We start from the raw sequence: 144,179 nt of genomic DNA, 5'->3' as shown, positions 1-144,179 counted from the left end.
GGTTAGGGTTAGGGTTGCAATTAGGGTTAGGGTTGCAGCCAGGGCCAGGGTTAGGGTTGGGGAATGAAGCCCATTGGAGATTGAAGATTTTCTTGAATAACTTTTGTTCTGAAGGTCATAGAGACTTGGAAGTTGGTTCGAGCTGAACTAATGTGGGGATGCCCGATCCATTGGTACCATCCCCGAGCGTCTACGACCTCCGCAAGGGGTCAAACCAGCACATCTCGAAGAAAAAGTACGAGCTATTTCTCAATAACTCATTGTCTGAACGTCGTAGCGACTCGGGCATTTCACACACAGTCAAGGGGAGACAGCCACGCACCCACACCAACTTTCAGCACGTTTCGAGCAAGCGGCGCCGAGTTATTCACCCAAAGGTGATTAGGGTTAGGGCTGAAATTAGGGTTAGGGTTAGGGTTAGGGTTGCAATTAGGGTTAGGGTTGCAGCCAGGGCCAGGGTTAGGGTTGGGGAATGAAGCCCATTGGAGATTGAAGATTTTCTTGAATAACTTTTGTTCTGAAGGTCATAGAGACTTGGAAGTTGGTTCGAGCTGAACTAATGTGGGGATGCCCGATCCATTGGTACCATCCCCGAGCGTCTACGACCTCCGCAAGGGGTCAAACCAGCACATCTCGAAGAAAAAGTACGAGCTATTTCTCAATAACTCATTGTCTGAACGTCGTAGCGACTCGGGCATTTCACACACAGTCAAGGGGAGACAGCCACGCACCCACACCAACTTTCAGCACGTTTCGAGCAAGCGGCGCCGAGTTATTCACCCAAAGGTGATTAGGGTTAGGGCTGAAATTAGGGTTAGGGTTAGGGTTAGGGTTGCAATTAGGGTTAGGGTTGCAGCCAGGGCCAGGGTTAGGGTTGGGGAATGAAGCCCATTGGAGATTGAAGATTTTCTTGAATAACTTTTGTTCTGAAGGTCATAGAGACTTGGAAGTTGGTTCGAGCTGAACTAATGTGGGGATGCCCGATCCATTGGTACCATCCCCGAGCGTCTACGACCTCCGCAAGGGGTCAAACCAGCACATCTCGAAGAAAAAGTACGAGCTATTTCTCAATAACTCATTGTCTGAACGTCGTAGCGACTCGGGCATTTCACACACAGTCAAGGGGAGACAGCCACGCACCCACACCAACTTTCAGCACGTTTCGAGCAAGCGGCGCCGAGTTATTCACCCAAAGGTGATTAGGGTTAGGGCTGAAATTAGGGTTAGGGTTAGGGTTAGGGTTGCAATTAGGGTTAGGGTTGCAGCCAGGGCCAGGGTTAGGGTTGGGGAATGAAGCCCATTGGAGATTGAAGATTTTCTTGAATAACTTTTGTTCTGAAGGTCATAGAGACTTGGAAGTTGGTTCGAGCTGAACTAATGTGGGGATGCCCGATCCATTGGTACCATCCCCGAGCGTCTACGACCTCCGCAAGGGGTCAAACCAGCACATCTCGAAGAAAAAGTACGAGCTATTTCTCAATAACTCATTGTCTGAACGTCGTAGCGACTCGGGCATTTCACACACAGTCAAGGGGAGACAGCCACGCACCCACACCAACTTTCAGCACGTTTCGAGCAAGCGGCGCCGAGTTATTCACCCAAAGGTGATTAGGGTTAGGGCTGAAATTAGGGTTAGGGTTAGGGTTAGGGTTGCAATTAGGGTTAGGGTTGCAGCCAGGGCCAGGGTTAGGGTTGGGGAATGAAGCCCATTGGAGATTGAAGATTTTCTTGAATAACTTTTGTTCTGAAGGTCATAGAGACTTGGAAGTTGGTTCGAGCTGAACTAATGTGGGGATGCCCGATCCATTGGTACCATCCCCGAGCGTCTACGACCTCCGCAAGGGGTCAAACCAGCACATCTCGAAGAAAAAGTACGAGCTATTTCTCAATAACTCATTGTCTGAACGTCGTAGCGACTCGGGCATTTCACACACAGTCAAGGGGAGACAGCCACGCACCCACACCAACTTTCAGCACGTTTCGAGCAAGCGGCGCCGAGTTATTCACCCAAAGGTGATTAGGGTTAGGGCTGAAATTAGGGTTAGGGTTAGGGTTAGGGTTGCAATTAGGGTTAGGGTTGCAGCCAGGGCCAGGGTTAGGGTTGGGGAATGAAGCCCATTGGAGATTGAAGATTTTCTTGAATAACTTTTGTTCTGAAGGTCATAGAGACTTGGAAGTTGGTTCGAGCTGAACTAATGTGGGGATGCCCGATCCATTGGTACCATCCCCGAGCGTCTACGACCTCCGCAAGGGGTCAAACCAGCACATCTCGAAGAAAAAGTACGAGCTATTTCTCAATAACTCATTGTCTGAACGTCGTAGCGACTCGGGCATTTCACACACAGTCAAGGGGAGACAGCCACGCACCCACACCAACTTTCAGCACGTTTCGAGCAAGCGGCGCCGAGTTATTCACCCAAAGGTGATTAGGGTTAGGGCTGAAATTAGGGTTAGGGTTAGGGTTAGGGTTGCAATTAGGGTTAGGGTTGCAGCCAGGGCCAGGGTTAGGGTTGGGGAATGAAGCCCATTGGAGATTGAAGATTTTCTTGAATAACTTTTGTTCTGAAGGTCATAGAGACTTGGAAGTTGGTTCGAGCTGAACTAATGTGGGGATGCCCGATCCATTGGTACCATCCCCGAGCGTCTACGACCTCCGCAAGGGGTCAAACCAGCACATCTCGAAGAAAAAGTACGAGCTATTTCTCAATAACTCATTGTCTGAACGTCGTAGCGACTCGGGCATTTCACACACAGTCAAGGGGAGACAGCCACGCACCCACACCAACTTTCAGCACGTTTCGAGCAAGCGGCGCCGAGTTATTCACCCAAAGGTGATTAGGGTTAGGGCTGAAATTAGGGTTAGGGTTAGGGTTAGGGTTGCAATTAGGGTTAGGGTTGCAGCCAGGGCCAGGGTTAGGGTTGGGGAATGAAGCCCATTGGAGATTGAAGATTTTCTTGAATAACTTTTGTTCTGAAGGTCATAGAGACTTGGAAGTTGGTTCGAGCTGAACTAATGTGGGGATGCCCGATCCATTGGTACCATCCCCGAGCGTCTACGACCTCCGCAAGGGGTCAAACCAGCACATCTCGAAGAAAAAGTACGAGCTATTTCTCAATAACTCATTGTCTGAACGTCGTAGCGACTCGGGCATTTCACACACAGTCAAGGGGAGACAGCCACGCACCCACACCAACTTTCAGCACGTTTCGAGCAAGCGGCGCCGAGTTATTCACCCAAAGGTGATTAGGGTTAGGGCTGAAATTAGGGTTAGGGTTAGGGTTAGGGTTGCAATTAGGGTTAGGGTTGCAGCCAGGGCCAGGGTTAGGGTTGGGGAATGAAGCCCATTGGAGATTGAAGATTTTCTTGAATAACTTTTGTTCTGAAGGTCATAGAGACTTGGAAGTTGGTTCGAGCTGAACTAATGTGGGGATGCCCGATCCATTGGTACCATCCCCGAGCGTCTACGACCTCCGCAAGGGGTCAAACCAGCACATCTCGAAGAAAAAGTACGAGCTATTTCTCAATAACTCATTGTCTGAACGCCGTAGCGACTCGGGCATTTCACACACAGTCAAGGGGAGACAGCCACGCACCCACACCAACTTTCAGCACGTTTCGAGCAAGCGGCGCCGAGTTATTCACCCAAAGGTGATTAGGGTTAGGGCTGAAATTAGGGTTAGGGTTAGGGTTAGGGTTGCAATTAGGGTTAGGGTTGCAGCCAGGGCCAGGGTTAGGGTTGGGGAATGAAGCCCATTGGAGATTGAAGATTTTCTTGAATAACTTTTGTTCTGAAGGTCATAGAGACTTGGAAGTTGGTTCGAGCTGAACTAATGTGGGGATGCCCGATCCATTGGTACCATCCCCGAGCGTCTACGACCTCCGCAAGGGGTCAAACCAGCACATCTCGAAGAAAAAGTACGAGCTATTTCTCAATAACTCATTGTCTGAACGTCGTAGCGACTCGGGCATTTCACACACAGTCAAGGGGAGACAGCCACGCACCCACACCAACTTTCAGCACGTTTCGAGCAAGCGGCGCCGAGTTATTCACCCAAAGGTGATTAGGGTTAGGGCTGAAATTAGGGTTAGGGTTAGGGTTAGGGTTGCAATTAGGGTTAGGGTTGCAGCCAGGGCCAGGGTTAGGGTTGGGGAATGAAGCCCATTGGAGATTGAAGATTTTCTTGAATAACTTTTGTTCTGAAGGTCATAGAGACTTGGAAGTTGGTTCGAGCTGAACTAATGTGGGGATGCCCGATCCATTGGTACCATCCCCGAGCGTCTACGACCTCCGCAAGGGGTCAAACCAGCACATCTCGAAGAAAAAGTACGAGCTATTTCTCAATAACTCATTGTCTGAACGTCGTAGCGACTCGGGCATTTCACACACAGTCAAGGGGAGACAGCCACGCACCCACACCAACTTTCAGCACGTTTCGAGCAAGCGGCGCCGAGTTATTCACCCAAAGGTGATTAGGGTTAGGGCTGAAATTAGGGTTAGGGTTAGGGTTAGGGTTGCAATTAGGGTTAGGGTTGCAGCCAGGGCCAGGGTTAGGGTTGGGGAATGAAGCCCATTGGAGATTGAAGATTTTCTTGAATAACTTTTGTTCTGAAGGTCATAGAGACTTGGAAGTTGGTTCGAGCTGAACTAATGTGGGGATGCCCGATCCATTGGTACCATCCCCGAGCGTCTACGACCTCCGCAAGGGGTCAAACCAGCACATCTCGAAGAAAAAGTACGAGCTATTTCTCAATAACTCATTGTCTGAACGTCGTAGCGACTCGGGCATTTCACACACAGTCAAGGGGAGACAGCCACGCACCCACACCAACTTTCAGCACGTTTCGAGCAAGCGGCGCCGAGTTATTCACCCAAAGGTGATTAGGGTTAGGGCTGAAATTAGGGTTAGGGTTAGGGTTAGGGTTGCAATTAGGGTTAGGGTTGCAGCCAGGGCCAGGGTTAGGGTTGGGGAATGAAGCCCATTGGAGATTGAAGATTTTCTTGAATAACTTTTGTTCTGAAGGTCATAGAGACTTGGAAGTTGGTTCGAGCTGAACTAATGTGGGGATGCCCGATCCATTGGTACCATCCCCGAGCGTCTACGACCTCCGCAAGGGGTCAAACCAGCACATCTCGAAGAAAAAGTACGAGCTATTTCTCAATAACTCATTGTCTGAACGTCGTAGCGACTCGGGCATTTCACACACAGTCAAGGGGAGACAGCCACGCACCCACACCAACTTTCAGCACGTTTCGAGCAAGCGGCGCCGAGTTATTCACCCAAAGGTGATTAGGGTTAGGGCTGAAATTAGGGTTAGGGTTAGGGTTAGGGTTAGGGTTGCAATTAGGGTTAGGGTTGCAGCCAGGGCCAGGGTTAGGGTTGGGGAATGAAGCCCATTGGAGATTGAAGATTTTCTTGAATAACTTTTGTTCTGAAGGTCATAGAGACTTGGAAGTTGGTTCGAGCTGAACTAATGTGGGGATGCCCGATCCATTGGTACCATCCCCGAGCGTCTACGACCTCCGCAAGGGGTCAAACCAGCACATCTCGAAGAAAAAGTACGAGCTATTTCTCAATAACTCATTGTCTGAACGTCGTAGCGACTCGGGCATTTCACACACAGTCAAGGGGAGACAGCCACGCACCCACACCAACTTTCAGCACGTTTCGAGCAAGCGGCGCCGAGTTATTCACCCAAAGGTGATTAGGGTTAGGGCTGAAATTAGGGTTAGGGTTAGGGTTAGGGTTGCAATTAGGGTTAGGGTTGCAGCCAGGGCCAGGGTTAGGGTTGGGGAATGAAGCCCATTGGAGATTGAAGATTTTCTTGAATAACTTTTGTTCTGAAGGTCATAGAGACTTGGAAGTTGGTTCGAGCTGAACTAATGTGGGGATGCCCGATCCATTGGTACCATCCCCGAGCGTCTACGACCTCCGCAAGGGGTCAAACCAGCACATCTCGAAGAAAAAGTACGAGCTATTTCTCAATAACTCATTGTCTGAACGTCGTAGCGACTCGGGCATTTCACACACAGTCAAGGGGAGACAGCCACGCACCCACACCAACTTTCAGCACGTTTCGAGCAAGCGGCGCCGAGTTATTCACCCAAAGGTGATTAGGGTTAGGGCTGAAATTAGGGTTAGGGTTAGGGTTAGGGTTGCAATTAGGGTTAGGGTTGCAGCCAGGGCCAGGGTTAGGGTTGGGGAATGAAGCCCATTGGAGATTGAAGATTTTCTTGAATAACTTTTGTTCTGAAGGTCATAGAGACTTGGAAGTTGGTTCGAGCTGAACTAATGTGGGGATGCCCGATCCATTGGTACCATCCCCGAGCGTCTACGACCTCCGCAAGGGGTCAAACCAGCACATCTCGAAGAAAAAGTACGAGCTATTTCTCAATAACTCATTGTCTGAACGTCGTAGCGACTCGGGCATTTCACACACAGTCAAGGGGAGACAGCCACGCACCCACACCAACTTTCAGCACGTTTCGAGCAAGCGGCGCCGAGTTATTCACCCAAAGGTGATTAGGGTTAGGGCTGAAATTAGGGTTAGGGTTAGGGTTAGGGTTGCAATTAGGGTTAGGGTTGCAGCCAGGGCCAGGGTTAGGGTTGGGGAATGAAGCCCATTGGAGATTGAAGATTTTCTTGAATAACTTTTGTTCTGAAGGTCATAGAGACTTGGAAGTTGGTTCGAGCTGAACTAATGTGGGGATGCCCGATCCATTGGTACCATCCCCGAGCGTCTACGACCTCCGCAAGGGGTCAAACCAGCACATCTCGAAGAAAAAGTACGAGCTATTTCTCAATAACTCATTGTCTGAACGTCGTAGCGACTCGGGCATTTCACACACAGTCAAGGGGAGACAGCCACGCACCCACACCAACTTTCAGCACGTTTCGAGCAAGCGGCGCCGAGTTATTCACCCAAAGGTGATTAGGGTTAGGGCTGAAATTAGGGTTAGGGTTAGGGTTAGGGTTGCAATTAGGGTTAGGGTTGCAGCCAGGGCCAGGGTTAGGGTTGGGGAATGAAGCCCATTGGAGATTGAAGATTTTCTTGAATAACTTTTGTTCTGAAGGTCATAGAGACTTGGAAGTTGGTTCGAGCTGAACTAATGTGGGGATGCCCGATCCATTGGTACCATCCCCGAGCGTCTACGACCTCCGCAAGGGGTCAAACCAGCACATCTCGAAGAAAAAGTACGAGCTATTTCTCAATAACTCATTGTCTGAACGTCGTAGCGACTCGGGCATTTCACACACAGTCAAGGGGAGACAGCCACGCACCCACACCAACTTTCAGCACGTTTCGAGCAAGCGGCGCCGAGTTATTCACCCAAAGGTGATTAGGGTTAGGGCTGAAATTAGGGTTAGGGTTAGGGTTAGGGTTGCAATTAGGGTTAGGGTTGCAGCCAGGGCCAGGGTTAGGGTTGGGGAATGAAGCCCATTGGAGATTGAAGATTTTCTTGAATAACTTTTGTTCTGAAGGTCATAGAGACTTGGAAGTTGGTTCGAGCTGAACTAATGTGGGGATGCCCGATCCATTGGTACCATCCCCGAGCGTCTACGACCTCCGCAAGGGGTCAAACCAGCACATCTCGAAGAAAAAGTACGAGCTATTTCTCAATAACTCATTGTCTGAACGTCGTAGCGACTCGGGCATTTCACACACAGTCAAGGGGAGACAGCCACGCACCCACACCAACTTTCAGCACGTTTCGAGCAAGCGGCGCCGAGTTATTCACCCAAAGGTGATTAGGGTTAGGGCTGAAATTAGGGTTAGGGTTAGGGTTAGGGTTGCAATTAGGGTTAGGGTTGCAGCCAGGGCCAGGGTTAGGGTTGGGGAATGAAGCCCATTGGAGATTGAAGATTTTCTTGAATAACTTTTGTTCTGAAGGTCATAGAGACTTGGAAGTTGGTTCGAGCTGAACTAATGTGGGGATGCCCGATCCATTGGTACCATCCCCGAGCGTCTACGACCTCCGCAAGGGGTCAAACCAGCACATCTCGAAGAAAAAGTACGAGCTATTTCTCAATAACTCATTGTCTGAACGCCGTAGCGACTCGGGCATTTCACACACAGTCAAGGGGAGACAGCCACGCACCCACACCAACTTTCAGCACGTTTCGAGCAAGCGGCGCCGAGTTATTCACCCAAAGGTGATTAGGGTTAGGGCTGAAATTAGGGTTAGGGTTAGGGTTAGGGTTGCAATTAGGGTTAGGGTTGCAGCCAGGGCCAGGGTTAGGGTTGGGGAATGAAGCCCATTGGAGATTGAAGATTTTCTTGAATAACTTTTGTTCTGAAGGTCATAGAGACTTGGAAGTTGGTTCGAGCTGAACTAATGTGGGGATGCCCGATCCATTGGTACCATCCCCGAGCGTCTACGACCTCCGCAAGGGGTCAAACCAGCACATCTCGAAGAAAAAGTACGAGCTATTTCTCAATAACTCATTGTCTGAACGCCGTAGCGACTCGGGCATTTCACACACAGTCAAGGGGAGACAGCCACGCACCCACACCAACTTTCAGCACGTTTCGAGCAAGCGGCGCCGAGTTATTCACCCAAAGGTGATTAGGGTTAGGGCTGAAATTAGGGTTAGGGTTAGGGTTAGGGTTGCAATTAGGGTTAGGGTTGCAGCCAGGGCCAGGGTTAGGGTTGGGGAATGAAGCCCATTGGAGATTGAAGATTTTCTTGAATAACTTTTGTTCTGAAGGTCATAGAGACTTGGAAGTTGGTTCGAGCTGAACTAATGTGGGGATGCCCGATCCATTGGTACCATCCCCGAGCGTCTACGACCTCCGCAAGGGGTCAAACCAGCACATCTCGAAGAAAAAGTACGAGCTATTTCTCAATAACTCATTGTCTGAACGTCGTAGCGACTCGGGCATTTCACACACAGTCAAGGGGAGACAGCCACGCACCCACACCAACTTTCAGCACGTTTCGAGCAAGCGGCGCCGAGTTATTCACCCAAAGGTGATTAGGGTTAGGGCTGAAATTAGGGTTAGGGTTAGGGTTAGGGTTGCAATTAGGGTTAGGGTTGCAGCCAGGGCCAGGGTTAGGGTTGGGGAATGAAGCCCATTGGAGATTGAAGATTTTCTTGAATAACTTTTGTTCTGAAGGTCATAGAGACTTGGAAGTTGGTTCGAGCTGAACTAATGTGGGGATGCCCGATCCATTGGTACCATCCCCGAGCGTCTACGACCTCCGCAAGGGGTCAAACCAGCACATCTCGAAGAAAAAGTACGAGCTATTTCTCAATAACTCATTGTCTGAACGCCGTAGCGACTCGGGCATTTCACACACAGTCAAGGGGAGACAGCCACGCACCCACACCAACTTTCAGCACGTTTCGAGCAAGCGGCGCCGAGTTATTCACCCAAAGGTGATTAGGGTTAGGGCTGAAATTAGGGTTAGGGTTAGGGTTAGGGTTGCAATTAGGGTTAGGGTTGCAGCCAGGGCCAGGGTTAGGGTTGGGGAATGAAGCCCATTGGAGATTGAAGATTTTCTTGAATAACTTTTGTTCTGAAGGTCATAGAGACTTGGAAGTTGGTTCGAGCTGAACTAATGTGGGGATGCCCGATCCATTGGTACCATCCCCGAGCGTCTACGACCTCCGCAAGGGGTCAAACCAGCACATCTCGAAGAAAAAGTACGAGCTATTTCTCAATAACTCATTGTCTGAACGCCGTAGCGACTCGGGCATTTCACACACAGTCAAGGGGAGACAGCCACGCACCCACACCAACTTTCAGCACGTTTCGAGCAAGCGGCGCCGAGTTATTCACCCAAAGGTGATTAGGGTTAGGGCTGAAATTAGGGTTAGGGTTAGGGTTAGGGTTGCAATTAGGGTTAGGGTTGCAGCCAGGGCCAGGGTTAGGGTTGGGGAATGAAGCCCATTGGAGATTGAAGATTTTCTTGAATAACTTTTGTTCTGAAGGTCATAGAGACTTGGAAGTTGGTTCGAGCTGAACTAATGTGGGGATGCCCGATCCATTGGTACCATCCCCGAGCGTCTACGACCTCCGCAAGGGGTCAAACCAGCACATCTCGAAGAAAAAGTACGAGCTATTTCTCAATAACTCATTGTCTGAACGTCGTAGCGACTCGGGCATTTCACACACAGTCAAGGGGAGACAGCCACGCACCCACACCAACTTTCAGCACGTTTCGAGCAAGCGGCGCCGAGTTATTCACCCAAAGGTGATTAGGGTTAGGGCTGAAATTAGGGTTAGGGTTAGGGTTAGGGTTGCAATTAGGGTTAGGGTTGCAGCCAGGGCCAGGGTTAGGGTTGGGGAATGAAGCCCATTGGAGATTGAAGATTTTCTTGAATAACTTTTGTTCTGAAGGTCATAGAGACTTGGAAGTTGGTTCGAGCTGAACTAATGTGGGGATGCCCGATCCATTGGTACCATCCCCGAGCGTCTACGACCTCCGCAAGGGGTCAAACCAGCACATCTCGAAGAAAAAGTACGAGCTATTTCTCAATAACTCATTGTCTGAACGCCGTAGCGACTCGGGCATTTCACACACAGTCAAGGGGAGACAGCCACGCACCCACACCAACTTTCAGCACGTTTCGAGCAAGCGGCGCCGAGTTATTCACCCAAAGGTGATTAGGGTTAGGGCTGAAATTAGGGTTAGGGTTAGGGTTAGGGTTGCAATTAGGGTTAGGGTTGCAGCCAGGGCCAGGGTTAGGGTTGGGGAATGAAGCCCATTGGAGATTGAAGATTTTCTTGAATAACTTTTGTTCTGAAGGTCATAGAGACTTGGAAGTTGGTTCGAGCTGAACTAATGTGGGGATGCCCGATCCATTGGTACCATCCCCGAGCGTCTACGACCTCCGCAAGGGGTCAAACCAGCACATCTCGAAGAAAAAGTACGAGCTATTTCTCAATAACTCATTGTCTGAACGCCGTAGCGACTCGGGCATTTCACACACAGTCAAGGGGAGACAGCCACGCACCCACACCAACTTTCAGCACGTTTCGAGCAAGCGGCGCCGAGTTATTCACCCAAAGGTGATTAGGGTTAGGGCTGAAATTAGGGTTAGGGTTAGGGTTAGGGTTGCAATTAGGGTTAGGGTTGCAGCCAGGGCCAGGGTTAGGGTTGGGGAATGAAGCCCATTGGAGATTGAAGATTTTCTTGAATAACTTTTGTTCTGAAGGTCATAGAGACTTGGAAGTTGGTTCGAGCTGAACTAATGTGGGGATGCCCGATCCATTGGTACCATCCCCGAGCGTCTACGACCTCCGCAAGGGGTCAAACCAGCACATCTCGAAGAAAAAGTACGAGCTATTTCTCAATAACTCATTGTCTGAACGCCGTAGCGACTCGGGCATTTCACACACAGTCAAGGGGAGACAGCCACGCACCCACACCAACTTTCAGCACGTTTCGAGCAAGCGGCGCCGAGTTATTCACCCAAAGGTGATTAGGGTTAGGGCTGAAATTAGGGTTAGGGTTAGGGTTAGGGTTGCAATTAGGGTTAGGGTTGCAGCCAGGGCCAGGGTTAGGGTTGGGGAATGAAGCCCATTGGAGATTGAAGATTTTCTTGAATAACTTTTGTTCTGAAGGTCATAGAGACTTGGAAGTTGGTTCGAGCTGAACTAATGTGGGGATGCCCGATCCATTGGTACCATCGCCGAGCGTCTACGACCTCCGCAAGGGGTCAAACCAGCACATCTCGAAGAAAAAGTACGAGCTATTTCTCAATAACTCATTGTCTGAACGTCGTAGCGACTCGGGCATTTCACACACAGTCAAGGGGAGACAGCCACGCACCCACACCAACTTTCAGCACGTTTCGAGCAAGCGGCGCCGAGTTATTCACCCAAAGGTGATTAGGGTTAGGGCTGAAATTAGGGTTAGGGTTAGGGTTAGGGTTGCAATTAGGGTTAGGGTTGCAGCCAGGGCCAGGGTTAGGGTTGGGGAATGAAGCCCATTGGAGATTGAAGATTTTCTTGAATAACTTTTGTTCTGAAGGTCATAGAGACTTGGAAGTTGGTTCGAGCTGAACTAATGTGGGGATGCCCGATCCATTGGTACCATCGCCGAGCGTCTACGACCTCCGCAAGGGGTCAAACCAGCACATCTCGAAGAAAAAGTACGAGCTATTTCTCAATAACTCATTGTCTGAACGTCGTAGCGACTCGGGCATTTCACACACAGTCAAGGGGAGACAGCCACGCACCCACACCAACTTTCAGCACGTTTCGAGCAAGCGGCGCCGAGTTATTCACCCAAAGGTGATTAGGGTTAGGGCTGAAATTAGGGTTAGGGTTAGGGTTAGGGTTGCAATTAGGGTTAGGGTTGCAGCCAGGGCCAGGGTTAGGGTTGGGGAATGAAGCCCATTGGAGATTGAAGATTTTCTTGAATAACTTTTGTTCTGAAGGTCATAGAGACTTGGAAGTTGGTTCGAGCTGAACTAATGTGGGGATGCCCGATCCATTGGTACCATCCCCGAGCGTCTACGACCTCCGCAAGGGGTCAAACCAGCACATCTCGAAGAAAAAGTACGAGCTATTTCTCAATAACTCATTGTCTGAACGTCGTAGCGACTCGGGCATTTCACACACAGTCAAGGGGAGACAGCCACGCACCCACACCAACTTTCAGCACGTTTCGAGCAAGCGGCGCCGAGTTATTCACCCAAAGGTGATTAGGGTTAGGGCTGAAATTAGGGTTAGGGTTAGGGTTAGGGTTGCAATTAGGGTTAGGGTTGCAGCCAGGGCCAGGGTTAGGGTTGGGGAATGAAGCCCATTGGAGATTGAAGATTTTCTTGAATAACTTTTGTTCTGAAGGTCATAGAGACTTGGAAGTTGGTTCGAGCTGAACTAATGTGGGGATGCCCGATCCATTGGTACCATCCCCGAGCGTCTACGACCTCCGCAAGGGGTCAAACCAGCACATCTCGAAGAAAAAGTACGAGCTATTTCTCAATAACTCATTGTCTGAACGTCGTAGCGACTCGGGCATTTCACACACAGTCAAGGGGAGACAGCCACGCACCCACACCAACTTTCAGCACGTTTCGAGCAAGCGGCGCCGAGTTATTCACCCAAAGGTGATTAGGGTTAGGGCTGAAATTAGGGTTAGGGTTAGGGTTAGGGTTGCAATTAGGGTTAGGGTTGCAGCCAGGGCCAGGGTTAGGGTTGGGGAATGAAGCCCATTGGAGATTGAAGATTTTCTTGAATAACTTTTGTTCTGAAGGTCATAGAGACTTGGAAGTTGGTTCGAGCTGAACTAATGTGGGGATGCCCGATCCATTGGTACCATCCCCGAGCGTCTACGACCTCCGCAAGGGGTCAAACCAGCACATCTCGAAGAAAAAGTACGAGCTATTTCTCAATAACTCATTGTCTGAACGCCGTAGCGACTCGGGCATTTCACACACAGTCAAGGGGAGACAGCCACGCACCCACACCAACTTTCAGCACGTTTCGAGCAAGCGGCGCCGAGTTATTCACCCAAAGGTGATTAGGGTTAGGGCTGAAATTAGGGTTAGGGTTAGGGTTAGGGTTGCAATTAGGGTTAGGGTTGCAGCCAGGGCCAGGGTTAGGGTTGGGGAATGAAGCCCATTGGAGATTGAAGATTTTCTTGAATAACTTTTGTTCTGAAGGTCATAGAGACTTGGAAGTTGGTTCGAGCTGAACTAATGTGGGGATGCCCGATCCATTGGTACCATCCCCGAGCGTCTACGACCTCCGCAAGGGGTCAAACCAGCACATCTCGAAGAAAAAGTACGAGCTATTTCTCAATAACTCATTGTCTGAACGCCGTAGCGACTCGGGCATTTCACACACAGTCAAGGGGAGACAGCCACGCACCCACACCAACTTTCAGCACGTTTCGAGCAAGCGGCGCCGAGTTATTCACCCAAAGGTGATTAGGGTTAGGGCTGAAATTAGGGTTAGGGTTAGGGTTAGGGTTGCAATTAGGGTTAGGGTTGCAGCCAGGGCCAGGGTTAGGGTTGGGGAATGAAGCCCATTGGAGATTGAAGATTTTCTTGAATAACTTTTGTTCTGAAGGTCATAGAGACTTGGAAGTTGGTTCGAGCTGAACTAATGTGGGGATGCCCGATCCATTGGTACCATCCCCGAGCGTCTACGACCTCCGCAAGGGGTCAAACCAGCACATCTCGAAGAAAAAGTACGAGCTATTTCTCAATAACTCATTGTCTGAACGCCGTAGCGACTCGGGCATTTCACACACAGTCAAGGGGAGACAGCCACGCACCCACACCAACTTTCAGCACGTTTCGAGCAAGCGGCGCCGAGTTATTCACCCAAAGGTGATTAGGGTTAGGGCTGAAATTAGGGTTAGGGTTAGGGTTAGGGTTAGGGTTGCAATTAGGGTTAGGGTTGCAGCCAGGGCCAGGGTTAGGGTTGGGGAATGAAGCCCATTGGAGATTGAAGATTTTCTTGAATAACTTTTGTTCTGAAGGTCATAGAGACTTGGAAGTTGGTTCGAGCTGAACTAATGTGGGGATGCCCGATCCATTGGTACCATCCCCGAGCGTCTACGACCTCCGCAAGGGGTCAAACCAGCACATCTCGAAGAAAAAGTACGAGCTATTTCTCAATAACTCATTGTCTGAACGCCGTAGCGACTCGGGCATTTCACACACAGTCAAGGGGAGACAGCCACGCACCCACACCAACTTTCAGCACGTTTCGAGCAAGCGGCGCCGAGTTATTCACCCAAAGGTGATTAGGGTTAGGGCTGAAATTAGGGTTAGGGTTAGGGTTAGGGTTAGGGTTGCAATTAGGGTTAGGGTTGCAGCCAGGGCCAGGGTTAGGGTTGGGGAATGAAGCCCATTGGAGATTGAAGATTTTCTTGAATAACTTTTGTTCTGAAGGTCATAGAGACTTGGAAGTTGGTTCGAGCTGAACTAATGTGGGGATGCCCGATCCATTGGTACCATCCCCGAGCGTCTACGACCTCCGCAAGGGGTCAAACCAGCACATCTCGAAGAAAAAGTACGAGCTATTTCTCAATAACTCATTGTCTGAACGCCGTAGCGACTCGGGCATTTCACACACAGTCAAGGGGAGACAGCCACGCACCCACACCAACTTTCAGCACGTTTCGAGCAAGCGGCGCCGAGTTATTCACCCAAAGGTGATTAGGGTTAGGGCTGAAATTAGGGTTAGGGTTAGGGTTAGGGTTGCAATTAGGGTTAGGGTTGCAGCCAGGGCCAGGGTTAGGGTTGGGGAATGAAGCCCATTGGAGATTGAAGATTTTCTTGAATAACTTTTGTTCTGAAGGTCATAGAGACTTGGAAGTTGGTTCGAGCTGAACTAATGTGGGGATGCCCGATCCATTGGTACCATCCCCGAGCGTCTACGACCTCCGCAAGGGGTCAAACCAGCACATCTCGAAGAAAAAGTACGAGCTATTTCTCAATAACTCATTGTCTGAACGCCGTAGCGACTCGGGCATTTCACACACAGTCAAGGGGAGACAGCCACGCACCCACACCAACTTTCAGCACGTTTCGAGCAAGCGGCGCCGAGTTATTCACCCAAAGGTGATTAGGGTTAGGGCTGAAATTAGGGTTAGGGTTAGGGTTAGGGTTAGGGTTGCAATTAGGGTTAGGGTTGCAGCCAGGGCCAGGGTTAGGGTTGGGGAATGAAGCCCATTGGAGATTGAAGATTTTCTTGAATAACTTTTGTTCTGAAGGTCATAGAGACTTGGAAGTTGGTTCGAGCTGAACTAATGTGGGGATGCCCGATCCATTGGTACCATCCCCGAGCGTCTACGACCTCCGCAAGGGGTCAAACCAGCACATCTCGAAGAAAAAGTACGAGCTATTTCTCAATAACTCATTGTCTGAACGCCGTAGCGACTCGGGCATTTCACACACAGTCAAGGGGAGACAGCCACGCACCCACACCAACTTTCAGCACGTTTCGAGCAAGCGGCGCCGAGTTATTCACCCAAAGGTGATTAGGGTTAGGGCTGAAATTAGGGTTAGGGTTAGGGTTAGGGTTAGGGTTGCAATTAGGGTTAGGGTTGCAGCCAGGGCCAGGGTTAGGGTTGGGGAATGAAGCCCATTGGAGATTGAAGATTTTCTTGAATAACTTTTGTTCTGAAGGTCATAGAGACTTGGAAGTTGGTTCGAGCTGAACTAATGTGGGGATGCCCGATCCATTGGTACCATCCCCGAGCGTCTACGACCTCCGCAAGGGGTCAAACCAGCACATCTCGAAGAAAAAGTACGAGCTATTTCTCAATAACTCATTGTCTGAACGCCGTAGCGACTCGGGCATTTCACACACAGTCAAGGGGAGACAGCCACGCACCCACACCAACTTTCAGCACGTTTCGAGCAAGCGGCGCCGAGTTATTCACCCAAAGGTGATTAGGGTTAGGGCTGAAATTAGGGTTAGGGTTAGGGTTAGGGTTGCAATTAGGGTTAGGGTTGCAGCCAGGGCCAGGGTTAGGGTTGGGGAATGAAGCCCATTGGAGATTGAAGATTTTCTTGAATAACTTTTGTTCTGAAGGTCATAGAGACTTGGAAGTTGGTTCGAGCTGAACTAATGTGGGGATGCCCGATCCATTGGTACCATCCCCGAGCGTCTACGACCTCCGCAAGGGGTCAAACCAGCACATCTCGAAGAAAAAGTACGAGCTATTTCTCAATAACTCATTGTCTGAACGTCGTAGCGACTCGGGCATTTCACACACAGTCAAGGGGAGACAGCCACGCACCCACACCAACTTTCAGCACGTTTCGAGCAAGCGGCGCCGAGTTATTCACCCAAAGGTGATTAGGGTTAGGGCTGAAATTAGGGTTAGGGTTAGGGTTAGGGTTGCAATTAGGGTTAGGGTTGCAGCCAGGGCCAGGGTTAGGGTTGGGGAATGAAGCCCATTGGAGATTGAAGATTTTCTTGAATAACTTTTGTTCTGAAGGTCATAGAGACTTGGAAGTTGGTTCGAGCTGAACTAATGTGGGGATGCCCGATCCATTGGTACCATCCCCGAGCGTCTACGACCTCCGCAAGGGGTCAAACCAGCACATCTCGAAGAAAAAGTACGAGCTATTTCTCAATAACTCATTGTCTGAACGCCGTAGCGACTCGGGCATTTCACACACAGTCAAGGGGAGACAGCCACGCACCCACACCAACTTTCAGCACGTTTCGAGCAAGCGGCGCCGAGTTATTCACCCAAAGGTGATTAGGGTTAGGGCTGAAATTAGGGTTAGGGTTAGGGTTAGGGTTAGGGTTGCAATTAGGGTTAGGGTTGCAGCCAGGGCCAGGGTTAGGGTTGGGGAATGAAGCCCATTGGAGATTGAAGATTTTCTTGAATAACTTTTGTTCTGAAGGTCATAGAGACTTGGAAGTTGGTTCGAGCTGAACTAATGTGGGGATGCCCGATCCATTGGTACCATCCCCGAGCGTCTACGACCTCCGCAAGGGGTCAAACCAGCACATCTCGAAGAAAAAGTACGAGCTATTTCTCAATAACTCATTGTCTGAACGCCGTAGCGACTCGGGCATTTCACACACAGTCAAGGGGAGACAGCCACGCACCCACACCAACTTTCAGCACGTTTCGAGCAAGCGGCGCCGAGTTATTCACCCAAAGGTGATTAGGGTTAGGGCTGAAATTAGGGTTAGGGTTAGGGTTAGGGTTAGGGTTGCAATTAGGGTTAGGGTTGCAGCCAGGGCCAGGGTTAGGGTTGGGGAATGAAGCCCATTGGAGATTGAAGATTTTCTTGAATAACTTTTGTTCTGAAGGTCATAGAGACTTGGAAGTTGGTTCGAGCTGAACTAATGTGGGGATGCCCGATCCATTGGTACCATCCCCGAGCGTCTACGACCTCCGCAAGGGGTCAAACCAGCACATCTCGAAGAAAAAGTACGAGCTATTTCTCAATAACTCATTGTCTGAACGCCGTAGCGACTCGGGCATTTCACACACAGTCAAGGGGAGACAGCCACGCACCCACACCAACTTTCAGCACGTTTCGAGCAAGCGGCGCCGAGTTATTCACCCAAAGGTGATTAGGGTTAGGGCTGAAATTAGGGTTAGGGTTAGGGTTAGGGTTGCAATTAGGGTTAGGGTTGCAGCCAGGGCCAGGGTTAGGGTTGGGGAATGAAGCCCATTGGAGATTGAAGATTTTCTTGAATAACTTTTGTTCTGAAGGTCATAGAGACTTGGAAGTTGGTTCGAGCTGAACTAATGTGGGGATGCCCGATCCATTGGTACCATCCCCGAGCGTCTACGACCTCCGCAAGGGGTCAAACCAGCACATCTCGAAGAAAAAGTACGAGCTATTTCTCAATAACTCATTGTCTGAACGCCGTAGCGACTCGGGCATTTCACACACAGTCAAGGGGAGACAGCCACGCACCCACACCAACTTTCAGCACGTTTCGAGCAAGCGGCGCCGAGTTATTCACCCAAAGGTGATTAGGGTTAGGGCTGAAATTAGGGTTAGGGTTAGGGTTAGGGTTGCAATTAGGGTTAGGGTTGCAGCCAGGGCCAGGGTTAGGGTTGGGGAATGAAGCCCATTGGAGATTGAAGATTTTCTTGAATAACTTTTGTTCTGAAGGTCATAGAGACTTGGAAGTTGGTTCGAGCTGAACTAATGTGGGGATGCCCGATCCATTGGTACCATCCCCGAGCGTCTACGACCTCCGCAAGGGGTCAAACCAGCACATCTCGAAGAAAAAGTACGAGCTATTTCTCAATAACTCATTGTCTGAACGCCGTAGCGACTCGGGCATTTCACACACAGTCAAGGGGAGACAGCCACGCACCCACACCAACTTTCAGCACGTTTCGAGCAAGCGGCGCCGAGTTATTCACCCAAAGGTGATTAGGGTTAGGGCTGAAATTAGGGTTAGGGTTAGGGTTAGGGTTGCAATTAGGGTTAGGGTTGCAGCCAGGGCCAGGGTTAGGGTTGGGGAATGAAGCCCATTGGAGATTGAAGATTTTCTTGAATAACTTTTGTTCTGAAGGTCATAGAGACTTGGAAGTTGGTTCGAGCTGAACTAATGTGGGGATGCCCGATCCATTGGTACCATCCCCGAGCGTCTACGACCTCCGCAAGGGGTCAAACCAGCACATCTCGAAGAAAAAGTACGAGCTATTTCTCAATAACTCATTGTCTGAACGCCGTAGCGACTCGGGCATTTCACACACAGTCAAGGGGAGACAGCCACGCACCCACACCAACTTTCAGCACGTTTCGAGCAAGCGGCGCCGAGTTATTCACCCAAAGGTGATTAGGGTTAGGGCTGAAATTAGGGTTAGGGTTAGGGTTAGGGTTGCAATTAGGGTTAGGGTTGCAGCCAGGGCCAGGGTTAGGGTTGGGGAATGAAGCCCATTGGAGATTGAAGATTTTCTTGAATAACTTTTGTTCTGAAGGTCATAGAGACTTGGAAGTTGGTTCGAGCTGAACTAATGTGGGGATGCCCGATCCATTGGTACCATCCCCGAGCGTCTACGACCTCCGCAAGGGGTCAAACCAGCACATCTCGAAGAAAAAGTACGAGCTATTTCTCAATAACTCATTGTCTGAACGCCGTAGCGACTCGGGCATTTCACACACAGTCAAGGGGAGACAGCCACGCACCCACACCAACTTTCAGCACGTTTCGAGCAAGCGGCGCCGAGTTATTCACCCAAAGGTGATTAGGGTTAGGGCTGAAATTAGGGTTAGGGTTAGGGTTAGGGTTGCAATTAGGGTTAGGGTTGCAGCCAGGGCCAGGGTTAGGGTTGGGGAATGAAGCCCATTGGAGATTGAAGATTTTCTTGAATAACTTTTGTTCTGAAGGTCATAGAGACTTGGAAGTTGGTTCGAGCTGAACTAATGTGGGGATGCCCGATCCATTGGTACCATCCCCGAGCGTCTACGACCTCCGCAAGGGGTCAAACCAGCACATCTCGAAGAAAAAGTACGAGCTATTTCTCAATAACTCATTGTCTGAACGCCGTAGCGACTCGGGCATTTCACACACAGTCAAGGGGAGACAGCCACGCACCCACACCAACTTTCAGCACGTTTCGAGCAAGCGGCGCCGAGTTATTCACCCAAAGGTGATTAGGGTTAGGGCTGAAATTAGGGTTAGGGTTAGGGTTAGGGTTGCAATTAGGGTTAGGGTTGCAGCCAGGGCCAGGGTTAGGGTTGGGGAATGAAGCCCATTGGAGATTGAAGATTTTCTTGAATAACTTTTGTTCTGAAGGTCATAGAGACTTGGAAGTTGGTTCGAGCTGAACTAATGTGGGGATGCCCGATCCATTGGTACCATCCCCGAGCGTCTACGACCTCCGCAAGGGGTCAAACCAGCACATCTCGAAGAAAAAGTACGAGCTATTTCTCAATAACTCATTGTCTGAACGCCGTAGCGACTCGGGCATTTCACACACAGTCAAGGGGAGACAGCCACGCACCCACACCAACTTTCAGCACGTTTCGAGCAAGCGGCGCCGAGTTATTCACCCAAAGGTGATTAGGGTTAGGGCTGAAATTAGGGTTAGGGTTAGGGTTAGGGTTGCAATTAGGGTTAGGGTTGCAGCCAGGGCCAGGGTTAGGGTTGGGGAATGAAGCCCATTGGAGATTGAAGATTTTCTTGAATAACTTTTGTTCTGAAGGTCATAGAGACTTGGAAGTTGGTTCGAGCTGAACTAATGTGGGGATGCCCGATCCATTGGTACCATCCCCGAGCGTCTACGACCTCCGCAAGGGGTCAAACCAGCACATCTCGAAGAAAAAGTACGAGCTATTTCTCAATAACTCATTGTCTGAACGCCGTAGCGACTCGGGCATTTCACACACAGTCAAGGGGAGACAGCCACGCACCCACACCAACTTTCAGCACGTTTCGAGCAAGCGGCGCCGAGTTATTCACCCAAAGGTGATTAGGGTTAGGGCTGAAATTAGGGTTAGGGTTAGGGTTAGGGTTGCAATTAGGGTTAGGGTTGCAGCCAGGGCCAGGGTTAGGGTTGGGGAATGAAGCCCATTGGAGATTGAAGATTTTCTTGAATAACTTTTGTTCTGAAGGTCATAGAGACTTGGAAGTTGGTTCGAGCTGAACTAATGTGGGGATGCCCGATCCATTGGTACCATCCCCGAGCGTCTACGACCTCCGCAAGGGGTCAAACCAGCACATCTCGAAGAAAAAGTACGAGCTATTTCTCAATAACTCATTGTCTGAACGCCGTAGCGACTCGGGCATTTCACACACAGTCAAGGGGAGACAGCCACGCACCCACACCAACTTTCAGCACGTTTCGAGCAAGCGGCGCCGAGTTATTCACCCAAAGGTGATTAGGGTTAGGGCTGAAATTAGGGTTAGGGTTAGGGTTAGGGTTGCAATTAGGGTTAGGGTTGCAGCCAGGGCCAGGGTTAGGGTTGGGGAATGAAGCCCATTGGAGATTGAAGATTTTCTTGAATAACTTTTGTTCTGAAGGTCATAGAGACTTGGAAGTTGGTTCGAGCTGAACTAATGTGGGGATGCCCGATCCATTGGTACCATCCCCGAGCGTCTACGACCTCCGCAAGGGGTCAAACCAGCACATCTCGAAGAAAAAGTACGAGCTATTTCTCAATAACTCATTGTCTGAACGCCGTAGCGACTCGGGCATTTCACACACAGTCAAGGGGAGACAGCCACGCACCCACACCAACTTTCAGCACGTTTCGAGCAAGCGGCGCCGAGTTATTCACCCAAAGGTGATTAGGGTTAGGGCTGAAATTAGGGTTAGGGTTAGGGTTAGGGTTGCAATTAGGGTTAGGGTTGCAGCCAGGGCCAGGGTTAGGGTTGGGGAATGAAGCCCATTGGAGATTGAAGATTTTCTTGAATAACTTTTGTTCTGAAGGTCATAGAGACTTGGAAGTTGGTTCGAGCTGAACTAATGTGGGGATGCCCGATCCATTGGTACCATCCCCGAGCGTCTACGACCTCCGCAAGGGGTCAAACCAGCACATCTCGAAGAAAAAGTACGAGCTATTTCTCAATAACTCATTGTCTGAACGCCGTAGCGACTCGGGCATTTCACACACAGTCAAGGGGAGACAGCCACGCACCCACACCAACTTTCAGCACGTTTCGAGCAAGCGGCGCCGAGTTATTCACCCAAAGGTGATTAGGGTTAGGGCTGAAATTAGGGTTAGGGTTAGGGTTAGGGTTAGGGTTGCAATTAGGGTTAGGGTTGCAGCCAGGGCCAGGGTTAGGGTTGGGGAATGAAGCCCATTGGAGATTGAAGATTTTCTTGAATAACTTTTGTTCTGAAGGTCATAGAGACTTGGAAGTTGGTTCGAGCTGAACTAATGTGGGGATGCCCGATCCATTGGTACCATCCCCGAGCGTCTACGACCTCCGCAAGGGGTCAAACCAGCACATCTCGAAGAAAAAGTACGAGCTATTTCTCAATAACTCATTGTCTGAACGCCGTAGCGACTCGGGCATTTCACACACAGTCAAGGGGAGACAGCCACGCACCCACACCAACTTTCAGCACGTTTCGAGCAAGCGGCGCCGAGTTATTCACCCAAAGGTGATTAGGGTTAGGGCTGAAATTAGGGTTAGGGTTAGGGTTAGGGTTGCAATTAGGGTTAGGGTTGCAGCCAGGGCCAGGGTTAGGGTTGGGGAATGAAGCCCATTGGAGATTGAAGATTTTCTTGAATAACTTTTGTTCTGAAGGTCATAGAGACTTGGAAGTTGGTTCGAGCTGAACTAATGTGGGGATGCCCGATCCATTGGTACCATCCCCGAGCGTCTACGACCTCCGCAAGGGGTCAAACCAGCACATCTCGAAGAAAAAGTACGAGCTATTTCTCAATAACTCATTGTCTGAACGCCGTAGCGACTCGGGCATTTCACACACAGTCAAGGGGAGACAGCCACGCACCCACACCAACTTTCAGCACGTTTCGAGCAAGCGGCGCCGAGTTATTCACCCAAAGGTGATTAGGGTTAGGGCTGAAATTAGGGTTAGGGTTAGGGTTAGGGTTGCAATTAGGGTTAGGGTTGCAGCCAGGGCCAGGGTTAGGGTTGGGGAATGAAGCCCATTGGAGATTGAAGATTTTCTTGAATAACTTTTGTTCTGAAGGTCATAGAGACTTGGAAGTTGGTTCGAGCTGAACTAATGTGGGGATGCCCGATCCATTGGTACCATCCCCGAGCGTCTACGACCTCCGCAAGGGGTCAAACCAGCACATCTCGAAGAAAAAGTACGAGCTATTTCTCAATAACTCATTGTCTGAACGCCGTAGCGACTCGGGCATTTCACACACAGTCAAGGGGAGACAGCCACGCACCCACACCAACTTTCAGCACGTTTCGAGCAAGCGGCGCCGAGTTATTCACCCAAAGGTGATTAGGGTTAGGGCTGAAATTAGGGTTAGGGTTAGGGTTAGGGTTGCAATTAGGGTTAGGGTTGCAGCCAGGGCCAGGGTTAGGGTTGGGGAATGAAGCCCATTGGAGATTGAAGATTTTCTTGAATAACTTTTGTTCTGAAGGTCATAGAGACTTGGAAGTTGGTTCGAGCTGAACTAATGTGGGGATGCCCGATCCATTGGTACCATCCCCGAGCGTCTACGACCTCCGCAAGGGGTCAAACCAGCACATCTCGAAGAAAAAGTACGAGCTATTTCTCAATAACTCATTGTCTGAACGCCGTAGCGACTCGGGCATTTCACACACAGTCAAGGGGAGACAGCCACGCACCCACACCAACTTTCAGCACGTTTCGAGCAAGCGGCGCCGAGTTATTCACCCAAAGGTGATTAGGGTTAGGGCTGAAATTAGGGTTAGGGTTAGGGTTAGGGTTGCAATTAGGGTTAGGGTTGCAGCCAGGGCCAGGGTTAGGGTTGGGGAATGAAGCCCATTGGAGATTGAAGATTTTCTTGAATAACTTTTGTTCTGAAGGTCATAGAGACTTGGAAGTTGGTTCGAGCTGAACTAATGTGGGGATGCCCGATCCATTGGTACCATCCCCGAGCGTCTACGACCTCCGCAAGGGGTCAAACCAGCACATCTCGAAGAAAAAGTACGAGCTATTTCTCAATAACTCATTGTCTGAACGCCGTAGCGACTCGGGCATTTCACACACAGTCAAGGGGAGACAGCCACGCACCCACACCAACTTTCAGCACGTTTCGAGCAAGCGGCGCCGAGTTATTCACCCAAAGGTGATTAGGGTTAGGGCTGAAATTAGGGTTAGGGTTAGGGTTAGGGTTGCAATTAGGGTTAGGGTTGCAGCCAGGGCCAGGGTTAGGGTTGGGGAATGAAGCCCATTGGAGATTGAAGATTTTCTTGAATAACTTTTGTTCTGAAGGTCATAGAGACTTGGAAGTTGGTTCGAGCTGAACTAATGTGGGGATGCCCGATCCATTGGTACCATCCCCGAGCGTCTACGACCTCCGCAAGGGGTCAAACCAGCACATCTCGAAGAAAAAGTACGAGCTATTTCTCAATAACTCATTGTCTGAACGTCGTAGCGACTCTGGCATTTCACACATAGTCAAGGGGAGACAGCCACGCACCCACACCACGTTTCGAGCAAGGTGAATAGGGCCAAAATTAGGGTTAGGGTTGGTAGCCACTGACCAACCCTTTTATAAAATCATAGTCAATAGTCAACTTCAATATGAGAATAAAATTTGACAGTATAGAAATTAAATAATTATATTTAATTAGAAACGCATATCAAATTTTAGACGCAGCTCACTGGTGAGTTGTGTTATTTTTAGAACCGGCCTGCGGGCTACTCATGTGGTCCTTGGGGGCCCGTGGGCACCGTGTTGGTGACCCCTGCTATGGGCCGTAAAAACATTATCAACGGTGCAGAACCTCCTCTTCCCTCCAGGACTCTCTGCTTGGGAGCAGACAAAATTTTACGCGAGATAAAAAGCAATTATAGGGTTTTTCTTCCACAATAACAGATACAGAAAATGTAATCAGAAAGAAAAATGTAGGCATCTGCTGACCCAGTGGTTGAGATGCATAGGCCTGCATACATATGCCATATTCCAGGTTTAGCTGTGGACATCTGTAGCATGTCAAACTCTTTTTCTCTCCCCTGTCGTCCCAATTATTTACAACGATCCAGCAAAGACATAAAACATTGCTGCATTCCATAGAACATTTATTTTTTCCACACAGTTAGTGTGAAATGGGGAGAGACACCAGGGAAAGACACACAGCAGAGGGCTGGGTCAGGTCGTTTGAATGCCAGCTCACCTGGTAGAGCAGAAATAACCTTTATTTTAACCAGACTGAGACTTATTCTACTATTATTATATTTTGGTCTAACCCACCTGATATGGATTGTGTTTGGGGCACATGCAGAGGAATACATATAATAATTAATTATTGTATGTATACACACATTGATGTAATCTGTTGAATAAATAATAACTTGATTAAAAATGTTATTTACAAACATCAAATTTGGTTTGTCTATGTGTTGGCACCAGACAGGAAAATATATGGGATACTTCTATACTTGTAGTATTAATATTTCTTCTTACAGCCCTGATTGAATGCAGTGAATGTGTTTTATGGCATCAGACACAAGCCAAAAATAATGTCACCTTCCTCCTCCCTCAACTGGCTCAACTTTAATAATATTCATAGTTTTTTACATAAAGTCTTCCTCTTAAATCTCGGTGTGTTCCAGCACCGTATGAATGAGGTAGAGATTTTGTGAATGTTGCAGTTTTAACACAAAAAATTACTTTGCTTTACGTAACAGCTTCATCTTCATTTCCTATTAAGTCACTTTGTTGTTTACACGGACCAGACAGCAGTTTTAACCCTGATGTGTCACATTCTGTATCTCTACATTATATCGTACAAATGTCAGAGCTAATGCACTGGGCCGAGCTCCAAATGATTTAATATCTGTACAATTAACACTTTGCACACTTGCTTGTGGGGTTGCTGACATTTAAGAAACCATTGCACTCTGGGTTCGAGCAAATACTCTGTTAAACTTAAAGTTAATTTGCTTTCAACTGCTTTCCCCCGTGGAGTTTTATCTCCATTAGGTGCTCTGTTGCTACACAACCCAGTTTCCTCCTGTTTTACTCTACTTTTAGTTGGTAGAGACTCTGTGCAATGACAGTTTGAGAGCATCTACTTTCCTTAAATTGATGCTCAGTGTCTTGTAAATACACCAGATGTAAAGTGAGGGCAGGACAAAGGGAAGGATCATTCAGAAATTAAACATGATGAATGATCAGGTACAAGTCAGCTGCCCTGAATGGGATCTGTGGCGTTTGTTTGTACTTCAGCACCATAGCTCTTAAAGAAAAAGGCTCTCAATCCCAACATGGTGGAGTTATAGTCATAGGGAAGTTAGAAATAAGGGTAGCAGGTCATGTTTGGATTGTAGATTAAAAGTTTATTTATGCTCAACATTAGATACTGTATGGACTTCGTGTTCATTTTGTCCATATTTGTGCACGTCTCCTGAAAGCTAATGAATAAGGACAAAAGTGACGGAGAACGAGGTTGGTAAGTTGGACCGTTGCCGTTGATGAGGCAGCCTCTTTCTTTACGCTTGGGCCACATGATTACGTGAGCGGCGCAATTCTCCTGTGTCTGGTGGTTGTCTGTTGTTCACACAGGCAGCGTTTCTGCTGCGGAGCTGCAATGTGAGGCATCTGCTGTGACGTCTGTATTTCCTCGAATAGAAGTACGACTATATAAGCAACTTTACTCCTCTACAAAATGAAGCCGCTCATGTTCCGGTCCTGCACCAATAATAAAAACCTTGCTGAAACAAATGAATGGAGTCAGTCAACAGAAACACAAGAGTGTTTTTACTCGCACTTATGCAGGCCGGCCACTGGGACTGCAGCTTCTCCTCATGTTCCAGACGTTTCCTTCTACGTGTTTTCGGGCTCGTTCTTTTAAAGCCCAGCTGCTGCTTCACCTGTGGGCTCTTATCTTTGCATCTTGTTTTCCTTTTGCCTATTGCCTCCAGCGATTCTCTCATTTGTAAAAGCCTTGAATGAGAAATAAAGATTGCATGCGGCTGATTGATGAAACAATGGAGAACATTTCTTACCACAGGAGATGGTTATGCTTTGTGCTCTTTCTCCACAAAGGCTCTTTCAAAGCACAAAAGGCTGTCTGGGGGGGGTTTCCTCCCAACATGCTGTTCCATACAATGTGTAATGGAAGATCAGAGTATGTGGCCTAATGGGGGATTACTTCAAGCTCTGGCTGAAACACACACAAATAAATCTGCTATATGACACTGAAATCTCTTCATTTATAAAAGACCAAATCCATGTTGTGCTGATGTCTGCAATAGATCAGACGTGTAATTATGCCCCTTTATTCTGTCACAGCTAAACATCTCAAAGCTAAAAGGCTGGAGGCCATACCTCAGACACTCAACATCTGATGCAAAGCTTAGTCAAACTGTTCTGTAGTGGTTTAAAACATTTTTCACCTTAAATAGCAGCTTCAGTTTTATTATGTTAATGTTTGTGTTGGTATGAACGAGAGAGCAATGGAAAAGAGCAAGATGAGTCAAGAGGGACTGAATGAATGAATGTGTAGCCGTGCTAAGATGAGCATTAATAATTATGCGTTGATCAATGTTCATTCCAGGTCTGAACAGGGTCTGATCAGTAAACATTACATGGTGCTGCTCTCAAAAATATCTTTATTATTTCAGTGTCTGAAAGTTGGTTTAAAAGTTTCTAGGTTTCTCACAACATAAATTGGGTATTTTTTTATCCGAGTTAAAGAAAATTGCCTCTTTGATAGATTTTTATTAACATGCGAGTCAAGACGTATCTTCTCCTTTAATCTGCCTCAGGTTCATTGGAAGGTATTAACCTTCCATTCAATACCAGCACACATCAGCCACCTGAAGAAAAGCTCAGAAGGCTCTTGAAGAGAAAAAAAGTTAATCTAAATGTTCTTTACCTTTAACAACTCCCTGACTGTGTGAACCACGAAATGAGTCGAAACTGTTCACAAGTATGGAAACATTGAGCTTTTATAAAAGGGGCTAATTAGCATTAGGATGACAGTCTAAGACGTCAGCAGACTGATGCACAAACAAATCCTTCGGGCACAGATCCACAAATTGCAAGGAAAAGTTTGTTTACAGAGGAAACCATTTGGAAGCGAACACAGTTTTGTCTCAACACAGTTTGAAGGACTACGTGATTTATGTAAAGCAGCAATCACCATGCAATGTCGAGTGCCAAATCCTCGACCCGGTGTGGATGTGACCTTTCATGCTAATTCCCGCTTATTCATTACGGAGAAAAAGAAGACTCCCTTCTAAAATAGGCCGACTCTGATTTCCATATGCAACACTTAACCATTTATCATTTAATTGTGATCGGATTTTTCCTCGTCGGTGGAAATTAATAGAGGCTCTCAGGAAGCCTGGAGAAGTCAAGAGAATTCCTCTGCATAATCAAATATGCTAATGAAGAGACAAGTAGCATGAACGTGCAACCGAACAACGAGTCCTAAATTAATTCAGAAGAACAATAGGCTGGGAGATGCCAGAGTGCGTCAATTGTGCGGTTGATGCTTTTTGACGAAACACATTTTTGTTCTGCATTTTAATTTTCACATCTGAAAAGTGTAGTCTGTAAACATTGACATAGACCTATATTACTAGATTATACCTTGTTGGTGTATTCTATGTTAAAAGAACAATAGACAGCACCGATGTTGATTTTTAAATTATTAGTTGGTTTCTTTGCTGATTTATTTATCTAAATTATGAATGCACAGATATACACCAAGCTGCAATCCACTATTATTGTGATGTACTTCCCCTACATTGGGTAAAATTGCGTGGATAAATAGTTTTTAAGGAAATCTGCACAGCTGCGGAGAAGAGGAACACCATGTTTTCAAGGGAGAGGCAGCACAAAAGGTTTGCAACACTTTGCTGCATGTGCAAAATAGTACAATAAACATGCGGCATCGATACAAGCGAGTGAAAAAGGGTGTGAATGGATAAGACTGGACAAAACTGAGTTTCTACTATGTAACACTGATTTATTTTATTTCACTTGATATCCAGTGTATTGAATGTGTTGCATTATGACATAATTTAGATTGGACTATTTATTTATTCATTTTACTAAAAAACAGATGGCTTGGTTTTATAATAAATATATTTCTCTGGGTTTGAACATTGTTGGTCAACAAAATATGCAACACAGTTCTGGTTGGTTATAGAATTGCTACATATTATATCTTTAAAGAAAATGAAAATACACTATTTTCTCTGCGTCATTGTTTCCAACTGTTACTGAGCTTCCTTTGGTGGAAAAAAGCCCCTCATTTCAATGTAGTCATAAAATATTATTATAATTCTGTGTAAACACGTCAGAGCGTTTGCTAGACACCATTGAAATATCTCCAAACACTAGTATGAATCAGCTCTGACACACACACACACACACACACACACACACAAACAGAACCACAGACATTAATGCAGGTCAAATATGCAGTCGTCCAAAAAAGAAATAATACCCCAAGGACACAAACACATTTGCTCCTTTTTACTCGTCCGAAAGCTGTTTTCTATTCATGCCCATAGTGTAGGAGCGATTTCTGTGATGATTTCATATCAACACACACAAGTTCCTTGACCTTTGAGAACAGAAAACAACCCAAATACCCAAAGAGAATAATGATGATTAACTACAGCAATGTTCTAAATTGAGAATCCATAAATAACGAGGAAGAGCGAGGGGTGAAAGTCTCGATTTATAATTACTGCGGAAACAAATAACTTTTTGAGCAAATCTCTCGTTCACTTGATTCAGTGGCTGTTTTATTTTATGGCAGAAGTGAATGTGTAAATTCTATAACAGAGAAAAATGTGTCCTCACATGGGAATATTAATGTTATGATTCAAGTTTCATTCATTTAAATACGTCGGCAGACATGTTTCATAATGAGGTTGTAATTCACACGGTGTTGTATTAAGCCCATAAATCCATATTACAGCTGATAAAGAATCAGCTTAAAAAACATCTCACACAAAGAAGCAGGGGTCGAGGGATTTCTGAGAGCTCTCACCAAAAGAAAAACAGACCGTGCATCTTTCAGTGATGACCTGCATCGTAATGACTTGGTGATTATGTGCGTCTCCTGCTTTTCATTGGATTCAACAGCCGCCCCTGTTTACTTCTGTCCCCCCTGTCGACAGGATCCATTTCCACTGCTCTGCGTTTGAGGTCATCCCGACCAATCAGGGAGACAGCAATGGATAAAAATCACACAGAGGTGGAGAGGTTGACCCCCGGCAGACGTTTTGACTGATTTGATAGTTTCCTCTGAAGATAAATACGGAATAACCGTGAGGAATACAGGGTAAGAAAAAGAGAAAAGAAACCCGTTCAGTAAATTAAATGGATTTACGAAAGCAGGGAGGCCTCGCAGAATGATTTTCAATAAGAAAAGAGATGCATGAATACGGTGAATGGCTGCTGGATGCATTTGTTTTGAATTCTTTCTGTGAAATTAAATCCTCAACTGATTATGAGAGAATGGTATTACATGGCTGAGGAGGCAGGAATAGAAATATGAAACAATTCCAAATGTTGACGAGCGCAAAGTGTTTTCTCTCACCCAGTGGAAAAAAGCGCTGCCTCGACCCTCTGCAGAATTGGCTCTCGCTGATAGAAATCATGCAAGAAATGGCTTTCATGATTGCAGCTAATGTTTGCATTCAGTTGCCAGGTTGAATATAATCTCCACTGCTTATTTATGAATTCCTGGAGTCGGGATCCTGAGATATGATGCACCTGCATTCTGGAGACCACGCGTGTTTTGTTGACTTGCATGAAACACGATTTGAACATTTAAAAAAAAAAAAAAAAAAAAAAAAAAAAAAAAAGGTCCTGTAATTGCTTTCTTATCGATAAAATCTGGTGTTATTTTTGTGGAAGCTCCAGAAAGATTAGTGATGTTCAGAAAGTGTTCTCGTTGTGTGGGGATGCGGGCGACGTCTCCCAGCTTTAAATCCTGGCCTGGAGTCCAGCGTGAACTGGTATTCACTGTTAATCTGATTAGGATGAGGAGATAGGGACGTCTGGACTATATGTCATCTGAGTACAACATTGCTGCTATTGATTAACTGAGCAAACATCAGATGGAGACACCAAACATTTACACAGAAATGTATGTACTCACACACACACATAGCTGGCTATTCCGGGCCGTGGCAGATGGTGGTCAAATAGACTCATATACAGTACACGGGTTCATTTTCTGTCCATCCCAGCGACAGGCTGCTGGTGATAATACATCGCAACTCAGACAGATGTCTCTCATCAAACAGCCCACTCACTCACAATGAACTGGAAATTAGAATCCTTCACGACGGCAATGAGCAACGATTTGCGAAGGGGAGTGTTATAAATCCAAACCTTTAACCCAGCAGAGGACTTGATCACATTCTGATCAACGGGCCCCAGATTTCAGAGGCGTCCCGCCAACACACTTCATTGGTCACGCCAACGTGTTCTCTGATTAAAAAGGCGTCGCTCTGCCGAGGAGAAGCCTCCATCTGTCGTGCTGTGAGGACACATGTGCGTTGTCTGTGTAAACACTGCAATGCTTATTTGTACATGTGAGCCAGGATGACTGGGACTACGGAGGAAAATCAACAAACAGGAAGTGATCTGTCAGCAGGGAAAGATTCCTGCCTCCTGGGGGCGAAGCGTCCTGACTGTGTATGCTTAATGTGTGTAGCAATTAGGATTCACATCCCCTTGTAATTACCAAATGTTGTTGACTCCCAGACAGAACATGGCTTCAAAACTGTTCCAGACGATTAGCAATGTGTGCACATCAGAGAGGTTGCTACTCTCAAAACGGCATAATTCTCTTGCAGATGAATCCAAATGACTTTGGTGGTTTCCCAACAACAGGTCAAACTTTTACTCATCCTGCTGTGGTGCAGTGGGTTGCACCGTTGCCTCAGTGCAAGAAGACTCTGGGTTTGAACCTGCGGACCAACCAGGTACTCTGGCTTCATCCAACGACATGCAGCCTGAAGGTGTGACTGTGAGTGTGGATGGTTGTTTCTCTCTGTATAGCTGCCTTCAGACGTGCACTGAACTCCCATTTTCCCGAGATTTTCAACAGAGCTCATGCCTTCCTGCTGAGAAAAGGCATGCGCTCAGGCACGTAAGCATTTGCAAATCAGAGCAGCAAGCATGGCTGTAAACTACTGTTCTAGAATTCAAGGTCAGACTTCAGATTTCTTCCAGCCTGTAATCATCATTTTAATTGGAGTTAAGTAGCAGACCTCAATCTTCCGTCTCCTCCCTCTCATCTTTTTCCTCCGTTGGTAACTCAATGTTTTCAAGGTTTGTTTACGCATGCTGTTAAAATTCAACAGTTGTGGTACTTGAGTAAGGTTCAGAATTACAATCGAAGCGCTAACTTGAAGCGAAGGAAGTTGCTCATTGGAATATGCTCAGGGTCACGTCGAGGCAAAGAGAAACTCAGGAGTGAAGAATCAAGGTTCGGGGGCTATGTTACTCCGCAGCTGTATATATAATATAATAATATAATGTTGATGCTGATTCACTTCTGTACAAGTACACAGACTCTGCTGTGTGTTTGCTGATATTTTGCAGCAAAAATTTCAAAGGATTTCAAATAAACTTTTAATGATTTCTCCTTCTCCGAGTCTAAGATGGATGCACAGTAGATAAAGAAGTGGTGGAAAGAGCCTGAACGGAAGACTGACTATCAGATAGAGATTCACTTTCTCCTCTAAGGGAGGGGAAGTGGCCATTAGTCAGAGCAGCAATCTAATCAATGTTGTTGTGCACAACAGTGCAGACAGCCGCAACGCATCACTGAGCGCTATTATTCTTAGTCATGTTCTCATTGAGGGCGAAAACAGAGAGTCCCCCATCCGCCCAGATCTCCCTCCTGCCTGTGTGCAGGTCCTGCAGAGGGAGGCTGGCTCAACGCTGCGCTGCAGACAGGAGCCGAGCGAGGGAGGGAGGAGGAAAGGATGGGGAGAGAGTTCTTTCTGGACCAGAGAAGCCGGACTGACTGTTAATATCGTTCTCTGCTGCGCTGGTTTATGTTCAGGTTGCCCCTTGCATGCAGTGATAATCTCTGACCGGGCTGCAGGAGAGACAGGTGAGGGATGAGAGGGGAAGAGAGCGCAGAACATTCTTTAATGGCAAACTGCCACGAGCTCAGTCGGGGTCAGACTGCACCTCACTGCACTTCATAAACTTTTGAAGGTACAGAGCTGGAGGGAGTTTGAAGATGAGACAATAAAGTTTAGTGGCTAAAGGTGCTAATAGTTCATCTGTCTTCCTATATTTAATGACACACTTCATTAGTCATTACAGTCTCTCCTTTTTACATCCTTCCTTGATTTTGTGTTGCTGTCACTGGTATATCCATAAGAGAAAGAGGCGTCAAGAAAGAAAGTCTAAAATATGAATTATTGCATATTATGTTTGGGGAGCTGGAGCCATTCACAGCTGTCATTAGGGGAGAGATGGGGAAGATCCTGAAGATATCTCCAGCGAATTGCAGGACAAAGGGTATAAGATACTGTGTCTGCTTTGGTCCAGCAAGGTTGAAGCAAGGGTTGGTAATCATGATAAATTAATTAAATTAAACCGATACGCCTCTCATTATCCCCACTCGTCAAAGTTACACCCCCAACACACATGACCCTGCATTTCCTGACAACTGCTAGAAGCCGACTATTCCGTGACCCACTTGCTAACTTCAGCGGAGCACGGCTCCTCGGCTGGTGCGCTGAACAATGATTTAATTAAGACTGAATGCCATCACATTCACAACACCTTTACATTGGTTGTGTATATTAAAGTCCTGCCAGGGCCACAGACACCAGCTTCTGTTGGTTTTCTTTTCTGACAACTCTGGGATTCAAGAGGATTTCAACCACTATGATAAGAAATGTTTCAGAAACAAATGACCAACTCTACATTTAAGAGCTAGAGGCAGTGAAATGAAATATTAATATTTACCTTTTACATTTCATCAGAGGAACAGAATTTAATAAAAATATCTTTTAATCATTTTAATAAAACTGCAGGGTAGGATTTTTATGACAATGAGCCGTTTTCCCTCTTCCAGAATAGCATGTAGAAGCATATATGACTGATGGATACCTCTCATCACACCAGCCTGGTTCTTTATCACAGTTCAAACCCTCTCAGGGGTTAAGTGAGTTTTTGATAGACAATTCATTTGGAATATATGCTGGGCCAAATTCCTTTGAGCTCTGCAATATCACTGAAAGCACATTTACGGGAACAGTAAATCATCTGGGGCTCTATCGTAAAAGCATATTCCCCCATTGATTCAGAGCCCGTAGTTCCGGTGCCTTGTTAATGGCACACCAATTTCTTTATCCTTCATTCTGTGCTTCTGTCCTGATGAGAAGCTTCAGCATCCTGAACAGAGATGTGACGGGTGAATGACGCACATGTGCATGTGGGTAATTCACAGCCGAGGTAATTTAGAGTAATTAACTTCATTGAGAAGAAACGGCTCTGAGAAATTCTATGGAAAATCAGGTTTGATATGATTTATTTAAAAACAGCTAGCTTAGAGTAAAGAGAAATTTTGTGTATATGTGTACATTTGGAAAATTGCATGTTTCAGGTAGGTGGTTTTACGAATATGTTATCTTAGCACAAAGAGAAGCTAACCTGGACAAAGCAACAAAACCTACCAACAAACAGATCTCTTCATATAACAAAAAAATACTTAAACATTACCTACAAATTATTATGTATTGAAAATGTGATGATTGATCGCAGAAAAACCAATTACAGCTATTTAATTTTACCAAAACTAAAATTCATTTTTAAAATATCACAGACTTTTAATCAAGGATTGATTCGACTCTGACGCTGTGAGGACTTGATGCTCTGAGGTGTTGATCCATCTCAGTCGGTGTTTTTGTTTAAATGAAATATAGGCCTGTGCTCATTGGGCCTTTCCAGTTGATTTTATGGGCTACAGCCGACTGGTACTTCACAAAGACAGAAGGTAACGGATAGAAACATCAGCCCTTAATGCATCTTCACAAGAGCTGCTATTCTCGAGCTACAAACCAAACTTGAAAGAACCCGAGCAAGCAAATGTGATCGAGGCTAATGCTCCTTACGGCGCTCAGTGATGCAATGAGCTTGTTCACTACGCTGTCATTGACAGAAGTGATCAAATCATTTTCTTGACTAATGGCCACCTCCCATCCCCGAGGAGGAAGCGAATCTGTCGCCGAAGCCTGCGACGTTCCCATCTTCAGGGAACAAAACTTTGATGTGATTAATTTATTCAAACAGGACAACTGTCTGGGTGTATCATCACATTGAAAGCCTTATTATCCGTCCTGCTAATCAGCGTGATGAGAACGTTCTATTCATGGAAACGTGCCTCTGAAATGACATTGTTGCTACAGCTAAATATAAATCAGTGATTGATCTCTAACACACAGAAAATGCATTGAGTTGCTTTATCTTCGGGCATCAGTGTCCCTGTGCCTGTTACTATTACAATGTGTAACTGATTGTGTGAAAAGTACAAGTGCTGCATCATTTTATTTCCATTGTGCTTTTACAAAGAGTTGATTAATGTCTGGAATGCATTAATTCAATGGAGTCACTAAGCGATGACTTGAGTGTCCGAATGTCGCAGGTTTGAACATCTTATGCAGATCATGCAAATGGTATCACTTTACAAGCTTGAAGGCTCTGCTGGGCCACTTGAGGATTCCTCGGTGAACGGTTGCTTTACCGTTCACCGAGGAATAGCAATGGTAATTATTCTTCATCTGTCCCTGGAGATTTCTCTGAGACACTGGTACAGGTTAGAATTGTTCCAGAGAAGTTGCATTTACAGTGACAGTAAATGGGTGAAAAGAACAGAGTGTTCTTTTGATTTTTCTTGAGACAGGAGAGCTGGTAGCCTTGTTTTTTTTTTTTTTGGTGCTAACTGATCCTGCTTTCAAGATGTTGTCAGTTTTTTACGACAGGAAAACTGTTCAGTGCCGGCTCGTGTACTATGGGACCTGGTAACACTCAACTTACTTAGGGAAGTACTCAGACTGAACCAAAGCAGTGACATTCCGAAAGTGTCTGTATTTCTTTTATGTCTTAGTCTTCGGGCGCTGGACCACCTGCAAGGCTCTGATTGGCCGAGCTCAGTTCACACATGCATTTTAACTACATATCAGAAATAGACACATCAGCAATCACATACACCGTTCACGTCTGTCCTCGTCAGTAGGAAGCAGATTGTTAATCATGATGTGTCAATTCGTTTTCAACATATCAAAACCAAACTTTCTGAAAAAACTTGTACTTGAACAAAAATCACAACAACTTCCTCAAATGAGAGAGTGGCCCCTCTTTTGGACTTCAGCAGTCTTACATCTTGTCATTCAGCCTAAGGATTTAAACGAAGAAAAAAAATGATATTCGTTTTGACGCAGCCTAAATCATTTGAAATAATTCATAAATCCTGCAGGAGACGTGATTTGCCGACATCAACCAGAAACAACTCTGAAATGTCCAGAACTCTTCTTTTTCTCTGAAAAACCAACAGTGGTGCTGCGTTCTTCGACCGCCTGCCCGAGTTAAAACCAAGAGAGAAAACAAAACAGCCCGAAGCTCCGAATGTTTCGCTCCCAAAACATTGTAGCATACATCATAATAAATATTACATGAGCCGTGTTGTTTTGGCCTGGAGATAATCTGTAGGTAACTAATAGCTCGTTGTTGAGATATTTCATACAACAGCACCGACCATTGATTTTTGTCTGAGCGTTAATTTTTCAGAAGGATGCGGCCTTTCTCTGACCCCCCCCCCACCACACCACATTTTTCTCCCATTCCCCTGGTGGAGGCCACTAATTAGAGGTCAGAGCAGTTGAACATATTTGCAGTACTGGTCTCTATTCCCGTAACTTTGTTTCTGCTTATTTTCCTTTCACAGCTGTTCTTGTTTTCTCAGCTCTGAGCCTGATTTTCCCTCGTCTGACCGTCTCGTATAAATCCAGCGTTCTTTATCTTTGTCAACAATCATTTTGACTAAACCCGACAGCTTTGGAAAGCAAAAAGCTTTTTGTAAAGCATTGTCTTGTTGATGCAGAGGCTGATCTGTGGGGTGCTGAGAAAGTGAAGAGCTCCAGATTAAATGGACTCAGGGTTCAGTCTGATACCAGAGCTGCTTATTGGTCACTGTCATGCACCGATTCGTCTCTCTACTCACTGCTGCTCGTTTAATCCAAGTGGCCTCGGAGACAGAGAGCGATCCTGAAACAGTGTGATGCATGGGATCTGGGATTAATCAAAGACTTTGTGGAACAAAAGCGGTCTGATAAGATTTATTTACATAAAAACACACTCAATCAATTTGACTTGTATCTTCCTGTATCTGCTCAAGAGAAATAAAGTATACAAAAAATATGTCAACTACAATTGTGTAAAAACAATAAACACACAGAAGTATTTGAAAATAACCCTCACAAATTGAAAAATACTAAGTCCTCACATTATTCACTGAAAAATGTACTTAAATGTTGAAAAATTGTGAAAAACAAATGTTTTTTTGTTGCAGGTTTTAGAACAACTTCATTTTTTTAAATATAAGACGCAAAGATATGTGCTCTACATTCTAGTTATTGGCTGTAGTGAGACCTGTTAATACACGTTTGGCGTGACCTTCTTGTGTTTAGGTGCCATGGATTAGATTGGACTGGATTTATGAGGGATAATATGTCTGTTTATCTCTGTCATGTACTCACAACCAGTCCTGGGCATTTCCCTGACTTCTTTCCAGAACATACTTGGGACACGCTCTGGCCCCACAGGTCCGTGAGGAGGATTAGAGAAAAGAAATGTGCTCCTATCGCTTGTGTGTGGTCTGAAATATCAAAGAGCGACATCAAATTTATTGAGTTGCTTTCTGTCAGTCCTCTAAACAGTCGTCTCCCACCCTGTTATTAGAGGCAGCCAGAAAAGACAGAGAGGGAAGGAAATAGGACATCGCCATAACTCAAATTGCCACCCAGAGAATGCATCTCAAACCAAACGTGATCAGATAGAGGGAGGACATTACCATTTCTATTAAAGCTATTTTGCCTCCAGCAAAGCATCCTCTGTCTGTGTCTGTGGAAGTTATCTTTATTTTCTGCAGCAGTAAAATCAGGGCACTTTGTCAAAAAAAAACAACAACCCAGGGTACATTTATAATTCATAGAAAATGTGTAATTTTCCAGAACTTGTGTGCGCCTGTGCGTGCGTGTGAAGCCAAGAACTGCATCTGAGTCAGAGTCACCGCGGGAGCCGACAGTGAATCGGAGGTCCACCTCAGTCTTATGCTCCATTAGCAGTCGGTGTGTAATAGCACGGCTGGACATGTGTTCGGTGCAGATAACAGAGAAGTGGCTGAAACTGTGACAGCCCAGACAGACTGGCCCTGATGTTCCAGCACCAATAACACATCCTCCCTCTCCGAGTCTCTCAAATATCTGTAGGTATGACGGAGCCAAAGAGAAAGGGAACGCTCCCTGGGCTGGAAGTTATCTGGTTATATTGCAATTATTAGCGCCAGACTCTGACTAATTGATTTAACAACTTCGTACAGATCTTTACCTTATTCAACCCAGAGCTGCTTCAGGGACTACTGGATTATGCAGACTGCTCTGAGGCCCCTCTGTTGCTTTATTCACATTGAATCTTATTCATATTAGATTTCTGTTGTGCCACTGCTTTTGACAACATGCCTACATGGATTCATTTTAACTAATTTCGGACTTGAATATTTATAGCCTGAGTATTAAATTACGGAAATCATGAAAATTAAAATAGAGGTTCGTTGCCGGGACAAAAAACAAAAATAGTTCTGCAGTTCTGATGGTTTTTTTATTTCGTTTTGCGGCTGATTGCATAAACTGTCTTACAAGTCATCGGAGATGTTTTTAGCGCAGCGTTAAATTTGACATTTCTACCCGTCCTCATGGAAAGACGGGCCACCTACACTGACATTTAGAATTTAATTCTGAGCGATCAGCGCATCACGACTCCTGAAGTGAAAACAAACTTTACTTAAAAAGCCAAAATATTATCATAGAATCATGTATCTGATGAAATTTAGAAAATGGTGGGTGGTCTGAAGTCGGATATTCACCGGTATTAAAAATTCTAGCTACAACTTTTCAGTAGCAGGTACTTTAATTAACCTCCTACCTTAACAGTTAACTTTGGTTATTGGTTCAGTTCAAGGGTAAAATCAGAAATGCACTTAACTCGGAGGTAATAACAGGTCTGTATAGTCAGGGATGATTTTCTGATTGAACTCAACAGGAGGACTGGGCTGCAGAATTACACTCATTAATGGTAATTGACCCATGTAGCAGCAAAAAGTTATTATGATATAACAAAACTCAGTGCGTTAAGGACTTTATTTTTCAATCATTCGTATATTGTGTTTGATTTTCAGAATACATTTTAAAAAATCTGGCAGGTTGTCAAACTAATCCCTAATGGCACCGTCCTCCACCCCGTCTGCTCTGCAGTGACTTAGAGAGAGGCAGCAACAAAAGGTTTCTGTGATGGATTACTCCTCTACAGCAGTAGTTAGTCTCCTCCATCTGATTTTCATCAATAGAAGAGTCAGATTCACAATAGTTTCTCTCGTCAGAGCCACTTTAACAAGAATGAAGACAGTCCGTCCGTCAGTGCTCCGCTGGTCTCCACATGATGGACGGCCATGCAACACTGTGAAGACATTTATGGTCCCCAGAGGATAAATCCTGCTCACTGTGGTAACACATTCACATTTCCTCCATGGAGGAAATCTCAAGGTCTGTCCATCTGAAAATTTGCGTTTATTAAAATAAATAAATGAATTCATGTACGTTTTTAGTTTGACTCATGAATGTTTGACTGAATTAAACAAAAAACAAGAGCTTCAGTGTCGAAGATCGTTTTACCAACATGAGACAGACTTTGTCAACAACTGACACCATTGTGACCAAAAACATAGAATCTGATTCAGTACTATTCACAAAATAACAAAGGAAATTCAAAAGTTTCAATGTTTACGTGGCAAAAACAGATGAACAAAAAACTCAAAACAGAATTCAAACACTCAGCAACACTCAGCAAAACTCAGCAACACTCACAAACACTCACAACACTCGAGCAGGAAGTGAAGCACAGGTGCTATAAATACAGGGATACCTGATTGGATGATTGGAAACAGGTGAAGAGAAAAAACAGGCGGGAAACTGAACTGAACAGGAAATAGAAGTAACAGAAATTACTGAAGGGAATACTTAACAAAGTAAAACAGGAAATGAAGATAAGTATGATCCATAGTATGACACATGATTTCTGTTTTGTGTTGAATCTAATTTTGCTTCTGTTAAATTTACCTCTAACAAGGAAATGATGTGTCCACCCCCTGTCTGTTTAGTGTTTGGTTTGTTTTCAGCAGGATTAATGCAAAAACTCCAAAAAAGATTTCCATGAAACCTGATTAAAGGTTGTGGGATAAAGTTTGAAGGATATCAAGATTTTTCTTTATTCATTTCCTCATGCTAAAGGATACAATCGAAAAAGAAATATCATTCCTCCTCTACCTACAGTTTCACATAAATAAAGCACAGAACCCATACCCACCGCAAGTATTGTAAGTGCACTGTAGGGGTCCTTATAACATTGTAGGGGGACAGCAGCATGAATTGTCAAAGATAAATAAATAAACTGTCTTCGACTATACAAAACAACAACTGGGTAGACGTGACTGTGTTTCTATGGAGGAGTATGTCACTCCTGAACCCTCCATCTTCTCCCCAGTGTGTGATATTGACCCATACCCCTGTGAGATAAATAATGTCTCATACTCTACTAATGAAGGTGACCTGGACATGACTCCTGAACTGTGAACTTTTCGAGAAAGTCTGTTTTTATTGAGCTTGAAGATGTGTTGGTTAGTTTATGTCAAACTGTAACAGGGTCCTGAAAATTACATTTCAGGCTCTTCAGGCAAAAAGCCTTTGTTATATGATATAATTGGTTCCTCTGCAGATGAGACACAATGTCTCCCTGGACAGAGTCGTGTTAGTTAAAATATAAACGCAAATTCATGTACAGCAAATGTGAATGTAATTAATCACAATGTTCTCCAGCAAACAGAAATCTCATATTATCTCTTTGCTCCCATTTAATTACGATACTGGAGTACTTAAGTGTTTTCCTCGTCTCGTTCTGTTTGTCTCTTTAGATGAACTCCACTGGGTTCATTAATCTTTCTGTTGCTTCGCAGGTCTGAAACAGTAAAAGAAAATCCATTTGGAGGTTTCTCACACGTCGTCTCTCACAACACCTCCCTGTGTGTTCCTTAAAAAAACTTTATCCACTGGTGCTTCTGTGCCTGCAGTGGAGAATACAAAAGAGGAGGATAATCAGGAGTTCAGGTGATCTTTGCTTGTTCTTGGGTGCAGACAAAAGTGGCAGATGTTTTGTCAAAGGATCGAGAATTTGCAGGTACCTCGACTGAATCCCAACAGTCTTTTTAAATGTAAAATGAACATAAAGCTGAGGACACATTACGTTATCCCAGATACAGTTTGGTGGTAGTTACAGGTTTTTAGCTCTATTTGTTTCTATAGAGTCGCTAAAAAACAGCCTCCTCTTTTCTGACATGAAATCCAGAGGATGTCCACAGAATAGACTTCATCCGGAGTTTGCATTTCGCACATGAACAACGCAGCAGGAGGTTGCGTAGAAATCTCAGAAGAATGTCTGGAGATTATCTGAAGTTCAGTGCATGTCTGAAAGCAGCTAAACATGAATGATTTCTTTTTTCATCAAGATACATTAATCTCTCTTTGACTAATCAACAGAATCTTCAAAGATGTCTCACAATTTTAAAGAAACTATTTCAGGGCTCGATCTTTTCTGACCAGGACCAGAGACGTCCACTGATTCTCTTGGTAATCTGCCCAGTACCTCTGCATAATCCTGCTAAATGAGAAATATATGATGCATTATGTTATTGTGCTGTGGCTCCAGGCTAATTATTCCCCATGTAGGTTTTTTTTTTGGTGATATTTAATAGAACATAAGTTATGTGATGATGCTTTTGAACTCTTTTATATTTATCCCAAATTTGAATTTAATTAGTCGCCTGCAAAGAAACAGGCGATTTCTGGACGAGCAGTTGTGGCGACATCGCGTCAGATTTATTCGTTTGGATGTGATCTGATGTTTTATCATCAGCGGCCTTTTTATTCCTCTGTGAGTGAATTCCCAACAGACCAGACAGGCCAGACAACACATATTTAACGTTGAATGCAGCTGTAAGTGAGTGTTATTCTCGTCATAAAGGACACACCGTGCTTTTCTCCTGCGTGCGTCATGTGGTATCCAGGGACACAGCAGACCTCTTCAATAATGTAGCCAAGAACACTTTTTCAGTCTCATATCCAAATTCTTTTTTTTTCTTATATTTTTATAAGAGTTTTTTTTTTTTTTTTTTTACAACCAAACAGCACAGTGGCTCTCTGAGAGTTGAATTCCTCATTTTCTCCTGTGGAGTTCTGCATCAGTGAGCATAACAATATTCTGTTAGACGCACAGTTTAGCTCATAATTCTCCTCATGGACAAAGGCAGTTTTATTGACAGACGTACAATCACATGCACAGGAGTCAGCGGGGCCGAGGCACAGTGAGTCTGAGGTTACCCAGACTGAAATCAAGGGGTTTTTATGGACGAACAAAAATGCTGCGAACAAAATTCTGATGAAAGGGATAATTGGATTTATGCTCTGTGGTATGTATGTGATGTTTATATATCATGTTAATCATCAAATTGTAACCACTGTGATGAATATACACAAAATAAAGATGGACGACACGTCTCCACTTCCTCCCACTGGATTAAAATGAAGCCAGAATATCCCTTTCTCTCTTGTCTTTTTCAATGCAGACTGTGGAAGAAATGCATTTTTTTCCTCCTGTGAAGGGATGATTTAAGGATTCTGTTAGATTTATGAATAAAGATGTACAACCTCTCAGTCATATAACACAAAGAAACCTTTTGAATATAAGCAGCAGCTCAGGCTGTTTGGTCTCTTCCTTCGTCCTGCCAGTGCCTTAATGGAACTCGCCAGATGATCCAGTTTTATCTGCTTTGCTCGGAAAGTGGAAACAAAGAATGTTTTGGGACAGAAACTGTTGCTCCCACAACAAAACACAAACAGCTTTTCACTTTTCACTTTGTAATTCAAAGACCAAGCCACCATGTGTGCGTCGCACAGCTCTCACGCTGAGTCGCATGTCCAATCTTATGTGTCGGTAAAGGCACAAAAAGGACAAAAACAAATGAGAGCGGGTGTAAAGCAGAGAAAATAATGGGCCTGGGTGAGAAATAAGACTCTGAGGGTTTGACTCTGGCTTCTGCAGTTTTACTGCTGACTGATTATCTGACTTCACATGTGTTAATGTGATGTGTGAACATGTTTGGATCTGTGGAACAAAGCATATGGGCTGATATCACAGATCTTCTTTTATGTTCTGTTTGGAAACATCCAACTCTGTCACATTAAAATAAGCTGAAACCCATTGTTTTCAGTAAAATACATTTATTTTATCCAATAATACAACTTGTGTAAAAATATCTCATATATCTGATAGTTTCAAAACTAATGTCTCGGATAAAAGAAGGAAATTAACGACACTTAAGGGTAAACTTTCATTAAGTGATTAAAATACAAAGACATACATTCTCTACATTCAGTACAAGTCACCACTAGTGTTTGGATACAAAAGCATTGTATTGGATACACAGATACATACATAAATATGTGATATACGTTTTGTTGTTTCTTATTTTTACCACAGTAAATCTAAACAAACAATAAAAATCACCAAGATGTTTAATCAGTGTAAAATGTTGCAGCACTTTCTCCCGTGTGGAACATAAACCAGTTCTCACCGTGTTAAGATGCTGGACGCCCGTCCTCCACATCTGGCATGAATCACCACGCACATCTCTGCTCCAGATGGAGGGATTTTACAGGTGTGGGAACGGAATGAAAGAAAATGAGGGGAAGACGGTCTCGTCGGTCTTGGAGGAAGGGTGATATGGTTTCTGGATGGAGAAAGATAGAGAGAGGACGCTGGCACATTTGTGAGCAATGAGCAGGTGTAAGGAAGACAAACATGGAGTTATCTCAATGAGCTCATTGTCATCCTGATATAAGTTGTCTGGAGGTTTTGTTTTTTTTTCCGTATAGGGGGCACTAATGGTGAGGTTGTGCAAAGTTCTTGAAATCTAATTAAACCCCAGTGTGAGGCCAGTTACTGTCCTCATCAGGGACTCTCTCTTCTTCTTACGCCGTTTCCTTCCTTTCTTTCCAACTTCTCCGGTGGAGTAAGTGTGAGACTGTGTCTAATGGGCGGTCGGGTCTACGGTTGTGCACGAAGCGTATTAGCATGCGGTGTGGCGCGCCGTGCAGTCTCATCAGCTTGTCAAAGTAAATTACAGGTGCAGAATTCACAGTGAATCATTCATCACCTCACACTGTCCTCCCCGGTCTCCAACTGCTTCCTCTTTGTTTAGCCACAGCGAGCTATTGGAGACTCATCCAATCAATGTAATTGTGGGTGATTGTTGGACCCGTTCCAGTGCCACCTTACAATCACGGCCTCGATCGATGGCTGTAGCTTCCCGCAGTCAAACTAAAGGATTATTCAGGTACGCTTCAAAAAGAGAAAAGATTTATCTCATTATTACAAGAATGAAGCAGCTCCTGTTTTTGATATCAACTTTTTGTTCACTTTTCTGTTTCCTGTGATGAATTGACCACATTATTTAACAAAAGCCATATATAAAAAAACTTGACTTACATTGGAAATCAAGACCTCTTCTCCATTCTTCTTTATTCAGGCCCGTGGCGACTACAGAGACTTCAGTCTTTGTCTGGAAGAACTTTTCCTTTGCATTATATATCACACTTGTCTCTTTGGTTTTGCTTCTGTTTAATGATTCTCCTCATCAAGTCTTTTACATGAGGTGACATGAGGCTTCACAGAAACAACAGATCAGACAGCTCAGCAATACGCTGCAATCTTGCTTTTTCGCAATGCGCCTTGTGATAACTTTAATTAATCACTTGTGCTATTTATGGACGAAGATTAGGATCAACGGACTTATTTAAATTATAGAAATAGATCTTAAGAAAGTGGCCAACAAGCTTAATACTTTTAATTTCAGGCTGCAGTCAGGGTCAGATATTTCTTTATGAAATACAAAAAACATATGAGATTTATTATATGCAGTAAAATTCTCATTATTTTCTTAAATGCAGACGAACTTTGATGCTGCAGATGACGTGTGTGCAGCCCCGTCTGAATTCTGCTGCTAATCCTTCCCTCTCATATCAGCTTAGCTTTCATCAAGCCAGGGCCAGTAGATGGTAATGAGCCATGTATGTTTTATAATGCACAACACTGGAGGAAATAAATATCCAACATGTTCACACTGACAGATCAGATCTTTGTTTTTTTTAATTTTATATTATTTTTAAAATGACATCTCTCCGTCTAACCAGCAATAAAAGCATCTATCTAATCTAAAAGGAGATAAGTAATTGCAGCTATTTTTGGAAGCATATTGAAATGTCATATTATAATTCGTCTTCGCCGTGTCTGTGCATCCCCCCCCATCCTCTGAATGCTGCTCTCTGATAAACCCAACACGTTGTATAAGTGTGATTTGTCTCTGCATTTCCAGGCAGGGCAGAGTGTGTCAGCCTGCGCCTTTGCCACGGTGCTGAGCAGTAGCACTGGCCTAAGCTGTGCTGATAGATGACTTGGCTGCAGGCTGCCAGGCGCTGGTGCTCGCCTCGGCTCCAAACCGACGCAACGCGACCTTTTAGCCCAGGGGTTTCAGCTATTAGGAGCAGCTCGGAAGATTTCACAAGCTCATTATAGTCAAGTGTTGGAGCACACATGCACGCACACATGCAAGCAGCTCCACATATGTGCACACAAACACGGCGGCCACATAGAATTGCTGGAGTGTGAGCACTGAGGGCAGGATCCAGTGGAGCTGAAAGATTTACTGGAATATATTTTACTCAAACCTGAGACAAGAGAATGAGAAGAGAACCTTTATAGATGACTCAGATCAGCAGCAGATTTGCTCCTCAGGCAGGATGTTAACAGGTCCAGTGTCAGACTTTGAGCCTGTGAATTATGTTTTCATGTGTAAGTTGAGCTTGTAATTTTGTTTGCTTCATCTAAATGCATCCGCAGCTTCTTTTGCATTTGCCGAACAAGAGAAACTTAATTGCAGAACAGCAAGACAGCTGTTTGTTGTGTGTTGTCCCATTTATAATCATAGCTGTTAAGTTCTGTTCACCCGATTCACTTAGGTTTGTTTTGGGGCTTATTTATATCGTACCATATTAAAAACAGGTATACCGCATTTTCTCCACACATGACCCTGAAGTGTGTATGATACAATAGCTCAAATGAAAGTCACCGGAGAGCTGAGAGTGGAGAGTCGGCCTGGAAGCTCCGAGCAGCAGAGCAATTAAGGGTTTAGTGTTTTGCTCAAGGAGACTTTGAGAGGAGTTGACACTCACTGGGGAACCGGCACCACTTTTAACATGAGCCTGTCCCAGTTATGGCCATTACTGGAAAAAAAAGAGAAATTCAGGCCAAAGACTTTGCAGTGATATAGAGACAAACAATCATTCAAGCACCCTAACCCTGACCCTTGGCACCTACGGGGAATTCAGAGTCGCCAATTAACCTGACCTGCATGTTTTTGAACTGTGGGATGAAACCCAGAGGAAACCTTCACATGCACAGAACAGAGGTTGAGTCTGTACTGCTGAGAAGACACAGAGCTAACCACTGCACCATATGAAGGAAATATTATGCCACTGGCAATGTGTTTCTTATCAGCAGAACGAGGATGGTAAATGCAAAATGCTCACTTTCCATTTGTTTTCTCTATCCTATGTGCATCTAGAAAAATAAAGCATAAGTCACATTTAATGTATTCAGGGAACTCACAGCGGCTTAAGTCTCATGATTCCTATATGTAATGATCAAATGTGTTTCCATTGTACTTCCATTGATTATAATTGATTTTCCACCTTCAGCTAAGCAGCAAAAACCTTTTTGCAATATTTTTTGTTCCAATTTTCCAAAGTTTCCACTCCAACAAATTTTTCTATCCGAATCAGATAGTTTCAGCTCATTATTCAGATTTTCACGCTGCATATTAATTGTTCCTGCTCTACTGGTGTCATGTCTGGCCACAGGAGGAAAAGTTGTCACTAACTGTCCCCCACCATTTCAGCATCAAACAGTTTGGAAGGATTACAAATACATAACGCAGCATTTAGCAGCGGGAAAGACAAATATTATCCATTCCAGGAGGTGGTGGAGAACAAAATGGAGCTAAAAAGAGAAGGAACTCTCAAGTTCCAATCTACAGAAGTACTGTGCTTTCTTTATCATCCTTGTCCTCCAATTTAATCAAATTATATATTTTTTGTAAGAATTAAAGTTGTTCTATCCTCAAGTAGTCACTTAAAGAAAAATCTTTTGTCTAGACAATATATCAGAGCAGCTAATTCATATCATTAATGTTCAGCTTGTATTTGTACATTTTGGCTTTTACTGAAGAGTTAATCTAATCCTGTACATTTTCAGCAATAGCACAAATACTTCCAATGATTAAAGTGCACTTTTTTTGTGAGTCTCGTTTGGCTCAAGCTCCTGCTGCCTTTATGAAGAAGGAAGTTCAAAGCTGCTCCGGACAGTAAATCCAAAGGTTTCACCGCGGCGACAAATCAAAGGGGAGTGTTGATGCATTGTGCGAAAACAGGTAAAGTAAAGAATCTGCAGTAAAGTTGCTTACAAGCTCAAATGTGTGTAGATTATACTCTGGCTCTCGTCCAGACTGTCACTCTGCTCGTTGTTGACTTACCCAGCTGTAATGAGAAACACTCAGCCATGGCCACCCCGTGAGTCCAGTTAGCTTTTTGATTTATTGAAATCCACTCCCGCCCTGTGCTGAGTCACCAGCTCCGTGGCGGAAGCCAGACTGATACTTCACAGTTCCTGCCCCTGCTCTCACTCGACTCAGTATCATCATACTGGCAGACATTTTTCTTTTGCTTCCACCGGAGCAAAGAGTGCAGTCATTTATCTGGAAAAAAAAAAAAACTGAAATGACAGGGGACACCTTAGCAGGGCAGCTGATGCACAACCCTCAGACATTATTACGCTCACAAACCCACTGCTTTCTTCAGGTTGAGGGAATATTTTGTGCAAGGAAACAAAAACAAAGCAAATAAAAAGGAATTTAACAAAGCACCAGTTTGGGGGGTTTTCACAGAGTGTTAATGCCGAGTCATCCTAACAAATGAGGGTTGGGATTAATAAAGATTTGTGATCATAGAAAACATTAGGCTGTAAAACAAAACCTCACAGGATTTATTCAGACGTGGTGAATGTCTTTCACAAAGTCCTCCTGAACATTTAATTGTAAATAATGGCAGTGGGACATAATGAACTAGAAAAGGCCCAACAGTCCCCTTAAATTAAAACAAGACTTTTATTCGAGGACACATCACAATATCTCAGCCGCACATTGACGGTAGTTACAGGTTTGTAGCCGTATATTTTTAACAACCGGTGGCTAAAAGAAACTACCACCCTATAAAACAACCCAGTCGTAGATGTCGGTCCCCTAAATATGACAGATGTTTTGAATCGACCTCTATGAGTTATCAGGAAATCATTTTCAAAAAATGTAAAAGACAAAAAGATAAAAAAGAATGATAAAACAAATATCATAAAAAATTCATCCAAGAGGAGCAGAGAGAAGTTAAGGTGGATGTAAAATGAGCTTCGTTCTAGAGGCTGCAGCGTTCACAGCGTGTCTCATTCTTCAACTCAATTCTGTATTCAAACATGAACTCAGTGTTTGTCTTACCTTAACCACACACACACACACACACAGACTGAATTCTCCATCACGCAATCATGCAATCACTCCTGCAAGTTTTCTTATGCTGCTTTTCCAGATTCTGATGGAGTGTCATCCCAGTTTCATTGTGTCCTTGTCTGCAGCCGTACAATGAGAATAAAGATTCTTAAATCTTTGACTAATCTCTCTTGGATTCAGCATCAACATTGTACATGTTGTTTGTTCTGCATAAACCCGGGGCAGCAGACATTTTGTAGATCTGCTAAATACGATTACTTTGTTGACATTATGAAAGCACGGTCTAGGTGGCGTAACGTTTTCCCTGAAATCTATTTAGCATGAAAATGATGTTTGTAATTCAACACAAACAGGTTTAACAGTAATGAGACGCTAGTTAAATATTTATAAAGTAAATGCTAATATGAGCACAATTCATTAATTATTGATTTACCCTCAACATAGTGCATATGATATAATGTTAATACATTGGTGCGAGAATATGATGCTGAGAAGTGATTTTATTTCTTAAATTGATAAAGATAAATTGCACATTATTTCTAGATAATGACACTTAATTCTAGTTAACCTCTGGTCTAATTATATGATGTATCAGAATAATAGACAAAGACATTTCTGATAAATCTGTCATTTTGCTTCTTTCTTTCAAACTGATCACGGTGACGGTTTAAAGTATTTTTAGTCCAAAACTTGAAGGAAAAAAGATAGAAATTGTCCGTAACTCATCAACGTAACCTTCCGTGAGTTAAACACATGAACATTGAATCCGAGAACAGAAAAACACAAAAGCTTGTCTCATAAATGCTCCAACACTCGCTGCTCCTCCCTCCATAATCTGATTAATTTCATATATTCTGCGCTTCATAACTGGACTAAAGACTTCACGCTATAATTCGCCTTGTGTGGTATTTTATGTCATAATAGCTGCAGTGGTGAGATTGATGCCTCTATCATGTCGCTGCTGCAAGAATGAAAGGCGTGATTATTTTCTTCGCTTATCTTTCCTTGTCTGTTATGTTTCAATTTTCACCACAGTGCAAGTCCTGGCAAAGACTTATACGTTCAGAAGCCTTATCGGAGCTTCCTCTCGGCCCTGCCAGGCCTTTGTAGAGAAATCTCTGCATGCACTCGCCTCCTCCACTCGCTCCATCTTCCTTTAGCCTGAATCTCTGCAACTATGATGATAATCTCTGAAACCTCAGACAGATGCCAGCACCATCGCAGAGTCTCTGGATATCCTGTTTTTCCCACGTTGACCACATTAACATCTCACGGCTGTCCCCCTTAGACGAGTCGCCTGCCTGTTATTATCGCTTTTGGACAAGATACTTCAAAGTCCTCATTTGTTAACCTTCATTTGTCACGGACTCCTCATGCTGATCCCGAGCAATTACTCATTGTTGAGGATGGGATGATGAGCGGTCCATAATCAAGCAGCTCAGAGTTAAGAAACTCTTTGTGATTGATAGTGAGTTGTCATTAATGGCAAAATAATAAAGGCGCAGCGTGCCACAGGGATGCCTGACAGGCAGCGGAATTGAGAAAAGATGAATTAATTACACATCTTTTCATTGAATCAGTCTATGAACCACGTTGCATCGACTCACTCACGGCAAGTGCTTCCACTCTGTCCTTGAAAAAGTTTCCTTTTCAAGTTTTACTGCCTCTGGTGGATCAGGCCTCAGAGATAATATTGTTTGACATTCATTTGAGATATTGTGCTTGTTTTTTTTTTTTTAACCTACTTTCATTGATTCTCTATACATGAGATCCAAAAACCAAAATCAGGTGAAATGCACAATAATTGGAGGATTTTTAACAAAATCCAATCAACTTATTAGACTTGTTAGTTGGCAGGATTACACAAAGAACTACAGGAGTGAATTAACATGAAACTTGGAAAGATGATGATATGTGGGTCAAGAAAGAACCTGTGAAATGTTGGTGCTGCACTGATCAGGAGGTGGATTCAGGATTTTTTTAAATGATCTATAACCTCGAGAGGCTGTTTTCCAATATTTACATGAGTAATTAATGGGTCCTGATATTTAAAATCATCTTAAGGGAAGTGATATTTATTAGTAGATTATGTATTTACAATATTTCTCAAATTAAAATATACATTTATGTTACATGTAGAGGGTGTATGATCATATTTAAAAGATTTTTACTATCTGCATTATGTACATCATATTTGACGGAAAATAATATATAATAAATCACTTATAATATTGTAGAGGAAAGAAAAGCAAACAAAGATTAGACTGTATGTTCGAGATTCCAGATGTATTGAAGTGCTCTACTCACAGATATTCCAGTTAATGATGTGATGCAACAAAAAGACGTAAGGTCATCGACAGCTTGTTCTTGCTTGGTTGAGCTTGAATGTCGATACTGCAGCTCTACTCCATGATCCCTGCTGCAGAGGCTCTGGCTCTAAATGGCGTCACCGGTGCAGTTATTAGCAGAACGTGGGGACATTTTCTGAATAAATTAAATGCTGCAGAAATAAAAATCACCCCTCTAATGTGTTGTTTTTTGACACTGCTTTAATATCTGTCAATATCGTGGTTTTTTTTCTCAGGGGGTGTTTGGAGAGACAGGTAATTAAAACGTAATTGCACTCAGAACCAAAGCGGAGTTGTTATGACAATCAGTAACCGACACACTCCTCACCTGAGGGGCTGCGATGAACGAATGTCAAACAAAAGTCAAGACACGCTCTTCATTTTGGAAAAATTGGATTCTATAATAACTCAAAAAACATCTGAGACATGAAAATTCATATGATTTGGGTTAATTTCCACGGAGAGATAAGGAAAGTTTATACTGTTGCAAACAATCTGTGGATTGAGAGAGAATATCCCAAACTCTCCTGATGATGATTTAAAACATCTGCTGGAATATTGAAACGCTAGCTGTTGACGTGTCCTCGCTAACTGCTAACGATGATCAGCTTTCATGTGAAGAGACATGAAGACAAATCCAATCGTGACAGTTGAGCTTGAATCCCCGGAGAAACTCTTTTGAACTGTTTGCACTCAAACGAAGAAGAAATGCTACTTTTTCTTTCAATTCACCTTCATTGTTTTGATTAGCCTTTATTGCAGCAAACATTTGGTCAGAGAAATCACCTGTATGATTAATAACAAGTGTCGTGGTTCACTCGATGGACGTAAACCATCAATAACGTAACGTCAATTAAATGGCATATTTTGCGTTGGTGACACGTCCTGACTAGTTTCTCCTACATTGACTACTCCGGGTTTCTGTTTTATCGTACTGCTTGTTTCATACTCATAGCGTATTTTAAGTCATAAATAACATTTTTAACATTTATGATTCCAGATGTTTATCCAGTCGCCCCAACAATTGACAGAAGTGACAAATCTGACCCAGGATCTGCCCTTTTCATCCTTTTGTACAAGTCTTGAAATGTTTGTATCTCCTGTGCAGTTTGATGCATTTTCATTTTTGTCACTGTTCAACAATCACTTTCTTATTCTCTAAAATAAAAACAATTGCAGTCGCTTAAAATAACCGACTGTGAGTTGGGAAATCATAACAAAGCATTACTGCGTTTCCAGAATCACGACTCGCTCTCTGATGCATCTGGTGAATCCACTGTCCTACCAGAGTCCCACTAATGAGCCGTTGAGGTTTTAAAAAAAGATTCAAATTTCCACTGACAAAAAAATAAAGAGAGTCGACGGGAACGACAGCGAGTTTACATGGAGTTCAGCATGTGCCTTTCATCGTGGCATGACAAACAACTGAGGCACAGCTGGGGGTACGGCAAATAGCGATGTGTACGCCAGGAGGCATCGCAGCGAGGAATACAAACGAGCACGGGAGCAAAGACTTGTGAAGGAATAGAGGTCGAATGAAATCTGTTTCAATTATGTTGAGAAAGGTCAACTGTTGTGATGACAGATTGTTAAACATGCAACGAGAGTCGACATTATTAATAATCCATACACTGATAGAATGAACATTAGTCGCATATTAATTGTTGTAATAAAAACGCAGTGTGTGCGGCTTCATCAGGAGCAAATCCCCCTCGTCTTCCTTTCTGGTTGTTTTTTTCCTTCACGATACTGTAAAGCCCTTCAACTCCTAACAGTCGAGACAAGATATGCCAATTATTTTGACTTGACTTGACATGTAGGTCACATCTCGTCTCAAAAAATGTCCCATCTCAGTGTTGTGGAGGAAGTGGATGATGGGGAGAGTTTGAAATGGCTGCGCTGTTGGATAAAACTGTCAGGAAATGTTACGTTGAGCTGATCATATATGAACGCACCTAATCTATCACTGATTCTACGGACTCTTCACCTCACCTTGTTTGTTCATCTGCTTTCTATCTCGGATTTTACTCTAAAACAAAAAAACTCCAAGTGGTGTATGGATTAATCTAAAAGCCCTGATTAGATTGAGCCTCAGCCTCTTGTGTGAGTGAGGAGTGATTTATATTCATGTAGTTAGCGTATAAGCTACAAATCCCTGATGGGTAAGTGCAGTGTTCTTGTCTCAAGCGGCTGTTTACGTGAAAAACCAGTTGAAAAACAGCCACAGTCAACTTCTGCCGCTTCATTGTGAAGCTCATAAAACAAAACTCAGGTTACATGCAGCCATTTATCTGTGAAGAGACGGAGAGAACATCAGGAATCTTCTCTGAGGACACTGAACCTATCAAACACATTGAGTGCCTCTATATACAAGTTACTGTTTGCATCAACACCATTAATACATTATCACTTCTTAAAGGTTCCATTGAAATGCATGAAATCGGGATGAAAATGACTTTTCTTTCATTTAGATTTTGTTTATTTGTGTTTCCTGTCTGTGAACCTGTGATAACCTTGATTTAATTACAACATTTATGGAGAATAACTGCATGAATTATTCATTGTTTTTAAATTGCTTTCAAGGAATTATTCACACAAATATTAAAATAAAAATAAATGTGCAGCCCAGATTCATTAGTTGAGATCCACTGACTGAACTTTCATCTGAGTGTCATAGACGCAGTGCGTACTCCAGAAACACCATCTGCAAATATATTATTTCCCAGTATTTTGACGCCCGTATTCATGGTATTAGTTCTCTTCACCAAATTGGAAGTATTTGTTTTTATTGATAGATACTTTGGAGCCGTTTTCAGACATGTACTCCGGAAATTATCTGTAAAATCTTACTAGCGGCAGGAAAAGTTCTTCACAATGTCCTGAGTTACGAACTCAGACATTTGTGTCTCTCTCATAAAACCCCTCTGGATAATCCCCAGGAAAAAGGACTTCAGTGCATGTCTGGATCACAACTGAACATCTCTCTCTCTACAGAAGCTGAGTTATCAGAGTAGTCTCTTGATGTCGACAGCTTGTAACATTCAAAACAGTTCACAGTGATCCTACACGTATGCGTCCAGCAAACCTGCAGGACAATGTGTTCTACCTGTTAAAGCCAAGAGGCTTGTGGCTCACAGCTCAGACTGGAAGCTGCTGCAAGCATCACACGCCAAAGGCACCAGAAAGAGCCATTCTCTACCACTACGAGGTTGAATAGGAAGAAACAATATCGGGCAAGAACCCATGGAGTTGCTTCTGGCATCTTGAAAACCTGCACGGCGGCCAAAGTGCTACAGGCCACTGGGAAGCCTTATTTTTTCTACTATCAGCTTCTGCAGAATCTGATTAAGAAGGATGTCTATGGTTTCTGCCAGGACCGCTGGGAGCTCCAGAAGCACCTGTACTTCCAAATCAAAGACCCAAAGTTTGGCTGAGACGTTGCATCCTCTTGGAAATCTGCCTTCACACAAACATGGACATTCTCCTCTTCTGCACTTGTTTCTCTGAATGAAGGGTCAGTGGTGAAGGAAAGAGTTTTTATATAAGAGTAGTTGATGATGCTGAAGACGTGCAAGTTAAAACTGTTTCAACTCAATATACTGACTCACCCATATATATATTGACCCACCTCTCACTGTTGACCTCCTAAGATAAGGTTATTCAGGCTTCATGTTTAGCAGGTTTGCATAATTGATGAACTTCACCTCATATTTCACCTTGACTCAGTGGGTTTAAAGAAAGATCTCATTGTGATTCTCAGCTGTAGATGTGCACATATTGTTTTGCACCTTTTCTGCTTTGTCTCAATCACAATTTTAATTAAATTAACAAGACAATACCCATTATAAATAAAATACAGTGGCTTATTTGTTATCTGTCACATTCAGGGGGCACATGTTTTAATCATTTCTGACCGATTTCTATGATTATTTACAATTAAAAAAACACCTGATCCAACTGCTCACAGAGGATTTGATTGATAAATTAAAAATCACTAATATCAAACAACAATACTCAATCGCAGTAAAACCTTAAATATGAGCTGATTAGTTTTAGATATAAAGACAAACCCCAGAACCAGCTCGGATACATGAGGGCAAACGTCCAGACGCTGACGGAGAGGTAGACTTTAAGTGGAGTTTTGAAAAGCACAACTGCCTTTACTGTGGCTCTGCTCAGCTATGAAATTAAAAGCAAATAGTCTAATGAATCAGTTTTGTTTCTAAATTTAAATTATTCTAATTCACACCACAGTGACCTGAACTTCTTCAGTTTCATCCTTGAATGTGCACAGACGATTCGTGAAGACCAAAAAAGATTCACTCTGCAACATTAATGTGTTTATACATGTTTTTCACCATTAATGCATTTCTAATATAAACTGTTTATAAATTACATAATCTAATTTGTAAACCAAACTCAAATCAGTTTATCTTTGAGTCCAATTGAATGTTTGTACTTCAAGGCCACAGTGACCTCGACCTTTGACCTTTGGCTACCAAGATCAAATCCAAGTTCAAGAGAAGAAGCTCTTCGGAGACAAAAAAAAAAAACATGACAACAATTTTCTGGAAAAATTTTGGAAAACAACTGAGCAGAAGAAGTGATTTTTAAATAACACATTAAATCCAGCAAACTGATATAGTTTTAGTCACACGCAATTAAGTCCCCACAGCCACAGTTGGAGCAATTTCATGCTCCTGTGGTTGAACAAACTCGTTTTAAGAGATCCATCATTAGGAATCCAGAGCAGTCCCTCGTCCTACCTGTCCCATACGCTCTAACATGCAATGTGCTACAGCCACAGAGACTGGCCACGGCTCACAGTTGTACAGTAATGCTGCGCGCAAACAAATTAACTGTCATGTACTTTGTGTTAATTAATTTGCAAAAGGGCACGAGCAGCACAGGACAATCAACCCGCCTCAGCTGCACCGTGCTCCCAGCTGTGTCGTGGCCGGGAGAGTCCGGATACTTCGCAGTGAAAAGGTCGTCCTGCGTCAGCCCCTGTGGGAAACTGTGGCCGTCACACTGAACCTGAAATATCCCCGTGAGAGGTGATAATTATCACATCTGACTGCTGTTAACAAGGGAAAGAGACGGCGTCACATTTCCTCTTTTCCTTCCTCTTCCAACGTTTTTACGGTTTCTTGACACCGACTGAGCAGAATTAATTTAACACAGATTTTCTTCAAGACTCTTCAAACTTAAACCCAGAGCGTAAACATTTTGTGAGACGGCGCTGCAGTGCCACGTGGGTAAATTGTCAAAATCAAGTTTAATCTGCTTTTTTTTTTTTTTAAATATCTGTCTGCTCGGCTACTTGACTGACTGTGAGCGTTTGAACCTTTGTCCTGTCAACACACTTCTGTTTACTTCTCCTGACAAGACATCAAAATGAGTATTACTCTGAGGGAAGGAAGAAACAGTGCGGGTGAATATAGAGCATCTGTAATTGGGTCTTATTTCACGGGCAGACATCGGTGATGAGAGCGTCTCGGTTTGCTTGAGAATTTCAGTGAATGTTGATGGTTATTTTGACAATGACAGCTTTGACGATTCTACTCCTGCACAGGGAAGCAAACACACAACCATGAGAAGTCTACGGGAGCGTAGGTGAAAACATCCAGGCTCTTAAAAAGGAATAATAATGTGGGTTTCTGTGGCTCCTTCACTTACACTGTCACAATCATCATTTGACTCCGACCTGGATCCTGTGACAAGTCCTTGAAAGGAAACTCAAATAAATGATGTCTTGAACAGTTTCTCGCAAAAGGAAAATATCGTCCTGTGATTCGGCACATTTTTCTTTGTTTTACCCACAATGCAACTCGACCACAGAAAGTTTCTGGTATCAGCTGATGTATATTTCAGCACCAAGCCTTAAGAAGATCAAAGAGGTCTGGTACGATCACTTCCTTCTGACTTCACAGCCCCAGACTTTCATTTTCACATTTTCAAACTTTGATTCTTCAGCATCTCTCGGGAGATTGCTTGACGACATTTTCCAAACTGTATCACGCTCGTTCCAGAGCGGCCTCTGTCATACGTCGACAGTAAATTAACTTTGACATGGGATATGGAGTTCCCTGTTTTTAACAATATTTATATAATAATTTATATAAAAGGGATTCAAATCAAAAGCATCTCCCCAAGATCTGTTAACAGAATTTATCAAAACATTAATTCTGATATAGAAACTCACCTTTCTCATTATGCGATAATTATTTTCTCTCCATGTAACTTCAGTTTCTTATCTTAGACTCAGGTTCACATCATAAGAACACTGGATAATTAGAAATAGTCAGTAGGAGGAAGCGTGACCTCCTGAATGTCACATGGAGATGATCTTGCACTTCCACAGTATAATACAACACTTAAACTGAAAATACACATGTATATCTCCTGAGACGTTAACTAATCAGCCCGATATAATATTGTCACCTCCAAGTTCCACATAAAGAGCTTTACTGTGTTTACCTGACTTAAGGAAACGATTTTGGATCATGACTCAGGAGCTTACGTTCCGTATCTCGGAACGCTGATACATCTATCTCACTTTGTGACTTTGATGAAAGTATTTCCTGACGCACGAATGAAAGTCAAAGAGACAGTTTATCTCATTTAAACCTTGTGCTCGCTCACACATCTGCTTTATTGCGATGCAGAACCCATTTCATCGCACACCAAAGGCCACACATGAACAGAAACATTCTGCAGTGCAGCAGCACACTAAATAAATAAAAAAAGCCTCAGTATCTTGTTATAATGTGAACATCCTGGTATAATGAGATGCTTTTATCATGAGATTATGTGCAGTGAATCTCATAAGCCACAGCTGAAGGTTAGACAGAAGAGAACAGATAGTGGAACATGCCGTCCCATGAAGAATAATGCAGCGAATTTCACTTTGCTGCTCTTCCTCTGCTGGTAGACAAAGTCCTTTGTAGTATCAGAATACTAATCACAATCCCATTAAATATTATATTGCTGAGCAAGAACTCATTGTGTGTTAGATCTGAAAAGAGACTTGACTGGTTCATCAGAGGCCTCGTCCTGTTTTGTGTTGAACTGAATTTCTACAGGTTCACTCAGTTTTTTCCAGAAACAAAACCGAGAAAGCGAAGCTGCGTTGTGAAACCGTGAGGTCTGTTAAAACTGTCAGTTCATTTAAAAGGTCCAAGGTCATGTTGATCTCGTGTTTTGGTGAACGTGACATATCAGACAGCCATAGTGTCACTTGGACTCAAGGATGACCTGAGGAGAGCTTCAAGATCCGAGGTCAAGATCACTCTGACCTCACAAAACACACTTTGCCTTGTGAATGTGAAATTTTAAGAACGCCTCGAATGCCACAAATGTTCCGTTAGACTCACAAATGAATAGACTTGATAAAGGTGGTTAGAGGTCAAAGATCAAGGTCACAGGGACACAGGTGTCATGAATAAACTGTCCTTTTCTACCTATATGCTGCTACTACTGTGTAAAACATCCAAATATCCAACTGGTGGCTGAGTTGCATCTTGGGTAATATAGGCAATGGTTTTTGACATGAAAGAACGTAATCAAGATGTATCCTCTGGTTCTGCTGCAGTAATTTTAAACTAATTTAATGATTATAGCTTTAAGATTCATTTAAGAACAACAACTTAAATGTTTAGCAGCAGCTGATCCTCCAGCACGACGATTATTAACAGAGTGAGTGATGCTCACGTCAGTAAACCTGCCTGAGGTCCCAGTAGCCCTCTGTGTGTCAGTCAGCTTGGATGGAGTGCAGCCATAGACAGGGACAAAGGGAGGAAGGAAAATGAAGGTGCACAGAAACACATGGGACATCCATTCAGTCGAGTCTGAACCCTGAAAAATTGAGGGACATTTTTCTAACTGAGCCAGCGCCCCCCTACACACATTTCCAACATTTAAATTATGCATAATGCTGAAAAAAGCCTTCCCTGCAATGACTTTACTAAACCCATACTCCACTGATGATATTAGCAAACATAGGCAATTGGAAAAAAAAAAAAGGCTTCTCGAGTATAATTCTTATTTTGACTTATTAGATATAATCCTTCCACCTCAAGCTATAGATCTGTAAATGTAACCCATTTATTGTAATGAGCGTTAAATCCCCTTACGTGAGCACACTCCATTTATTTTTGATTAAAATATCCTGCATGACTTCTGCAGACTCCTTGACAAATATTAATTAAAGAATACAAATCCTGCCATTGCTTTAATAAGTGAAATTAATTCAGTCCTTATTTATAAAGGTGTGTGTGTGTGTGTGTGTGTGTGTGTGTGTGTGTGTGTGTTGCCATAGGGTCCTGTGCCTCACTGCTGCAGTGAAGTGGGTCTCAGCTGTGCGGGGTGATGACCTCAAGATATCACACAAAAAGCAGAAAAATGAAAAAATATTTTGTGGAATGTTCTTTTTGCAACGACGCCATCCCTCCACAGAGGATGTCATGAAATGTCTCACTGATAGAGGTCGTGCTCGTCCATCTGCCATCACAAGAAGTAGCTGTATCTCTCAAATAAATCACGATAAGGATCATTATTTTTGTTACACACAGCCAATAAATAATGTACCAACAGATATCGATTAATGCATTTCAAAAGGAAACTTGTGTATATGTAGAAACGTCCAGGAGCTGACACGTTTTGCATTCTGCCTCTGATGGTCTGTGCTTCCTCCACTGTGCTGCACTGATTGGGATATTATACCAGGCAATGGGGCTCAACTTCATATCTTATTTAATTTGTAAAACTTGTAACAGAATATACACTGAGGTCAGGTTGGAAGAGAATCTGACAACCCAGCAATCGAGATCTTCCAAGGAGCATGTGAATGCACACACACAGGCCTGAAGCCTGAAGTGTGAACCAGCATATAAATGACAGTATCATCTCCCTTGTTTTCACCCACATGTGGAGTGAGACATAAATTCTTTATTCACCTGTTAATCTTCCACAGCGTGTGTTAAAAGTTAAGGGATGATTTTGAAGCCAAATGAGTTTGTTATCATGCATTAGTCATTGTTTATAGTAGAGTACGGGATTGGATTATGTGGATTAACGCCGGTTCCGGCCTAATTGCGTCATTTTCTTTGTCACCTTTTGCTCTGCCCACGTGTTGGAACCTCTCTCCATCTCTTTACTATCTGATTCTGAAGTCAGAGCTCTGCAGCATCCTGAATAAGCTCACTGACAGTGAGTTAGGTCACGAACACCCCCAGGCATCGATAATTACGCTCTGACATGTCCTGCACGACAACACGCTGACTGTCAGGTTGGGTTTACGGGCACAAAGACCGACGTGTGACGACACTATTGACATATATCACACCAAATGAGGTAATATAAAAAATAAAAAAGAAGAGGGAACACAACGGTGCAGTGCAATTTGTTGCCAAAGCAGCTTAACGGGCTCTGATGGCTAAGTGAAAGAAGAGGTAAACACAATCAGTGATAAAGCTGCTAGATTTTGCTCCAGGCAAAGTTTGATCGCCGTTATTGGACACCCAGTGTATTCTTCAGAGACTGTAAAGCGTTTTACATTGTGACTCCCAAAGGCTTGGATGTGATCTGGAAAGTAAATTAAATTAGACAGTGCTTAAGGTGGAAACAGTGCACCAACCACAGTTATGATGGATGAATGGTGACAGTTGTCTCCAGCGCTGTGTACTTCTACTGAATTTTGTCTGACAACTGAAGTCAGACGCTAATGCATCAATAACACATTATCACTTTCCTGTCTGGCACAATCGGCAATAACCCACATTTCTCAGGTGTGTTTATTTAACAAGAGAGAGAGAGAGATGTTTTTTTACAGGAACTCATTTTGGTGCTTTGAAATCAAACTGAGGTAAAAGAAACTCTACAGATTCTGGACCTGGGACATGAAATGAGGACAAATAAATGAAAAGAATGTGATTTAAATAAAAGAGAAGTGAGTACAGAGTTAAAGCCAGCTAGTTTAAGCACCATGGACAGAGCCAGACACCATAAGATTCTGTTATTTGGTTGTTAGTTATAAATCGTTTTGTGTTTTCTTGCAGTTTGAAATCCATGAACAGGCCTGACGCCAAAGATTGTAAATAAAGATGGACGACATGACAGCTCCCACATTGTGTACACTGCACACAAGCTCTCGACTAAGGGTCCACGTTGGGTGCGTGGTAGCATCGCTACGTCCGGTAGCGGACATTTAGGCTAAAACCTGGTGTAAATGAAACCTTTCCAGTTGAATTTGAAAACTGCAGGATCAGAATGTAGGTGTGCGTTTTCTTCTGTCGTTTTATTACATTTGAAAAATGCATCACGAGCTACTTCACTTGTTTTGGATTTGGCTGCAACACTGTTTACCCCTGGAACTCAAACACTCGACCCACCCCTCCATCGGCACAGTGGTGAGTAGATCATTTCCTTTTTAGGTGAACTATCCCTTTAAGTACTAATTATATATTTTCAGCACCATGGACAGAACCTCATCATATATAATAGTATGTATGTTATATTTTCAGCACCTTGGACAGAACCTTGACATATATATATATATATATATATATATATAATAGTACTTGTACTATATGTTCAGCACCGTGGACAGAACCTCATCATATATAATAGTACTTGTACTATATGTTCAGCACCGTGGACAGAACCTCATCATATATAATAGTACTAGTGTTATATTTTCAGCACCATGGACAGAACCTCATCATATATAATAGTACTAGTGTTATATTTTCAGCACCATGGACAGAACCTCATCATATATAATAGTATGTATGTTATATTTTCAGCACCTTGGACAGAACCTCATCATATATAATAGTATGTATGTTATATGTTCAGCACCATGGACAGAACCTCATCATATATAATAGTACTAGTGTTATATGTTCAGCACCATGGACAGAACCTCATCATATATAATAGTATGTATGTTATATTTTCAGCACCTTGGACAGAACCTCATGTTATACAATAGTATGTATGTTATATTTTCAGCACCATGGACAGAACCTCATCATATATAATAGTACTAGTGTTATATTTTCAGCACCATGGACAGAACCTCATCTTATATAATAGTATGTATGTTATATGTTCAGCACCATGGACAGAGCTCACTTCATCTTTAAGGACTGACAGTTGGTCCTGCACGTGCTTCGCCTCCTCACTTCCTCTGGGGGATGATGGTTATTTTTTGTTTTTTCTTACAGAGCAGATATTGACCAGCTCCTCCTGCTCTCTCCTCCTCGTCTATCCCCCGAATCCTCCTGCTCTCTACCATCCCCTGGTTCCTCCCGTTCCGTCCTCCTCATCCATCCGCTGGTTCCTCCTCTCAACTCAGGAACACGCGTGTGTTATCAGACCTCCTCATTCCTCCAGTGAACGGAATGAAACGGGGGAGCAGGATGTGTGGATGCTCTCGTGACGCTGACACCGACTGAGCTCTGCATCTTTAAAACAGAAAAAAAAAAAAAGAGCCACGAACAGAAAGAGGCAGCTCAGTCAGAACCGCGGGACGAGCAGGAACTACCAGTCTTTTTGACTTGTGGAGAGAGCCGAGCCGTGAGGAGAGAACTCACCGCGCATCAGCTGCTCCTCACCGGCCTCTTATTGCTGGAAGCCGCGGCTCAATCAGTCACATGACACAACTGGAGGCAGAGACCTAGAGAAACAGCCACAGCGTCTCAGCCTCGCTCCGCCATTCTCTATTTTGAGCCATATCACATTTTTATCGCCACATTTTACTCCCCGCTCGGTGAGTACATTTCCAATGGCTTTTTTTTTGTAAGCATTTTTTTGTCTTTTTAATTGCCCTCCCCGTTTTTTTTTATTTTTCCTCCTTTTGCTGGTGTTTGAATTGAGCAGTGACATGGTGGTTTTCAGCGTTTTTGATTCTCAAGTTTTTAGCATGTTATTCTGATCCGGTGCCAGGAGGGTGCACGGGGGCTTGATCGGTCTTCACGAGGCTTTTACTTGCTTGCAGTTTTGTTTCGAGGGTCGAAACCAAGCAGGTTTTGTCAGTATTGAGATTTTTCAACATTTATTGGTGGGTTTTGAAACATTTTTATTTTTTCTTTATTTTTTTCTTTATATATATATATTTTTGTTTCTGTCGACTTTTGCTGTTGCTATGCTTTGGTTTGCATTTTGCAGTGTTGTTCGTTGCCTTCCAGTTTTGTGATTTTGTGAGATTTTGATGTGTCGGTGCATCTCACCGATCGAGCCCTTGATTTTACTTTTCTCTGTGGGAGAATCCAGTCCTTTTTAAAACGTTTTAACCTGATACTTTTCTTGCAGCCGAGCTCACAGGTTTGTTTTTGTGCTTATCTTTATTTTTTTGTCCTTATACTTTTGCTGGTGGCAGTGTCAAGTATTTTTGGATGTGGTCGTTTTTTTTATGACTAGATGATGCTGGGTGGACGAGGGGAGTTTTGATTCTTGGGGGAGTTCAATGCGTTTTTGTTTTTATGTGTCCACGAGGATGAACAGACATTTTCCCTTTTGCAGGTAGGCTTGATATGATACGAGTGGATAAAGTGACACGTTTCTGTATTTTACAATAAAGACTGAGGTGACAGAAATATGCACCTGTGGCTGACGTGTTATTTTGTGAGGCTGCTGATTATAGGATTCCTTTATCACCTGATCGTGTGATCGATCAGTGCTTAAAAACCCTCTATACAAAAATCTGTACAAGGGTTGGAAAATCCCACACAGGTCTTTTTTCTCACAATGTTCCCTTTGTGTGTTGAGTTCAACAATCCGAGCAGCTGAGGAATGAATGTAAGTAGCTGCATTCAGGTCCCCTCGGAAGGATGCACTCTAACGACTTTAATGACTCCTACAGATGAAGTATCCAGGCTCCATCCATATATCGACGTGCACGGGCAGAAATAACTATTTATTTTGCTGCTGCAGTGAAGTGTTTCTTTGAACTGCAGCAGCAAGGTAGGTGGGAAGAATCTGGATGATAACCACAGTTTGTGTCACGCATGTGCAAAGTTTCTTCCTCAACTTAAGTGCCCTCCTCATTGCTTCCATAAATACTCATGGATCAGTTCAATCTGATAATGCAGGACATGATTATCGAGCTACTGACGGGACTCGGGAAGGATTTAGGAGGGAATTAATCCTTTCGTGAAGCAGGTTTAACTTCAGATTATTGGTGCACTGCAGGATATGCAAACATGTCTAAATAGATAACATGCAGGCGTAGCTTGAAACCAGTCACTGTAGTTTTCATTTTCTGTGTCTTATAAGCTATAATACAGCTGTGTGTAGCTTCTGTTTTTGAATCACTGCTACATTGCTGAGACTGAGTCCACAGTCAAAACATACATAAATCCACAAGATATATATTTTTCTTGACTGAATCATTTCTCTGTTACCTGGTGTTAATATTGGCTTCAAGTGAAGTTTAGCTTGTGCATCATCTCTCATTATTTCCCCTTATTCTGATCCATATGTATCCTGTTTAACAGAACACAGCTTTTTGTCAGTGTAATACTTCCGGCCTATAAAATATTTGAGTCTGGACCATTAGGTCTGAGTACAGGCTGTAAAGTCCCGGTGTCATTAAACAAGCTGCCATGGAAGATCAGAATCAGAGCAGTTTTAATGTGCTGAGATGGAATAGAACTACAAACTTACATTTTTATTAAAAGGAAAACTAATTAGCACAGTTGAGGTGATACGTTTTATCCTGTATTGAAAAGCTGTTGCTATGCATCGATTCTCCTGTCTCCTGTGAGATGTACGCAGGCCATAGAGCAGACGTATAGACGAAGAGCCACAATGAGGGTTTGAAAGGTTTCTTAAGTTGGAAGACAATTTAGAAACAATACGTGGAACTCAATCGTGAAAGTGTCTCTTAAGAGTCGGGGTTTGGTCGTACTGTATCTGCGGTCGCACAGAGACAAAGCAAAGCACTGGTGTGAGTCTGTTATTCACTGTATTCTCCCTTTTTGTCCCTGATTACATTTAATGAGTGATGAATCCAAAAATCCAAATATCAATATCCATAATTATATTGATAAATGATTATTTCTGAAGTTTAGAGACTCGTTTTCTCTCCTGGGTGAAGGAAGGTAGAACAATTACCAATTAGGGTTGAAATTGGTTGAACTTTTCTTATATTGCTATAGTTTATATTGTGATAACTATTGTTATTGCCCATAGGACCTAAATGATTTAATTCAGTTTGGCTTTTCAAAATAAAACTCTACAAAACTCTGACATCTTGAGGGACGGAGACATAGTGCAGCGGTCCCACCGATGTATGTGCTCGACCAATCACATGTCAGAATCAGCTGTCAATCATAATGTGTCATAGCATCAAATAACTCAAACACTCGAAGAGCTATACCGAAAATGTCAGAAATCATATTTGAGGACATTTTATTTGTACTTTGGTCAAATCAGCTAAAATGGAGAAAGCAGGATTTATGAGCAATAATGCAGCCAGCCACAAGGGGGCGATATAGACTTTTTGGCTTCACTCGAATAGCCGTCATGTTGTTTATCTTTATATTCAGTCTGATACAAATCTAAAAGGGAGAAATTAAACTGAATCAGGCATCAATAACAGATTATGACTTTAATTCTAAAAGTCAGTTCAACTACTTCCTCTGTTTTGTTTCTCTTCTGCAGAACGAAGCACAAAAATCTGCTTCATTCAATCGAACTGAGGCTTTTACAGTAGCTCCTGTATTTTAGCCGTTTGTGTCGTAATCACACATTTTAATCAAACATTCCACATCTTTCTTTTCGATCCTCAAGTCGCTGAATCACAACACAGCAACGTGTCTTCACGCCCCCGGGTCGAGAGGTGTTTCTGCCACAGTGCGAGCTTGCGGACATGTCTCCTGCTGAGCATTATGATAGCTTCTATTACGTCCCGCGGTGTTGTCTCCCCTCCAGGCAGGGACCCTGTTATCTGGGCTGAGCCAGACCTGCACAGGAGACACACGGTGGCTCACGTGTGGCTTTACCTCCGCCACCATGAATAAAACATCACACCAGAACAAGTTGTACACATGCGCTTAATAATCGGGTGCGTGCATCTGCGTGTGTGCTCTTCGGAATGTGTGTGCAACAGTGTTTGCATTCGGTTCATCCGCTCCTCAACAGTTTCAGCCTGACTGAGCTGGACATACGGAAACATAATTAATATGCTGTGTTTTACATATTTTATCACGTGATGTGTCTTTACTCTGGGATGTTGTATTCAGCACACATCATGGTATTAACCCAGAGAAACAAAGAGGCACAGATGCGTCTTCTGTCAGAAAGGTTTTCCCTCAGTCCAGCTTTAGTCAAACATGTTTAAACATCATGATGATGATGATGTTTAATTTTCCTGAGCAGCTTCGCTTGGAAATTCACAATTCAAGAATAATCGTGTGATAATCCTGTTGGGAAACTCTGCAGCGGCAAAAATGAAGTAGTTGAATAAGAAATAAAAGTCAGAACAATGAGATAAATATACAGAACAGCAAATAAAAGGGTTATTTACAGAATAAATACACAATGCTGACATAAGAATAGTAAATATGAAACAAGAAAAGAACAAATACACATGTAGAATAACAGTGAAAGGCTATATTTAATGTGTATGTGTGTGTTTGCACAGAGGGCTGTTGAACTATTTATTCATGAAAAACACATTCTAAGTAATTAAAGAAGCAGCTTTTCTGGGTTTTAAATGTCCCCCCCCCCCCCCCCCCCCCCCCCGCTCCCCCCTGGAACAGATAAACAGCTTCTACCTTTGACTCATCCTATTGAAAAGTGTTAAGTACTTTACTGTCTGTTCTGAGCTGTTCATTTGATAAGTGAGCGGATCCAACACGTCATATTCTGGGCAATTAAACCCATATCTGAAGTATCGAGTCAGACTGAATGACTTCCTGTCTATTATGGGAACCGTTTGAGTTATAGTGCCTCAGCCTTCTGCACTGACACGCTGAGACCTCTGCATATTTTTAGACTCTCACACTAACTTTTGCTTCAGTTACGATTCATTAACATTTGGTCTTAAGTGCGTCATTCTTTTTTAAAAGCTAATGACGGCAGAGAGAAATTTGTGGCGTAAATTAAAATGAATCTATTTGACCTTTGAGTAAATATAGAAAACAAGTCAGAGATCGAGAGTTGGTGTGTTTGCATGTGTTTGTGTAAAGGATAAACTCACTGCTTCATCAAGAGTCTAAAAAAAGGATAAATTAAGCAGGAAATCGCTTCAGTTTTTCCTTCAGGAGCGAACTCACAGAGGATTTACTTTTTTCCTATTTCTAGAGGAAATAAGGTTAATGCTGATAAGCAGAAACCTAAACCTGCAGAGGAAGATACAGCCGAGATGTTCCCATGTGTGACTTTTACACTGATCAACTAGAACTGTTTACCGAAGGAGGAAAGTCGAGTTTATGCAGTTTCACCTCATTGTGCAAATATCGATCCAGCAAACCTGATTGCTTCCAGGTTTTAACTTCTGTTCATCAAATTCCAGTCAGCAGAATAAGTTTTATTTCAGACACATTGTCCATATCAGTATGAAGATACAATTAAAATACAATCATCACTATTTACAACAGGGATTAAAACACATAGAGACTATGGTTCCTGTGCTTCCAAAGACAAGTGGGGTTGACTCGGCCGTTATCATCAAGTTTTTTCCGCCACAGTGACAGATGTTGTATTATTTGCCACTTACTGGCATTGAAATCAACATTTTTAAAGTTCTGTAATTTGTTAAACTCTGGTAATTTAGACATGTAATGTGTTTAATATTCCTTCAAATCAAACATTTTACAGATGTGAGCACATATTTTCCATCATTAAACTACTTCCTGTTCAAAGACGATCCTTATCTTTCATACTCAACAGGTCCTACTTATTCCAAATAGCTAGAAGAAATAAAAAAATGCATCGAAACATTAAATTGTGCATTAGATTCCTCAGCAGAGCACAAAAGGTCGAGACACGTTTGTAAAATGATGTTGGCTCTAAAAAGTGCTGTTGAACATCATCTGTGCACAGAAAATGTTTGCGTGTCAACATGTTGGCGTATAGTTAACACTCCGGATGCTGCACACAGTCATCATGAGGTCAAATAATTCAACATCGGTTGTTGAGATGATACGTAGATTCACCTCATGATGCTGCTCCTGGTGAATATATTTGTTGTTTTCTGCAGCAGCGTCACTTCCCTGCTCCCAACGTCCTCTTATTAAACTGTAATTTGTAGAAAATGATGCGTCTCAGTGTGAGAACAAAAGCTTGTTTCATCAAACCTAACTGTTCTACACATTAATGCATGTGTTTCTCATCTATCTGCAGAGAGTCGGCGTTAAAGTTTTACCCTCAGGCAGAAAAATGGCCGCTCTAAAGATGACTTGCTAGTTTTCCTGCTCGCCTCTGTGTCTTCTTAGAAAAGAATGGAAAGACTCATATATTGATATTCAAATGTAGAGTTATGGAAATGTGGCTGAAATGTTTTGGCAGGGAGCAACAATGTCGCTCCATGAAACATTCTGAATGTAATACAAACTCACACAAGGATTCATAACAATGTCAAAGAGAGGAAGCAGGAGAATGAAAGAGATGAATCACAATTTCAGAGCTTCTGACCTTGGCAGAGCTATTAGTGAAGTTTTTCTTTCTTTCCTGACTTGTGAAAAGAAAATATCGCCACAGTCGCCAGATCCTTGGCAGCATCAGATTCATGAATGAAAATGAATTTAAAGTAAACTTCTTTCGTCCTCATTGTGCTAATCGTTCAGTACCAAGGCTCGTTTCAGTTTCACAACTCACATCAGAAGTGTTTATCACAGCAGCAGAAGTTTGGCGTCAATGCTCCGATAAGATTACGAGGGATTATTAATGTCTGTCAGTGGCTTCAGGTGGATGCTGGGTTTAGTGGAGGGACTGAATGGACAGGAAGTGATAACGACGCCTGCAGACACATTGACAAGCAAAGGGACGGATGGGAAATCTTTGCAGCTTGAATAGAGGGAGGGTGTGTATGAAAGAGAGTGAGGCAAGTCACATGATTAGAGCAGAGCAACTCTATTGGCTGCCTGATCTAGTTTGCAAGCATAGCTTTATTTACGCCGCCTTTATGCAAACGATGTCACCGCCCCCACACGCATACGTCCACGTATCCTAAACATTGTTGTGGTTGTTCGGGAATAGATCCACTAGAACATAATTTCTTTCTCTCACGTACATCAGGGTGAAAAATCCTCTTCTTCTCTGAGACATGAAACAACAAAAACAAGCAACAAACCACGAAGCAGAGCGTCATCAAACAAAGACTGTAAAATACTAAACGGATCAATAAAACATAATTGAGACCGAAGAGAAAACAGGAAAATAACAGAGCAGGTCTCACAGGTCAATTTGTCGAGTTTAAAATTCTGATTTTTCTTGAATTGAGATTATTGCCAGAAAGTGACCTACGAGACAAATTTAATTTAACATTAAAATGCAAAGCGAGTGTGACTGGAAATTTAGAAGTGACCAGGGCATGACGATACTAAGTGTATGAACAGCGTGCATGGGAAACATCGAATTGGGGAGATCATTTTATTTGCTGCTTGATAATTCCTGGCGGTGGTTAGTGCATGGGCCTCTGAGTGTGACTGTTGACTGAATAAAAGTTTTCCATGAGGAGACGCAGGCTCAGACAAACAGACTTGACCCGTGATCCTCAGGCAGATGTCTCACACAGTCTGAGAGGCAGTGTGAAGGTTACAGAGTCCAGTGGAGAAACAAACCCAGAAAAAAGAGGCAGAGGAGCAGCGTGAGGTTTTCCAGAGCAGGTGGCCGACGCCTCCAGATGCTGCAGAGAAGCAGCGAAGCGGATAATGTCCCGCCTACATTACCTCAGGGACGGCGATTACAGTGGAGCGTCCTCATCTGGGTCAGCTCCAGGCGGGTTCTGCAGGGATCAGCTGTTCTCACTGTCGTCCTGCAGGACTCAGCTGTCTCTCACCTGCTCGTGACCAGTCTGGATGCTCGGACACATCGTCTCCACAGACAGAGTGACTGGGCTGTAGGGGGACAGACACATTTACAGGTGTATCGATAACCATAGATATTGTCCTGGACTCCTGGGAGACGCAGTTTTAAGTGAATGTAAATGGTTGTTGTTGGAGAGTTTATTAAATAAATACAAAGAGACAGAAACTGGTAAGGAAAAGAAGCAGATGGATGCAAAGTGACAACAAAGAGACACAAAGACAAAAAAAGAAAAGACGAGGTGGTTTGATGAAGAGGAGGAAGAAGAGGCGGTGATGCACCTTGATGTTAGTTGCAGCTCACCAATGGACCGAGCAGAGGAGAGAGAGGAGGGAGAGACAAAATGTATAAAGAGACAGACAGAAAGTGACTACAGAGATACAGAGGCTGCATTTAGTTTGCTAGAAGGGACACAATAAACACAGTAGGTCTCCATCATCGACTAGAACGAACGAAGAAGAAGGAGAAGCTATCAAATGTCAAGGGTAATAAGAGATACAGTAGTGAATGGGGAAGAAGAAAGAGGAAGTGGATTGTGAAACACACAGTGCATGGCGGTAATGCACCTTGACGTCGGTTGCCACTTGATGATAAACGAAGAAGAAGAAGACAGAGAGATGCAAAGAGACAGAAACTGACCAGTGTAAGAGGCAGTGACTGCAGGGGAGATGCACAGAATGTTTGTCCCACTGCATCATTTCTACTCTACTTTAATTCTAACTGTCTTGATTCTATTTGCACTTGAGGGGCCTAACACGTAAATTCATGTTCAGTAGCCTTAACATCACTTTGTACAAAATGAACCCAAAGGTTCTAGAAAAGTAAAATATAAGACGTTGGACACAGCGATCGCTTCCTGCAGCTGCTCTTGAGGAAACAAGTGAAGTTCCAGCTTCTCTTTCTTTGCAGGATTCCACCTGACAACAAACCTTGTTCGCTTACAGGATTCAGTCCGCTCTTGTAATTGCTTTACGATGTTTTTAAAGCGCTTTAGTCTGATAAATCCAGTGTCCTTACATTAAAGACTTGCTAGTGCTTAGATTTAATAAGGGAAATTAAAGTGGCTCTGGAAAGAATTCAAACTCCTTTGCATTTATATCCTCGTATTGATTTAATTTGAAACGGATTAAAGATACATTCTTGCCGATTAATCTTACACAATAAAACATAACGATAGAGAAAAACAGATTTTTAAAAACTGCAAATAATCTGGAAAATAAAATCTCTCATTTATAAACGTGCCTTGGTACTGAGCTCAGTTGCATCCAGTTTTTTCAAAGTTGGGATCGGTCGGGGTCTTTCTGTGGGGGGTGTGCATGTTCTCCCCGGGTGTTCTGGATCAGGATTAGATTAACCGGAGACTAAACAGTCAATATTTCTCTGTATGTTGATGCTGTGATACACTGGTGACCTGTGTACAGATAATGGATGGATATTTAGACATTATACTATTTATACTATATATTATAAATTGATGGAAAAGTTTGAAAGCGTTGAAACACAGGATTTACATAACAAACATATACGTAACTGTGAATTGTGCAAGAAAGGGGGCTGCAGATTCACAAGAAGAAGATATAGTCTGGATTTGTGCACTCGGTAAAGAACGCAAGGTGCGTGTGCATGTGTGTTTATATACAGTACACATTGAAACCTCAATGGATATTTCAAGAGATGTGACCCGACGCTGAGAGAGAAGTGAGATATTTCAAAACGGAGGCATCTTGACTCACACACTCACGAGGATCACGACCTCAATTTTCAGCGTCTGCCACTAGGAAAGCACAGGTGCACTCAAGTAGAGAGGGCTAGCTAGCTGGCTAGCGATTGAGTTTGTGTACCCCCGAGGGCAAAAACATGTCCGCCGAGCAAACCTTTTATGTTCCTCCTCAACAAACGCTTCACTCGGGGGGCAGTGCAGGGGGGGAGGACTGTCGGTGATGGCGAGAATGTTTTCCGCTCCACACTCAAACCCTGATTGAGCCTGACAGGGAATCCTTAACTGACTGCAGCATATGGACGGACTTGAGGCTTTTTTCATTTCGCTCGGTTACTTAAATGCGGTCGTTTCATTCTGCGGGACTCAACCAGGTGAAAGTAACACACGGAACTTATTTTATTACGCTTTATGACATCGCTCGGTTCGTGTGATGTAAAGTCAGAGCAACCCATATGAAATAATCCCAATTGTGTGCAGGATTGCATGAGTGCCGGATTGAGATTAAGAACGGCAAATGTCCGTCTGATTACACTCAGGCTACAGAGACCCTCTGAGCTAAATCTGAGTTAGGAAAAAAAGACAAAAACATCTGTCTCGCTAAAATGCGCTGGTATTCACCAGCGTGCTCATGGGTAAAAATAGAAGCTCCATCATTTAATTCCCCACTTAGCCTCAAAAAGCAGTCGCCTCCTGAAACATTAATAGCTTGTTGACATCTTGCAGAGAGCCACAGTCTATCAGGTGGCACCGTGTAAATAAGGCTTCGTTCCTCATATTGATTTTTTTTTTCCTTCAGGTTTTGACATCAGAGGAAATCAAAGAGCTCATTGTCGTTTGTTCTTGCAGACAACGGCGGCTGTCAAAGCCTTTATTTCAGTTTCCATCCGTTTTCTCCAATAAACATCATGAGCATCATCGCCGAGCACAGACGTGATTCTGGATTCTGCCTTTCTTATTGAAAAATCTAAAGCTTCAGTTTCTTGTGAAGTACCTGTAAACATTACGTCTGGTCTTGTATTATCGAGTTGGCTTAATTATTTATTCCCCGTGAGGTTAAAGCAACACAATGCAACCTTTTTATCTTAAAACAGCAGCTTCAGAATGAGTTTGATGGTTCAGTGACTTTGAATATGAAGAATGTTTCCTCTGTCATTCCCACTCCTCTCCTTGAACGTCCTGTGAGAAGTGTGGGACCGACTCATAGTCGAAGCTTCAATTGTCAGAATCAGCTCCAGCAAGTTGAAGAGTAAAGCTGAACTGTGTGTTAGTAAAAAAGACTTAGAGGTTATTAAAAAGCAAAGTTGATCTCCAATATTCAGCAGGAAGCTGGGGATCATGGGTAATATTCAGTGTTTAGCTGTACTGGTTTGTTCAGCTCGCTCCAAATTCAACTTAACATGTAATCTTTAGTGAAACTGCATGTTCTTCATGTTGGAATTCAAAATGAGCTGAACTCAGATTTAATCACAGTTTTACTTGGAAGCCAAACAAACGTCATATGAGCTTTTTAGGAATTTTTCTAATCTATGACAACAACAGTAAAAAGTTGTTACGAGCAGATAAATAAAAAAAGATAAGAAAGTTTTTTATGATTTCAGCTTATTTATGTTTTTATTTTCTTTGCCACAGGGAACTAACAGCATAGAAAATCAATTTCTGTCAGAGTCTGACGAGTCGGTGGATGACAGTGAATATATTTGTCAGGCGTAGATGCTTGAGCCACGTGTTCGCTCTGTACTGCAGCTCGAGCTCAGTTCCTGCATCATTCGGATTCACACAACGTGGATGCACCAGGACATCTGCCTTATTTCTTGCTGTACTCTAAAAGACACCTGTCAGGAGCAGCATCAGGGAATATGGACATAATTAAGAAATCAGGCAGACACATTACATATGTAAATGACATTAATTGCAGACATGGGTTTGAAATATTCATTCAAATTAGTCACATCAGTTAGGCAGGGATCTCTGAGCGTAATCATTCAACTAATTAGGTCAGTCGATGCGAGTTCAAACAATCTGAAAAGCAATTTCAGTTTCCAATTAAAGTTTCACTGAGAGAAGGAAACTAACAAACGTGTGAAGATGTAAGGAAGGTCCCCAAACCATGACCAGCAGAAGGCTGCCATTATTTTTCACCATTCATGAATATGTGTGTGTGTATAGATTTTGTAGGAATCTCAATTCAGGGCTGCACAGTTACATTCTCTCATAGAAACCAGGAGCATAAGGTGGAGAACACACAATCTTTATTCTACTTTATTGTATTTACTGTATTGTGATGACAGCTGGGGATGAATCTGAATTCAGACGATAAACACGATTGATGTGAGAAAAAACGATTTTTTAAAGTTTTTTCTGGATGAAAAAAATCAGATTTAGAATCAGATCGTCTGAACCGTTGGTATCTGTAAGCTCTCTGGGATTAATACGATATCTCGACCTTGAAAAGGGAAATTGAAATAAATAAAATTACTCAAAAATACTGATTTCCATGAAATCAGTGGGACACAACCCGAAGAAAACGACTTTAAGTCTCGGAGCAGATCTGGATAAACAGTCGGGTCCAAACGGTGCAGGAGCTAAATCTGTAAAACTCATAATGTTGTTTGTTTAACTGGCAAAAATGAATCCAGCACATAAAACATGGAGCGGATCTGGATCAATGGTCGAATATACAATTTTCAAAGAGATAATGCACCGATCGTTCTGGAAATAAAACATAGGCATAAGCTCAGTAGTTATATCAAACGTTGATGTTTAGCTCAGATCCAGTTTGAATCATGATATTTGCAATATGGAGAAAAATAAAGTGGCCTTGCAGAGATGAGCTCTTAACAGATATATTAACAAACACATGTACATTATGGTTGTTATTTACATACATCTTTAAATCTTTATATACTACTTAATAGTACTAAATATGGGGGGCTAAAGTACTTAAGTATCTTAGGCTAAAGTAGGTAAAATGTTGTTTGGTTTCCTTTTGCCGTACCTCTCCAAGCAAAATCAACAGTCACAGGTGAGATTCTGTGTCGAGACTCTTTTCTCTTTGTTTCTTCACCGAGCTCCACCTCATTTTTTTTACCCCCCCCCCCCCCTCCATCCTCACAGATCCCAGCAGAAGCCTCCAGAGACGCAGACGTTTGGTCCTTTGGTTCATTAATTACATTCTGCTGCCTGGTCTTTTTGTCTTTATATTCCGTCTGTGTTAGGACCCCGTGATACCCTGAACAATAAAAACAGAGTTGAGCTTATTTTATCTTCTATTCAAGGAGGAATAAATAATTTACTTTCCAGATCCAAAGTGTTTAACTGCAGTGGATATGATGAATCCATCAGAGGAAGCTAAACAGTCACATATGGGAGCTGCTTGTGCTGAGCTGAAGTAATTAATCAAGTTGTTTCTATACAAATGTTTTCTTAGAAAACATAAAGTTTGCTCTTGGAGAAATTTTACATTTTGCCTCCAGGCTTTATTTCTCACTTTTCTTTCTTTCTTTCTTTCATATCACAGCGTCACCAGCTCTTTCTCTCTATATCTACACAACTATACACAACAAACTGCACATAGCGCGTCTCTCTCTCTCTCCCTGGCCTCATCCGTCTCATCCAAGCTGATTCCGTCTTTCTTTTGTGGCTTTGCTATACGCTTTGATTCTGACACACAGATCCAGTGGCACAAAGAGGCGAGGTGCTACAGGAGGTGATGGAAGTGGCTGGAGATGCCATTAAAGCGAGGCGCAGCCACAAGCCTCAACGGCAGAGGATGAGACGTTGAAGGTGACGCTGCTGTGTTACACAAATTGCCCAGATCAGTGTTTTCCAGAAGTGGTGGGAGTCTGTTGTGCCTCTAGAATCTCTCTTGACTCATTTACGCGTATTCTAGCAAAGCAGGCATGGGCGTTAAACATCCAGTCGTCCAAGCATTAAGGACCAAACAGCTGCGGTACATCAGCCAGTGCATTAACCGGTCTTGTTATTTACTGCTGTGGTGGTAATGAGACGCAGTGTGGGCACAACAGTGTGGAGATGGAAACTCCACATGCATATTACAAAAACAAAATAAGAAAGAAAGATTATATAATGTAAAACTTCCCTACACCCCCTCCCCCCTGCACATTTCTGGACGGAGGCTTCAGATGTTGTTCCTGGGATCTGATGGAGCCATTCTCCCAGTTTGGGGGTCACAGCCCCTTAAGCTCCCACTACTACTCATCAATACCATTGGTGTTAGTGAAGATCCCCTTCATGGTATTTGTGCTGACGACTGTCTCTTAGTGGAAAAAAGCTCAGAACTCAACAAAACCAAAAGAAGATGTCTCAGTTCAGAGACACGACAGGATTCCTCACAGCTGCTAATGGAAGGCGAAGAGTGCAGCTTAGATAAAGACAAGACTTACATTGAGGAGGACAGTGGTGTAAACTGCAGGAAGCAGCTTGTTTTTGTTTGATAAAAGCAAAAATACAACATGACATCCATAGTTCATTAATGATATAAAGATAATCTTACTATACTATAAGGAACCAAAAAAGGACAGTGGTGAATTTGGTGCAATTTGGAAACACAACACTTTCAACACAACACTCTGAAGCATCAGGGGCTGGAACTCAAATCGATGTGAGTGAAGTCATCAATGTGTGACTTGTGACTTAAAACTTTCATAACTGAAATTTTTGTCGTCTTTAATTAGATTCAAAATTTAAATTTCGTTTTCAACACTGCAACCCATTAAATCGATACGTGACTGGAATTCTGCTGCAGAAATAAAGACATTAACGGCGATGAGTTGTGCTACTTCAACAGACTGGAACAGATTCTGCACCGACAGACTGATCCAAGTGCAACAGCTCAGCAGCTGCAAATAACGACGACACTATATGTCTGTATGAACATTATTAAAAAAGACTTCCCACTCAGAGAATTATATATTTTAAATTCATTGCAGAAAAAGAGTTTATAAGGAGTAAATGTGAAATAATTATGCATCTTCGGACTTAAATTACCTTTAGGCTTTTGAAGACGTGCAATTAGGCCTTAAAAACAACTTAACTTAACTGTTGGATCGCTGCGGAGATACCGATAGGGTCCAGCTGGCCCGTTCCCCCGATAGCAGTTGCCATAGCAACCAAGGTCATAGCAACAGACCACCCCCCCCCCCCCCCCCAACACACACACAGACACACACTCGTGAAGATATAATAAACTCCGGGTGGAACAGTAAACAGACATAATGCTGGTGGCCACAAGGGACAGGACGTATTACACAGAACATATATCGTGAGTCATGTTATACTAATAATAAAGTTTTATGTCTTATAGTCTTTCCTTTGATCTCGGCCGTGGTGGGAGAATAAATGTAAAAATAGCACATTGCATCCTCTCTGTAACTCAACCTGCAAACCAGGTTCATTCTACGCACATTCCACAGTCCTCATAAGAAGCCGCACCTCGTGTCTCCGGCGAACCGATCTGACGTGAGGTAGAAATGCAAAACATTTTCCAGCTGTGCTGAGTCACGCCACCTCATGTGGCAAATCAACACATGAAAAGCAACAGAAAAACTCTCGTGTAAGTTCTGAAGACGGCTTTCAGTGGCCTTGTTGTGCTTTCAAGTCTCGTCTCCTGCTTGGATCTGCGCCAGTGTCACAGTAATGTGTTGGGATGTGTCATCATCTTATCGAGGCAACACTTTTTTCAGATGGAGCCGCTGAGGGCTCCCTCTTTGTGCTGGATTCACTGGAGTGCCTCACACACACACACACACACACACACATACACTATAAACGAGAATGTTTATTTTTAGACGGCCTCGGGCCGATTTTATTTTGAGTGATTTAATAAGTGCCGGGAAATTTGGAGACTTTAGAAACTTTTTCTTTTGTGGGTTTGAGACATCACCCTGCAAAGGTCAGCAGGAACGAGTGCAGTGGGAGGAGAACTTAACCTTTCCCTGGGTTGACTGACGGAGAGACAGAAGTGGCTTGATTGCAGCCATTGTGTTCTCTTGTGTTTGATGATAATTACACTGTTGTTTGCCGCATAAATATTTCATGAGCTCCTAACATGGGTTTAGGAAGACTGCGAGACTTTAACTGTCCTGTAGCAGAAAATGACCATGAAATAACCAAGAGGTGAGGTTGCTATGGTTTCTACACAAAACTAATGATTTCTCCAGGAGCGCTGACGTTCGTGACCTTTTGGCCTGAGTCTTGACGGTGTGGTTAACTTCCTGCAGCTGTCTCTGTGACACGGAGCTCAGAGAAGTTCGTTTTCACTTAAACTAGATACGGTTGTACCGGTTTATAAATTAACTTTGTCAAGCTTGCGTTTAAAATATGTGATGTACTGTAATTAGGTTGTAGGAATAGTTTGACTTTATACCAGACATGTGAATCTTTCTTGTCCTTGAATATAATAAGATAATATACAAGATAATATGTCAATGCACAAAAAGCAGTAGATGAGATTCAAATGTCAGGTCTGAAACATACAATGCAAAAGAAAAAGTTACTTCTTTAAGGTCTCAGAGATCTCATCTTCCTATAGTGGCCAGAAAATAAGAACACAATTACAGTTATTTTCCACCATATAAGTGATTTCAGAGGCTTCCACTGAACTACAGTGAACGTCTGAAGCCGGAAACAGAAACTGAAAGGAGATATCACATTAAAGAATAAACTCAAGGGAACTGAAAGCTGCATTTTCATCTCAGACGAGTATAACATTGACTGTCTTATTGCAAAATATCAAAATTGTTTTAAAATCTATAATGCAGCCATTAAAAACCATGGGAAAGGATCGCAGCAGCATTTCTATCTTCAAAACATCTTAAGAGCTGCAGCGTTACCTGCGTTTCTGCCTCCATGGCATTATCACATCTTCCAGAAACATGACCATACATATTGAATGTGAACGCAGGACAGTGCAGAGCTGCAGAACGGCAGCAGCAGCATCAGTTTCTGCTTCCTCTGTGCTGTTCAAAGAGAATTCTTTACGCCAGCAACTAAAGATCTGCGCCTGCTATATACACTGCATAGTAAACATGACCCAGCAGCACAAAGCAGCGCACTCCAGCACTCATATTGATTACGGGCAGAGGGATACAGAGTGTAGCATCTGTAGAAACAGTTGGGATTTGATGAACACACCCCCGCAGGATATTAGCTGGCAACTTCAGATGAATATTAAGATTCCAACCCCCACCCCCCCCTTCTCTGATGCATTGTACAGTTCAATAGAGATATTTTCCTTTTCAAAACACCCCTGTGAAGAAGGGATTTTATTGCAATCCATTATAAAGCCATTGAAACACAGAAGCTCCAAATTAGCAGCGACATGGAGGAGGGAGGGGGGGAGTGCAGCACGGTGAGGACTCTTTAGGGCATAGATGTCCATATGTTTCATGTGTAATCAGTGTTTTCTTAAAAAGTCTCAATGACCTACAGTCAATTATCTTCATAATGTTGAGTTAAAAAATACAGGTTGATTTTCAGTATTCGGTTGAATTTTAGAGAAAAAGGGGACGTGTAATAAAAAAAAATCTTATGTAATATCACAATATCTCAAATAATACTGAAGAAGCATTATTCTTAAGTACTTGGCTCCTCTGAAATAGTGACATGAGCTCTCTTTTGAGATATTTATCTGGAGCTCTGAAAGTTAAAGACTTTGATTTACAATTCACAATATACGGTAAATTGTGTTTTCTCTCATTAAAATGCATTAAAAACATTAGGTCACTTGTATACACACTGCCTCACACATTCATGAGCTCCTGCATGTGTTCTGAATGACATGAATAATGAGACTAAGAGCAAAGTGAATCACAATAAGAATATTGCAGGAAAAACAACACAAAGACCCAAAGAGGCCACACAGTTCGACGTGTGTCGTCCTGGAGGCTGAATGTGTTCCTGCAACAATAATCTGCAGCTTACTGCTCTAACAACTGCCAGAAAATCAATACGTTGGCATGTTTCCAGCTCGCCTGCCGGCCTATAGTCCGGCCGACGTGACCCGGAAAGGTGACATCACGTGGAGAAGGTGACGAAAGTGAGGAGGTCGTCCAACGCATCGTCATGCAGCTGGAGTCAGAGGTCACGGCCTCCACAGAGATAAATGCAGGGGAGCGTGTGACAACAGGATCATTGACTAGATCGTCTAAATTAAAAGAAGCCTCTGGCTTTTTCTTTCATGCATATTTTACTCCTTCCACTGGGAAAAGCAATTAAACGTACTAAAAAAAACTAAACGTACCGTCAACTGTGATCCCCAACATAATTCTGTGTGGAGAGAATGAGAAAGAGAAGGAGACACGAGGGAAGACATGGGAGGGGGAGGGGGGGGGGGACTTCATATAAAAATGTTTTAACATTAGACACAAACAAGGCCTAAAGAAAATGTTTTGTATTTGCAATCTTTAGGTCATGAAACCTTTGACCGATCAGCTCCGAAAGTTAATCATCTGGAGAAACACTCCCAAGTAATATTCAAAATCCTTCCAGGCATTATTGAGTTATTTTGTACCAGACCCAGTGAAAACAACCCCCCACTTCCTGCTGGTGCACACGCTAATGATTTTCTACAACGCTGTAAAGATTTGAGCTACAATATATTTACGTACTAAAGCTATGCCTCCAAAGTGTGAATAGTGTAATTGTGGTGATGCATCCTCAAGCTCCACTAATTCAGCACCATGTCAGGTTCACCATAAAAAAATCTTTTGTTCTTGTTATTCATGTGGTGCAGAAAGTGAGATTCAAGTTCATTCAAATAATTTTCCATCATATTCCCCTTCACCTCCTGTCTATTACACCCAAATACACTTTCATCAATAGGCTCCCGGGCGAGTCATTAGCAGGAGGAGAAAGTCATTACATGTCATCTGCATACTGAATAATGGAGCCGGTGCGAGTCGTCTAAGTCGTTAAAATCACAGAGATGCACCTTTGCCAAGTAGATTCAGCTGAATTCTGTGTCACATTATGTTGTTTCATAACCAAAACTGAAGCCGCTGAAAGTTCTGCAGTTTTATTTAGAATTTACTCTCTTATATTTAGATGCAATCCGACCTGGCAACAGTGTCAAAAAGCTTCATATATAACAACATATATATACACTGGTTTTGAGACAGTCACTATTTGCCTTCAAGGTTTTACCACACTGAAGCGTTTTCCCCAAAGTACCAGTCATGTTCTCTCCGTTTCTCCCGTTGTCTTTACAAAAGTGCTGCCGGTGTCTGAGGTAAGCTGGAATCAGATTTACTTACAGTCAGCGCTGACAAAGTCACAGTTGTTGCTCCGTGTATCCATGTGGCACGAATCAGGATTCAACAAAGTGCAGCTCCACGTCTCTGCTTCTTTTTTCACATCCATTACAGAGCATCACACTGTTGTCACAGGAAGGAAAATCTAAAAAAAAAAAATCTCTCCGCTGCAGTTTGTGCATGCCGTCGCTGTCTATCCAAATAACCACAGACACCAAATCAGCAATGAAACAAGTGCTGTCATAAACTGACAGTGATCATGTGCAGCCCTGAATCTTAAAGCTGCTCAGATGATCGGATGTAAAACAGGACAGATCCTGATAACAAACAATATTATCATTTCACACGTGACAGTTCCCTTCAGCGACATCTCAGCACTTTACTTCATCCTTTGGATTTTTTGAACCCTCAACTTTACCATGTGACTCATCATTATATGACAAAACGTTCAATAAGAAAAATATTGTACATGTCTCAGATGACAGGACAACTCTAAATGATTTCCAATGTTGGGACCTGTTTGCCAACAAGTTCAACATAGATACTTTAAAAGCAGCTTTGATATCAGTTTAGTTTGAGGGAGAATGTTTCCTCCCACTCCTCACCCTATAATATACACATATTGATATTTGGGATAAATTGATATGTCTCAAGATTTAATTGTTGTTCTGAATGTGCACAACCTTTTGTTCCCCCAAGTTTTATTATTTAGACGTCATATCACATGGATTTATTCATTTGTTTGTCCCGACAACACTCTGAATCAGTAAACAGGCTCGTTTAATAAGTTAGCCGAGGTGCTGTACGTTGAGTCAGACGTCACTGTTTAATAGAGAGGCTATCAGTGATGATTTAGTGTGAGAGGGAGCAGAGGTGATTGAGAGAAAAACATCAGGCCCGTCTCTGCTGCTGCTCCGAGCTCCTCAGATGTGAGATGTCGGGCAGTAAACACTGAGCTGCCTGCAGCTCTGTCATACATATTATTGGGTTATAGCTATGAAGGCAACCCGGCCTTAATCCTCTTCAACTCTGCAAGGCAAAGCAGGGAATCGACACGCAGCGGGTCTCGTGTGACAGCGCTGATACTTTCATTAAAGCGAATCCATAACTTTGCGAGCAGGCAAATAACGTGATGAGCGGGAATTAGATTTTTAGGTGATTTATTTTGCGGCGATTACAAGATTGTTCAACACAAGGGAGAGAGAATCCACAAGGGAAGCTTATTATTGTGTTCTACTTGTTATTACTCCAGCAGCGCCACAAATTAACAGGATTCACTCGTCCGTGAAAAAGCTGTTTATCAATGTATTTTAAACTCCCCGGGGTGGGTGGGGCAAAGCTTCCCCGTCTGTCATCCGTGTCCTCACCGCTCTTTGATCATTTCGTGACCTCTCCCGCACTCCTCCTCCTCCTCCGCCGCGGTGGCGGTTTGCTCACGTGACGATTCCTCCGGCGCTCTATCAGCATTAATAACGCAATCTGACAGATATTGTATAAGCCTGAGTGCGAGGTGTCACTCACAGCAACAAACAAGTGAGGAAATGGATGATGTGATAAGGCTCGAGAGGGAGATGGAGACGGAGGGAGGAGGATCAGAAGGTTTAGCGGTTCACTTCACCTCAAGCTATTTTAGTGTTTGACAGATACAGAGCCCTTAATCCACGAGCATTTCAGATTTCACGTGTCGCTGTTTCCCACCGATGCGCAAAAACAATTTTGTCGTTCACTTACCCGTATTTTCATTTTAAGTCGTCTTTATTGAGAATGTGGGACATGACAGTGCATTTCATTCTGGGGGAAATGAGGAACGGTCGTCACACCGAGAGATGACGGTTGTTTTCAAAAAGAGCACAGATGGCGTTTCCTTTTCGACCGTCACCCCTCAAAGCGACGTTCCCCTCGTAAGAACCGATGCTGTGTTCTGCTCTTTGGAGGATGTGAGCATTCATCCACAGCAAGTATGTCATTATGTGGTCAGCCTTCTGCACAGCACTTTGAGGCGTACATGTCACAGAGTGTGGCGCTAAGAGGAAATGAAGGGTTTCTGTCGGTACAAGTGCCTGGAATCCTTTTTTAGATTTAGTTATTATCTGCCAAGAGGGGTTATGATCTCATTTCGTCAGTTTGTTGGTTTGTTTTTCAGCAGGATTCTTAAAAAAAAAAATGGAGGAACCTGGGATTGAACCATCGACCCTCTGGTAAATGGACGATCCTCTCTACAGCGTTTCTTTGACATGTACATAGATTTCCCAGGGAATGATTCTTGGATCTTGATGAGGAGGAGGACAGGTTCTTTGCAGCTGCTGTATGGTGGCGTACCCGGTCAGGTATCCACCCTCTTCAGTACGTCAACAAACAGGGCTACAAACCTGTGACTGCCTCTAATGTGTAGCTGAGATAATGTGGATTCAGTAGAGAATCACCAGTTTACATGTCTCCTCAATAGTTTAGAACTATGTCCCAATGAACACAACAGATTCGGTGCAGAATTCAAAGAGATTGTTGGGCCTTGGTGGAGTTATGAGCTCTAGTTATCTGTAAATCAGACGAGACACAAATACATTTCCAGGTATGATGTTAAAAACTATTTTTCAGTAACGTCTGAGCCTTATTTTTGTGACGCCAATCAATCTAAGAGAGTCAGATTTTCCACAGGATTGTTTCAAAAGCAAATAACGATGCTGTGTTCCGAACTCTGCGACTGAGACGGTATTTCTTCATGTCTATTTTTATACGTTGTTTGTTTTGTCTCATGCAAGAGTAGTTCCTCCGGCTCGTGTAGTCGTTTGCATCAAGCTATGCGCTGCGTGTGTTTCGTTACTCTAAGAGGACAAGAAGAGTGGAGGGCAGCAGACAGACTCCATAATCCTCTTCTGCTACACACAAAAAGTGTGCGCTGTCAAACTGTCAAAACTTATGCTTCAAGGTTTGTGACGGGTCCGCCATGTGAGGTTCTCCATTGCCTTTATGTCTGTGCACAAGTGTGTGTGTGTGTGTTTTTCTGCTTGCGTTCATCCATCTGTGTGTGTGTGTGTGTGCACGTCCGCCGCTGCACATGTCCTCCTGTTTGTGTATTTTATGAGTGCGTCCACATTTGAGCGCGCAAATTCGCCTGCTGCTTTTTGACAAACCCCTTTGACGAACTCTGATCTATTCTACTGAAGTCTGCAGCTCTCACACTGCAGACCTGATAAATGGAAATATGCCACAGCAAGAAGAAGAGGAAAAAAAAAAAAAAAAAAGAAGTGCTACACTTCATGAAGAACGCCAATGGCTTCATTGCCCAGGGAGACCCTCGAGGTTTAGCTCGGGCTTCAACTAGCTTTTAAAATCTGCAGCGGCGCTGTGCAATTACTGGCTGGAGAGAGAGAAAGCTTTGGTTTGGTAACTTTGGAATAGGTAGAATTAGCAGCAATTACCACCTGCTGCAATTGTACGGCCTATTTGTTAGAGACAATAAAAAAGCGTAAAAGAGGCACCAGCCCCTTCATCAAGCTCATCTTACTGCCTCTGTTCTCCTTCTTAATCCTGAACTCCTTAAAGCACACGGCTGTCAGCAAATATTGAGACTGTTTTAATTGTGCTTTACTGTTGTACTAGAGACGCTGTGCAATTAAAGGAAAAGAAATGAGGGGGCGTGATGAAGTGTCTATTTACAGTCAGGGAGGGTGGAAGCCATTTTTTAATGGAGACAAAACATGCAGCCAGACAATGAAATGAAGCTGCTGAAGATTCAATCCCCTCTCTATACCACACGCCGTTTTATATTCCACTTTGTATCTTATATCGTCTGCTGCTCCTACCATGTTTTTCCCAACCATGCATAGTGAGTATATGAAGTGTGTCATTCCCTTAAGCCTTGTCTAAACTACTGCAGATATTATTTTGAAGGGATATACATGCCTCCCTCCATTTTTATAAAAATCTCTGTCCACAAAACCTTAGTTTGAAGAGATATATATATATATATCTACGTCCAGACAAGAACATAAAAACCTCTAGAAACACTCAAACAAGCTTTAAATTCAATCTGTCTAATTCCAGAACACTGTGGTCTAAGTGATACTGAGTTAGACATTTGTGAATGACGGCAATGTGGTGCAGTGATGCTGAATTTAGCTGCTAACTTGTAATTAGACCGACCCGTGCCAACCAAACATAGAGAAACTGGTATATAGCCAACATCATTGTTGTTGCACCTGCTTATTACACAAAGCATCACTGGGTAATGGGTGACGGAAGTGGTTTCCCAAATGCTCTGTTTTTCACGCACACATAGAAAATCTGTACTTTAGAGACTGTTTGTAAAAAAAAATGCAGATTAAGTTTTGTTTGTGGACAGAGCATCAGTATAATATTTTCTCTTTCAGGGATTTCAGGGTTATTGAGATTCAACCCTTAAAGTCAGGCCCAGCTAAGACCCACATAGTGTGGAAGTAAGAGGCGCTTTACCACAGGAGGCCAATTTTGTATGCACATTTTCAATTGAGGAAAAAAAAATCAATTGAATTGAACACCTCTGCTTTTGTCTGGAATCCATTCGTGGAAAAACAAATATATTTGCTCTCACACATACCGGTATGTTTCATAGATCTATAAAAGCAAAGGCAGGAAGTGAAGATTGTGCATTGATCCATCTGGAGTTATGAAAATCTACCCATAAATATATAAAGATGCACCTGAATGCTGTGCCTAAACTTCTGAACATTTACTCTGTGTGTTTCTGCAAAGTGGGTCATGTTTATCTTCTCTGTCTACCTGTGTTCTGCTGTTTTACACAATCCTCAGTGGTACGGACAAGCAAAGGGAAGAAGCCTTGATTTACTGCCTCTTGGCTCGTGCTGGAACACAAGAGCTGAATATTCCTCTGAAAATGGTTCCTCGCTAATCAGCTAAGTTACTATTTTAGTTCTTTTACTTGTATGCGCAGTAGCTGACGGAGGATGGAGCCGTGTTAGAGAGCTCCTGACGATAAACGCATTCAAGTCAGTGTGAGCTGATCATGATCTATCACTCCATTTTTATATCCATCAAATAACTAAGAAAACACAAACTTAACGGAATAATTAACACTTCAATGAACATCAATGTGATAAGATTCTTTGAAAAAAATTGTAATTTACTTTTTAGTTTGGTTCATGTCCCATCTGCTAGGCAGGGTTTAAAATATTGCCTGGGAAAAAGGTTAAATAAAAAAAACATCCTATCTCATGATGTGAAAAGAAGTGAAAAATAATTCCTGAATCCGCCCCATGATCCTGATGTACACCAAAATTTTAGGGTTTCTTTTTTGTCCGATGTCCCGTCCCTCCATCAAGTTTTCTGGAAATCTGTTCAGCAGGACTTGTGTAATCTTGTTCACAAATAAACAAGGACAAAGCAGGAGTAATAATCCTGTAATTATTTCAGCCTCTACTGATCAGAGGACACATCCAATGTCAGTTATTGAGGAAACAGTAGAACGTTATCAGGTAAATAACAGTATTTGTCTCAAGGGTGGAACATTCAAGTCTCAAGATAATTTCTTGAGATGAGTGTAATGCAGAAGGATCCACAATGACAGGGATGAACGTCCTGGATCAACAATATGTTTTTCTTTCTTAATTTACCTTAACGTCTGACTGCACCATCTGATCTTATTCATGTGACTGATTGGTTCAGATGTAATTACCAAATGTCTCCAGCCAGAGTTTGTGTTTCATACAGCCGAGGGACAGACTTTGTCTCAATTAGCTTTTCGTTTTATCTCCTCTCCCTTTCTCTACACCTCACACCTCAGTGACGCTGACAAGGATGTTTTTGCCGCTGTACGCCGCGGCGCTACGAGTTCAATCTTTAGCGTGTCTTTGGAGATTAGTCACCGAACCACAAAGAAGCTTTAGAATTGTTGCGGGTTCTTTGAAGTTTGCGGAGCAAGTTTTTTTTTTTTTTTTTTTTTTTTACCTTGTCAATGCATTACTCAAAGTTTCTGCAGCTACCTTTGAACACTTAGCCAGGCAATGAGAGGAGGGAGCATGTCACAGGCATAAACACAACATGATGGAGATTTGTATCATCAAAGTCCATCTGAGGGATGTTTCATACTGATGTACGCAGAGTACATACCCTACAGGTCCCTTCACACTCACACCTGTCAATGCTGTTGTCACCGATCAGCATCTCTTTCTTCAGGACAGATAAGGACGAGGACGCTTTCCTGTTTCATATTTAGTTTATGTTTTTGTTTGCAGTCTGTTTCTCACCATGCTCACAGCTGTACATATTTGTTGACATCCTGAAGGAGAGTGAAGCAGTAACCTCAGAAGCCAAAGAACCATTTCAACTGACAAGGTTTTTTTTATGTAATGTTCACACTTAGAATGACAAGGTAGTGTGACATGTGCCGTAAAGCAGTTTGTAATCTTCCAGCTCGGTAAACCAGAGTTACATTGTGCAGTTCGAGGCAGAAGGCGCGGAGCACTGGGGCATTGACAGTGCGGTCGTTCTCCCTGTTATAAGTTTGTGACCCATCAAAATGATTTTAAAGCATGAAAACTAGTGTTGCTTTATGTTTGACCTTTTTGACCAATAAGTGGTTTGGGAGACGTGTGAAGAGATTGAAATTCCAGTAGTTCTGACATGTTTATTCCTGTCACGTGGGCGGCGATGAATGACTGGAATAAACATCTCTCCGTTTTGCACTTGGCAGAAGAAATGATTATGAATAAAAATGAAACTGACATTGGAAACAGCGAAGCAGGAAAACCTGGCCATTGAAGCCTGATGGCCACAAACAGCCGAGCAATGGCCAACATTTTCTTGGCCAGCTCCCGCGTGTGTGTAGGCTGAGTTTCCCTGGCTGCTTACCTCAATATGAAATCAGTGCATTTCTGCTGATTGTGTTGCCCGCGGTGTGAACGTATGGTTGAGGCGGCTGCACCTCACAGCAGACGGAGAGCAGGACTTTGCCTCTGCGTGCTTCCAAGTCACAGCGTCCTGCTACACCACCTGCAGAGACATGTACACAAATTCGAAGAGGGTGACGGACAAGTGTGTTTCCACAAACCAGATTCAGTGCCAGACGCTGCTACAGGCAAAGGCAACTGCCGCTGGACGAGGCCTCTGCTGACACACAGGTCATTTCAAGGCTACAGATGGCCGACCAGCCCCTCTGTGCAGAGCCAGACATCTCTACCACAACCTCCGGAAACTGAGACTCACGAGCAGCATTCGTATTCACAACCCACAAACAGAGCAAAGTGCATAAAATTGGAGAAAATAGCTTATTTTGATGACATTGTAGAGATAATACTCTTAATTTTCTGCATAGTAATTCCGTAAACGAAACCTGTGAATTTTAAGGTCATTTATATTCCACTGAGCTGTTGCCAAGCCTTTGAAGCCAAAAAATTGCCTGTCATCCTTTTACAATGCAGGCTATTGAGCACAGTGTGGCTCACAGCGGCGCCCATAAATAAGAAATATCCTTCTGCAAACTATTAATTGCGCGGAGCTGAGAACAAGATTAAATGAAATGTCCACTTCTCTGACTAAACACTCGGCTGTTTGGCTACGTGGTTGTTTTAGATACTGAAGCTCAGGCTGCAGTTTGTGTTTTCATTACAGTCATCCACCTTTTTAAAGTGCACATTAATGCTTCTAATAAAGAGTTGGGACTTTGTTTTAATTCTCCTGCAGAGTAAATGTTAACCAATGCTAATTTGCCCCCATTAAAAATTTGTCCCAGCTGCAGCTCACTAATGATGACACATCCAGATTTAATGGGGAGAGCAGAACGGTCAACGGCCAAATTCATTAGGCCCGCCATATTTCAGCATACCTTTACAATATTTTAGCATATATAAACATTTTGGTTTCAGTTAAGACACTGAATCTCCTTTTTACTTAGTTTCTCTTTATGGATTTTGGGAGATTTTGTGTTTAGTTAGAAACGTACAGAAAATCATCCCCTGACTCTGCCGGCTTCTTTCTCTGGACGTCTCTGGAATTTTATAGCATCTTCTACGTCATTGTTTTGATTTCACATTGTTTTGTCTCCTCGCTCTCGTCCGCTCTTGTCAGAGCCTTTAGCAACAAATGAATTTATATCCTACACTTTTTAAAGATGGACGACATAAATAAAGTTACCAAAAACCGAAGCCAAATCATCTAGATCGACCCCTAGTGGCTGGCTGCTGTATAGGTCATAAACCCTGCCTCCTCCATGTTAACGGGTGGAACACAGACCAAACTAAAATACAGTGTTCTTTCTCCCTCAAATATATATTCTGTCAGTTAAAGTAGTTCTTTGTGTTTATTTGATGCTCAAAAACTGGGATCAAACCTCATGATCGACAGGTAAGACTGACTCTTGATAGGTCGAGAATATGTTTTGGTGGGATCTCGAAACTCTGCAAGGTGGCTCCCATATCAAACTTTAACTGAACCTTAACAACTGCATCTAAAATCAGTGTATAATATATAATATATAGTCAGACACAGGGAGTAGTGCGGCCTGCAGCTCGTCATGTGAGTACAGCAGAACACCCGATATCTTCATATCAGTTTGAAATGAAATGTTATATTAAATCCAAAGAGCATAAAAGTTTAAATAGTGCAAGAGTTAATGTATTTATCTTTTAAATGTGCAGTGATGAAAAGTGTAATGTTTATTTACTGTTTATTCCCAGGAGAGTGTAGTTAAAACATTTTTTTTTACATTTTGTGAGCCTTTATTTACTCTTCATTACATTTAAGGGAAAAATAATTTGCTTTTAAAACATCTGCGTAGTACATAAAACATAATGTATCGCTATGGTAACAAAGTGTTTAGGCCCAGTGCCACTTGACCTTGAGTGTATTTCAACTGCTGCTCTGCTGCTTGTACCGAAGCCAAGGATTTCATCATGTTTCCACCTCTGCCTTGTGTTGATTTTATCCTAAAAGGAGATTTGCCTGATGTGCTCATAAACACCCTGATTGCATTTGGTAATTCAGAAACAGATGTAATTTGTCTGCCTCTACGTTTGGAGAGGACGGGTACATCTCTCTGTGGAGAGAAAGCTTTTAAACATCCTGCGGAGCCGTGATCCATGGTGGAGAGGAAGCTTTCAAAACAATTGTGCAGAGTGGGTTTTACATCATAAAACACCCTGGTGCTATCCTTAGCAAAAAATCAAATTGGATTAAGAGCAGACAGAGATTGATCTATCCTGCACTCGACAGCTCGCTGTGTTTGACCAGATTAGTTTCAACTTTGTGCAGCTGCATTCTACCCTAGAAAGAAATGTAATCTTGTCATTACAGTCGAAGTGTCCCCCTGTCCATCAAAAATACCCCCCCCCCCCCAGGACAATAACAAATTCTACTCGAATGTCATTGCATGTCGGATTTTCTCCAACCGACCGCACATTACCAGTTTCCTCACTGCAGGTGAATGAGGGCCAATAGAGAAATGGCTTCATTTGCATTTTAGCTAATTGCTTCAGGCTTTTAAATAGTCAATGAATTTTCTGAGGACAGAGTTCGGCAGGAATAAAATGGTTGGAGCTGCAAAGCAAAGAGCCTCTATTTGTAGTGAAATGAGGTTTTCTGCAGGAAAGAGGAAATGGTCCTGCAGAGAGAGGCTGAAGTCAGAAAAGATGTATGAGGTACACAGGGTATAGACTTTGTCCCAGGAGCATAAATGTAGTAACCGCCCAAGTAGAATAGTGTTCTCTACAATATAAAAAATACAGAGTTTTAGAGAATCCATGTTTTTGAATGTAGTTGCTAAAGGAATAAAATATCACGAGTTGTGTCGGTAAAGACAGATCAAGGAGACCTGCAGTTCTATTTCAATCAATGCAAACACTCCATTGGCGCAGCTTTCCCTGTGACCTCTCTAAACTTCCTAACATGGAGAAAATGATTATAGTTTACAAGGGTCAATTGCTGTTAATTTTGTTTGTAAGGGTTTGTATTTTTTCCTTGGTATATAAATGGTGCAAACTTCTAAACGTGCATGACTGCAGGGCACCACTAACATGATTCACCGGTACTGAGTGGGCTGCTGCATCACAAACCTGTTCTACCTTTGAACATTGGGTCAAATGTGTATTTTAATCAAATGTGCAGATTCTTGCCGATCATATATCACATCACGACATGAGAGTCATAACCGGCGGCAGCAGAGGATCAGAGTATTTTCACCATGGACCCGTGGGAGTAGCACACAAATCTGAGATCAATTACCAAAATGGCAGGTCAATAAAACTGGGCAGACAAAATTCACACCTCTGAAACCTCTGAAACATTTCCAGTGAGGCATGAAGACGTGCAGAGGACAAAACAAGACCACGTCACACACTTGACATCACGGACCTGTCAAACTAGTGATGTAACTCTAAATAAACAACTGAGTCATGCTGCACACACACATCTTGGATCACATTCAGTTATTCTTACTGCAGATGTGAGAGTTGATGTTAGTTAAAGCTCATGTCTTCTCACGCATTACAAATAAAAGGCACTGACCATGACATTTTTCAATGCAAATATTGTACAGAATAAATAATTCCTACGACTTTTAATATGTGTCATCCCCTGAAATGACTCTATGCTTGAACCCTTGGCTGAAGATGTGTAGAAAATGAGACTTGTCTGTCTATTTTGAAACGTAACTCATTTTCAAAAGGAAGGTGTAAGTGGTCTGTGCACATCTTTACCTTATTATGTGTCATTCTGCTGATATTCAATTAAATCCATACAACAGTTTTTGTGACAGCAGTTTGTCCCTGCGGGGCAGAAGAGCTTCAGTTCATTCATGGCTGGGTGCTCCACAGTAATTCTCTGCCGCCAACAATGCAAATAGAAACATTGATTTACAAACAGAGGGATTTTTTTGTGTGTGTGTGCGTGTCCTCAGTTGTTGTCGTTGCTTTCACAGGCAGAGACACATCTTCAGACACGATATAAATGGAGGGAATCCACGAAGCAATTATTCCACCTCTGCAGTACATGGCAGCAACACCGGGGGAAAAGGTGTATCGGGCTACCTCTCTCTGTTCTGTCTGAGCGAGCAGCACCTCCAGCCTTTCCTCAGCCCGTCAAGCTGCCTTGGCAACAATCAGAGCGGAGTGGCTGAGGCATGGCGAAGAGAAATGTACAGTGGTGGGAAATTACGAAAGGAATCAATTCAATGAGTTCCCTCCCTTTGCGAGAGATGTCTATAAATCAGGCAGATGGCCAGACCCAAACAACAACCTTTTAAGAGGCTGTCTACAAAGGCAGAATGCATTACAGAGCGAGGGAGAACTCAGTAATATCCACAGTAAAGCTCCTTCTTTTTTCACTTTACCCCAACACAGCAGCACTGATAACAACATGACCTTGGTGCTTTTTCTGCTGAACTTATCCACATTTTTTTAATATCGTTAGAGAAGCTTTCTCGTGCCACATTAAAAGGAAAGACAAGCCAGGATTTCATGTAATGGAAAGTGTTTCATTTCGAAAAGGAGACACCCACCTTTTCTAAAAATGTGACACTTCTTCTGCATGAAAGTGAAAATGAAGACTTCTGCTCCTCGCTCACATAAAAAACCTGACAGAGTAATGAGGACGCTGTAATCACTCTGAACACCAGGTCATCATTTTTTCCTTTAAAAGCAGTTTGCACACTGCATCTCTGGGATGAAGCGCTTCTCCGTGCTTTTGATAACAAATGTCAAGTCCTCCGAACAATTATTTTGCAAATTGCTCCACTGGCTCCTATCACTTCCAGCGTTGTTCTCCCATGTTTCTCCTCACAACGCTATCACCTCATGGGATGTGAAGCTTAATGGAGGTTGTAAATAAACTAAAAGGCAAGGTCAGCAGGAATGCCACTGATGGAATAAATTAGTGCCCTGCTCTAAAGAAAATAACCCTGAAGACAACATGAAATATGTCAGTAAAGAGCAGTGGCCTCGTGGCCATTCCCCAGTCCCGATTTATCTGACAAGAGAGGCAATCTAACACTTCTCCGCTGATTTGTCATGTTCCCGGTGACCTGTCCGTGCACATCGATATGGGGTGGGTGTCAGATTGTGGGTTTAAACCACCATTAGGTGGTAATTGTGGAGCTCATTTCAGTTAGCACATGTGTGTGTGTGTGTGTGTGTGCCTGCGCCACATTAATTTTCACTGTCTGGTGCTGATAAATGTCAAGGTCACTTGAGAGATGGCGATCAGCAGGTTATTCCCACACACACACACCCACATGCAGTAAAAAACACACACTGATGCACTGTGCACTGTAAACAAAGGGCCCACAGGAGTCCTGAATCACCGAGCACCTCTAGTGGGTGTTGAATAATAACGTGAAAGTGAATAGCATCAGACTTCAGGTGATGTAATGCTAAAAACAGATGCTGTCGAGTGGAATAATACGTGTTTATCCATGAGTGAGCAGCCGAATGTCTCGCATGATCCCAGTGTCAGGTACAATGGTCGCCTGACAGGGAAGCTCTGCCCCGTAAATCAAACATCTGCTGTCCAATTTCTGGATGACCCCCCCCCCCCCCCCCCCCCGCTGTACTTTAGACGTAATCTCACACCGTGCTATACTTAGTCGAACAAGCCGATTATCGTCTACCACGCCACAGTTAAACTGCATCATGTAATTATGACGATACTGAGGCCACACAGTGTCAGCTGCCTCTTTGCAAAGAAAAATAAAGTTGTATAAGCGAGAAAAGAAATGACTTCCATTGAAAAAATGTGTGCGTGCAAGTGTGTGTGCACTATTCCAACAACATCTGCGTTACCTTGGTTACTAATCCTATTTACTGAGGATTGGATCCATTATTCAGGTTCTTCGTCTCAAAGCAGTTGTTATCACCGAGTGTCAGGGACAGAGACTCAGAGGAAGCAAATATTGAATATTCAGTGTTTCCCTCACAATATATCAGACTATTTAATGCAGTAAGAATAGTACATTTCGGAGTACAAACGCTAACGAAAACCTGGATTTCTACAGGTATGAAAATGGAATCATGTGATTTCATTAACTACAAAAAATCAATGGGTAAAGCAATGAGACATGTGTGGTATCAATCCATCCATCTACTTTGAAAGAACTTTAATAACATATGAGTTGTTGAACAGTGCATCCTTTCCTTGGGTAGATGAATTCCCCGACTGCAGCCGATCAGCTGTCATTAAAAACCAACGTACTGGGAAATCTAAAACTCTCTAATATGCATTGACAGAACAAGGAGTCTGAATAAAACTGTCACTTGCTGTGGCACACAAAGCTTGAGAGATGCAACAATATGGGTATTGAGATGGCTAAACAGAGAAAACTGTTTACATATTGTTGCTCCTTCTTATTTCCCTACTCAGTTTTTCCCGTGGGAGCATTTCAAGCATTTATTCTTATCTCATGTTCAAAGAACCCCAACGTGTTGGATACCAGAAAAATAAAGAAGGTATTAAATAATATAGAAGTAGAATAATTACGTCAAATGAACCAAAGAAAACCTTGATATGAAATTATATTTTATCAATTTCAGAGTAATGATTGAATTGATTTTTATCATCAAATGCCCTTTTGAAATGTGCCTTATTTTAACAGCTAGGAAACCACAACTGGAGACTTTTGAAATCACAACGCTGCTGCAGTTACTCTGAATTTAACAGGAAACCCAAGTTGGCAGCATATGAAACCTGGGTAATAAAGTTCGGTCATCTTTGCACTGTAATTACATAAAGCAACGGGTTAGTTCAAAATTACTTTTACTGGCTACTGTGCTAAAAGTCGTATAGGAAGCAATTGTTACTTCCTGTACATACTAGTTAATTGGCGAGCTAACAAGCTAAGTCAAAGTTGTTTTGGAAGACTTGTGATTTTATACATCCGAGACACACATCTAAAAAGCCAATGCTGCGTTTCAGACAGCTCTGAAGTCGGATATTCCGATTTACAATTTGGTCGTTGGTGAGCGTGATAGGAGTCAGGGAGCATGTGTTATTATACTGATTTGATTAACACTTTGGGGTTCTGCAGTGTTTTTCTTTAGGAGCAGCTTTATCTGGAGTTGGCCTGTCCAAAACCTCTAAAGTCCTTTCCTCCCCCCCATGTGTGTGTCCCAGGAGGGCAACTGGAGGAGAATGACTGGTAAAACCCAAACGAGCAACGTGACCAACAAGAATGACCCGCGCTCCCTCAACTCCAGAGTCTTTATCGGCAACCTCAACACAGCCATTGTCAAGAAGACAGACATAGAGGTCATCTTCGCCAAGTACGGCAAGATAGTGGGTTGTTCCGTACACAAGGGTTACGCCTTTGTGCAGTACGTGAATGAGAGGAACGCTCGAGCAGCTGTGGCAGGAGAAAATGCCCGTGTCATCGCTGGACAGCCTCTTGGTGAGTCTCATCTTTTTCTGTTTTTATGAAAACGTTGTGTATTGTTTTCAATGCAAATGCCAGCAGGAACTCATGAAAAGCTAGATAGTGTATACTGCACTTACAAACTTCCCCTTGAAATACAGACCGTTTCATTAAAGCTTGTTCTTTGCTAGAGGAATGGATTGTCTCTCGTGTGAACTCAAAATGCCTTGGGCATCTCTCAGACTTTTAGTATTTGAACATCCCTCGGCTCCTAAATGCTGAAGTGTGGTTTGTTGTCATGCTGTTTGGGGGAAAATCTCATATGAATCTGTTAACTGGTCCTCCACTGAATGTAAGCACCGTTTGATGTTACCATTTACCAGCCAGCAACTAGCAGAAAGTATGTCAAAGTTCTTGTGAAACATAACTCAGAGCGCAGCAGAATATGTCAGGTGGCACAAGTTGTAGCTTCCAATTACTCTGCAAGCATTGATTCTTGTGTGCATGCACTTTGTAAGAGGTTGTGTTTGTGGATGTTGACTGTGAAATGTATTTTAGCCTATTAGCCTGTTTTGTTTCACTCATGGCCGGGAGGCAAGATATTTGTGAGGATGAAAGATGTGATTCATAAGGTACCTTTGTAGACAATGTGAGGAAATGTATTAAAGCAGTTTTGGACTTTTACCCCTGAAGCAAACAAAAGCATCTTTTCAAGTGTAGAATGAGTTCTGTCTGTGAAGGGCATTGTCCTGGGCCTGATCTTGTTAAAACATAGGGGTTGGATTTCCAAGAATGTTCCTATACTGTTTATTTTCATATACATGCGCTCTCCATGTTGGCATGGTTGTTAAGCAATATATCCACTAGAGGGCGATGCAGAGTGATGTCACACAGTCCTCTACTTTGCCTTGGCTATTGTTCGACTCAGATTTGATTTTCGTCCAATCTTCTCTCAGTTGTACTGGTCAGTCATCAGAGGTTGCAGAGTACGACCAAAAGGCTCCGTCCTTTTCTGTGTATGTATTTTACATTGAGCACAAAGGAGCCTGAAGGTAACATAAGCAGTTTGGATTATTGTGTGCATGTGGAATTATTTACAGGGTTGATATTTGGCATCGAGGCTCTGACCTCATCACTCTCCACAAGGATAAATCAAGCTCAGCAGAGCAGAACATGGGGAATGATAATAACTCGACCCCTGAGGGAACATACTCAGAGCACAGAGGTGGACACTGGAGGGACGCTGCTGCAGACAGTAAGATGTTTGGTGTTTCAACCAGGGAAAAGTGAATTCAATTATTATTGGCCTGTATTTAATTTTGGCATCTAAGCTTTGACCTCGTCACTCCCCACAAGGATACACTAACTTTTCCCTGCAGGAATTGGAAACGATATCAGTTTCCTGTCGATGGGAGCTCAGAGGTGGACACTGTAGTAGGTCAAGTGTTTCAACCAGGGAACATTTAGGCCAAACTCTGCACTATAGGAATGAGGGAGTGTCAATATTCAAAGGGAACATAGCTCAAGCGGGAGCTGGAATTTGTTATTTAAATGTAGACTGTTTACAGAGCTGATATTTAGCATCCAGGCTCTGACCTCTCAACTATCCACATGGATAAATCAAGCTCAGTACCACAGGGATTGTCGTGATTATAATAACATGGAACATAAACTGTAGGTGGACACTGGGGTGAAGGAATAAATGAGTTTAGTGTTTCAGCCAGGGAGTGAAGTGTGCAAATATCACAGGGTGATGTCACACAGTTATTTGATAGTCAACTGTAAAACAAATATTTGATTATTTCATCACCCGTACCTTATTCAATCGAGTTATCAACTCATTTGCCTGCTTTGGACTTAAAGTTGCAGCATGTCTCTGAAGAATCCAGTGGTACTTCTCCTTTCGTCAGCTTCTAGATAATTTGGTGCAGGTGTCGTGCTCTACAGTAGGCAAAACTCCAGCAGACTTGAATATTCCCAGCGCCATGTTTCACTGTCAGTTTAATACACTGCGGTCTCATTCTCTCTCCTGTTCGCCTTCTTCCATACACCCCTCTGTTACTGCCATAAATCTCAAACACTGCTCCTGCACTGCAGAAACCGCTCCTCGTTCTCTCAGACCTCCGCAAGATAACTTCCTTTAATTGTACATTTGCTGCTTTTTGAAATGTGCATTCTTTATTCAGCAAATATTAAGCACATTCTGTTTCAATGAAGAAGCAGCGTTTCTACCTCTCAGGGACCTGAGCTTCATTGTTGATCGTCTGAAGGTGTGGTTGTTTTTGTTCTGCCTGATCGTGCTTTAAATGCAACTGATCTAGTTTCTGCAAAGCACTTTAGAGTTCCATGCACTGCCCCCGTAGGAACCTTAAGTCTAGTCATGATTTGATGCTGAGGAAGCTCCTCTATGCTTAGAATAACAATTTTACTTCTGTCACTTTCACTTAGTTCTGATGCCATTTTTCCTACTATCACAATGCTACTTAGTAAGCAATGATGTTCTGTAAACATGTTTCCTGCAGATCGTTGCTTACTAAGTAGCAGCTTAGCCACAGCTTTATTTATAATAGATGAACACTGGCTACAAGTTTAGTTGCATAAAGAAGCCTCTGATGAGTGGATCAAATCCACCGTAGTGTGGATTGAGGTAATGTCCGGAGGTAATGTCCGCTCGTGGCGTTGTTAGGGGTCGTGTCAGACTAGCTGCCAGGTGTGTATTGTGCAAATATGGACCATCATGATATCACAAACCGCTGATGGTGTTTCAGGGGCCAATCCTTCTTTTACCATTTCTTCATAAAGAAAAGAAAAGGTATTGATTGTTTTTGCCTGATTAATGGTTGTTAATGGCTTTCTGTGCTTCAGGGATTTCATTAGTTTGATATTTGGCATTATGGATGTGATAATCAGCAAATCTGCAGAAAAACATCATTAACAAAGTCACAACCTGGTCCATCATCAGTCAGAGCTAAATATACCACTGAGCACTCTGTCATATCCACAATAAGAGTATTAGTGATTTATCTGTGACTTCTCCACAAATGATTTGACTCCTTTCACATGTGGGAGCTGGATTTTGGCAGAGAAAGCAAATATAATTGAAAGTATTTTCATTACTCCCTGTGCTCATTTAAATACAACTTTAATTGACAATTAAGGACACCCTCAATCTCATTCTCAGAAGCTGATGCTTTTTATATTAACACGATGGAGAAATGAATCAGCCTCATTATGATTTAGAGTTGAGGAATGACCTCCGCCAGGATCTGTGTTTCTGTTTCCAAAACGTTTCATTAAAGTGCTATTACCTGCAGGCTGATTGCACCTGAATTTCATTTCCACATCACATCTGAAAGCTAATATTGCTGTGGTGCTGCAGGGATTGCATTCATATATGTTCCAACAGTCACTGAGATCATCTTCTACCCACACAAAGAGGAGCACAACATGTCGGAGAGGCAGAGGTTTGCTTTATAGCCGGCAGTGGTCACTGGAAAAGGGATGAGTGGAATAATCACATCACTCTGCGACTGCACGGGTCCAATTCAGCTGCTCAGGCGCACTGGTGATGACTAATCTGTGCACTCAATGGCACACAAGGGTCGGAGGTCATAGCCTGCCGCCACCACAGGAGATGAGACTGTGTGTGTGTGTGTGTGTGTGTGTATGAAACACGTCTGATGAACGAGTGCAAAATTCTATAATAACACAGCTGGCAGCACCTTCCTCCCCTCGCAGCTTGGAGATAAATGGACACTCCATTAGCCATTAGATATGAACAGGAGTTCAGGTGAACACATTTAAGATTGTAGACATTTTTTAAAGACCTCACATGCACGGATGTTGAATTGTTAGTCTGGTATAGTACACATGATGATTCTGTCTTCGGTTCTCTCTGAATCTCTATGGTGCTGAAACGTATAATCCGAGGCTGTGTCCCAATCATCGACTGTCAATAAAGCTGGGTGCAGCAATTTTGCACTTTTACGTTATTTGCAGTTCTGAGGCTCATGTGTGCTGCCTTTACATACAAAAAGAGACGCGTCCAATTAAAATGATGTTTGATCTCAGCTACCATGCATTGCTTATTGTAATCAGGACACAATATCAGCCTCCTAAACTTTTAATTTGGCTGCAATTACAAATAACATTGCAAATGTTGGAGATCTGATCTCAAGTCAGCTTCACTGCAGCGGAATAATTCTTGTTAAGTTCCTAAAATGTCTGCATCTCACATGTGTTGCTGTTTCTTCCCTTCCCTCTGGCTAAAAGAGTACTGGGGGGAATTCCTCGTGACACAGTGACACGATGATTGCTGGCATCCATGAACCTCAAATGCATCCAAGCGGTTTCCTTCCTCTCCCGCTGAGATCTATCTGCTGCATCTCTGTGGCCCCTCTCTTCAGCGAGCTGCCATGGAGACAAAGAGTGACAGATTCTTTTTGCCCTGAGCTGTCCCAGCATGCCCCAGGCCTCCGGGTTCACGTTAGTGCTGAGTCTCTAAATCTGTACAGTGCAGTGACTGTATATAACACTGATGTTTTGAAAGTTTTTAGGAAGAGTTATGATTGTATAAGACTCCTTTCACATTTCTGCACCAGATACTTTGCAGTGCACATCACTCCTGCCCTTTATGTGATGAGATTAGAAACCACCATTTCTTATTTTTCTCATCTATAAAGGTGCTTGTTTCTATATCCTGATGTGTCACTGTGTGGTTGTGTGTGTCAGCCTGGAGGCAGCAGATGCATGTGATTGGCAGGTGGTGATTGAAGCCCTGATGGAAAAGGACAGTGAAAGCATAACATCCCGTATTTTTCTATGAGAGGCCATGTATGAAGATTCAAGGTGCTGCGCAACCTGGGAGCGGCGAGGAGAGAGCGAGGACGGCAGAGGGAGGTTAATAGCAGAGAGAGGGCAAAATAACAACATCTCTGGAGAGTCTGCCTCAAAGCACAACACCTGATAATCCTCCTTCTGTTGACTCCTGCTTTGAGAAGCCTGACCCTCCCTGAAGAGATCTGCATTCCCATCCACCTGGAAGTTTCATGGTGAAGGTCCATCACATTACAATATTAATGACCACACTGAAGGATAATGTGTGATGGATCACCAATCATACCGCCTCCAAATGGCATTGGCAAGAGTTAGGCACATAAATAATAAAGTGATTTAGATGCAAAATCCATCCTAAGCGGATTACAAAGGCAGTGGCACTGCAATCAATCGTCATTTTGGGCCAACATGATGCATAGCAAGCAGCACAGGACAGAGAAACTGAAGTATACCGGGAAGAGGGAGAAAGACTGAGCAGGGACAGGTAGAGAGAGAAAGTGCAGGGATTACAGTTTATTGTGTTGCTCTAGATGCACCTGCTGGATGAGTATAGGCTGTATTCCGTTATGCATTTGGATGTAAAATGGTCTGTATTTCTATTGCACTTTTCTAGTCTTGATGGCCACTCAAAGCGCTTTATAGTACAGTTTACCGTCACCCATCCACACACACATTCATGCAGTGCATCTATGGGCAGCACTATTTCTTTGAGGGGCAATTCTGGGTCGAGTATCTTGCTCTTTTGGTCACCAATCATGAAATAATCATGTCTTTTCTCGTCAACGCAAAAGCTACATTTTGATGAAATAAACCTCCAGATTTGCCAATGTGGGGATGTTACAGTGCTGACAAATTGTAACTCAGGCTTTCCGTCTGGACACATTGAGCATTTGTTTCACTGCACTTTGGATGCCATTGGTCAAAATCTTCCAAGGATTAAAGTCCCTTCATCCATCCATCTGTTTTCTTTTGGGATGCAGTGGCAGCAGGCTATGCAGGGTACTCCTGTCATCTGTCTCCCTATCAACATATCCTAGATCCCCCCGAAGTCTTTTCAGACCAGATTGGAAATACAGTCCCTCCAGAGAGTTCTGGGACTCCTCTCACTTGGGCTTGCCTGGAAATCCTTCAATGAAAGGGACCCAGGAGGCTTCCTAATAAAATGCCTAGCAGCTACTCCGAGCTGCCTCCAGATGTCTGAACCCCTCACCCTATCTCTCTGAGCTCAGCCACCCTATAGGCAAACCTTCAGATTTAGGATCTATGTTTCGACTTCCCCCCCTTTGTACATGAGCTTTGGGTTTGGGTGAGTGAGAGAGGGAAAGTGGCTGAGGTATTTCTCTAGACTCGCCATTTTGCACCATCGACCTAAATATACGAACTGAGTGTAAAGATGTTCAAAAGCAGCCTGGTAAAAGAAAGAATCTGTCACTCCCATATAAAGATGAGCTTGTCAAATAAAATGCAACAAGTCAGTTGCAGCAGCCCCATCAGAGAGCACAGGTAACTCCTTGAATACACTGAATATCACAGGCTTAACATTACAAATGAAAACCCTGAGGGGGATTTTTTTTCCTTTTATGTCAATCCAAACCAAATCCTCCTGCATCTTCTCCACCTGGCTGCTATAATTCTCTCTATCGCTCGCCATTAGTATTCACAGGCTCGCTCTCACTTTGAAGTTTGCATAGATAATTCCAACAATGTCTACAATAACTGCACAGCTCAGTAACGAGAGAGACAGCCAGGTTCAGAGGCATGAGCAGTCATGAGTGAGAGGCCTTATGGGTATTGCAGCTAGATGGGGCCGGGGCCGACCCCCCCCCCCCCCCAGCCATACCCTGGCTTTTATGTCCCTGTGTTTGGACGCTGTGAGAGTATTCAGTGTGTCCTCAGCACGTGCATGTATGTGGACTTTCTGTGCAGACAGGAAACCTTAAAATATTTAGATTTGAGCTTCATTCAGAAAAGGATTTTAAAGCGAGCCAAGCCACCTCACGCCAATTGTAATTCATATGCTGTATAATCTTTTTTTTTTTCTCTTTTGTGTCTTAGTCTCTTTATTCCCTCCCATATCTCTTCTCGTCCTTGTGGGTGATTAAAATGCATCCTGGTTGTCCGTCTCCTCCCTCATTAGTCACACTCTGAGAGACTGGGCCGAACGCTGAATGCACAGTTGGCCCGACCCAGCGCTCGACAACAGCATCCACAACATCGTGTGCAGAGCAGCACGCAGGCTCTCAGTCACACAATAACAACAAGGATGTGGCCAAGCCAAGGATTTATCTGAGCTGTAATGCATTCAGGATATAAGAACATGTTTCTTTTGTTGAAACAACACTGAAGAAATTTTAAGATTGTCATTGTGCACTTAATAGGCTTTAATAAAGCCACTGGGACACCAGGAACACTGCCAGGATCTCTCCCCGTCTGTCCCTTCCTCTATCTCCCGCTCTCTTTCATACATACTGACAAATGCTTTATCGGGGCATGAGCCACAGTGTGGACAAAGTGAGATGGATTACTGTGTGGATTTTGGCAGAGGAACCTGCAGCTAATTCTCTGATTAGAAACCTGGGTTCAGAGAATCAGAGTCAGAGCTCAGCGCTCCAGAAAGCTCTGTGTGTGTGTGTGTGTGTGTGTGTGTGTGGTTAGCTGCATATGTTCATAAATCAGACGGTGTATGTGTTGTATCATGGCAAGAGAGAGAAAAAAAAACACTTCCCATATTCAAAGTTTAATTTTCCACAGAGTGACAGGCCGGTAAATAAAATACATAATATATTCTGTAATAAAATATCACACTCATGCATGATTCAGGGCATCGGGCTGGTTGTATATGACAGGTTGTATTTTTGATCCTCGTGCAACAACCAATGTGTCAAAGTGCCCTTCAGCAAAATGAAAAAATGCTGCTTCCTCAGCAACAAGCAATACGCCCAAAATGAAAACTCTAATATCCGCTTCATAACGACCAGATATTCCCTTTTCCACAAATGTAAACACATTATTGAGGCTATTGCTTCCAACTTGATGTTTTAACCATAGACTGTTTATGAAGATGGACGAAGCATCTCCACATCTTCCCTTTGCAAAAACTAAGTCAAAATATCCAAGGTACGCACGCTGCCATCTTGTGGCAAAAACGTCCTTTGGCGTGTACTTTCTGGTTTGGTCCATGTCCCATCTGATAACATGGAGGCAGGGTTTATGACCTGTACTGCAGTCACCAACATTATCACAACCTCCGCCACTGCTGACATGTTTGTTGTTGTCAGAAAACTCTGTGCTGCCCTCTAGTGGATGTATTGATATATCTATATGATCAGAAAAAAGCAACAGGTGAGTCCAGTGACTATTTAAGATAAGATAAGTGATAGTATAGAAGAATAGCACTTATGTTGACATGAGTCAGTTGTTGAATGCATCTTCACATCTTCCAGCCCCCCCCCCCTCCTCACTCTGAAGCCACAGTTCTTTCTCTTTCGCAGACCGATGCTCCCTGAAGCGTCCGTCCTTTCAGCCCACAGCAGTCAGTAAATAAACCGATGGAGCCCAGGCTGAGATGAGCAGTGGGGGACAGCGAGGAAACAGGATTAGCTGGAAGCCTAACAAGCATCCTGGCCACGATGCGTTCATTAACATTACATCCATCCGCAGGGACGGAGAGACACAGGCGGCGAGGGGAAGTGGCTTCGGACCAGTGAAGGAGAACAGATCATTTCTATCTGTGCATAATTACACAAACATGTTTACGATTGCAGGTTCACATTTAGGACGAGCTGATGCAGACAGGATGGGTTTGGATAAAAGTTAGAGGGATTGCGTTATGTTAGGCCATTGCTTGCCGTGGTGTCATTACAGTCTCTTGTACGTAAACTGTAAGGTGACTCTCAGAAAATTGTCATTGCTGTGGACGAACAAAACTCTTTTGTGTAGGATTAGTCTTCATACAGATGTTCCACGTGTGCATGCTGGGAGATAACGCTTCAACACGACAACTGTGTGTTTGTGCCAGGTACGCAGTCTCACCATGACAAGAGGCTACTGCAGTGTGACCTTTTAACGCCAAGCACAGACCTCCATGACAGACTCGACACACATCCCTGTGAAGGAAAACCGGCCCTTTAACACAATAATTGATCCAGTCAGTCATATCTGTCTCTTAATTCATGCCATAATTGTCGATGTGCACCTCAGGCGGAGCGACAAAAGGAGAAATCCAGGCGATAAAAGGTGACGTATTGTGTGAGTAATGGCTCGTGACTTGTGATTACACATGCAGTGATAATTACTGCGACCCCGGAGGGTTCCTGCAGACCCGTGCTCACAGGGCTCTGCAGCGTAACCTCCTCTGACTCCCCCCTGCTTAGTGCGCAAATTAAAAATCACTATGACAGACTCGCTGGGGAGTTCACCCCCTGAATAGAGATGGACAGTATAAACAAAATAACGTTAAAAACAGCCCCTAACCTCGCCTGGAGCCATGTCTTGCTCTCTCATGTGTTCGCTCTTCCTCTCACATTTCCGTATTCGACTTAGCATTTATTCTCCCTCCGTCTCCTCGCTCTCCCCTCATGCCAGTTTGCCTCCTCATCCCCTCGTCCTCTTACTCACAAGGCTTCCTCGCCAATTATGCTGCAGAGCTGTGGGCCTGTGAATCATTGCATCCAGTTGTCAGTGTTGGAAATGTGGACGACGGTGCCCAGCCTCGGGGCCCACTGTCCGGTAAAGGTCGCGCCGAGCATGATGGCGGTTAACTACCTCAAGTTTATTGCAGTCAACACTCTGCATTATAGGAGTAACCTCTCTGACACCATCCAGACGCAGTTTACAGCAAGGCCATAACCACCTCAAGGTACTCGGAGCGCTGTTTAGAGCAGCGGCGCATGACAAAACTGGGCACTTGGCCTTCTTAGACCTCAAACCTGCGCTATTTTGTGGAGTGGAGGAGCAGTTAGAGGGAATATTCTGCAGCCAAGGTGGCAAAGCATCTGGTGCATTAGTCTCATATTTTTACAGCCTCCTTTTGTTCAATCTCACTTATCTCAAAGCTTAAAAGTCTTTTCTCAAACTCAGCTTCTTCTCCTTTATCTGTTTCTCCCCCTTTGTGACGGCTATAGATTTAATTAAGGGAATCATAAAGTGATAATGACCTCTACCTGAACAGACCTCTTCATAAAAAAAAAAAAGTGTCCTGGATATTTTTGCATATTCAGTGTAGATTGGGGTGAGACGATGAACTGCCTGCTCGCTCGGTGAAACTCACTTTGGATAAGAATTCTGCTTTTTAGAGCCAAAGCGATAAAAAGCAGCACGCTGCACTGAGCTGACAGGATGGCCGAACGTCGACTGCAGCTGTTGAGGGAGAGGAATCATAACGCACAGCTGTCTGCTCTGTGCCTCGCAGGGGGAAAAAAGAGACAAACATTAGCTTTATACACGCAGGACGAGGTTGTCTTCAAAAGATAGCAGGTGGTTGGAAGTGCGTTCCTGACCTTGACAACTCCTTATGGCTTGTTCACACTTTGTTATTAGCCTGTAGCCTCGGTGCTGCAGGATGAAGATGTAAACAAGCAGCAGAAGTATCATTATATATGAAAACAGGAACAGTTGGTGAATTCTGCAAGAAGATTTAGCACAGAGCACACACACGCACACACACACACACACACACACACACACACAGGATGACAAGAATTTTAATTCAGTAATTGATGGATAAATTATGGAAGCCCATTTCTGCCAATTAAAGAAAAAAAAGATGAATGCTAAGTCAACTCATATGGGAAGATGATGAATTGTTAATACTGGAAAGATTCTAACTCGTTATTTGGGAAAAGTCTAACTCCCTGTTTTAAATTAGAAGTCATTATTTAAGAAAGTTGACCCTCTGGTGTTAAGCCATTTAATTCCCAGGCTACAGAACGTGAACATGCTCTGGGCCTTTGTATCTGTAGAGTTGTGCGACTGGAGTTGTTAAGTGTGTCACGGTTTCCTCCGCAGCCTACCTGTGTGACAGAATTATTAATGAGCTGTGTCTGTATTTATGCAGCTCATCTAACAGGCCGAGATGGGCCTCCTTCATTACTCCGAGCCGCCGGAGCCGTCCTGTCAAATGAAATGTGAGCCTCAGCCCGAGACGAGCACTTGTTATAACAAAAGGGGGGGAAATTCATCGAGCGTTAATTCGGTTTGGAGATGATGGGTCTGGAGACGCGTGTCAGCCTCGTCTCCTCGTGTGTGAGAGGCTCACAGAATCAGGAGCATGTGTCTGAATCTCAAAGGCAGCTCTTCACACCGTGGTCACCGAGCACCACACTGTGGTGCGCTGCAGTTATTACCGCTGCTGATCCTCAGTGTGTTGAGATGTAATCATGTCACATGTATTTATGCACACTCCAACTCTGTGAAGGCTTTCAGCTTTACTTCATAAAGAACCATTTTACCGAGTGATTCATTCCTCGGTGGCTTCAGTCTCTTCTTGTCGGCTGCTCAGAGGAGCAGGGAGGCTCTGCACTGTATTAATAGGCTGATGTGTCACTATCTGAAGTCCTGGTGTAAGTGCTATTGGACTTGACACAAATCATGTTGAGGTGCTGGAGGCGACGCTGCCAACATGTTCATTCTGATCTGTTCAAAAGATTTAGACTCACAGCTTCATTTACTAATGCACAGCCACTCCTGTGATGACTTCAGCAGTTTCACAGAGCAAAGTAAATCCACTTAAAGGTTTAGAAATATCTTCATTACATTACTTTTTTATTTTTTACAATATCAATTATTGCAGTATTTCTCAAGCAAAACAGGGAAATATTATTACTTGCAGTGTGTTTGTGTTTGTGGACTTTTTCCAGAACAGAACTTATCAGGACCAGTGGACCTCATAGGGACCAAAGCTCGCCCAACCAAACTTTAATACTTGTTTAGTTCATGAGATGAGAGGAAATGCAAAAAAAGATCAGTTACAGACTTTATCACATAGACTGAAAAACAGCATAGTTTAGTTTAACTAAAACTCTGTGTCGTTCTGTTTGTAGCACAACCTAAATGCAAAGATAAAGCAATTAGGTGCAACAGGTAATTTAATAAAGCACAACTTGATAAAACCAAAAGCAAAGATTCAGGTATAAGGACACGAGGAAACCAAACATGAGCTAAACTGAAACAAAACACAACAATTGAACACAGCTGAGCAAATGAACCATCAAAGAGGAGTGAGGCAGGCAGAGACTAAATAGACCTGGGAGGTGGAGAGACTATTGAACACAGGTGAAACACATCAGGGTGAAGCAGACAATCACAGACGGAGGGAAACAGGACAAAGGAAAGAATCCACAAAATAAAACAGGAAAAAAACTCAAAGTGCTGAGATATAAAAGAAGTCTGTTCAAAAACACACATTTTCACAAAATTAAATCCAAAGTAATTTATATAATAAGTTTATATGTTTACTGATGCATAAATTATGGTTCTGGGAATTAAAAAAAGATATAAACCCTTTAGAATGACCTCATTTTTAGGTCCTAGGATTTCATCTGGTCTTCATAAATATAGACAAACATAATGTGTCTAAGATAATAACACACAAACAATTATAGTTGTTTGTGTCTTAATTGAACACAACTCTCAAACTTTCGTGGAAAAAGTGCATGTGTCACATTGCACAGTGGGTTTAATCAGAAATGAGGTGACTTATAACTTGTTTCCTCTTCTTTGTTTTACCCCCTTTGGTAAAAACCTTTCATCGGCCAGTGCCTCTGTCATTGTGGCTCCATTACATCCAGGAGTCGTTATTGTTTTAGTGGGGTTCACATTATCTCTGCTGACTGGGTGAACGAGCGTGGTGTCGTCTGAGCTGAATTAGATTTGGCAGCCTTTAATGCCTGTATGAATAGCAATTGCCACCAGCTCAACATTTGAATACTTCTTAATGTGATTCTTTGCACTCTGCTGACCCTGACAGATGGAGAGAGGGCGAGGGGAAGAGAAAAAGAGACAAAAATCGAGGGAGGAATAAGGAAAACAGGAGCAGAGGGGAGGAGGGATGATGCTGGGGATAGAAACTAAATAAAGGAAACAAATGAGGTCTTACTTGAGAGGATGGATGAATGAAAACCATGTGCAGTGGATGAACAGATTCATCTTTCTGATTAAATGAGGGCAAATTAAAGGACGGGTGAGAACAGTTTATTTCTGTCTGAGCTTTAGGAAATAATCCCTCAACGTAAAATAGATCATGTTTTTCTTATTTGTGTATTTGTGGAGGATTTGTAGAGTTCAAAAGCTCGGCTGAGAAATTCTTCTCTGCACAGGATCAAGTTTTACTTCTTTCTAATCATTTGATTCCTTTGGACTTAAAAAGAAAAACCAGCGCAGCGTTAAAATCATCACAGACAGTTTTGTAATTAACTGGATTTATTGAATTTATTTATCAAAGTAAGAAATGATAAAGTTTTCTGCTTTTTGGTTCAGATAATTGAGTTTGCATGTTTTCCCTGCATTGACTTAATCTGCTTGAGAAATCACTCCGACATGAAAGGTTTGAAAATTAGTAATTTCTGGTTTTGTAATAAACTGGCTGCAGGTTTTTCCCTACTTTTGGCCAAATGCATGCTGGGATAGACTTAGTTTGTTCATTCTTAGAAAGAAATTTCAAAATAAAACCAAATCGTTGTGTCCTCTTCCTGCTGACAAAGATCTGACAAAACCTAAACATCTGGATTTGACACTGATGATTTAAAGATTCTTCAAGACAGTTTTATTTAAACATAGTTCTTGTCCAAACAGAGCTGCTCTCACATTTCATATGCACCGTCTGTGCAGCAGCTGTAGAAACTGTCTGTGTCTCCAATCCACAAATCAAAACCTTCAGTGTCAGAAACATTTATTTCTTTAAATCTCTGTTGGAAGAAGCTGTCGTGCTGATTGCTCTCCACTAGAGTGCGCAATTTGTCTCCCCAGGTTTCAGGTCTAACACTTTGAGCTCCCGTTTGTGTTTCACACATTGAAGTGACCGTTAGAAAACATGCCTGGGACAGAATGTGTGTTTTTTTCTCATTGTGAAACTCCAGATGTCAGTTTTTTTTTATTTCCACAGCAGTTTTTTTCTTCTCAGTATGAAGTCACAGAGCTTCTTTCAGTATTCTTGGCTAATTTACACGTGTAGATCCGGAGAATCTCATGAAATGTTGATAAAAACACTGTTAACCTGGCACTCGTGTGAAACTGTGGAGCATTCAGTCCAAAATCATTTAAAATGCATGTTTTCTTTACCCTTTTTGCTTGAAACTTCCTTGTTCAATTGGACCCAATCCAGACAAATGTGTGGTTCGGGCTTCGTGAGCAAAGAGACACAGTTTTCTTTCACAGGCTGCTAAGCGGTTTCGGCAATTGACACACAGGATACGTTTGCAATTACTCTGTGCCAGAAGCAGTGGCTGTCTAATGAGCTACGAGAGGCTGTGAGTCACAGGCCAATGAGATCTGATAGCTGGAGCAGATTTATATCCATCATGTAGAAAATCTTCCCCCCCCGGGCGTCAGCTGCACCCCCCATCTCTCCATCTCAGCTCTAAATGAGGATCGTTTGTTAACGGGCCTGAGAGTGTGGAGCTCTGCAGATGATGCATGTGCGTCCTCTCTGAAGCTGGTAACGATGTGCTTAATGTTTTGAAGACTTTTCTAGAAACCCAGTGTGTATTCTTCTCTTTCTTTAGTCACATCCAAGTTCTTTCACATCAATCCTCTTTATTCTCACTGTTAATATTGCACACAAGCTTCCCTTGGGATGGTTTTGTATGTGTTGTATTACAAACTACATACAAGACATTACTGGTTTCTACCACATGCCACATGTATGTGTCATGTACATTCAGTTTATATTGTTTTAATGTTGTGTGAGATAAACTAAACTAAACTTGCAGCCAAGTTTAATACAAAAATAAAAATGTTTTGTCCATTTGGGGGCAGCAGAAACAAGCTGTGAGTTCAACACTGACATTATATTCTTATGGCAACACATTCACAAACTGGTTCTTCTCTATAGGATCAATTCCTATCAACATCGATTATATCTATGGAAATCATTGATGTTGTGTTCAGGATTAAGAAGCTGAAAGCAGCAGCCCTGCATGTATACGCTATTTTTGATGGAGACCCTGAATATTATTGTTCTGTGGTTTTGAGATATTCAATAGAAAACTTACTTATTTTCTATCAAACATGAATTCAGGAATTTTCATTCACATCGGAAACATGAATGAAATGACTGAGGAGGTGTTTGATTTCTTGCACTGCCCCCACGGCTGCAGAAACCTACAGTATTTCTAATAAAGTAAAATTTAAAATGACAGTTACAGCTTTTTTCTGTGTGACGCTCATTGAAACACTCTGAATTGAGTAAATGTGTCTCTAATTTCTCTTTCAGAGGATAGAAAATTAAAAGAAAAGGTTTTTATTATGATCAAATCTCATTGTATGCCATCTTGATGATATCGTGTTCTAGACCGTGTTTGTTGCATTGATGCATCATGGACAGTAGATGTCCCTGCTATGCTGTTGTACACAGAGTTGTCTCTTTGCTGGTCGGTAATCATTTTTTCCTCGTCCATAAAAACACAAATTTAAATGGGGAAGCATTCTCATCATGCTGGAAGGCCCCTCTTTTTTATTTTACAATAAATGACTTTGACCTCCAGCCCAGCATGTGATCTCATCCTCTGCATTGATTTATTTTAATTGGCCGTTTTCATCAAAACCCACTCTGAGGGATTTTCATCGTCTCTGAGTTTCAAAGTGAAAAACATGAAGAAGAACATTTGTCATTGTGGAGCGTGTGAGAGCAACAGTGGTTTCAGAGGACGGACGTATTGATTGAAATCAGGCTACTCTCCGTGCAGTCGGCTTTTAGAGTTGTTTGTTTCCATCACACAATCCGTCTTTCCCCACCACCGAAAAATAAATAAATGATCATTCACCCCACACAATAATAATGTAATAAGGTAGCAGAATGAATCAGCATCCATGGTGCTTCCTCATTCTTGTCTCCTTAGCAACACAAACCCCTTTGCAAGTGAGATGAGAAGCACCTTTGCTGAAGTGCACCCAGAGGTTGTGGATGGAGGAGAATATGTGCCAGCGAGGAGTAAGATGATAATCAGTGTTACAGTGCAGAGCAGAGTACCTGCTGGAAGCTTCCTCCTCCTCTTCTTCATACCGACACAAGCTGTTTTACACGTGTGAACCATAAACAGGAACCGTGTCGTGTTGAAGGTCAGAGGTTTTGTCCTTTTTCCAAAAGGTTAAACTGACAGGAAATCTAACGTGCGTGGTGCGTACTGCGAATTCACTCATCCCCGGTGGACCGTCGGGATAAATTTGAAGCAGTGTTGAAGAATAGTAATTAGATACAAACACCTTGAGGAGAGCGTGACAATTTGTTTGACGTGGTCGACAGTGACGCCACGTGTACGATACTTTTGGTGAAATATATCAACAACTGGTTTTCTGCAGATAATTTTGGCGGCCACATGATGAGTCCCAGTTATTTGGTTAGTCTTTCCTCTAGCGCCACCATGAGTTTGACATGTATGGCTTAAAATATCTGACCTAAATGTGATATGTCTTTATTACTCTATCCTTATCATGAGATGTGATATTATATTTAGTGAAGGATCTTTTATATTTATATTGTATTTATTTAAACTAAATATGAAGCAAAAGTTGAATTTGTACAAAGAAAATGTAAAGCAAACATTGAGCCCTGATGAAAAACATGAAATCCTACTGGTGGCAGGATGGATTGTGTCACAGTTAATCAGCTCAGATAAATTTGGCTTCTTGCTTCTTCGATTTATAAACGTAAAATCTGAACCCAAAAAATTAATCAACGGGTGAAATTAAAAATCGTCTGGATCTAAACTGGGAGCAGACGTGAAGAGAATCAATCATCACAGATTCCTCTTTGTCTCGTTAGACCCACATTTATCTTTTCCCCATCATTGCTTTTGACTTCGTGACTGTCAGTTCACCGATCCCTGTGAGAATGAGATGCTCTGCTCTCTCCCCCCTCCGGTCTGAGATCATGGTATGATCCTCTCCAGCAGCAGAATCAGTGCGAGGAGCTGATTCTTGTTTCCAGAGTCAAAGTCTCGCATCTCTCTGGATCACAGTCCGACTCAGACTCCCTCCCTCTCTCTCTCTCTCCGGCTCCTCATCCAGCATCTGACCGAGCGCAAAGCTGGACCCGTACATGATGACCATGTACAAGGGGAAGCGTCGCAACCGTCGCTGTAAGTTTTTTATTATCGCAAAGAGCTGCAGGACTCAACGAGGACATTGTTGTTTCAGGCTCGTGTCGCTCTGCAGGAAATGCAAGTTGCAAATATTGAGATCTGACTCGTGCTCGATTAAATAAATCTGCAACAAAAAAAAAAGAAAGAAAATGTAATATGCAAAGTTAAACCTGCAGCGAGTCGTTTGGTCTTTATTTGTGTCTTTCAACACTGAACTCAGCTGACTCATATGAAGTCAGGTCACCTGCTGGCTCATAATCTTTTGCATCGCAAGATTCATCCTCCTCCAGAGTTATAACCTGTTTTTATTCTGCAGAAGTTTTCAATGTGTCGCTATTGACGATGAGAACTTTCTTCTGTTTTTAAAGTATGACGGTTATAATTCATGACCTTAGAAATGTAGATTCAACTGAGCACGATAGGTTGTTTTCACACACTCATAGATTTACATACATTTCTGTTGTGAATATACAGTTTTTCTTTTGTTCTGATGGACATGGAGGATTTTTAACCCACATTCATGAATTTGAAAAGAATGAATAGATCTAATTAATGAATCCACGATGAAACAATTTGGATGTTTAAATAATTGATTGTGTTTTTGTTTTCTGCTGATTTCAAGCTCGTTGTTAATGAGGAATTTGCAAATGTGGGTCAGATACAATTAATATTTTACTTTATGATCAGCAGAGGAATATGATTATATGAATATAAATAATCATTACTTGCAGCCTTATAACACAGTGATGTGGATGGTGGTATGCAGCCCAATCTAAAGCCAAAGAGCTGATTAAGAAATCTGAAATATAAGATATCTCTCCACACATATGTAAAATCAGTGGCTGACTAATTAGGCTAACTTGTTGTTGGCTCAATATTCGGCAGGTGCCTGCAGGCTCCTCCTACACCATGTTTCTCCTTCCTGTCGTCTGCACTGTACAGCTGCTTTTTAACTTTGTGGATATGCAGCTTGTGCACAGCAGGACGCTGAGCACAGGAGGAGGCAGTGTCAAGAGACAGAGCAGGCGAAGAAATCCAGGAAGTCCTTCGGCAAAGAGCGAGGGAGACAATGAATATCTGCATGGGCTGAAGATGTTGAGCTTGTTAAAGAGATTGTTCTATACTTTGTCTGGCAGCTATAGATCCGTAGAGATTTGGAGATGGTGCTGAAGTGTCTCATTACAAACTGGGTTTTCATAGAGAACAAGAAGACTAAATTAAAGTAACAGGTTATCAGGTGTTCTTTTAAGTCCGGACGCCTTTAGGGACGTCACATTTTCCCCAAATCAAGTTCAAATAATTAGAGTGAGGCTAATTAATGTTCAATGTTAGACACGGAGACAGACGGAGCCTTCTGTCGGTACTCTGCGTTCTTTTCGTCAGTATTTGTGCAAGCATATGTGTGTCTTCTGACGGACTAAACGAAGCAGTACTACCAGAAATCGTGAGGGGGCAGTGTATCCAATAGTTTATGGGTAGAGTACGAGGAAGCAATAAAGGCAGTTGCATGGTACAAAGATGAGAAACATCTTCATCTTTGTTAATCACGCTGCCGTCAACGGTGTAGAACCCGAAACACTTTCAGACGCTGCTTCTCAGATGCTTCGGTGTTGTGATTGTCCACCCAGGACATCTTTGCTTGCTAGCGTCATCACAAATGAGCGGAAAGTTGCTGGCTTGCATTGCTGTGGGTTGAGAGTGCAGGCAAGAGATCAAGCTGATTATGAGCGGCCCTCTGCTGGATCATGGGGCAAACAACCGACAGTCTTGTGCTTCTTCAAAGTTGCTAATCTGGATTTCTGCAGAGTTAGAGGCGCGTTTGGTGTCGGGCCCGGCTTTGGTGGATGAAGAACTGTTGGAGGACGAATCCAGATGATCCAGTTTGTGTAAGATGTTTTGTGCAGATTCAGCAATGTCCGAACAGTGTGTGTTTGTGTGATTGACACGACTGTGTAGAGGTGTGTATGGGTGTAACTTTTTCATTATTTATTTTTTTGGCACCAGCAGCTCTCATTTTGAAACGTGCTCTGCAACAGTGCCGCATAGATGCGATAGAAAAGTAAAAAGCTTTCATTATTTGTGACTGTACATTAACTAGGAAGGAGAAATCTCTCTTTTGTTGTAGCAGAGGTTTTGCATAAATAAGTCGCTGTGTAATACCCAGTGGCAAATTTATCTTTTCACTTTGTTCTTTATCAAGGTGAACCCTTTGTCCATGAGCGTGTTTTTGAGCTGCAATTAATTTAATTAGGAGAAGAAAAGCTCTCAGCCTTTATCCTTGTGCGTCTGAAAGCACGAGTAGAGTATTTGGTTTGAGCTCCATGAATATTTAAGATCTTGCAGCTCAGGAATCTTTGGCGATCAAATGGGGTTCCAGCCCTCTGCACCACCGGGATGTGCTCTTTGTGCATGTTTGTGTCTTGTATGTGTACAATCGTTGTATGCAGAGGGTCTGGTTGTGCGATTTCACTTTTTAAGGCTGCTAATGAAAATTGATCATACAAAGAAACTCACTCCAGAGTCGTCTTTGCAGCATTTTCTTTTAATCCACTGTGTCTCGTCCTGGTCACCTCTTGTTACAGTTGCAAATTGCTGCTGGGAAATTTGGCAAATTTGGCTCGCTGTGCTGCAGATGTTAGTGTGTGTGTGTGTGTGTGTGTGTGTGATGGGAGGGTGGGGGAATAGGGAAGGAGGTGGGGCAGCACAAGAGGCAGGCTGTTATATCGTCTGTCAGATGTCCTCCGTGTATCTCAAGCCATGTGTCAAGGGCGTTTGCATGGGTGTGAAGAGCACAGTGTGTGTGTGTGTGTGTGTGTGTGTGCATGTATGTTTGTGTGTGTGTGTGTGTTTGGCTCCATTTTGCCCCACAATCTCAGTTTGCATGTTGATGAGAAGGAAAACAAATCATGTGCAACAGACTCCTTGGTGGAACTGCTCTGCTTCTCTTGAATAAACCATAAGCGATTCCAGAATTCAGATTCTTTAGTTTCGTAGATACAATTAAAAAGATTCAGCAGCTCTGCCTCGACACATTTCTCTTTTTTTTTTGGCCTGGACAAGCGACTGCATCACACTCCCCTCTGTCCCGCAAATGTGATTTCATCTGTCAGAAGGGACCTAATGAGACTCCTCTGTATCGATGATGAAATTATGTGACAGAGTTGTCACGAGATGTCGCCCCCCCCCCCCCCTGGACTCCTCGTCTCTCCTCCGGCAGCTCCGCTCGAACTTAGTGAAGCAGAGGCTGCCTGGACTCCGGCCAATCAGTGTGACATAAAGACAAGCATTCAGTGATGTGCACACACACACACACACACACACACACACACACACACAGTGACATCTGCACACGTACGATCGCTGACGCACAGACAAACACTCAGAAGTAGATGACACCTTATTATCCACAGTCCTGCGTGTGATAAGCTTTTCGTGGAAGTGGTTGGGGGGGTTTATAGCAAAGCAGCAGATTTTATTGTTCTTATCTCGACGAAGCAGAATATTTAGGGCAACAGGCTTTGGTGAACGCTGGTTATTAATATTGGATCTTATGTGCACAGCCGACAGATAAGACTGCAGCATTATGACGAACGGCGAAAATTAGCATCTGTCAATTGTCAATACAAACTCGCTGAAATAAATGAAGAACTTTCTGCTTCGCTCTCTCACATGCAGGGATGAGTGACATGGGCATGTAGGCCAGCAACCAACGTGCCTGTCAGATTTCTCTCAATCAGCGATTCTCTTTGTTTTCCATTTTAAATGAAATATAAATGTCTAAGTGGGACATTTAAAGAATTGCGATGTGAGTCAAAGAGACAACACAGGGCCTATTTTCAGCAGTGAGGAAAGTGGAAGGCGATAAACTGCGTTCGTCATGTTTCCCACAGGAGACGCTTGTTCTAAATTCCCGTGTTTGTATTCCTGCCCGGCTCCCTCACCGCTAAGCCCTCTCGCCGCTCCATGTTCATCTGTCCGGCCGTCCAAATAGTCTGCTTTTTGAAGTGTATCATTGTTGACTCGTGGGAGACGGCCTACTGGGTTTTACAGGTCACACAGAGGGATGTGATCTCAAACCCATGCGGTGCCTTTATCTGTTGTGCCGGGGCCTTAAGGGGCCAGGGATTATGAGCTGATCCCCTTCGGACTTTGACCGGTGGAGCTGCAGAGAGAGGTGCTGAGGCCGGGCAGCAGACTGAGAGTCACGCTCCAGTGTTTACAGAGAGATGCTCCAGTTTTGTAATGATCTGTTGTAGTCACGTAAGAATCTGGTGTGGTATTAAAGAGGAGATGGATCGAAGGAGGATGAGAGTTTAGAGGCTTTGGTCATCGCGGACAAGGAAGAGGACGAGTCTGGAAACTCTACAACAAAGAAAACAGACAAATGGCCACTGCTTTGATAATGAATTATTAATTCATATGATTTATTAAAGGGCCTCTTCTTAAGGCAGTGCTTTTCTTCACTTTCATTAAATACTTAACATAGTAAACAATACGTTTTCAAAATGAATGTTGCTTGTGAACAGTGGTGCAGAAGTGTGAGACTTGTGTTACCTTGGAAGTTACTTTTAATCACACCAACTGAACGTTAGCATCATGTTGTGAAGTACAGGACGTCTCTTGGTGAGAAATTGATAGCGACAAATATCGTAACATTTCTTCCAAACAATTAATTGAAAAAAACTTGATGTGAAAGAATATGTGTCAGCGAAAATCCAAACAGAAATGAACTTTGATCCGTGGTTCTCCTGAATCGCCCCATTTGATATTCCGTCTTCAAAGTTTCCTGGAACCAAACCTTTGATATGCAGATTGTCGCCCCACGTCTCCTCGCCACTCTTTTCTTCCGTGTAATTAGACAACAGCGGGCCACTGCGGTGGCCTCCCATGACTCTTGTTGTTGAGAGCTGTTCGTAAACAAGCTGCTTGCTGCGTCTTGTGATCTTTGATTTAAAGCTTCTCACGCACAGAAAAAGTTAGGAACAAAGCTCATGTCAGGCAGTGAAGATTGACGTCTGATTCAGCACGATGCAGGAAGGACTTCGAGAAAATGAAAAGCTCTCAGGACTCAGGAAGGACCCGCTGTGATGGCACATTTGATTCTAATTCAAACTGAGATTTCATGGAAATCTGTCAATTAAGTTGTCAGTCGACACCTGCAAGACGTCCTTTATCGTTCAGAGATGAAACGTGGACCTGGCGTTTCATGATCCCCTCGAAAGCCAGGGCCTCGCCTACAGGTCGTGATGTACGGCGTTTGGAATTAGACGCAGCAATTCCTTCCACTCAGACCTTCTGCCGTCCTCGCAGACTGGACCAGATTCACAATTCATCGAGGAACTCACATCAAAAGCGACCGCGCTGGAGCCGGAGAGCGAAGATGAATTCCCCACACACGTACCCGTCCCTCCTGCACGTCCATCACCTGCATGAATCAGCTCCTCCGCGCTCTCCTCGCCTCGTTGCTCGCATCTCTCCTGCTGAGGAACAATTTGCATGATTAGTTACTTTGCTCAATTAATTAAGACGTTGGGGAGATTGGCGGCAGAGTTTCTCGTTCCGAGAGGAGATGATCGGCAGCTCCCTCAGCGTCAAGCTTCCCTCGTTCTTTCCCTTTCCTGTCTTTGCCTTTAATGTTTATCTCGTCAAATAGACAGTTGGCGTTTGCGAGGCGAGAAGACTGAAATGACAGAAAAAAAGTAACTAATGTGTTGCAGAGCCATCAGCTCTGGTCTGGGCTGAATTTTCCTCTTGTTTATTGGAAAAGACAGGAACACATTTCTCATTCTTTGAAGGTCTTTGCTGATACGTCCGAAAGGAGGTTTATTGCAGTCAATCACCTTGTCGCCGTGCTGCTCATCTGAGATATAACTCAAAAGGAGAAGCCGCAGCTTTTTATGTAATGAGGAGAAAGGACTTTTTGTACTTTGATGGTGGCGGGATGTTCGAGGTTAGAAAGGCAGCCTTATAAATGAAATACCACAGATTTTATACCTTTGACATTGCTGAAAGATTTTCTTTAATTTATATTGTCAGCATAGAAACATGTGGTCCCTCTAGATAACGTGATGATACTAACAGTCAATGTCAAGGCAGTGAAGGTACCGGAATATTTCCAGTGATTTGTTTTGTCTGTATCCATTAGCTTTCAGAGGACTTCATCCATTTTCCTTTACAGAAGGTTTCAAACATTGAGCATAAAGGGGCTGGATTTATATTTTAAAGCTCATGTGTTCTTAAACCAAAGCCTGAATCCCCTCCTCTTCGAGGGCTCAGACGCACTAAGGTGATAACTGATTCATGGAAATGTTTTTTTTTTTGTCTATCACTGCGTGTTTGCTTCCACAGAGCGGGCAATCAAACTGGTCATTTGCAGCAGCGAGAACCTACAAAACCGACCGTGCTGTGTTTCTTGTTGCCGGCTGAAATTTGACATGGTAGCAAGTTGGTCTGACATGCAAATTGCGGCGTTCGCAGTGCTCTCAGGCGTACAGCTGGTGCAGCTCAAAATGAGGGCATGAGTCACTGGTGGCTCCTGATTTCTGCTGGAGATGTAAATGGTGTTGAGCCTGTTTTTCAACCATTTCAGTAATGCAGCTGAATTTTTTGTTCTCAGTTATGATTGACTACATTGATGGACGTGACTCGCCTTATATCTAGTCAATAATCTTCCTCACCACATTTTAAAGAAAAGCCTGGTCCACAAATGAGCCGGCGAAAGCTGAGGGATGGGATTATTATTTCAACAGAGTTGTGTCTGATAAGAACAGCATCTTGCAGGAGAAATTGATTTTAAAGAATCTGCCCTTCTGTTCATCTTCCAACGCTCTGCCCACACTAATACAAAGAGGCCCTTTGGCTCACCAAGACACAATCTACCCTTCTCTCCCTTCCTGACCTTGTGGTGACCTGTGCCAGCCATGTCTGATCACTATCCTCTGAAGCCTCGGGCTATTAGCTGGTTTCCCCCCCTTTGTCTGAGAGAGAGGGAGAGCGGACGTAAAGAAGAAGCTTGAACATGTGCTGCATCGGGGGGGAGATTGTGTCCTGGGAAGACGGAGAGATGGTCACAGAGCCTGACTGACGTCTTTGTAAAAGGGAGAGTAAACAAAGATGGACAACCTGTCTCCACAGGAATTAACCAAAAATATCCTTGTTACGGGTGCAGCCATTTTGTGCTTTTGACATCAGAGTCTGTGCAAAAGTGAACGGAGCCGCAGGATTGACACCACGAAGAAGAGTAGAGAGCCAACATCCACCAAGGCCCAACAGTCCCCTTAATTAAAATCAAGATACACCCATTTGCACATAGATATCAGTCCTTTTTTCATCAAGATCCATGAATTATTCCCTCGGAAATCAGTAAAAATGTTAATGTCTCTCACAAAGTTAAAGAACAAACTCCTGGCTCAGTCCCTGTTCCAGATCCGCACCAGAATTTAATTATTTATAGGCTCTTTCCTGACATATTCAACATCCGTCCACCAGATTTCATGGTTATCCAGCCAGTAGCTTGCGTAATCTTGACAGAAACCAGCTTTGATAGAATTTGATTTGATGTGTTCTTTCATTTGTAGTTGGTCCATGCCCCAGCTGCTTTTTGGGTAAATAAAGAAAAGCAAAAAAATTGCTTTTCTTCTTAACGCCTCTATAAGAATACAGTATAAGTGGATCTCTGTTAGAAGGTGGCTCGACGGATTAGAGTCTGATTTGTTGTGGCTTCAGCAGTTTTTGTGCGCACCACTGTAGCTCATCCACATTCCTTCCAGGAGCGTCTTTCTTGAGACTCACCCTCCCTTTTCCTTTTCTGGGTCCTGTTGCTTTCTACCGACGTGTTTTCTCATCCCAGTGATTCCCCTGCAATATGTCGCCATATGGCTCAGTTTACAGCCCTGATTTATTCACAGCCTCAACTTCCATCGCTGTGCTGTTATTCATCCCTCACTAATGAAAAGAGGGGAGGAATAAGACTTACAGAGCATTCACTGGCGGCACAGGTGTCGCCTAGAAAAGGCCCCACAGGTGACGCTCAGCGCTGAAATGTCTCGTAATGAGCCTCCTCTGCGTGCACAGGGACACGGGAAGAAAAATGGGATGTGAGCGAGAGTGACGGATTGGTGATGTGGGATTAGATATCGTCTTGTGCGAGTGTGGAGGTAGGGAGAGTGAAGGGGAATGGAGAAAGAGACGTTGAGGGATAGGGTGAGGCTGAGGGGAGAACAGGAAGCACGAGGAGGAGAAGTCTGAGAGAGACGCAGATGGAAGGCAACAAATGAGACCAATAAAACACATGGGCAGGCTCCTCCAGGGAGTCACAGATCCGTGTTTTTTGACAGAAGAGCACAGGTTTGTCTTCGGTGATTGCTTACGCTCTATGCCTCTTGTCTTTTCACTGCAATTTACCTGCTGCACGACTTATTTTCCTCAGCCAATAACGTCACACATTTATCCACCCCTGGGCGGTTCTCGTTTCCGAAAGAAAGACAGGCGCCCCTCTATCTCTGTGAGAGAGAAAAAAGGAGCTCATCAGTGTCTAAAAATAACATTCAAGGTTGCAGATTTGAAATTGCGTCACGTTTACATTAAGAGCTTTTTTAAATTTGATTTGCTGTGCAGACCGAGCTGAGCAACCATTAGTGACTTCAGCACCACGGAGAGCTCCGCCTCCGTTCCTGTTTGACCCAGCCTCAGACTGAACGAGCTGCAAAGCAACGGAACAAACACAAGAATAACTGACTAACACGAATAAACACAGTCACTGGCTGTAGACCCAGTACGTGGGGTTTTACTGCTGCGTCGGCACAAAGTGTTCTGCCAAAACCTGCATAAGAGATTAAAGCCAAACAGTTGTTAAGCGTTTGTTGCCTCCAACACACAGAGAGAAGTGAGGTTAGTAAAACACACTGGTGTGTAAAAGCTGCATCCCCTGATGCTGGGAACCTCCAATAAACCGGCAGCAGATGGTCACAGTGTTCTCAAAGGCAAATACTTAATAAGGCAGTTAGCTGTGTAGCTCGCTCCGAGGCCTTTACGTGCTTTGTGTATCTATCAGTGGATGTTAGGGAGGTATCATCAGTTGTGCACCTTAGCATCATGTTTCAGCCTTTTAATCACAAGACCCACCGTAGGCTGCCCAGACTGGGGTGTGTGTCCTTCACATCTTGGGGCCCAGTTGTGGTCTCTCCTCCTGATCCAGAGCCATAGGCTGCAGTGTTCTGCAGTCTGTGATGTTTCTTTTATGAGCTGGTGCAGGGTTCGTCCGTCTATTCCTCGCTTTTCCTAGATGGTGGATGTTGCAATGAAGCCCTGCAGCCAACCTCCGTTGGACCGACTGTTGCTGTCCAGCCTCCTTGTTCTGCCTCAGATGCCATCTCTGCATACTGAGGCCATTGATAGATGAACCCTCTGTAGATAGATTGTTGATTTATCATTTCCGCTTCACAAATGTGCTAATAATGGGTCAACTCTTGAACCAGACTAATCTCTGCAGCCTCAATTAGACTTAAAGGCTGTTAAAGATATAGCTTAACAGAGTTCTTTATAGCTCGAGAAGTCAGCTGCTCCAGACAGAATGAGCGAGGGGGCAATGGCGGTGACATTTCTGACACAGGGGGGAAGCAAAACTGTAAAAAAAACAACAAAAGTATATAAATATCTCAGGAGCGTCGTACACGTAGAATACAGACGAGACGTTAACTTGGAAAGTCGACTAGATTCGGTGATGAGAACCGACGCTGGTGTTGATGGGCTGTAAAAAAAAACTGAAGTTATTCTGTTGCTCATCAAGACTCATCTGAAGGTTTTCAAACAGTTTGAGCTTTTTGTCATCGGGGTTTTTGCAGGCTAATTAAAGGTACCACCCTCCTGCCTCTATGTAAACCTTCGGGTTAATGAGGATTGCGGTAAATCCCAACATGCTCCGTCACGTATGCAGAAACACACTCGCTTGGTCATGCAGCTCTGCATAAAAAGTCTGTGTTTTAGCATGTCTAAGTAGTTGGTGTACAAACAGACCAGGGTTTAATCCTATTTCTCATAAGAGCAGCCTCAGGGAGAGGAGGCGAGAGTTTGCCAGCAGCTTATTTTCACCCTGGTGTGATTCCACTCTGGGGGATTGGTGTGCTTTGCTTGTTTAGTTTTGGGGCGGGAGGTGGCAGGAAGGGTGCATGAATTAGTTAAGCATATGTGTATCACTGGAAGGGACGGGATGATAGTGAAAATGTGGCTTGATGCAAAATAAAGAAGTGCCCTTAAAGAGATCTATGTTCCTCTGAGGCTCTTATTCAGATGGACTTCACAACACTGAGGAGGTTTTGGTTTATTCTTTCAAGGGCTCCATGTTGATGAATGTATTTGTTCTCACACTCTCTCCTGATGGCTGTGAAAGACCTTTCTCGGCACTTCACTTCAATAAATGTGTAGATGCTTTCAAAAGGTTCTTTGGTATAAAAGGAAATATGTTTTTTAAGAGCAAACTATGGAATTTTTCCACCTTTGGTCATAATATTAAGTTTAAAAAACTTTTTTTTTACAAACAATATTAAAGTACAAAGTATATTCGAGGATCTGCACCAAAATGAAATGGGCTCTTCCCTCTTATACTACATCTGTACATCCGTACAGTCGTTTTTGAGGAACTGGTTTGGCGGAGGTAATAGTGAGGATGCTACTTTCTTCCCCTTTCGGTCAAAGTAGCCTCACGTGTGCCTCATAAACTTTCTGGACTGTTTTGCTGTTTGAGAGCTTATTTTGACCCACTGGCTCATCTCCCAGTCAGCACTCAGAATGTTCACAAAACACAAGGACCTTGCGACACCCTTGGCAATGCAGAGATAGTGAATTGAAAAATTCTGCATCGCTCAATCACAAAACTATGCGGCGGATTTTTTACTTTTTAAACACAAAGAATGAGCAGCTGCCTATAAATCAAAGCCTCCCTAACGCCCAGCTTTTGTTGGAGTTTTCCTTTATATGCTCTTACGTGCTCAAGGATTCTCTCCTGCTTCGCGACGAGCATTTCATTTTGTAATCTTTCCAGTGCAAGGCATAGCAAGGTCTCCAGTTGTGCCTCAGAAAATTGGCTCTCTCGTTGCACCCCGACATTAGCGAGCATGTCCTCCAGTGCTTCAGCTTTGTGTGTTGCATATTTAAGTGTCGCATGAATAGGTGGAAATAGCTCAGCGCTTCAGGAGATGTTTTACTCCCGTTTATTATGAAGTGGTACTTTCATGCCGCCTTCTGTTCATGCGCCGCTCTGAGCTGTGTGGAGTAGCATCACTAGAATCATCAGCCGTCGCTCTGTGTGAGGATTTCTCAAGGTTTTGCTTTCATTGACACAGTTTCTGGGTTTTAAATTACTGGAGGTCACACTGCAGTGAGGAAAACCTCAGTGTTGATATGCACAGAATGAAATCCTGGAATACGACCTGTTCTGTAGGGTGATGTTCAGTAGAGAATATCTATGAAAGAATTGAAACAAATATGTAGAACTCTCATTTAAGTAAATTCCCATTTCTGAATCCTTATTTCTACAGTGAAGTTTCATATAAATATATGTGATAAACCCAGATATCAGTATGAATGTGAAAGTCTCATAGTGGCAGGCAGATAAATCAATAGGGTTCTATGTGGTCATACAATTATATATTAGGTTTTATCCCATTAATTAATGGGTTTATATACTGCTCATAAATGCTTAATAGAGCGTCTTAAAGAACGACTTAGGAGTGATTTATCTGACTGTGTGTGTGTGTGTGTGTGTGTTCTTTTGCAGACATAAACATGGCAGGCGAGCCCAAGCCCTACAGGCCCAAAGCCGGCACCAAGCGGCCGCTCTCAGCCGTCTACAGGTGAGCTCCGTCCAACTCACAGTTCCTGTCATAAATATTAACTGTCCTCCACATCCTGCCGCTGAGTGGAGTAATATTTAGAAAATGATTATTATGTTCCCGTGTGTTTTTAATTTTTCTGTCTTTTCCTTTTGAACCTTGAATTTCTAATTGGGTTTTTAATGCGCTCCACGTCTCCGCAGCCTGGACTGGAGATTGTTGGTCACAGGCCTGTGGAGCTCAGAGGAGATGCTCTTGTTACAAGCGTCATTAAGCATTATCCTGTTTCTTTTGGCCCGTGCACATATTCCGGTCACACACAGATGAAAGCAGGGCTTTGTGACATGTTCCTCTTTACTAATAGTTTGTTCACTGGAAAAGTTTATATTCCCACCAATTTACACTGTTTCTCTCTGAATCGATGTTCTTTGACTAATTTATTCATTTGTGCATTGTGTTATCATAAAGCCTCATTTGCATTTTATAGCTTTAGCTGGAAACAGCCAGGATATAATATGGTAATTATGGAGCAGGAAGAGGAGAGGCAAAAAAAAAACCAACGCTACATTTTTCTAAATTGGCAAAACTGATGCATTAATACTAATTCAGATTCCTGTGAGAAAAGCAACATTTCAAAACAGCTTCTCTTTTCTTTCCTCCTCTTCAGTTGTATTCCTCCCTCTGAATTCTAAATGACTTGCCGTCCTGAGCTTGTACTGAACATTGATTTTTCCTCTCCGGGGTCGAAGTTCGTTCCCCCGACTGAATTTTTCCTCTGAAACTTTTCTTCTTCTTTGTTGATCTGTGCTCTTTGCGTGCCAGCGTGGCTCAGGCTCGCTGCTGAACCTGCGCCGAGCTTTAGGCAAAAGCTAGAGGGTGTCCAATCGAGTCAGAGCAGCTTGAGCTTGATCCCCTGACAGATCCAAAATGGCTCCTCTTTATACAACCTTTCTTTCTCTGTCTCTCTCTCTTACAGTGGCTATGAGTTTGATTACGAGTACTACAGGGATGATTTCTACAGCAGGTACGTACCATTCACGTCATGGAAACAAATCTGACACTGAGCAAGGAAACGATTGACCCCTTGGCTGAGCTCTAATCTCCATAAACAGATTCTGCATTTGAATGAACATTTACTTAAATGCAGCAACTATTGACTGTTTCATTTATCTGCCGTCATATGCTGTTAGCTTTTTAATAGAGATCTGCCCGAATGACGTCTGGAAGTAAAACACTAAAGAATCCAGTCGTAAATGTCAACTCCATTCTTCTGTCTCATGTTGCTTGTCGGATTGTAAACAGTGAAAGGTAAAAGGAAGATGGAGTCTTGACCCAGATATCTGCTGTCTTCACAGGAAGCTGCAAAATATTGGCCGAGCCTAAATCTTAAAATAAGATGCCTGAGCCCTGTTACCATTATTGCTTCGCCTGGAAATCTTACTCACCTTACTCTAAACACATAAATCCACTGTTGAATCGATTCCTTATACTTTTCTTGCAGAGTTTTTGATCTTGTAAATGTCTTTAGATTCAGAGTTTCACACTTGGCATGGCTCAGATGCCTTGTGATGATGACTAAGCTCTGACCGGACATGTGGATGAAGAGGTTTACCGAATGGTCAATAGAATTTTATCTTAAGATTTTGACTCTTCCTCATTAAAAATCCGCCCTTGTCAGATTGAATTTACCACCCGTCCCTCAGAGGCACCTTTAGATAGTCGGATTGTCAAAATGTCTGAACGCACAAGACAACACGCCGATGCAGGAACGCTCTCTGTTGTCTCCCCCGTTTATCTGCGGGCGATAAGAGTGATTATCTGCCGAGGCGTTTTTCTAAATGTCAGACTTGTTGAGAGCCTTGACTGACGTCCAGTGTCACAGTCGACACTGACACCTTCATCTGACATTTAGCTCCCTCTCCTCCTTATCCTCTTCACTTTGAGAGGATATGCGAGGGGATTATTTTGGGGGTGAGCGTTTACCTTTTGTTTTTATTCAAGCTGAGACAAAGAATCCAGGAGAAATCCATACAGATATCAATGTTGCAAAACAGCACATGAGCCGAAGGTGAAATAAATAGATAAACCGGGGTTTTCAAAATGCTATGTGACGTGTTATTGGATACAGTAACTTATGAAAACAGTGTGAGAAATCTAATATCATTGGTGTTTTTATGTCTCGAGGCTTTTCGACTACCATGGCAGAGTGGCCCCCCCACCCAGAGCCGTGATCCCCCTCAAACGCTCCAGGGTGCTCGCTCCATCCTCCCGCCGCGGGAAGACCTCCTTCCCCATCAAAACATCCTCCTCCTCCTCCTCTTCATCCTCCAGACCACCCACATCCTCCTCCTCCTCCGGGCTCAAACGTACGTACAATATAAGGTTTTTGTTTTCTTTTTTTTTTTTTGACGCAGTCCAATTACGCCACTATGCATTCAGTCCCTTTCACAAGAGCGAAGGCGGAGAGGCTCGGAGAGAAGAAGGTGGCGACGAGATTCAGCTGTGCTACTTACCCCGCCATGAAAAGCTTTTTAATTCAATCCAGCAGCTCTGAACAAACCGCGCTGCAGTGTAGAGGGAAAAAAAAACAACAAACACAAATATAATCAGAGCGTTCGGAGCAGCACTTGCTCAGCAAACAGCTCCAGGATCCATCTGGATCTCGCTCGGTCGTCTGGTTAACCGGAGATGCTTTATAACGTCCTAAATGTAATTAACGTGAGATTGAGGGCATCTATGTGGAGCCGTGGTCAGCTGGGTTTTCCTCAACGTTCGTCTCTCCACTCGTAGCCGCCCGTGTAATTGGCTACAGTGTTTGTTCATTGTTGCCCGTCTCGGCCGGTGTTATCAGCAGGAGCAGCTTGGTGAGGTCTGTCAGGAGAACCCGGTCGCATTTAGTATTTTAGGGAAGAGGGAAATCAGCCCATCTCGTTCCTCTTTTTGGACAGAGTCAATGAATCCTCTGTCGTGTGTCTGAGTCGTGCTGCTGCATGCTGGGAGACTAATTTGCCTCTGCCAGGACCATGAAAAATCACTTCTGGTGAAGACTTTGCCCCAGATAGACTGGACAGCAGAATAAGGTTAGCTCGTCCAGACAACAGGGTGGGTCAGTGTGGGCCGGTTGAAGGACTCGTGTATGAGTAACAATTCACTCGAGGGGAATTAAAGAAACTTCTGTCAGACGAGGATGAGTTGATGTTTTTTTTACATTAAACTCCTCTTTTGGAAGCGGACGTTGACTTTTGACCCATTGTGTCTGTTGAAGACTGAAGATGAAATTAAACCTAACTCTACCTTCACCATGAAGAACCAGACATATGGAGGATTGTTTATAAGATCCTTTCATAACTTAAAGCTCAGCGCTGATGATGAACCATGTTTAAAGAAGCAATGAGGCTCAACATCATATCAGGATGTACATTTTCAGATCAGTCGATAATTATCACAATATTTTCACATTATTTTTTCTTCTAAGTTTAAACACTGATTTCTTTTGCTCCTGAGAGAACGTTGATGTTTTGAACTCTTCATTAAGAGCAGAGAATGACACACACACACACACTCACACACACACACACACAATAAAACGATCAGTTATGTCTGTGCTTACACAACGTTTAAACATATTGATGTATAATTAACTTGTTTTTAATTGTTATAAATGAAATTGACATGGTGATAACTGCTGATATTGTTTTAATTCCCAGTCCCAGTTATATTATACAGTTATTTTGGCGTCATAAAATCTGTCGATATTGAGTTTGGATTTAATTAGATTTTGTCCTAAATTAATTTACAAAAACGAATTACAGTAGATTGTTTTCACTAATTGCCGAGAGTACATTAAAAGTATTAGGATGTTGATATTAAAATTAAATACAAGATTAACATTAAAATGGTAAAATAATCGTGTTTCCATTCTGTCTTAAGATTTTTCCCCACAAAATCCTCCATACTGTTAATACCTCCGAGCTGGGAACTTGTCATCATCTATTTCGAGTCTGAATTACATCAGCATCACCAGCTCTTTGTCCGGTTTAATCTTCATAGACCAGTGATTCAGGAGATCCTCCCTCAGTGTCCCCGAGATAAACATTCTACAGTTCATCACCAGGTCCTAAAATTAGATCCATTTCTCGTTTCCCTAAATCTTCCCTAATGCTGATTAAATAACAATGTCGTTTTTTTCTTCTTCCCCTGTTTCCTTTAACCCGAGCCGTCCCCGAGATGCCGTGTTGATGAAACGGCGTTTGGATTAGGACGTGTTCGCTTTTCTCTCCGCAGCTTGTGTGACTGATAGCACAAAAGGGAAAAAAGGCCTGGAGGCGGCGATAAATTAAAAACTGTTCCACACTTTCTTATCTTCAAACGACAACTAGTAAGCTGCCCACAGCGAGCTCCGATAGTGTTGGAATAAGAAACCCAGTGTGTCTATGAGTGTTTGTGGAAGTTGCTTTGTGCTCACGGGCGCAGGTGATACCGAGGGGGAGATAGCGACGGTTCAGCGCATCCCGCCATCGAGATATCGTTGTTTATCCACTGTTTTCTCCTTGTTGCCGCAGCACAAAGGTCGATTCTGTAGCTTTAGGGCTTGACGGCTGTTTTACGAGAAAGCATGCGCACGCTACATACGTATATATTTACATCGGTGTGGTCCTGTTCTTTCTTTTTTGATGTTCACATTAATCTTTCTGCTTCTTAAAGAAGTGACCACACCACGCTCCATCCTACCTAAGAAGCACTTAGGTTCTTTGTCACCATGAATTCTATTGAACGATTAAAACATCCTATTGGGAAATCCAGTTTAGCGCAGACTAACACACATTTTTATCATGCATCTGCTCAGAGAATGGATGTTTATGTTTTATGCATCAGTTTAGCTCCTACATAGAAGGGGCTCTACATTGTGGTGTGGGTGTAAATGAACACAGAGAAACTTTTGTGAAAGAGCCGCACGCCGACATGGTTCCACTCAGCCGATGTTTTGATTCTGTGCGTGTCTCCTGCCGCTGGTTTTCTGGCTGCAACTTTACAGGAAGTGGTGGGTTTGTTTACCGAGCACTCATCCATCCGCTCGCCAGCCCTGACGGAACCTGATAGGTGTCAAAGAGAATTTTATGTTCGCGTCTCAACTTCTGCTGTCTGTTTTTCTCCCCTCCTCTCAAGAAACGGACACATCTCAGCTTCCGAGGGTTAAGGAATAAGATTATTTTATTACTGCGGGGTCCGGATTCTTTAATCTGCTTGGTTCAAGCTGCTGAGGAAGAGCATCCTCTCTTCAGCAACCGTGAGATTCGGTCTGATTGAATTAACGGCGGCTTCCTTTTTAAAATTTCCAGCAGATGTTCTTTGCATGCGACATATCGAGGATCAAAGAAAAACTTTGACATGATTTTGTTTTGCTTCATTTTCCCCCAAAACTCAGACGCGTATTGTGGAGTGAACACGGAGACCAAAGAGAAGCAGGAAGAGGGAAAAGCAAAAATTCATGAGGCAGTAAACAGAAGCTGTGGGAGGGCAAGTTGTGCCCCGTGTTTCTCATGTGGTTCTGTTACTGAGGCAATGATCAGCCTCAGTTACAGTGAGTGTGTTATAAATAAAATGTGAGCGCAACACAGTGGATTGACTTCATTTGATTTTCCTCAACATTTCATATTAGCCTGAAACTCGACAGAAAACTGTGTAAAATGATACGAGAATTCAAGCTGCAGGTTAGATTTAGATTTCAGAAAAATCACAAAACAAAGCTTGTGTTTAAAATGGTGAATGAGCTGTTCAGTCATTCTGCAGATAACAGTTTGAATTGTTTTTTAATCTGCACCAATTTTAAACACTTTCCTTTAAAGAAGCGCTTTTATCTTGAGACTTTAAACCTTAGTAGTGTTGATTTACATTTGGAAACCACATTTTATACTTCTGTATTTGAACTGATAAGATACGGATGATCGTACTATCACTTAATACATCTATGATGTGTACGACTCGAACACTGCTCCACTTTTTACCTCAGGTCCTTCCTTCAGGGAACAGTCAAATCTAAGTGTTTATGCAATAATACCATATTACTTTCTCTCTCTCAGTTGACTTCTCATGCTAACTGAAAGATATCGGCACTATTGTGCAGAACATGAGCAGCGCTGCGCAGGGTGGTGGGCGTAAGCCTTGTACTAATCCTCAAATTGAAAACAGCGGGTACGCGGTTTCAGCTCGGTGACTCGGCCGGACTGAGATGTTCCTCCCAGAGGAAAGACAGATGATTTGATCTCCAAAATTAAAAACCAAGCATATTAACAGATGACAGCGTGCAGTCGGTAATAAACCGCGTGAGGCAGCGTCATTAGAACGGAGTGAAAACCCAACTAAACAGAGCTATAAATGAAGACCTTCTGTTTCTGTTTGTTTCCTGTGCCTCAGCAGTGAAGACGGACCAGCTTCAGACCATCAAACGGGAGCTGACTCAGATTAAGATGAAGATCGACTCTTTACTTGGACGTCTGGAGAAGATTGAGAAGCAACAGAGAGTCGAGTCTGGTGAGGAGCAGAATCCCAGCAAGCTGGGGAGGAAAGAAAAATAAGGGGAAAGGACGGCGACCACTGAGGGAGGGAAATTAAGAGCTCATGCCGGCTATAAGTCTTTGTGACATTGTGGGAGATAAGAGCAGCAGAGCTCTCCATCATATCAGTGAACAGGTGTCAACACCACGCTGACTCAGTTTGTATGAGAGGTCTTTATAGATGCCCTACACCACAGGACGGGCTCCGAGTGCAGCTCACTGTGAAGGTCACGAGGCATTTGGGTCAAAGAAATGCAGGTTATATATTTTCAACATGTATGTTTGCACTGTGTATTGAAACTCCACATTTTATTCTTTGACCCCGATAGTTCAGAACAAAAACACAAAAAAGAAAAACCACAGTCTTGGTTCTTTGTGCAAACTTCTGTAGGATTTGTTAGAAATAAATTCAAGAGCAGATAAAAGGAAGTGAAAACTCAAGTTGACGTGTGGGTGAAAAACTTTTCTTTGAAATGTTTCAGAAAAGCAGAAAATAGATGGAATGCTATGAAGTGTTTATCTAAGAAAGGCCGCAGACACCACGATTGATGATATATTCATACAACTATTATATAAGGTCATTAAAAATAAAACTAATAATTTTATTAAATGTGTCAAATTGATTTCAAACTGGACTTACCATTCTCTGTCCTTGTTTATTCATCAGCTCATAATCAAATCAATCTGATAAAATCAAATAATGAGCCATAATTAATTGGATCACATCAGACCAGTAGGGTGAGATTCCTCCCGGTGCTGCTGACGGTCAGTCTGATGTTAATGTGTTTGTGTGAGGCGAAGCTTTCATGATCTTTTTGGTGCCATTGAGTTTCAACTTAACGAAGAATTAACCAGGATTCATTTATCAGCACAAACTACAGGATGTTCACCTGAGACACAAATTCTCCCTCTGTCGTCAGAAATGAACGTGAAGCATGTGCGAGATGCAATACTCACGTGAACTCTCCATAGGAAACACGAAATCAGGTTTAGAGGTGAAGTGAGTGCAAACAGGCTTTGGAGAGATGTTGTCGGGTGACATTTTGGATCTGCTTTATTAAAAGCTGAACAGAAAAAGTCTGTGTGTGTGTGTGTGTGGCTACGTAGCTTATAGCTAATGTACAGCCGGTACATTTGCTGTTCCGCTCCACTGGTCACATTTGCCTGAATTGCACTGGATGAAAACTTGCCTCGCTCTCTGTATGAACACACCTGAGTAGTTTCCTCTCAGTGATGTTTGATCCACTCAATTTAGCACCGGGTGGAAGTCCAGAAATATTTAATCATGCTTCAACCAGAGTCTTCTCCCGCTTCATTTAATCATGTACCTGATCAGGTTAAATGGAAAGTAAAGAAGCGAGGATTCCGGTTGCGCTCATGCTTCTAAAGCTTGAGTGAAAAATAAAGAAATATCTGAAGAGTTAATTCTCTCCTGTTGAGGTGAAACTGCTTGAGTCCAGTTGAGGGAAAGAAGCAGCAAGAACTCCACATGAGAAGTCTTTATGTTTCTGAAAACAGCAGCCAACTCAACTTTGCAGCTTCTATATAAAGAAAAGCGATACTGATCTCGGTGTCACGCTGACTCCACTCTCTGTGCCTCTCTCAAAGAGTCTCAGAGAAAGTACGAGGACAACTGCGACTCCCTGCACGAGGAGTCGGTGTCGGAGACGGCGGAAAACTCCGGGGAGGAGGCCGGGGACGGGGAGCTGGACGTGGAGGCGGGAGAGATGACCGATGGAGGTGAGGACGACTACGACGAGGAGGGCAGCCACCATCTGGTAAGAGAAAGGGCTGACGGCGCTGACAGGGAGGGAGAGAGAGCGAGGCACTTTGGGGAGCTCTCCAGTGGGAAGACAGTCTTTGCTTTCTGAAAGTTAATTTTCCAGAATTATTCATGGACACAGATCTGAGAGAGCCCGGCTTCACATGAGTGAATGGCGAGGGCGCCCGGACTGACAGTTTCTCCCTGACGACCCCGGCTCAGACAGCGGAAACATGGCTCTTCACGAGCCCACACGCACACTCACAGGCTCGCACACGCACACACTCACAGGCTGAAATTAAAGCCAAGGGCTTAAGACACATAGTAAGAGGGTTTTAGACTGAGAATTGCACGGACTGGTGTGGAGCTCACCGTGAAATGGTTCAAGTAGAACAGGGACGAGGAGGTTTTCTTTCACAAGGACATTATATTTATCTCTCTTTTAAAAATCTGTCATGAAATAAAATTGTTATCACAGTCATTTGTCTGAAAACAGACCTCACTGGCTGTGGGAGACTGTCGTTTGCATGAGACTGTTTCCATCCATCTAAAATAAAACTATAACAGTATAAGCATTCATTCTTTTTGCAGCAGAAAGCAAAGACGTCGTTGTGACGTCAATACATTTAGTTATGTGCGGTGAAATATACATACTGTATAGAAAATGGGCTTATCTCAGAAAGTAAAGAATGTACATGTTCACACCTATTTTGTTCATGTGTCTGTATTTATATCTCATTGTGCTGCCTCAGACTAACACACCCATGGGGGCTCAGATGGGCTTAAAAGCATTTGCTTATTAAACAAAATGGACACTGAATGATAAAATGACAACTGCACCAGTGTGAAAGTAACAAAGACTCAGTGTTTTCTGCTTCTTTTTGCCAACAGACACAAATTACTGTAAGATTGCAGTTTTTCGTTGTAAAATGGGCAAGAAAATGTAATGTGGGAAGTATTTTAAAAAGACGGGTTATAATAATATAATATTACAATTATAACATTTATCTGCATCCTGATGATCCAGTTAAAAATCCCCAACACCAAATTACACAGCGATTAAAATATATTACCCAGAATTCAATCATTAGTTGTATTAGCAGTGTGGCCATGTTTTTGACCAAGCCTCCTTCTGTTATGCTGCATTTATTAGTTTATTTATTTATTTATTCATTAACCATGTATGGATGTGTTTGTTATCCTTGATGAAAGCTTTGTGTCCTCGTCCATAGCAGACATTATTTTTCAGAGACATGATAGATGGATTTAATTGTTTCCTGAAGGTCACACTGATCATTGGCCGTGATAACGCACAACAAACACTGTTCCACAGGTTAACACGGCTGCTGTTGCCGAGCGCACGACCTTTTGGAAAAGATCAACGAAAAACCTGTGAGCTCGGTTAAAAACGTTTCATCTCTGTTTTCTTTTTTCAGATAGAAAACCACGTATCGGATATTGACAACTGAGATCAGGTAAGAGCTTTAATTCAAGTGTCCGTTACGTTATGTGTGAGGTCGTTCTGCAGCACAAGGTCCTGGAGGCTCTTAGATCTCTAAACATCCATTCATCATCTCCTCAGTCATAAGCTCCATGACATTTGGAAGACCAGCTCCAGTGAAGGGCAGCTAATGCCGAATTCGACAGAGGAAACATTAATGGTATTTCAATGGCCCAGAACCGCCCACAAACAACATTCATCTAATTGAATTGTGTGGAAGGGGGTATGAAGGCCTGAGGTAAAAAGTTTCCTGCCTCTCAGGGTAATGATGCAGCCACATCATCAGTTAGCTCACCACTGGCTGGCTTTTCATAGCAGGGGCGCTTGAATGTGTTTACGAGTTGGAGACGGTTGATGTTGTAAGACTGAGTTCAGCTCTGCTGCACTTTTCTTTTGCTGCTGGATGAGCAAAGAAAAACTCAGATTATTAATCACATAATATATTTCACAACTTATTTTGATGTTTTTATTTCTGTTTAGCTTTCGTCATCTTGTGAGGGAGATTACTTCAGACTCAATCATTCTAAGGTCCAGTGAGTGAGATTTAGGTGAAGAGGATCTATTGGCAGAAATTGAATATGAAAAAAACCTAGTGTGTTTTGTCTTTTGGAATAGTTAGCAGACATTAGTTTACTTTTGGTGGAAACTACTTTGTTCGTTCTATTGTGGTAGAACATGTAGTATGTATGTAAAAATGTTGCAGTACACAGTGTTGTCCAATAATTAACGTATTTGTACGATAATTTAATCTCTGTACAATGTATAATCACTAATGCACGATGTACGATACGTTAATTACTTTCTGCCACATCTGAAACGTGCCCGTCCATCCAGGCGTCAGGTGTCTTACTCACCTCTACATGTTGCACATCTATTTCCCACGTCTGCCTTTTAAAAATTCTCAGCAGATTCTCTAAACCTCCCCGGCTGGTACTTTTAAAAACCTGAAAATTTCCCTCGGGGTCGCATTGAATATATCAATGTTTTGCTCGGAGGCCGAACCGAGGGCAGAAAATCCCATTGAGGAGAACCTCAATAAGTCGTGTCCAGGGGGAGTAGAGAGGCAGGCGGCTCCGGCCTTCAACGAACATCTGCAGGGGTCCATTCAAAAAAAGCTCTTAAAATGCAACTTAGTCCTCTCCAGATTTCCAGCTTCATAATCAACCACCATGTTTGAGGACGAGCCTGTGATGTGTTTAAGTCCGTTTTCTTTCTTTTTGTCACTTCAGGGTGAGGACGCGATATTAGAATTTCATCATCACCTTCTAGAGACAAGAGAAGGATCTCTGAAGGAATCAAGACACCCATTCTGGACTGTTGAGTTGTGTGTTCAAGAGATGCCCAATCACATTTAAGATGCCGCAACTGTGCAGCACAAACCGAGTGTGATTTGCTCTCTGTAGAAAATGTATTCAAGATCCATTTTAATGCGTCGGCCTGACTTGACCTCATGGATATTCTGTGCGACTCCTATTTCATTGCAAGAGGCTGCAAATATGATGCGATAATCATGTTCCTGAAAAAAATAAAACAACTGAAGGAAATAAAGGGACTTACTTATTGACTTTATGTTGCAAGAAGGAGACATTGACGTTGTTGCTTTTCTTAAATGTGTTTGCGCTGTGATTCTACTTCCTTTTTTCTTTTCTTTTTTTTAAGGAATTTCTGTTATAGCTCAAAAATCGAATGAATAAATAACAAGGAGAACAACGTGCGACAGCAGTGTGATATTCAGAGAAATGAAAGAGGCGTTGTGCCGCCTGGTTCGGATTTTAACTCGCTCATGAGCCAATAGTTGTGAGCATGACTTTTCCCGCTTTATCCATTTATCACACAAATGCCCTGCGGGGCTGTTCCATCATATATTCCAACTCCTGCCAAGTTTTCAAAAGCAGACAGGGCCTCCTGTGGTAGAACGCCAGCACTGGCACAGGCCTCCTGCCACGGAGCATCGCCCTGCTTACCCTGGCATCCCAACATGGATTTCTGCTGTTCACGAGCCAACGCCCTCTCTCCTCTTCCTCCTTCTCCTCCTCCTCCTCATCCCTCTGTATCCTGTATTGATTATGTCTTATGTAGGTGAAGGAGCGACTTAAGGTTTTAGAAATCGTTGGAAGATGTAATTAATGCTTTGAGATTATTTACTGTAATCATTAATTCAGATTGCTTAAAAAGCTGAGTAAATATCGAGTAATATGCCTTAAAATGAGACAAGACAAAACAGAAGATGTCTGTAAAAGTCAATTTTATGGTTGAGTACAAACTGTGAGCAGATGTAGCTGAACCGGCCACTGGCACTGGAGGATTTACTGTTTACTAACATCAACCTACATGATTCCTGCCAGCTCATATTTGGCAGTAGCCTCGCTGCCATGTGCAGCTGCTAACATATAAAAATTTCATAAGCGGCTTGAGCTTCAGCTGAGCAACTACAATTAACATGATTAGAAATAAATTGCTGCAAATTGAATTATGTCACCGGTGAATGGGCGCCAGCGTGTTCTACTGTTAATTATTCACATCATGTTTGCTCCATTTCCCCCCACCCCCCACTCCAAGATGTGGCCGTTAGGAGGTCGGTGTTGTGACATGAACCAGGTGTCTCATCTGCTGATGATGTTTTACTGTACGTGAGCCAACATCAGGTTAAAAACTTCATTAATGTAAAAGCTTTCCGGACGCGATCGAACCAGTTTGACCTGAACGATTCAAAAGTTGCTGGCTGCTGCTCAGCTGTTCACTCAGGTGCAGTTTAAGCCTCGTGTTCTGTTCTACACTAAATAACTTAAACCGGTGTTGCATCTTAAATTTAATTTAATTAATATCATTGATGCTGATGTGAATTGAAGGATTATTGTCGTAACAGGATATAAATAATGAAACTAATATTGTATATTGCTCCGGATCCAAACTTCCTTGTTTTCTTGCAAGTTAACATTTAGCTAATCCCCCTCTGAACAACGAAGTGAACTGCAAATATCATTTTTCAGAGCTTTTAACACCACAAACAAAACCCCATTAACTCCGGTGTCTGTCCAACTATTTGCTCAAAAGCTGCATAAATAAAAACCACGTCACCGGGTGTTGATAAGAAAATGTTTTAAATCCTTAAATTCTCAAGGAAAAGTCACGTCGCACAATTTCATGCACTCACCGGTCAACACACATGGCTGCGCTGCCCGAAAAAAATCAAAGTTTAAAATAACCACTCTTCAAAACAAGCGTCTGGAGAATGATGATTAATATTTAGCACTATTTTTGTACCCGGAAACATGACTAAGGGAAATGGCTCTGCTATGTTTTATCTTTTTTTTTTTTTGCTGGTAGTCTGTTATTTAATGAACCGTGCAGTGATGTGTCAAACATTTTGCAAAAATATATATACATATAAAAAAAAATACATCATTGCTTTTAATTGTTGTAATTTATCTGGGTCACTTTAGAAGATTTCTGGCTCACATTTTGTTTCCCATGTAAATAATCCTTATGATGATTTCAAACACCGATAGGCTAAAAAGAGAGGTTTTAAAATAAAGCAGAAATAATATACTGACAGTTTGTTGGAATTCTTGTGGGTTTCAAGCGAATTCGTGGGGCTTGACATGTAACTGACAACTGTTGTATAGAAATGTACATTTTTTGTAAAGATATTTTTATCAAGAGGCATGTTTACCGTAACTTTGTATTTTCAGTTCATGTATAAAAAAAAAAAATTAACGGTATATTCCCAAAACTGTTGTAAGGCTAGAAAAGTCATGGTCGTAGAAACTACTTGTGTTCTTATCAGTCAATGAAATGTTTGTGTCATATATTTAACTATGTTTCAACACTTTATTTTACAAATAAACATGAACTGAAGGATGAAGAAACCCGCTCAGACTCTATTGTAAATAAGACGTGATAATTACTTACAGATGGAATGTCATCATTAAGGCATGCCTCTTAAAAATCCATTCTCTCCATTCATTACCATGCATCGCCCCTCAATGCAGGCGGCTCACTTAATCGTGATTTATATAGTTGATTATGCAGCGCGTGTGCCGCGCCTGTCACCACGGTGACACTTTAACAAGTTGTGCCGAGCAGTGTTTGAATACATGTCAAATTAACGTCAGTCAGCAGAAAACTGGAGCCACAGCATCAGCTCGTCATCTTGTTTTTCACTCGAGGCTCCAGTCACGATGGCGGCCAGTAAACATCTCTGTGTTCCCTCAGACTGGGAGCATCTAGTTTGTTAGATTAGTTTAACTTTGTCTCAAAGTAGGTGACAGAGGGATGCACCAGACCTGCACTGAACTCCGAACATGTTCCTGAAATTAAGAGATTCAAGACAAAGAGATTCGTGATCTTTTGGTGATACTGTGATTCTGTGATGTAAACAACAACACGCACTTTCTTCAGCAGAATTTAAACGTCATATCCTTTTCTATGAATTCTCTGGACGCTCTCCAGCACGGCCTCACTCGGACATTTTACCCGGAGGCTGGCAGGAAAAACTGGAGAATGTTGAGCAAATCGGACGTTTGTGTTCACCCCCTCTGGATGATTTCAGGAAATTGTCTGAAGTTCAATGCATGTCAGCTTGTTATCAGACGACGGGAAGCTGAAAGCAAAATCTACTGACATTAAAGCTAATCAATGCTAATAAAAGAGTGTTTGGCTTCGTTTCAAGCAGCCGGAACTCTTCAGGGGGGGTTTTGTGTCTTATTACCTCCTTGTTAGACGACAACATTAACGTCCTTGAAAGGCTTCGTTGTGTCACTCTCAGTTAGCGACTCCGTAAAGGAATGTGGGCGGCAACAGATGGCACATTTAAAGCCCGCCATTTATCCACGGTAAAAGGTAACGCGGTGAGGTTAATGAGGGCCAGCGTCACCGCCACAGACAATTAACCTGCTGTATCAAGTCCACCCCCACTGGCGACGTGCACGACGGCACACAGCTGTTCCCGTTTAACCTACGTGTGAGGAAACTTTCCACCGCTGCTTAATGCACCGGAGTTTACTCACTTCTGCAGAAACCACTGAAAGTTCTCAGGGAAAGAAAGAATCAGCGATGACAGTCAGCCGCAGAATCAAAGTGACCACATGTGATTTTAATTCCTCTGGAGCTGTCGAGCTCCTGCAATATTGAGTTTTTAACTTTCACAGCTGTGGGAATGAAAACAGATTAAATTATCGCTGCTGTTGCCGCTGGACGCTGCATTGATTTGAAAGAGATGGCAACGCTGGAAATGTGCATTTATCTTTAATTTAACCATATTTATCTTGACTCTGTTTGGTTCACAACACATCAACTCACAGCTGACAGATTTAATTCACGTATTCTAACTCGTCCATTCGGGGAATAAATGATCAGCTCGGTTTTAATGTCACTGTTTGTTCAGAGATTCACATCTTTAAATGATCTGAGCAGTGAACACCACATGCTCCAGTGGCAGAGAAAATAGCTAAAATATTTACTATGTATGTTTTCTCAGTTATGATCATACATAATATATTTTAAAAAACTCTCATTTTGTTTTCCTTTTCAAGGGTTGAACGAAAGGAAGATCCCTTGCTTTATCACAAATATTCATTCCCAGAGCTCGCCGCTCAGACCTTAATTAACATTTATATTATATTAGCTCAGGGGTGCATGAGGAGCATATTTCAGAGGTTTGATTCGGAAAGAAAATATATATTTAAATTTGCACATGTTGCCAGTAATGTCAGCGTCCCGATTCTCATCCCTGCAGACGCTCTAATGAAATCAGCAGAGTTTATGGCAGCGGTGAAGGATGAGGGGCCTCAGCGTCATTAAGTGCGATGGGGCCAACATTAGCCTTTAGCACGTAGCGGTGGAGAAAATCAGCCTCGTTCACGGAGAGAAGATTCGAATGCGACCCAACGTCCCAAATTGTTTCATTGCTGGTGCTTCTTTATGCCACTGGGATGATATTACATTGATTGAGGTGCAGTGGAGGACGATCACTCCCCCGGCGTCATCGAGACGCATCCATCACACGGTCGTTTAAGACTGGAAACACGTGGAGGTGATGTATTGGGGAGGCGGAGGGAGAGCGGGTTGAATCATAAAGGTTAATCCCGTTAGATCTAAGTCTGCCGAGGACGGCCGCAAGGTGTGTGAGGTTTGGATCTGCAGCTTCAGCAAAAAGGAAATGTCACAGCTGGAAGTTTGTTTTGCTTATGCAGAAACTGGAAGAGAGAAGAGGTAGAAACTTTAAGAAATGTAAACTTGTATTTTAATCACACAAAGACTAATACGTTGATTTAGGTTTGTAGATATATGGATTTAAGATCTAGAGTGTAAGTTGCAGTGACGCCAGATGTACGATAATTATTGTATTTGTACGACAATCTTGCGATCAATAATGCATGATGTACGATAATTTGATAAGTACTCGCTCAACACAAGTCCTTCCTGTATCATGTTTCAAAAATAATAGCCTTGCATTGGAAAGGATTGATTCTCACTTCAGAAACTCGACACAGCTCCGAAACGTCCCATCCCTTCACTGGTTTCAAGCTTCTGGTACGATAATTCAACATTTCCCACGATGCAATTTAATTTGCAGTATCAGTATCAAATAACTTTCATAATCCCAATTTTGTTATAGCTACTTTGAGTACTAGCTATTATATATTATCTGGCAAGTGTGTCGTATAAATAATGATATAAATATTATTATAATATTAAGACGGCTTTAACAAAGCAGAATCAAAAATATAGATTCTGTTACTGTCCATGTTTACAGAAGTAAATCACATTATTAGGACGTAAACCAACATGAAGTAGAGACAGGATGAGAGGGACCAGCTCGTACAGTCGAGGATGTGACTGCAGGAAACAGGAGAAATCTGTGTGGGCAGCGTTATCCCTTCAGTTCTGCACTTATTGCTCTGAATCAATAAAACCACAGCAAAAGTTCTCCATCACATTCTGGGTGTCGTGACTTTGTGAGTTTCCTAAAACATCCCGAGAAACATTCAATCTGTGTTTTTAAGGTTTTTTTCCGCTGCAGGATCACGTCAGGAATCAGTGGGGGTGAGACAGACAGGGGGAGATAAAAAGGGGAGGACACATTTTGACTGATCTCTTTAGAAGCAGCAAGGTTATGCTGCACAACTCAAGGTGTCACTTCACACCTGAAACGCCTCCAGGCCCTGCAGGACTCGGTCTCTCCCCCCCTCCCCCGACACTGCACCATGGAGACGGCGCTCCTAATGGAAAAAACCTTATTATGCATCTCAATGGGGAAATGATAGCATAGTGCTGAGAAGCGTAATTATAATGAGCAGTAAATGTGTAGAAAACCAATCCTTCAGTTTTCGTGACTGAATCCTCTCCACCGCCAATTACGCTCTGGAGAGGCCGACGTCCATTCATGCACAGACGCAAATTATTGTCATTTTAGTCCCAGCTGTCGTAATTATCATTTACACCGTGACAAGACATTAGAACAACGTGAGAGGAAACATGGTGTAAAGGGAGGGATGACTGTGCACCCTGCAGTCAAATACTGTGTATTTGTACACAGAAAATGTATGAAGTGGTGGATATATGATGTTAAAATACTTCATGATTGGTTTAAGGGCTGCATTCAAAATACTCCTATAGTACAGACGTGTTATTAGTGAAAGTGTATAAACAGAGAATAAGAAGGTTTTTAAAAATGCTACTCATCCATGCATGTATTTATGGAATTATGGATTTCTGATATTTATAATCATGGATTCTTCAGACATTTTTCATATAATGTTCAAATGTTGGTGTAGAACAGGATCCCCCCCCCCCCCAGCATGAGAAAATCTGACGTCCACTCCCACTCCGTGCTCCATTTCTGTCACTTTTTATATTTTCAGTTAAGTTCAATACTATGAATGTTGTCTCTGTCTCACAGCGTTTGTCATCCTCTACGTTTTGGCTCCTTCTAGAATAATCAGACCCTAAGTGGAGGTCACTGCTTTTAACCTCCAAGTGCAAAAACTCAGGTAAAGAACTAAAACCTCAAAAAGTGCAGTTTTTGAGGTTTTAGTTCTTATTTACTTCATCAGTGAAGAGAAAACCAACAAATCTGCTTTCTGTTTGAACTCCATGACATTTTCTCATCACATATTTCATACTGCGCATTTCAAAACTGCAAAACTCTCACACAAAGTCATTTTACAGTCTTATCTGCGCTGCCAGGAGAAGTCGTACACAGACCGATGACTGATTCACTGCTGTAATGTACCAGTCGTGAATGTTCATCACAATTTTCCCGACTTTTTGCGCAAAGAAGAGGAAAATAAAATGAATTTCCAGCCTCATTCCGAGGCCAAATTGACTATTGATCTCCGTCTCTTTGTCTATTAAGGGAGAGCCTTGCATGCCAAAATCGGTCACCGGCGTGACGGCCGCCCGTATCTCAACGCTGATTGATTCTGTGCGAGCTGTGGCCAGTCGGGCTAAACCAAGGCTGATGGGAGAGAGGATGAGGATGATTGTCTGAGGTTGGTGTCGGACGATGCACATGATCAGTGGAGCAGGAATCCAGACTCTCAGGTTCGCCGTTATAGCCACACTCCTTGTGTTTCTGCCCATCAGCAGAAGAGGAAATGGATACAGGGAGGAAGGTTATTCTATTCATCCATTTGGAAGGACTTGATGCAATCAATACTGGCAGAGTGGGATGATGAAGCGGCGGCTGAGGCAGAGCAAGGACTGAGGCTGTGGTATTGTATGAGGAGGCAGAAGAAAGGGAAGCTCCCCACTGTGACCCAGTGAGAGAACAACAGTCGAGTTGATTGCTTTTTTCCTCTGAAAGAGTTTTCAGCTGTGCCTCGTGGCCGTCGCTGGTTCAAATCACAGACTTTCTGAAAAGATTTCACATAGATTTATATATATATAAATATATATTTTATATTCTTAATGTAAAGTGGAGCTGCAGGACTCCTTTGCATTACAATTTACAAATATTAAATCCTTACTAATGGTAAAGAGCAGAAATCAAATCTCATCCAGGTACTTGGTTGGTATTTTATTAACGATCTAGATACAGAACCATGAAATGGAATGAGCTCATGTGTGTATTTGACAAACCTAATGATAATAACGTCAAACATCGATCTCATCTCACTATATAAACGTGAATGTCTTTCTGCTCATTAACGCAACACAACTCCATTAAAAATAAATCCATAGAGTCCCGTGAGGAATGTGCCATGGTTTCAAAAAAGTAATCCTCGAAAAAAAAAGAAACTTTCGCCGTGACCCTTCGGAGGTTCCGTACGAAAGAAGCTTTAAAAAATGGAGGAGCTTTGAAGAACTCGGTGTTTCTCTCTTGTTCTGTGTTCTGCTGCAGGTTCAACAGAGAAGTTGCCGTTCGCTGCCTGTCGAAGCAAAAGGGCTGTTTCTGAAATGTCAAATGAAATGGAGCAACCTTTCCAAAGGTTACACATAACAAGGGAAGCCCTAATGTACGAACCCCAAAGACTGATAATCAGCGCGGCCCCAACACAAGATGAACCTCCCTGCAAACCGATGGAAAGATAATAAAGACGTCAGAACGGGAGCCGAGCTTAAATTGAGTCGGACGAGGTTTAATCTCGACGACAGTATTAATGTTCCGCGGTATCAATAAATCATGACTTACACTGAGGGCGGCTGCTGAATTTAGATTTCATCCCCACGCATAATTA

General features: G+C 42.9%; 1 protein-coding gene across 7 annotated transcripts; it reads left to right on the top strand.

The window, feature by feature from the left end:
* The first annotated feature begins 62,582 nt into the window (after positions 1–62,582).
* LOC109639641 (RNA-binding Raly-like protein) lies at positions 62,583–138,365 on the top strand. 7 transcript variants are annotated; one of them, XM_069512567.1, is made up of 9 exons: positions 62,583–63,891; positions 95,482–95,755; positions 124,625–124,700; positions 125,656–125,703; positions 126,864–127,045; positions 131,094–131,210; positions 132,842–132,973; positions 134,432–134,470; positions 135,726–138,365. In XM_069512567.1, exons 2-8 carry the CDS (start codon positions 95,500–95,502, stop codon positions 134,455–134,457), a joined length of 837 nt encoding a protein of 278 aa, XP_069368668.1. In that variant the 5' UTR covers positions 62,583–63,891; positions 95,482–95,499; the 3' UTR covers positions 134,458–134,470; positions 135,726–138,365. The 7 variants fall into 7 exon arrangements, with proteins under 7 accessions (XP_069368668.1, XP_069368667.1, XP_069368666.1 ...); XM_069512566.1 differs by having other exon boundaries at positions 62,584–63,891; positions 131,097–131,210; positions 132,842–133,011; XM_069512565.1 differs by having other exon boundaries at positions 62,586–63,430; positions 132,842–133,011.
* Positions 138,366–144,179: the final 5,814 nt, after the last annotated feature.

Source organism: Paralichthys olivaceus, chromosome 17 (assembly GCF_024713975.1).
Source record: "Paralichthys olivaceus isolate ysfri-2021 chromosome 17, ASM2471397v2, whole genome shotgun sequence".
Lineage (NCBI taxonomy): Eukaryota > Metazoa > Chordata > Actinopteri > Pleuronectiformes > Paralichthyidae > Paralichthys > Paralichthys olivaceus.
This window is presented reverse-complemented; position numbering and strand designations above follow the sequence as displayed.

Coding starts and splice junctions, on each gene's coding strand:
- LOC109639641 (XM_069512565.1), top strand. CDS start 95,500: ATGACTGGTAAAACCCAAACGAGCAACGTGACCAACAAGAATGACCCG. Junction 127,046..131,093: donor CTCCTCCTCCGGGCTCAAAC/GTACGTACAATA, acceptor CCTGTGCCTCAG/CAGTGAAGACGGACCAGCTT. Junction 133,012..134,431: donor AGGAGGGCAGCCACCATCTG/GTAAGAGAAAGG, acceptor TTCTTTTTTCAG/ATAGAAAACCACGTATCGGA.